The sequence below is a fragment of the Engystomops pustulosus genome, chromosome 7 (genome assembly GCF_040894005.1).
Source record: "Engystomops pustulosus chromosome 7, aEngPut4.maternal, whole genome shotgun sequence".
In the NCBI taxonomy this organism is placed as follows: Eukaryota; Metazoa; Chordata; class Amphibia; order Anura; family Leptodactylidae; genus Engystomops; species Engystomops pustulosus.
The window spans coordinates 95874207-96018385 of record NC_092417.1 but is presented as its reverse complement, the minus strand read 5'-3'; the positions used below and the strand labels follow the sequence as shown (position 1 = coordinate 96018385).

Genomic DNA, 144179 nt, shown 5'->3' with positions numbered 1-144179 from the left:
AATAGTAGTGAATGAAAGACATAGTGAATAAATAGATAATAAGAACCAGCTGAATCAAAGACTGGCCTATATTTGCTAAAAACAATGATGCATACGCAGCAAAAGCACAAAAATAGTTATGGTAAATACACCAAAATGAACATATGGAGAAAAAGTGTAAGTATAGAGGAAAGATACATTCCTGATGGGAGAATGTGATAGTAAATGGAAGTGGATATGTTGAATGTACCTGTAGTTGATGAAGGAAGATAGTGTTTGTCTTACCAGTCTCCGGATGCTGATGAAGTGTGTATCCGGAGTATGGGCGCGCGTTGTGGCGCACGGGGTTAAATACACACGGGAGGAGGAAGCGCGAGATTGTGCGCATGCGCACTAAGTGGCGCGGGCTGATCGTGCGACAGGAAATGTTCAGAATGTGTATACACGTGGGGCCGTTGCCCAGGAGATGTAAACAATGAGCGATGCCTCAGGGGATGAGACTGAGGTAGATAAGGGGGCAGTAAAAGAATTACCATTGGGAAAGAGAGGATATGAGTTTAGGTTGGTGTATGGCTTACTGATGTTGGGATGGAATGGAGACAATGGGGAGGACCAAAAATAATAAAAAATATATATATAAAAAATTGGAAATGTTTGTGTGTGTGGGGGGGGGGGGGGGAGGGGGTGAGGGAAAGGGAGGAGTTTAAAATTACAATTAGATGAAAACTAAAAATTAGAAATTGTCTTCAAACATCTCGTTCAGGCCTGCAGGGTGCAGGCTATTGAGTTTAAAGATCCAAAACATCTCCCGTTTTCTAAGCTGTTGGTGTCGGTCATATTGTGTTCCTGTAATCATCTCAATAGGTGTAACAGAAAAAGTGGTAAAATCTTTATTGTGGCACGCTAAAGCGTGTCTGGAGACACTATGTTTTGTGTATCCATTTGTCACTTTACTTCTATGTCCGTTCATTCTTAGATTTAAGCTCTGGCAGGTTCGACCAACATATTGTAGTCCACAAGTACATTCGAGGAGATAGATTACAAAGGTGGAAGAACAATTAATGAATTGTTGGATTTTGAAAACTTCCCCAGTTTGGTTGCTGGTGAAGGTTTTTTTCTTGTGCTGGATGTTGAAACAACATTTACAGTTTACACGGCCACATTTGTAGCTACCAATCGTATGTGGAAAAAGGCTTAGTTGTTTAGTTGTTTCCCTTTTCTCCCGTAGTTTAGTAGGAGCAATTAAGCCCTTGAGTGTTTGAGATCTTCTATAGATGATTTTTGGTTGTCTCGGTAACTCTTTTTTCAAAAAGGGGTCGTTTAAAAGGATAGGCCAGTATTTTTTAAAAATATTGGTAAGGGTATGGTGGTTTGTGTTGTAATTCGTGATAAAAGCTGGAATATTAGTTGTAGTTGTGGGATCTTTTTTTGTTGTATTGGTGGACGGTTTCAAGCAATCTGCTTGGGTAAGGGCGAGAGCTCTATCAAAAGCTGCCTCAACCAAAGGTTAGGGGAAATTTTTCTCTTTGAATCTCTTTTTAAGCAATTGGCTTTGTTGTTTGTACATATTTGTATCTGTACAATTTCTGCGGATCATCACTGACAGGGTCATCACTAATAGAATTCTCTCCTTTGAAAAAGAAGGAATTGAAAATAAACTCAAAAAATTACAACGAGACAGAGCTGATTTTCAGACAGGTAACATTAAATTCTGGTCCACAACCAAAAACAATTCCGCTACCTCAGACCACAATTCCTCCAATACAGGTCCAGCCAACAACTCCACCAAACCTCATCAGCCAAATAGACGACAAACCATAACACAGAACACAAAAACCCATCAACCTCCATCTCATCCTCAACCAAATAAACCCAGGAATCTATTCATCAACACTAAGCATAAAAAACCCAAACCATCGAACATTCCATTGCTACAAACAAATACAGAAAACGTCAATATTCACAATTTGCTTTCTATTCCAGTCCAACCTTCTAATCACCAACAACAAACATCTACACAGACAGGCTTCACCTGTACCAATTCCACCACACCCTCAATGGAAGCCGCAGACACCCCACTCTTCTTTACCCCTCCCATCGCCAATATACCCCACCAATTGGAGACTGGCCAACCCTTGGGCCTGCCCCCAACGACTTTCAGTTACATCAATAAATCCACTTCCCTAGACTTCACCACTCATGAAGTCACTATCCCATGCACTCAGTCTCCACTAGACACCATCGAATTGGATCTAGATATTCCACTAACTCCTAACTCAGCCCCCTACATCCCCTTACCAGAAACTCTGACTCCCAAGAACCCCCTTGGAAACAGCCCCCTAAGATCCAACACCATTCACCATTTTTTTCACCAGGGCTCCATAAAGAGCCAAAAAAGAAAAAATGTAGAAGAGGATGCAGAGGAGGTAAACTTAAACCCAAATCCCATACCGCTAGAACCTCTAGTCACGATACAGAAAACCAAAAAGAACAAGAAACTAAAGTAAAGATATTTAATCTATCCACCTACACCCTAGACCCAAATGAAATTTCCCTCCTCACCAAAGGCTTATCCTTCTGCGCAACCACAAAATTTAGTGAATTCGATCTATTTAACGACCTCCACTCCTACATTAGGAAACTCACCCTTACCCGCCATTTCAATATTGAAGCTAACAAAACCTGCAAAACAGAACTATCTCTACAGGAAGTCCCTACTGAATCCACTACAGCACTTCCTATTGACATTCCTATGATTCCAACAGGCCTCAAACCTAAATCAAAATTTTACCCTACCCATCATAGAGGTAGTCACATTGAAACATTTCTCTCCATGGTAGAAAACGAGTTCAGAAACATTAACAACAACAAAAACTCAAAAACAAGCCATAACCTGAAACCCCTAGAAAGATCGGCCCTTAGAAATCTCATTAACAACTCTGATCTGGTTATCCGCAACGCAGACAAGGGCGGGGGCGTTGTTATACAAAATAAAGACACCTATCTATCCGAAGCATCCAGAATCCTCTCAGATACTGATTATTATGAAATACTACCATGTAACCCCATCAACACATATACCATAGAATTGAAGACTCTGCTAGACAAAGCTTTAACAATGAACATCATTACCAAGAAAGAAAGATCTTATATTTGGATAGAAGCTCCGGTTACGCCGATTTTTTATCACCTTCCGAAGGTGCACAAAGACGCCAACAACCCTCCTGGAAGACCCATCATTTCGGGGATCTCCTCCTTGACCTGTAATCTATCGCATTATGTCGACATTTTGCTCCAAAAACATGTCATTAAACTTAGATCCTACTTACGTGACACCACCAGTGTCCTACTTACACTCAAAGATATCAAATGGGAACCCACTTTCATGTGGTTAACACTTGATGTAGCCGCATTATATTCCAATATCCCCCACCAAAAAGGCATAGAAGCGGTTAAATATTACCTATATAATGACCCCAATATGCCTGTGTTACAAAGCGATTTCATTCTGGAAGCCATCCATTATATATTAACTCACAATTATTTTATGTTCCAAAACACCACCTATAGACAAGTAAAGGGGACAGCCATGGGGACACGCTTTGCCCCCAGCTTCGCCAACTTATACATGGGGAGATTTGAGGTAGAATATATCTACAACAACGAGTTATGGAAACACAATATAATCTTGTATAAGAGGTATATAGATGACCTCTTACTGATTTGGAATGGTCCACCTACTTCCATTGAAGAATTCATTAAGTACCTCAACAATAACAACTGTGGTCTATCCTTTACAGCCAATTTCTCTTCAGTTGAATTAGAGTTCCTGGATCTCCACCTCTCTTCAACTGACAACCGAATCTCCACCAGCACGTTCTTTAAACCAGTAGACACAAACAGTTATCTGGACTACAAAAGTGCACATCACAACAAGTGGAAGTCTAACATTCCATTTAGTCAATTTAGAAGGATCCGCAGAAATTGTACAGATACAAATATGTACAAACAACAAAGCCAATTGCTTAAAAAGAGATTCAAAGAGAAAAATTTCCCCCAACCTTTGGTTGAGGCAGCTTTTGATAGAGCTCTCGCCCTTACCCAAGCAGATTGCTTGAAACCGTCCACCAATACAACAAAAAAAGATCCCACAACTACAACTAATATTCCAGCTTTTATCACGAATTACAACACAAACCACCATACCCTTACCAATATTTTTAAAAAATACTGGCCTATCCTTTTAAACGACCCCTTTTTGAAAAAAGAGTTACCGAGACAACCAAAAATCATCTATAGAAGATCTCAAACACTCAAGGGCTTAATTGCTCCTACTAAACTACGGGAGAAAAGGGAAACAACTAAACAACTAAGCCTTTTTCCACATACGATAGGTAGCTACAAATGTGGCCGTGTAAACTGTAAATGTTGTTTCAACATCCAGCACAAGAAAAAAACCTTCACCAGCAACCAAACTGGGGAAGTTTTCAAAATCCAACAATTCATTAATTGTTCTTCCACCTTTGTAATCTATCTCCTCGAATGTACTTGTGGACTACAATATGTTGGTCGAACCTGCCAGAGCTTAAATCTAAGAATGAACGGACATAGAAGTAAAGTGACAAATGGATACACAAAACATAGTGTCTCCAGACACGCTTTAGCGTGCCACAATAAAGATTTTACCACTTTTTCTGTTACACCTATTGAGATGATTACAGGAACACAATATGACCGACACCAACAGCTTAGAAAACGGGAGATGTTTTGGATCTTTAAACTCAATAGCCTGCACCCTGCAGGCCTGAACGAGATGTTTGAAGACAATTTCTAATTTTTAGTTTTCATCTAATTGTAATTTTAAACTCCTCCCTTTCCCTCACCCCCCCCCCCCCCACACACACACAAACATTTCCAATTTTTTATATATATATTTTTTATTATTTTTGGTCCTCCCCATTGTCTCCATTCCATCCCAACATCAGTAAGCCATACACCAACCTAAACTCATATCCTCTCTTTCCCAATGGTAATTCTTTTACTGCCCCCTTATCTACCTCAGTCTCATCCCCTGAGGCATCGCTCATTGTTTACATCTCCTGGGCAACGGCCCCACGTGTATACACATTCTGAACATTTCCTGTCGCACGATCAGCCCGCGCCACTTAGTGCGCATGCGCACAATCTCGCGCTTCCTCCTCCCGTGTGTATTTAACCCCGTGCGCCACAACGCGCGCCCATACTCCGGATACACACTTCATCAGCATCCGGAGACTGGTAAGACAAACACTATCTTCCTTCATCAACTACAGGTACATTCAACATATCCACTTCCATTTACTATCACATTCTCCCATCAGGAATGTATCTTTCCTCTATACTTACACTTTTTCTCCATATGTTCATTTTGGTGTATTTACCATAACTATTTTTGTGCTTTTGCTGCGTATGCATCATTGTTTTTAGCAAATATAGGCCAGTCTTTGATTCAGCTGGTTCTTATTATCTATTTATTCACTATGTCTTTCATTCACTACTATTCATGAATTTACTATGTCTTTCATTGTATTAAATTGTATTATATTGCATTGTATTTTGTACCTACATTTGCTATATTTTATTTTTTTGTTGTATATTTGCTCCCTTGTTCCCTATCAATTTTACAGAAGTCTCTTTTCACTTGAAAAAGGGGATTTTATTCCCCGAAACGCCTTACAGTATTTTGGGAGAGTGTTAGGGGCAGCAGCAGGACAACACTGAGGGTGCGGTCACACGTTGCAGTTACAACTGCATCACAATCAGTTTTGAGGTGGTTTTAGGTGCAATTTTGTTAATTTAATAAGTGAAAGACATTAACGGGTGAATTTGAGTTTAAAGGGGAAACCTGTTCCACAAATGTCATTCACCTGTTAAAATAACAAAACTGCACCCAAAACCACCTCAAAATTGATTGTGATGCAGTTGTAACTGCAACATGTGAACACAACTTCGGAGAACCAAGGTTTCGGGACAATGAAGGACATAAGATGTCTGTGTGGTGAACTCCACAGGAAGGAGACATGGTGATGCTGGGCCTAAGGGTGGTTGCACATGTGGCGTTTTGAACCCATTTTTAGAAAAAGCATCCATTTTTGTCCGTTTTTAATTAAGATAATTGGGAAAACTGGACAAAAGCGCATGCGTTTTTTAATGGACTGAAAACGCATGACTAAAACCGGACTAACAGCGGTTTCAAAATGTCACGTGTGCCACCACCCTAATAGTGAAGTGGACATGTCTCCAGCAGTCACTGTATGTAACACGTAGGGATTTCTCCTGTGTTTCTGTTGCTGTATATACCCTCAGTAAAGTTGTTATTGGCACAACCAAATGTGAGGTTATGTACAGCTGGGGGCATTACTGAAAGTGCGATACACATGTATTGGGGCCTGTGCCCTGGATCTTTTTCCACCCTAGCAACACCCCTGAGAGAAAGTAAGTTTGGAGGAGAATGAGGCATGTTTCCTCCTAAACATGCTTGGTTGGATGAGAAAAATAGCGCCTGTCTTTTAAAATTTCCATAGAGATCTTAGGCATGCCAGTGATTTTTGGAAGAAAAAGAGGTGTGTCCTTTTTAAAATTTGTATTAAAAACCTCATAGAGAGTAGATGCCCTGTGGATTGGAGGTAAAAAAGAGGTGTCTCTTTGGATTGGATGAGAAAGATATCGCTTTTCTTTTGAAAATTCCATAGAGTGTATTGGAGATTGGAGGAAAAAGGGGTATTTCTTTTTGTATGTCTGTGATTGGTTATTGCTTTGGTGGAAACTGTCATTTTCCAGCTGGAAAATTATGATTGGTTATTCCTCTTATGAGACTTAATATTTAAAATTGCATAGGCAGTAGCCGCCCTACTGATTGGAAGAGAAAAAGGGGCATGTCCTAGGTGTGATATTTCATTGGTCTTTTCCCTTTTAAAGCCAGAAGGTGCAAAATTTGATTTCTTTTAATGTGATGTGTTATGGATATGATGCAAGATAACATAATAGTAAGTTGTTTTAGTTTTGTTGATTTATTATTGGACATGTTTGTGACTTTGTATAAAAAGAAATACATAAGAGCCAGAGACATGTCCTAGAAGAAGCCCTTAATTGGCAAAACCCAGGGTCAGGCATATGACCTCTTGGCTCAAGATTTTAATGAAAAGCGCTGTCTTTTTTTCAACTTTTTTCCAAACTTGGAGATTTCGCCTGCCTCCTCCACCACACCTCATGGCGTGGAGGTAGCATTTTCAGAAAATTAGAAGCAATGTTAAATCGCTCCCTAAATGTCTATGTATTGATAGTAAAAGACAACCTGTAACTAGGGCAGGAATAGGACCTACTACATAATTTGCGCCTCGGGCAGTCTGTTTATACTCAGGGCCGTGGAATTCAAAGAGTTAGTAAAAGCCTATAGAAATACATGAGGACATGTGAAACAACAGTTAGCACACAGCCAAAAACAACATTTGTGAGCACGTAGCCTTATTTTCATACTTTCCTCAGTAAATTATTTATGGTTTATCCTATGTAGACAACATATAGACTAGTAGAAATATATCCAGTGGGAATATCACTTTAAGAAGTTTCCACAGTAAATCTAGGCATCTCCTAAAAAGTGTTCTTGCTCCCATTTCTGTGTGTACATGGGGGAGTGAGAGTAATTGCTGAATAAAAGCATTTTTGCAACATTGTTTTTATTGTCAAGAAATGCTGGTCTAAGCAAAATTGTGAAATTGTTCTATTAAACTTATACACTGAGCTGTGAAACCAAGTGGAACGTGTCAACGTTGAAACTTACACACAATAAACTTCTTTGGGCTATATGTTAAGATCTAACCGAACCTGCTGTGGGGGAGGGGGATCTCAGTGTTTATCCTTCTGAAACAATCTGTCACCGGTTATGTATAAAGCTTCAGCTTAACGCTCCCAAGCCTAATATAGACCCCCTACTTAAAAATGATAAAAGGCACAAATTTTGCAACTTTTCAAAAAAGTAGGTGTGTTGGAGAATGTTGGAGCAACACCTGCTATGGACTGTTAGATTTATTATATTTATGTGAAAAAAAACCCATCATATAAAAAAAAAATGTAACAGAAAACTGCAGGTAGTGTAAAACAATTCCTCATGTAATGAGCTTTTTTCCTCCCTTTAAACCAAGTACATCCGCAGCAGCTCAGCGTTAACACATGATATTAAATCATAACATGACAAGATCACTTGAACGAGAGAAGATAAGAAAAAAAAGATATGCTGTCTGTAATATGTGCCTGAAACAAAGTGTTTGCTGGTATTATACACCATATTGTTTAGAATAAAGAAAGCACAATTAGATACAAGCAGAATACCAGGCTGCCAATCACTGTGCCACTTAACTGTGCCAAGATCATTTGTTGTACAAAACACCATATCGGTTACTAAATGTGGCTCCTCTTATAGAAGTAGACAATTAACTTTCCATAAAACAATGAGTGGAAACATCTTCCCTTTCTTAAAGGGAAAAAATGCAGCAAAACAAAAGAACATCACAATGCCGCTATTGTCCTACAAGATATGTTATCGCCTACTCTAGCAGAGCTTTATAAGTCCGTTATTAAGCTAAAATTAGGAGATGCTTTTAATTTCCTCTAATAATACAAAGTGACAAAATACGATGAGTTTTAAGATGTAAAAGTACTCTACAATGTACTGCACAGGCTTCAATAGAGCGAACAAAATAAAATATATACCAATAACACACTTAATGGACATCTACCACTAGGATAAAGGGTTGTACACCAAGCACCCTGACATACTGGTGTGATCCACCTCTGGCAGGACCTGCTCTTCTTTTAGTTTCTTAGGACCTAGTTTTTTTACAAGGTTTAATCAATTATGCAAATGAGCCTGAGGGGCTCCGGGCTCCATTGGTGTCAATGGAACCTGGAGCACCTCAGGCTCTTTTGTATGATTCTTAAAACGTTTATTTCTTAACCCCTTCATGCTCTGTGATGGATATATCTGACACGGAGCTATGAAGGGTGTATGAAGAGGTCTCAGGTCTGAGCCCTCTTCATACAGAGATGGGCTTTGCTGCATATCGCATATCGCATAGTCGAAAGCATGGGCGTCGCCATCTTACTTCCTATTGTCGCTCCCCAGAACGTCATCGGTGAGCGGCGATTGGCTGCCATGACAGCCTCGGGTCTGTGGCTCATTGTAATGTATAGTGTGCAGAAATGCCATATACTGCAATACAGTTGTATTGCAGTATATGGTAGTAACGTTCTGACCATCTAGGGTTAATGTACCCTAGATGGTCTAAGAAATAGTGGGGAAAAAAAAAAAGAAAAAAAAAAAGTTTAAAAATGTTAAAAATTAACATTAAAAGTTCAAATCACCTCCCTTTCCTTAGAACTGATATAAAATATAATAAACAGTAAAAATCACAAGCATATTAGGTATCGCCGTGTCCCAAAATGCCCAATCTATCAAAATATAAAAACGGTTATTGACGGCGGTGACCTCCGAGACAGGAAATGGCGCCCAAATGTCCGAAATGCGACTTTTACACCTTTTTACATGACATAAAAATTGAAATGAAAAGTGATCAAAATGTCGCACATTGAAAATGTCGGCTCATTTTGCAAAAAATGACCCCTCACACAGCTCCGTACACCGAAGTATGAAAAAGTTATTAGCTTCAGAAGATGGCAATAAATTTGGGATCACCGCGATTGTACCGAACCAAAGTATAAAGCTGAGGTGTTATTTGGAGCACAAAGTGAAAGTCGTAAAAACTTAGCTCACAAGAACTTGACGCACATGCGTTTTTTAAAAATTTTTTTACACTTTTGGAATTTTTTTCCTGCTTCTTAGTACACGCCATGGAATAATAAATAACATAACAGGAAAGTAAAATTTGTTACACACAAAAAAATAAGCCCTCACACAGCTCTGTAGACGGAAAAATGAAAAAGTTATGGATTTTTGAAGGTGGAGAATGAGAAATGAGCGAAAAAACCCTGTGTCCTTAAGGGGTTAAAAACAAGGGCCTGAGAAGCTTAACAAAGAGCGGATCCTGTCAGAGAGGGCACACACCAGTATGTCAGTGTCCTTGGTTTACAATCCTTCATCCTGGCAGTAGATGTCCTTAAACAAAATACATAAATTAATACAGTATCTAATGGTATTCTTCTTTTGTCCCCCTTTCCATCATTTCTCAGGGGAGGGACTAGAATGTGTCTTGAAAGTGGTTGGGAGGCAGAATGCAGTGCCATAAACCTCCTATTGTTCTATTTAAGTTAAAACCAAACAAAAAAGAAGCAAAACCAAGCTGTAAACTATTTTTAAAAGTTTCCACATTTTTTTTTTTACCTCATTTGTAAATGTTTTCCAGGTAGAACCGATACACTAAGCCTGGTGAATGACATGACCTTTGAAGTGTTGCTCTTTGAATCCCCTTAGACCCTGCACTGCATGTAATTGTTGTTTGTTGTAAACTGGACCACTTATCCTTATAATATTAATAACACCCACATTCACAGATTTCACAGTGACAGCACACATGTAGAAAATAATGAGAGACAATGTAAGTGGAAAAGGAAGCACTTTACTCTGATAACATGTTTCTTCTAATCACTTGTACTGTTGCTTTATGGTAAGTTTGTTGAAACGTTACTGCGCATTTAATATCCCACATTTGTAGTTATTATTACAGCGTTAACTCTTTTAGGAATGCTTTTGTCATGCCTATTGAATTCCTACTATATTTTCTAAAACTTACACCTTCACACTACCATTCAAACCTAAAGACTAGAGATGAGCGAGCACTAAAATGCTCGGGTACTCGTTATTCGAGACAAACTTTTCCCGATGCTCGAGTGCTCGTCTCGAATAACGAGCCCCATTGAAGTCAATGGGAGACTCGAGCATTTTTCAAGGGGACCAAGGCTCTGCACAGGGAAGCTTGGCCAAACACCTGGGAACCTCAGAAAAGGATGGAAACACCACGGAAATGGACAGGAAACAGCAGGGGCAGCATGCATGGATGCCTCTGAGGCTGCTTAATCGCACCATTATGCCAAAACTATGGGCAACAGCATGGCCATGACAGAGTGACAGAATGAAGCTAGATAGCATGTAAAACATCCAATAATTGACCCTGACACTATAGGGGGCGGCATGCAGAGGCAGCGGCAGCAGCGGCAGGCAAGAGAGTGGCATGGCGACATACTCTAAATGGACTCAGGCTTCAAACCAATGGATGGCAGAGAGGAACCAAAGGAGGTGAGCAAGAAGCGCTCAAATAATATCGGTACATGATAAAAGTTTGCCAGTATATTTTGTGGATTACACAGCAGGGTGGCGACAAAGTTAACATGGAAGCCATGAAAACAACCCAAAATTCTGCCTGACACAGCTCGTTTGATAAGGGGACCATGTATGGAGGCAGTGAACTAGTAGTAGATTAAAGGTGCTGCAGTTAAAACTATGTTAGTTGGATCTTGGCATGGAGCTGGCGTTCCGCTGCCAGACGAGCTTTCGCCAATCCAAGCCCCTGTCTCTAGGCTACTCCCCAAACAGCACTTCTAAGAACCTTTTGTATAAGATCAAGTGTAGTAGCGTTCTTATAAGTTTGGGATATGGCGGGTGAGGGGAATGTAAACAGATGCGCAAGAAGCGCATGATGCGCATGGAGCTGGCGCTCCGCTGCCAGGTGAGCTTTCGCCAATCCAAGCCCCTGTCTCTAGGCTACTCCCCAAACAGCACTTCTAAAAACCTTTTGTATAAGATCAAGTGTAGTAGCGTTCTTATAAGTTTAGGATATGGCGGGTGAGGGGAATGTAAACAGATGCGCAAGAAGCGCTGAAATAATATCGGTAAATGATAAAAGTTTGCAAGTATATTTTGTGGATTACACAGCAGGGTGGCGACAAAGTTAACAAGTTTGATGTGGAATGCCCTGTAATAGCTCTTGGGCGGTGTGCCTTTTATCGCCTAGGCTCAGCAGTTTGAGCACCGCCTGCTGTCGCTTAGCGACGGCACTTCTGCTGTGCCTAGAGCTACCGACTGATGGCGCCATGGCCACGGATGGTAATTCGGAGGAGGAGGAGGTGGAGGAGGGGTGGGAGGAGGAGGAGGTATACTAGACCTTTGAGACCTGGACCGAGGTAGGCCCCGCAATTCTCTGCGTCGGCAGTATATGACCAGCCCCAGGGTCAGACTCGGTCCCAGCCTGCACCAAGTTAAGTGTAGTAGCGTTCTTATAAGTTTGGAATATGGCGGGTGAGGGGAATGTAAACAGATGCGCAAGAAGCGCATGATGCGCATGGAGCTGGCGCTCCGCTGCCAGGCGAACTTTCGCCAATCCAAGCCCCTGTCTCTAGGCTACTCCCCAAACAGCACTTCTAAGAACCTTTTGTATAAGATCAAGTGTAGTAGCGTTCTTATAAGTTTAGGATATGCCGGGTGAGGGGAATGTAAACAGATGCGCAAGAAGCGCTGAAATAATATTGGTAAATGATAAAAGTTTGCCAGTATATTTTGTGGATAACACAGCAGGGTGGCGACAAAGTTAACAACTTTGATGTGGAATCCATGAAAACAACCCAAATTTCTGCCTGACACACCTCGTTTGATAAGGGGACGATGTATGGAGGCAGCTATATGGACTACTTTTGGAGGTAGCAATGGAGACAACGTGTGGAGGCTGCTATGGAGACAATTTAATTTGGATAGTGCCTGTATGTGGCAGTCCAAAAAAGTTTTCAAACCAGAGGAGCAGGTAGGTGGCCCTCCAGAAAAATGAAATAGATTGAGTGCCTGTATGTGGCAGTCCAAAAAAGTTTTCAAACCAGAGGAGCGGGTAGGTGGCCCTCCAGAAAAATGAAATAGATTGAGTGCCTGTATGTGGCAGTCCAAAAAAGTTTTCAAACCAGAGGAGCGGGTAGGTGGCCCTCCAGAAAAATTGAATAGATTGAATGCCTATATGTGGCAGTCCAAAAAACTTTTCAAACCAGAGGAGCAGGTAGGTGGCCCTCCAGTAAAATGGAATAGATTGAGTGCCTGTATGTGGCAGTCCAAAAAAGTTTTCAAACCAGAGGAGCAGGTAGGTGGCCCTCCAGAAAAATTGAATAGATTGAGTGCCTGTATGTGGCACTCCCAAAAATTGTTTAAAACAGAGGACCGGGTAGGTGGCCCTCCAGAAAAATTGAATAGATTGAGTGCCTGTATGTGGCACTCCCAAAAATTGTTTAAAACAGAGGACCGGGTAGGTGGCCCTCCAGAAAAATTAAATGCATAAAGTACTATAGCTAGAGCCAGTGGGCCCTGTCAAAAAATAGCCAGTTTCCTCTGCTTTACTGTACAAAGAGGAGGAGAAGGAGGAAAATGAGGAGGAGTGGATAAATTATTCAGGTTGAGCTTCCTTCACCTGGTGGAGATTGGAAATTATGAGAAATCCAGGCTTTATTCATCTTAATAAGCGTCAGCCTGTCAGCGCTGTCAGTCGACAGGCGTGTACGCTTATCGGTGATGATGCCACCAGCTGCACTGAAAACCCGCTCGGACAAGACGCTAGCGGCAGGGCAGGCAAGAACCTCCAAGGCGTACAGCGCCAGTTCGTGCCACATGTCCAGCTTTGAAACCCAGTAGTTGTAGGGAGCTGTGTGATCATTTAGGACGATGGTATGGTCAGCTACGTACTCCCTCACCATCTTTCTGTAAAGATCAGCCCTACTCTGCCGAGACTGGGGACAGGTGACAGTGTCTTGCTGGGGTGACATAAAGCTGGCAAAAGCCTTGTAAAGCGTACCCTTGCCAGTGCTGGACAAGCTGCTTGCTCGCCTACTCTCCCTCGCTACTTGTCCCGCAGAACTACGCACTCTGCCGCTAGCGCTGTCAGAAGGGAAATACTGTTTCAGCTTGTGCACCAGGGCCTGCTGGTATTCATGCATTCTCACACTCCTTTCCTCTGCAGGGATGAGAGTGGAAAGATTTTGCTTGTACCGTGGGTCCAGGAGAGTGAACACCCAGTAATCGGTGCTGGAATAAATTCTTTGAACGCGAGGGTCACGGGATAGGCAGCCTAGCATGAAATCTGCCATATGCGCCAGAGTACCAACGCGTAAGAATTCACTCCCCTCACTGGCCTGACTGTCCATTTCCTCCTCCTCCAACTCCTCCAACTCCTCTTCTTCTGCCCATACACGCTGAACAGTGAAGGACTCAACAATGGTCCCCTCTTGTGTCTCGCCAACATTCTCCTCCTCTTCCTCGTCATCCTCCTCCACCTCCACCTCCTCCGATATGCGCTGAGAAACAGACCTAAGGGTGCTTTGGCTATCAACAAGGGAATCTTCTTCCCCCGTCTCTTGTGACGAGCGCAAAGCTTCCGACTTCATGCTGATCAGAGAGTTTTTCAACAGGCCAAGCAGCGGGATGGTGAGGCTGATGATGGCGGCATCGCCACTGACCATCTGTGTTGACTCCTCAAAGTTACTCAGCACCTGACAGATATCAGACATCCACGTCCACTCCTCATTGTAGACTTGAGGAAGCTGACTGACCTGACTACCAGTTCTGGTGGAAGTTGACATCTGGCAGTCTACAATCGTTCGGCGCTGCTGGTAAACTCTGGATAACATGGTCAGTGTTGAATTCCACCTCGTGGGCACGTCGCACAACAGTCGGTGAGCGGGCAGTTGGAGGCGGCGCTGCGCTGCCCTGAGAGTGGCAGCATCTGTGCTGGACTTCCTGAAATGCGCACAGATGCGGCGCACCTTCGTGAGCAAATCAGACAGATTGGGGTATGTCTTGAGGAAACGCTGAACTATCAGATTTAACACATGGGCCACGCATGGCACATGTGTCAGTCTGCCGAGTTGCAGAGCCGCCACCAGGTTACGGCCGTTGTCACACACAACCATGCCTGGCTTCAGGTTCAGCGGTGCCAGCCACAGATCAGTCTGCGCCGTGATGCCCTGTAATAGCTCTTGGGCGGTGTGCCTTTTGTCGCCTAGGCTCAGCAGTTTGAGCACCGCCTGCTGTCGCTTAGCAACGGCACTGCTGCTGTGCCTAGAGCTACCGACTGATGGCGCCATGCCCACGGATGGTAATTCGGAGGAGGAGGAGGTGGAGGAGGGGTGGGAGGAGGAAGAGGTATACTAGACCTTTGAGACCTGGACCGAGGTAGGCCCCGCAATTCTCTGCGTCGGCAGTATATGACCAGCCCCAGGGTCAGACTCGGTCCCAGCCTCCACCAAGTTAACCCAATGTGCGATATATAGTGGCCCTGCCCGGCAGCACTCGTCCACGTGTCCGTGGTCAGGTGGACCTTGTCAGAAACGGCGTTGGTCAGGGCACGGATGATGTTGTCTGACACGTGCTGGTGCAGGGCTGGGACGGCACATCGGGAAAAGTATTGGCGGCTGGGGACCGAATACCGAGGGGCGGCCGCCGCCATGAGGTTGCGAAAGGCCTCGGTCTCTACTAGCCTATAGGGCAGCATCTCCAGGCTAAGCAATCTGGAGATGTGGACATTAAGGGCTTGGGCATGCGGGTGGGTTGCACTATATTTGCGTTTCCGCTCCAGCGTCTGGGGTATGGAGAGCTGAACGCTGGTGGATGCTGTGGAGGATCGTGGAGGCGACGATGGGGTTTTTGTGGCAGGGTCCTGGGCAGGGGGCTGACTATCAGCTGACACAGGGGAAGGAGCAGTGGTGTGCACGGCCGGAGGTGAACGGGCTTGTTGCCACTGAGTGGGGTGTTTAGCATTCATATGCCTGCGCATACTGGTGGTAGTTAAGCTAGTAGTGGTGGAACCCCTGCTGATCCTGGTTTGGCAAATGTTGCACACCACAGTCCGTCGGTCATCCGGTGTTTCCTTAAAGAACCTCCAGACTTCTGAAGATCTAGCCCTCGCCGCAGGAGCCCTCGCCACGGGAGCTTCACTAGTTGACACATTTGGCGCTGATGCACCAGCTCTGGCCCTGCCTCTCCGTCTGGCCCCACCACTGCCTCTTCCAACCTGTTCTGGTCGAGGACTCTCCTCCGTCTCAGAAGCACTGTGTTCACCCGGCCTCTCAACCCAGCTTGGGTCTGTCACCTCATCATCCTCCGATCCCTCAGTCTGCTCCCCCCTCGGACTTCCTGCCCTGACAACAACTTCCCCACTGTCTGACAACCGTGTCTCCTCATCGTCGGACACCTCTTTACACACTTCCACTACGTCAAGAAGGTCATCATCACCCACAGACTGTGACTGGTGGAAAACCTGGGCATCGGAAAATTGCTCAGCAGCAACCGGACAAGTGGTTTGTGACTGTGGGAAGGGTCCAGAAAACAGTTCCTCAGAGTATGCCGGTTCAAATGCCAAATTTTCCTTGGAGGGGGCAGACTGGGGGGGAGGAGGCTGAGGTGCAGGAGCTGGAGGAGTGCCGATTTCGGTGACATGGGTGGACTGCGTGGAAGACTGACTGGTGGACAAATTGCTCGAAGCATTGTCGGCAATCCACGACATCACCTGTTCGCACTGTTCTGGCCTCAACAGTGCTCTACCACGAGTCCCAGTAACTTCAGACATGAACCTAGGGAGTGTAGCTCTGCGGCGTTCCCCTGCTCCCTCATAAGCAGGTGGTGTCTCACCCCGCCCAGGACCACGGCCTCTGACCCCTGCAGTAGTTGGACGCCCACGTCCCCGCCCTCGTCCTCTACCCCTAGCCCTTGGGTTAAACATTTTAAAAATGAGAGTTATAGCTTTAATTTTTTTTTTACTTTTTTTTGTGTTTTTTAGTTTTTAAAACCAAACGATGCTTTCCTATTGCTATGGCTATTTTCTAGCCAAGTATGAAAGCACACTACTATGCCAGATGAGATGACGCTGAGTTATTAAACAAAATAAACGTAAAATAAAAAAGGAAATGGCAGACTGTGCCTAATTGAAATCCAACCCCTAATAAATTTTCCCACTTCGGTCTTTGCAATGGATATGTGCGTCACTAAGCGCAAAACACAGCGGTCGCAAGTCTCACTACAAATTGCTCACAATTTGCTAGTAGATGCACTGCAGCAAGTACAGCCACCAGCAGATCAACCAGAAATCAAATATATATAACGCTACTGTAGGCGTAAGTAAGCCGTTTGGATTCTCCTATGGCTATTTTCTAGCCAAGTATGAAAGCACACTACTATGCCAGATGAGATGACGCTGAGTTATTAAACAAAATAAACGTAAAATAAAAAAGGAAATGGCAGACTGTGCCTAATTGAAATCCAACCCCTAATAAATTTTCCCACTTCGGTCTTTGCAATGGATATGTGCGTCACTAAGCGCAAAACACAGCGGTCGCAAGTCTCACTACAAATTGCTCACAATTTGCTAGTAGATGCACTGCAGCAAGTACAGCCACCAGCAGATCAACCAGAAATCAAATATATATAACGCTACTGTAGGCGTAAGTAAGCCGCTTGGATTCTCCTATGGCTATTTTCTAGCCAAGTATGAAAGCACACTACTATGCCAGATGAGATGACGCTGAGTTATTAAACAAAATAAACATAAAATAAAAAAGGAAATGGCAGACTGTGCCTAATTGAAATCCAACCCCTAATAAATTTTCCCACTTCGGTCTTTGCAATGGATATGTGCGTCACTAAGCGCAAAACACAGCGGTCGCAAGTCTCACTACAAATTGCTCACAATTTGCTAGTAGATGCACTGCAGCAAGTACAGCCACCAGCAGATCAACCAGAAATCAAATATATATAACGCTACTGTAGGCGTAAGTAAGCCGTTTGGATTCTCCTATGGCTATTTTCTAGCCAAGTATGAAAGCACACTACTATGCCAGATGAGATGACGCTGAGTTATTAAACAAAATAAACGTAAAATAAAAAAGGAAATGGCAGACTGTGCCTAATTGAAATCCAACCCCTAATAAATTTTCCCACTTCGGTCTTTGCAATGGATATGTGCGTCACTAAGCGCAAAACACAGCGGTCGCAAGTCTCACTACAAATTGCTCACAATTTGCTAGTAGATGCACTGCAGCAAGTACAGCCACCAGCAGATCAACCAGAAATCAAATATATATAACGCTACTGTAGGCGTAAGTAAGCCGTTTGGATTCTCCTATGGCTATTTTCTAGCCAAGTATGAAAGCACACTACTATGCAAGATGAGATGACACTGAGTTATTAAAAAAATAAACGTAAAATAAAAAAGGAAATGGCAGACTGTGCCTAATTGAAATCCAACCCCTAATAAATTTTCCCACTTCGGTCTTTGCAATGGATATGTGCGTCACTAAGGGCAAAACACAGCGGTCGCAAGTCTCACTACAAATTGCTCACAATTTGCTAGTAGATGCACTGCAGCAAGTACAGCCACCAGCAGATCAACCAGAAATCAAATATATATAACGCTACTGTAGGCGTAAGTAAGCCGTTTGGATTCTCCTATGGCTATTTTCTAGCCAAGTATGAAAGCACACTACTATGCAAGATGAGATGACACTGAGTTATTAAAAAAATAAACGTAAAATAAAAAGTAAATGGCAGACTGTGCCTAATTGAAATCCAACCCCTAATAAATTTTTCCACTTTGGTGTTTGAGGTGGATATGTGTGTCACTAAGAGCTAAACACAACGGTAGCAAGTCCCCCTGCAAATTCCTCACAATATGGTACTAGCTGCAAATAAAAAAAAAAAAGTATAACGTTATTGTAGCCCTAAAAAGGGCTGTTGGGTTCTTGGAGAATCACTCCTGCCTAACAGTAAGCTAATAGAACACCCTAACGCTTTCCCTGACCAGCAGCAGCTCTCTCCCTAGCGGTATCCAGACACAGAATGATGGGAAAAAGGACAGGGGTGCAGTATTTTTACTCAGTTCGAAAAAAAATGCAAAAATAAGGAATATTTCACAAACTGAACATAAAGGATGACATAAAATTATCATTCATGACGATGGGATTTCAAACTGATAAGCTAAACCTTGTGTCTTTACATTTTTTAATGGAGGTAAGGAACAGAGTTTTGATAGGGTAAACTTAGCCTTAATTGTATTGCTTCAAGAAATTGCTTCATGTATTACTGGTAACTAGCTGAATTATTTCTCTTGAATGTAGATTGTGAGTAACTTCAAGTAACCTAGTGTGTTCTTAAGAGAAATGGTACTATAGCTGGACACCTGCAAGTAACCTAGTGTGTTCTTGGGACAAATGGGACTATAGCTGGACACCTACAAGTTACCTAGTGTGTTCTTGGTAGAAATGGTACTATAGCTGGACACCTGCAAGTAAACTAGTGTGTTCTAGGGAGAAATGGTACAATAGCTGTACACCTGCAAGTAACCTAGTGTGTTCTAGGGACAAATGGTACTATAGCTGAACATCTGCAAATAACCCAGTGTGTTCTAGGGAGAAATGATACTATAGCTGGACACCTGCAAGTAACCTAGTGTTGTCTAGGGAAAAATGGTACTATAGCTGGACACCTGCAAGTAACCTAGCGTGTTCTTGGAAGAAATGGTACTATAGCTGGACACCTGCAAGTAACCTAGCGTGTTCTTGGAAGAAATGGTACTATAGCTGGACACCTGCAAGTAACCTAGTGTGTTTTTAGTAGAAATTGTACTATAGCTGGACACCTTCAAGTAACCTAGTGTGTTCTAGGGATAAATGGTACTATAGCTGGACACCTGCAAGTAACCTAGTGTGTTCTAGGGAGAAATGGTACTATAACTGGACACATACAAGTAACCTAGTGTTTTCTAGGGAGAAATGGTACTATAGCTGGACACCTGCAAGTTACCTAGTGTGTTCTAGGGAGAAATGGTACTATAGCTGGACACCTGCAAGTAACCTAGTGTGTTCTAGGGAGAAATGGTACTATAGCTGGACACCTGTAAGTTACCTAGTGTGTTCTTGGTAGAAATGGTACTATAGCTGGACACCTGTAAGTTACCTAGTGTGTTCTAGGGACAAATGGTACTATAGCTGGACACCTGCAAGTTACCCAGTGTGTTCTTGGTAGAAATGGTACTATAGCTTGACCCATACAAGTACCCCAGGGTGTTCTTGGTAGAAATGGTACTATAAACGGACACCTGCAAGCAACCTAGTGACCTTCAAGGTGTTGAAAAGAACTAAATCACAGTTGTGCAAATTTCTTACAGGCTTTTATTTGCTGTCCAAAATATACATACATCACCCTTTATTATTTGGGGCTGTAAGATCACTTTTTTCTCTAAAATTCTTTGTATTATATATCACCATACTTTTCATACTTTTGTGTACATAGCTATTTAAGGTATGTTTTTTACAGGACTAGATGTTTTCATATACAGTATGCTATTTTGGAAAATTACTTTTCGATCACTTTTTATCCAAATCATTAATTTATTCAAAAGCATTTTGGAAGTGGGGTTTCCTAATATGTTTGAAATGTGTTTGTTTATTTATACTTGTCTTCTAAGGAAAGTTGGCCAATTTTAATTTTTTTCCCTATTATTTGGATGTTTGAACCCTAGGTCGAATAATCATTCATACAATGTTCTGCAGTACATTATCCACACTGTACTATTACTGTGCTTGCCATTTATGACACTACCATAGCCACTGAATGCAGGAAAAGGGCACAACCTGCTGGTTCATCAATCAGGGCCCCTGTTCCCTTGATCAGTGGGGGTCCAGACGTGTGGATAAGGGATAAAAAAAATTGGGACAATTCCTTCAAAGCCCATTTTCCACTGCATGGTACCAGGTCATCTCTGCTCAGATTTAAAGGGTATTGGTTGGCAGAAATTGACCCAATAAACCACTACCCCTATGTTGTAAAGGAGTTCAACATCTTCTAGATGATCTTTCATGAGAAACTCAACTTTGGAGTAAGATTTACATTTTTAAGTCAAGAGGCTTTGTTGAGATTTTTATCATGCACTATACTTCAGGATAGCCATTAATGATCTCCCTGGAAGCAGGTCTGTCATTTACTGCACAGGGGATATTCTGAGATAGGGTGAGCTGGACTTTAATACTAAACTTTCCGTCTCTGTGACTTTAAAAGGAACCTGCCTTCACATTTTCACAAATACAGCTAATGATAGGGTCCCATAGAGCCCTAATAACTAAATGCAACCCTTTTTTGAGCTAAAAATGTTCCCCTAACATCCCCATAAAATCAACTTTATGTTGTCTTATCTAGAATCAGAGGTGGCGTGTCCTGCTCTGCTGGCCCCTCCCCATGCCATATGCCCAATTACCCTTCAACACTTCATGTAATGTGACCAGGGTGGTGTCGTCAAAAGTCCTTTACCAAATAACATTTGCAAAGTCTACCCCATGTACTGTATGTATCTGATCACATGAAATCACAGCATACCTCCATGGTCTTCTACCTCTCCTCATCCTCCATGGATGCATTTTGTGATTTCATGTAATCAGATACATACATGAGGTAGATTTTGAAAATGTTACTGGGTAAAGGACCAGTAACATAACCCTGGTCACATGACATGAAGTTCTCAATGAAGTAACAGAACTCTCTCTCAATGTTCCAGCAATGCACAGTGTAAAGCATTTTACGCAGCTTTTTATAACCTAACTCTAATAAGTAAACAGTGCTGTATATCTCTGTAATTGAACTTTGAGAGATGATTTTTTTCAACACTGCAACCATGGAAAGGAACCATTTCATGACATTTTTTGGAGTGGTTTAATTTAAATGGCAGGTTTAAATAGGCCAACAACTTATTTACATCAAACTTTAAGGTTACCCACCACACTGGGTCATGACAGAAACATGTTCTGAAAAGTTCAAAAATAAAGCATGGTAGCGACATTGCCCTGATCACATGGAAATTGAATCACTAAGGGTCACATGTATAGTCGCTCAAGGTGCCACATTATAAAACAATGTCCTAAATGGAAATGAATAATCTGTGCACTCACCGAGTAAATCCAGAACCCTTTATTTGGGCCATCCAGAGCAATACTGCATGCTGAATGTTCAACAGCGCTTCCTCAGGTTTGCACCATAGAGTACACCGAAAGAAGGTGTTTTATATCGTAACTAGAGATGAGCGAACATGCTCGCCCGAGCTTGATGCTCGTTCGAGCATTAGCGTACTCGAAACTGCTCGTTGCTCGGACGAATACTTCGCCCGCTCGAGAAAATGGCAGCTCCCGCCGTTTTGCTTTTTGGCGGCCAGAAACAGAGCCAATCACAAGCCAGGAGACTCTGCACTCCACCCAGCATGACGTGGTACCCTTACACGTCGATAGCAGTGGTTGGCTGGCCAGATCAGGTGACCCTGGGATAGACTAGCCGCTGCCCGCGCTGCTCGGATCATTCTGTGTCTGGATGCCGCTAGGGAGAGAGCTGCTGCTGGTCAGGGAAAGCGTTAGGGTGTTCTATTAGCTTACTGTTAGGCAGGAGTGATTCTCCAAGAACCCAACAGCCCTTCTTAGGGCTACAATAACGTTCTACTTTTTTTTTTTTTATTTGCATCTAGTACCATTTTGTGAGGAATTAGCAGGGGGACTTGCTACCGTTGTGTTTAGCTCTTAGTGGCACACATATCCACCTCAAACACCGAAGTGGGAAAATTTAGTAGGGGTTGGATTTCAATTAGGCACAGTCTGCCATTTGTCCTTTTTTATTTTACGTTTATTTTGTTTAATAACTCAGTGTCATCTCATCTGGCATAGTAGTGTGCTTTCATACTTGGCTAGAAAATAGCCATAGGAGAATCCAAACGGCTTACGCCTACAGTAGCGTTATATATTTGATTTCTGGTTGATCTGCTGGTGGCTGTACTTGCTGCAGTGCATCTACTAGCCAATTGTGAGCAATTTGTAGTGAGACTTGCGACCGCTGTGTTTTGCGCTTAGTGACGCACATATCCATTGCAAAGACCGAAGTGGGAAAATTTATTAGGGGTTGGATTTCAATTAGGCACAGTCTGCCATTTGTCCTTTTTTATTTTACGTTTATTTTGTTAAATAACTCAGCGTCATCTCATCTGGCATAGTAGTGTGCTTTCATACTTGGCTAGAAAATAGCCATAGGAGAATCCAAACGGCTTACGCCTACAGTAGCGTTATATATTTGATTTCTGGTTGATCTGCTGGTGGCTGTACTTGCTGCAGTGCATCTACTAGCCAATTGTGAGCAATTTGTAGTGAGACTTGCGACCGCTGTGTTTTGCGCTTAGTGACGCACATATCCATTGCAAAGACCGAAGTGGGAAAATTTAGTAGGGGTTGGATTTCAATTAGGCACAGTCTGCCATTTGTCCTTTTTTATTTTACGTTTATTTTGTTTAATAACTCAGCGTCATCTCATCTGGCATAGTAGTGTGCTTTCATACTTGGCTAGAAAATAGCCATAGGAGAATCCAAACGGCTTACGCCTACAGTAGCGTTATATATTTGATTTCTGGTTGATCTGCTGGTGGCTGTACTTGCTGCAGTGCATCTACTAGCCAATTGTGAGCAATTTGTAGTGAGACTTGCGACCGCTGTGTTTTGCGCTTAGTGACGCACATATCCATTGCAAAGACCGAAGTGGGAAAATTTAGTAGGGGTTGGATTTCAATTAGGCACAGTCTGCCATTTGTCCTTTTTTATTTTACGTTTATTTTGTTTAATAACTCAGCGTCATCTCATCTGGCATAGTAGTGTGCTTTCATACTTGGCTAGAAAATAGCCATAGGAGAATCCAAACGGCTTACGCCTACAGTAGCGTTATATATTTGATTTCTGGTTGATCTGCTGGTGGCTGTACTTGCTGCAGTGCATCTACTAGCCAATTGTGAGCAATTTGTAGTGAGACTTGCGACCGCTGTGTTTTGCGCTTAGTGACGCACATATCCATTGCAAAGACCGAAGTGGGAAAATTTAGTAGGGGTTGGATTTCAATTAGGCACAGTCTGCCATTTGTCCTTTTTTATTTTACGTTTATTTTGTTTAATAACTCAGCGTCATCTCATCTGGCATAGTAGTGTGCTTTCATACTTGGCTAGAAAATAGCCAAAGGAGAATCCAAACGGCTTACGCCTACAATAGCGTTATATATTTGATTTCTGGTTGATCTGCTGGTGGCTGTACTTGCTGCAGTGCATCTACTAGCCAATTGTGAGCAATTTGTAGTGAGACTTGCGACCGCTGTGTTTTGCGCTTAGTGACGCACATATCCATTGCAAAGACCGAAGTGGGAAAATTTAGTAGGGGTTGGATTTCAATTAGGCACAGTCTGCCATTTGTCCTTTTTTATTTTACGTTTATTTTGTTTAATAACTCAGTGTCATCTCATCTGGCATAGTAGTGTGCTTTCATACTTGGCTAGAAAATAGCCATAGCAATAGGATAGCATTGTTTGGTTTTAAAAACTCAAAAACACAAAAAAAAAAAAAAAACACAAGAAAAAGTTAAAAAAAAATTAAAGCTATAACTCTCATTTTAAAAATGTTTAACCCGAGGGCTAGGGGTAGAGGACGAGGGCGGGGACGTGGGCGTCCAACTACTGCAGGGGTCAGAGGCCGTGGTCCTGGCCGGGGTGAGACACCACCTGCTTATGAGGGAGCAGGGGAACGCCGCAGAGCTACACTCCCTAGGTTCATGTATGAAGTTACTGGGACTCGTGGTAGAGCACTGTTGAGGCCAGAACAGTGCGAACAGGTGATGTCGTGGATTGCTGACAATGCTTCGAGCAATTTATCCACCAGTCAGTCTTCCACGCAGTCCACCCATGTCACCGAAATCGCCACTCCTCCAGCTCCTGCACCTCAGCCTCCTCCCCCCCAGTCTGCCCCCTCCCAGGAAAATTTGGCATTTGAACCGGCATACTCTGAGGAACTGTTTTCTGGACCCTTCCCACAGTCACAAACCACTTGTCCGGTTGCTGCTGAGCAATTTTCCGATGCCCAGGTTTTCCACCAGTCACAGTCTGTGGGTGATGATGACCTTCTTGACGTAGTGGAAGTGTGTAAAGAGGTGTCCGACGATGAGGAGACACGGTTGTCAGACAGTGGGGAAGTTGTTGTCAGGGCAGGGAGTCCGAGGGGGGAGCAGACTGAGGGATCGGAGGATGATGAGGTGACAGACCCAAGCTGGGTTGAGAGGCCGGGTGAACACAGTGCTTCTGAGACGGAGGAGAGTCCTCGACCAGAACAGGTTGGAAGAGGCAGTGGTGGGGCCAGACGGAGAGGCAGGGCCAGAGCTGGTGCATCAGCGCCAAATGTGTCAACTAGTGAAGCTCCCGTGGTGAGGGCTCTTGCGGCGAGGGCTAGATCTTCAGAAGTCTGGAGGTTCTTTAAGGAAACACCGGATGACCGACGGACTGTGGTGTGCAACATTTGCCAAACCAGGCTCAGCAGGGGTTCCACCACTACTAGCTTAACTACCACCAGTATGCGCAGGCATATGAATGCTAAACACCCCACTCAGTGGCAACAAGCCCGTTCACCTCCGGCCGTGCACACCACTGCTCCTTCCCCTGTGTCAGCTGATAGTCAGCCCCCTGCCCAGGACCCTGCCACAAAAACCCCATCGTCGCCTCCACGATCCTCCACAGCATCCACCAGCGTTCAGCTCTCCATACCCCAGACGCTGGAGCGGAAACGCAAATATAGTGCAACCCACCCGCACGCCCAAGCCCTTAATGTGCACATCTCCAGATTGCTTAGCCTGGAGATGCTGCCCTATAGGCTAGTAGAGACCGAGGCCTTTCGCAACCTCATGGCGGCGGCCGCCCCTCGGTATTCGGTCCCCAGCCGCCACTACTTTTCCCGATGTGCCGTCCCAGCCCTGCACCAGCATGTGTCAGACAACATCACCCGTGCCCTGACCAACGCCGTTTCTGACAAGGTCCACCTGACCACGGACACGTGGACGAGTGCTGCCGGGCAGGGCCACTATATATCGCTGACGGCACATTGGGTTAACTTGGTGGAGGCTGGGACCGAGTCTGACCCTGGGGCTGGTCATATACTGCCGACGCCGAGGATTGCGGGGCCTACCTCGGTCCAGGTGTTTCAGGCCTACTATGCCTCCTCCTCCTCCCACCCCTCCTCCACCTCCTCCTCCGAACTACCATCCGTGGGCACGGCGCCATCAGTCGGTAGCTCTAGGCACAGCAGCAGTGCCGTCGCTAAGCGACAGCAGGCGGTGCTCAAACTGCTGAGCCTAGGCGACAAAAGGCACACCGCCCAAGAGCTATTACAGGGCATCACGGCGCAGACTGATCTGTGGCTGGCACCACTGAACCTGAAGCCAGGCATGGTTGTGTGTGACAACGACCGTAACCTGGTGGCGGCTCTGCAACTCGGCAGACTGACACATGTGCCATGCCTGGCCCATGTGTTAAATCTGATAGTTCAGCGTTTCCTCAAGACATACCCCAATCTGTCTGATTTGCTCACGAAGGTGCGCCGCATCTGTGCGCATTTCAGGAAGTCCAGCCCAGATGCTGCCACTCTCAGGGCAGCGCAGCGCCGCCTCCAACTGCCCGCTCACCGACTGTTGTGCGACGTGCCCACGAGGTGGAATTCAACACTGACCATGTTATCCAGAGTTTACCAGCAGCGCAGAGCGATTGTAGACTGCCAGATGTCAACTTCCACCAGAAGTGGTAGTCAGGTCAGTCAGCTTCCTCAAGTCTACAAAGAGGAGTGGACGTGGATGTCTGATATCTGTCAGGTGCTGAGTAACTTTGAGGAGTCAACACAGATGGTCAGTGGCGATGCCGCCATCATCAGCCTCACCATCCCGCTGCTTGGCCTGTTGAAAAACTCTCTGATCAGCATGAAGTCGGAAGCTTTGCGCTCGTCACAAGAGACGGGGGAAGAAGATTCCCTTGTTGATAGCCAAAGCACCCTCAGGTCTGTTTCTCAGCGCATATCGGAGGAGGTGGAGGTGGAGGAGGATGAGGAGGAGGAGAATGTTGGCGAGACACAAGAGGGGACCATTGTTGAGTCCTTCACTGTTCAGCGTGTATGGGCAGAAGAAGAGGAGTTGGAGGAGGAGGAAATGGACAGTCAGGCCAGTGAGGGGAGTGAATTCTTACGCGTTGGTACTCTGGCGCATATGGCAGATTTCATGCTAGGCTGCCTATCCCGTGACCCTCGCGTTCAAAGAATTTATTCCAGCACCGATTACTGGGTGTTCACTCTCCTGGACCCACGGTACAAGCAAAATCTTTCCACTCTCATCCCTGCAGAGGAAAGGAGTGTGAGAATGCATGAATACCAGCAGGCCCTGGTGCACAAGCTGAAACAGTATTTCCCTTCTGACAGCGCTAGCGGCAGAGTGCGTAGTTCTGCGGGACAAGTAGCGAGGGAGAGTAGGCGAGCAGGCAGCTTGTCCAGCACTGGCAAGGGTACGCTTTACAAGGCTTTTGCCAGCTTTATGTCACCCCAGCAAGACACTGTCACCTGTCCCCAGTCTCGGCAGAGTAGGGCTGATCTTTACAGAAAGATGGTGAGGGAGTACGTAGCTGACCATACCATCGTCCTAAATGATCACACAGCTCCCTACAACTACTGGGTTTCAAAGCTGGACATGTGGCACGAACTGGCGCTGTACGCCTTGGAGGTTCTTGCCTGCCCTGCCGCTAGCGTCTTGTCCGAGCGGGTTTTCAGTGCAGCTGGTGGCATCATCACCGATAAGCGTACACGCCTGTCGACTGACAGCGCTGACAGGCTGACGCTTATTAAAATGAATAAAGGCTGGATTTCTCAGAATTTCCAATCTCCACCAGGTGAAGGAAGCTCAACCTGAATAATTGATCCACTCCTCCTCCTCCTCATTTTCCTCCTTCTCCTCCTCTTTGTACAGTAAAGCAGAGGAAACTGGCTATTTTTTGACAGGGCCCACTGGCTCTTGCTATAGTACTTTATGCATTTAATTTTTCTGGAGGGCCACCTACCCGGTCCTCTGTTTTAAACAATTTTTGGGAGTGCCACATACAGGCACTCAATGTATTCCATTTTTCTGGAGGGCCACCTACCCGGTCCTCTGTTTTAAACAATTTTTGGGAGTGCCACATACAGGCACTCAATCTATTCCATTTTACTGGAGGGCCACCTACCTGCTCCTCTGGTTTGAAAAATTTTTGGGACTGCCACATACAGGCACTCAATCTATTCCATTTTACTGGAGGGCCACCTACCTGCTCCTCTGGTTTGAAAACTTTTTGGGACTGCCACATACAGGCACTCAATCTATTCCATTTTACTGGAGGGCCACCTACCTGCTCCTCTGGTTTGAAAAATTTTTGGGACTGCCACATACAGGCACTCAAACTATTCCATTTTACTGGAGGGCCACCTACCTGCTCCTCTGGTTTGAAAACTTTTTGGGACTGCCACATACAGGCACTCAATCTATTCCATTTTTCTGGAGGGCCACCTACCTGCTCCTCTGGTTTGAAAACTTTTTGGGACTGCCACATACAGGCACTCAATCTATTCCATTTTACTGGAGGGCCACCTACCTGCTCCTCTGGTTTGAAAAATTTTTGGGACTGCCACATACAGGCACTCAATCTATTCCATTTTACTGGAGGGCCACCTACCTGCTCCTCTGGTTTGAAAACTTTTTGGGACTGCCACATACAGGCACTCAATCTATTCCATTTTTCTGGAGGGCCACCTACCTGCTCCTCTGGTTTGAAAAATTTTTGGGACTGCCACATACAGGCACTATCCAAATTAAATTGTCTCCATAGCAGCCTCCCCACGTTGTCTCCATTGCTACCTCCAAAAGTCGTCCATATAGCTGCCTCCATACATCGTCCCTTTATCAAACGAGGTGTGTCAGGCACAAATTTGGGTTGTTTTCATGGATTCCACATCAAAGTTGTTAACTTTGTCGCCACCCTGCTGTGTAATCCACAAAATATACTGGCAAACTTTTATCATGTACCGAAATTATTTGAGCGCTTCTTGCTCACCTCCTTTGGTTCCTCTCTGCCACCCATTGGTTTGAAGCCTGAGTCCATTTAGGGTATGTCGCCATGCCACTCTCTAGCCTGCTGCCGCTGCCTCTGCATGCCGTCCCCTATAGTGTCAGGGTCAATTATTGCATGTTTTAGATGCTATCTAGCTTCATTCTGTCACTCTGTCATGGCCATGCTGTTGCCCATAATTTTGGCATAATGGTGCGATTATGCAGCCTCAGAGGCATCCATGCATGCTGCCCCTGCTGTTTCCTGTCCATTTCCGTGGTGTTTCCATCCTTTTCTGAGGTTCCCAGGTGTTTGGCCAAGCTTCCCTGTGCAGAGCCTTGGTCCCCTTGAAAAATGCTTGAGTCTCCCATTGACTTCAATGGGGTTCGTTATTCGAGACGAGCACTCGAGCATCGGGAAAAGTTTGTCTCGAATAACGAGTACCCGAGCATTTTAGTGTTCGCTCATCTCTAATCGTAACCCATCATTGTGACACCCAAGTGATGTAAAGGTGTAAAACTCAAGAGTTGTAGCCATGGAAACATATACCACCGCTGAAACACTCCGAACATGTTAAAAACCACATACAAAGAATGTCAATATCAGGTTAAGCTTATAAATGCTTATATGCTTTTATATTGGTGTAGTCTATCATCCCATAAATATGTATCTACAAATATGATGGTATGTAGCCTAGTCAGAACTCTAAAGCATCTGGCCATGAGTTTATAGCTTCCTGATACTGAGATCTAACAGATGTACTGTGGCATAAATCAAGGATCTACATTTTTGTTCCGCTGTTAGGAAAATGTTCAAGTCAAGTTCCCACTGTGTCAAGTATTGTGGACCAGGGTCATCAGGAGTAGACAAGGCACAAATATGTGGAAGAGAAAGTGTGATGCACACTTTCCCCGTACCGGAGCAAAGGCTTTCAAAAGAAGAAAGAGGTTGTTGGACCCTCCACTCCCCTAATGAGCAAGAGACTGCAATCTCCCTGAACAATTGGGTAGATAACCAAGCAGAGTCTCAACTGAAGTGCTCCACTCAGAATTTTCCAGTTCTTCTCTATTGCTTGAAAACAATGTCCTCACATCCTAGAGCAGTGGTGGCAAACCTATGGCACGGGATACTTACTCGGATTCATGGGACTGTAGCAAGAGGGAGAATGTGTAGACAGGGCCTAATTATCTTTGGAGGACCTCCTGCTGGATTCTCTGTGTACATAGGGACACTGGAAAGAAGCTACAATGATGAAAATTTTCCTTCCTTTCTACTTTGTTGGTGTCCGCAAGAGGCCAGTATGGTTGAACGTTGTTGAAGAACAGGGAGCAATAAGGTATTGCATTAATTTTTGGTTGGCACCTCACGATAAATGAGGGGGGTTGGGGTTGCAGTTTGGGCATTTGGTTTCTAAAAGGTTCGCCATCACTGTCCTAGAGGGAACCTATTGTTTAATTCTGCCGGGCCAAGAGCATGTGATCTGTTCTATGGGGATCCCCTCCTGCAATTCAAGTTTTGATACATTCTATAACTGCACATTTCATAATTGAGGGCTACAATCCATGGGCCTCCCTTATACGTGATATCAAATGTGGCGAGTCTTTTCCTATTGAGATGGATTTATAATATTCACAAAATTATACATATAATTGACTTTTCGCTTTGCCAATGTAACAACCATACGTACACAATATGACAGAAACAGACAAAAAAAAACGTAGTCTTGCAGTTTATGAAATCGTGAATAATTACATCAATACATCTGATCTTGAGGTTCCTGCTCGAGAGGTTAAAACTACAAAACTCACAGTGGGCACAACGGTTATTCCCTTTATTCTTTAAGCCAATTATGCTTTTATTTGGCCTCAATCTACATCTAATGTATAGCTCAGGGTAGTTTTTCTCTAAGGGGATGCCACATAATTTTGTCTACAATCTAACATCACCATCCCATTCTTTGAGCTCCCTCTTTGTCTGATAGACTAATACATTCTGCTTCAGAGTCCGCAAGGAAGCTGGTTGCTTCACAAATTAGCGGTATAGATTGAAGAATTAGCTCTCTGTTATTTCTGAGGAAATCCTCCAATTAACTCCAAAAATATAGAGTCCTGAATATTGAAGTGGCCGCTACATTAGTCTTCTTCACGTTAAACATGAATCTTCAAAGTTAAGATCTGTTTTCTTGACTACCTTAGATATTTGTACATCAGCCTTTGGAACTTGATCCCATAAAGCGGTTTCATTTTCATTAAAAGACTAGTCCATTATGGAATTCTCATAGCCTTGAGAAGGTTATCAAGCTGATCATTAGTAAAGAAGTAACTAAAGGAATGAGGTTCAACAGAAATGACAGGAGGTGGAGTCGTCATAAAAGATAGTCTCCTCTTGAGCATGAGAGAGCCGCTGAATCTTTCTCATAAACTGACAAGGAATCTGTAGGTCTGAACTCTTCGGTAGGAGGTTCGGACATAGTCTTGGTAAACTGAGGGGAAAGTTCAAAAAAGTCCACCATAACGGCCACCTGGAGGATGCTCTTCGAACCTCTGCAGGGACAGGAAGCAGAAGAAAGGTTATAAGCTCTTCCCACTTCCTCCCACCAAATGAGTTGATAACATTAGGGTTGGATTACAGCTTGAAGGACTTTTCTGCTGAATGACAAATCTGATAAACCTGGAAGATCTAGGCGGTAGTGTTTGATAAACAGGATAATGACCAAGTTGCTGTCTTACAAATTTGTTCTAGGATATACCTAACTAGTAAACCTGATTAACCATGGGCAGGAGGAAACAGCCATAATCGGGTATTTAATAAATACCAAGAACTTGAACATAAGTGATATAATACTCAAAAGAAACATGTGTATAGCAAAGTAATACTTTATTGATTGCCTTTATTGATGGCCTTTAATGTGTATATATAGTGTATATCCTCAATAAAGTATTACTTTGCTATACACATGTTTCTTTTGAGTGTTATATCACTTATGTTCAAGCTGTTGAAATTTGTTCTAGGGTAGCAGCCCTTTTCTCTGCCGAGGAAGCCGATGTTGCTCGAGTTTAATGCTCTTATACTATCTGGAGCAGTTTTTTCCTGTAGAAGATAAAATTATTTAAATTGCTGCTTTCAACCAGTGAGCAATTGTTGCTTTGGAACCCCTCTTTATCATTTCGAACCTTCATGTAAGGTTCTCTAATTGAGAGGGCTTGGAGTTCTCTGAGATGTCTTGTTGAAGTATCTGCCAGAATAAGAGTAGTTGTAAGGGTTACATATTTTAGAGCAGTCTCAGATATTGGTTCAAAAGGTTCTTTAGTTAGAGCAGTTAGAACCATTGAGAGATCCCATGAAGGATCTGGGGTCTGTGTCTGGCCACTACCACGATAAATCTTTTCTCCTAGCAATGATCAATCAAGGCACTTAGCGCAGAGACTTGCATTTTTAAAGTGCTGATTGAAAGACCCATATCCAAGGCGGCTTGCAGAATCTGCAAGATATTCGGGTTATCCTGATTAGGTGTTTTTTCTTTACAGAAAGAAATAAATTGCACAGGTGGCAGGTTTTCTACTTGCTTTTAGAGCATTTATACCTCTATTGATAGACCCTTAGATCTCAGGAACTCCCATTCAGGCTGCCAGCGGTAGTTTCTTCGGATTGGGATGAAGTATTGGTCCCTGGAATAGTAAGTCCCATTCTAGTGGCAGGACAATGTGATCTTGAAATGCCATCTGTTCCAGAAGGGGAAACCAGCTCCTTTTGGGCCAGAATGGACAGATGAGGATGACTCTAGAAGATACACCAAGACTGGTCCAAAGAAACTTTGGAATAAGGGAAATCGAAGGAAAGGTGTACGCGTGTTGCATATTCCATTCTTGACAGAAAGCATCCAGGATTTTTTGGGGGTTCAAAGACATCTAGTGAAAAGAAATGTCAGCATTTGTTGCTTTTCTGTGATGCGAATAGATCCAGTAGAATTCCCCATAAGGCTGTTAGGTGATTGAATATTTCCTCTTTCCAGGCACCAGCTATTTGGGTCTAATGTCTTCCTGCTCAGGAAGTCTGCTGTTGTGTGGCCGACAGGGAGAGGATGTTGTGTTCCACCCAAAAGGTTTGACAGTTTTGGTACTGCTAACCGCTGTCATATTTGTTGCTTATGCCATGGATATTTTTTGACTATAACAAAGGAACATTGTATTATCTACAATCCCGACTGAGTGTTAGATCGTGCTGGACGGTTGCCAAAATTTGTTACGTTTTTCCTGTTGGCTGCGGGATGTCCATGGACGCAGTTTTCCTTGTGGGACTGAAAACTTTTGGAGGTGATGAGCTGAAAGACAATATTTATTTTCTCTTTGCTATTGAATTTAACATTATTTGACTGAATTTCTTTTGAGTAGATGGTAAAGAAGCTTGACTTTTCATGGTTGCTGACCCAAGTCTGATAGGATAGAAATTGTTTGATGTCTGGAGCCGGATAATACCTGAGGATCTTTGTCCACCATTAAAAACTCCTCTAGATAGGGTATTATACATACCCTCTTTGACCTTTGAAATGCTACCATCTCCACCATAATCTTCGGGAACACTCTGGGGGCTGAAGGTATACCAAATGGAGTGCTCGAAACTGAAAATGAAGAACCTATCCCTTTGGAGCTAATACGGAGAACCTCAAGAAATTTTGAAATGACAAATGTATGGGCACAAGGTAGTAAGCATCTCATAATCTATAGTGCACATTCATGCATTGAGGGGAATAAGAGGAGTAGCGGATCTTACCGATTCCATCTTGAACCTGTAGATTATTAATTGATTTATAATCGATTTAGATTTCTCAGGTTGATTATTAGGCAATTTGACCCATTTGGTTTCTTGACTAGAAACAGGGAGGGGTAGAAACCAGATTTTTGTTCTTGTAAGGGAACCGGAACTATTACTCCTTTGTGGAAACGACTTAGTATCTCTAGACCCATTGTTTGTTGTGAAGACGTGGATAAATGAGGCTGGTTTAAGAATTTTTGAGGGGGAAGATGGTCGAACTCTATCCTGTATCCGCTTGCAATTATATCTAGGATATATCTGACCATCCTCCTTTAGGATTTGACCACCGGCCTAATTTTCCTTTCCCGTGATGCAAGTCCTTTTATTCTCTAGGGTTACAAAAGGAACTTTTCTTTTGGGGTCCACTGGAAATCCCATTTTCTTATCCGCTGCTTTTTCAGATTATAGCATCTAGTTCTGGCCCAAAGACATTCTCCAGAGAATGGTATGCTACACAGCTTTGGCTTTTGCTTTAGCCACAAGGCAGGTTTGGCTGCGTTTGTTAAAGAACCTTCCTTTGCTGTGAAAATAATGAACTAGGCTGACGCATCAGCTAAAAAGGCAGTATCACACGTTTATAGAGAAAAGTTATTTAGAATAAGTTCTTTTGGAGTGTCATCTGATATAGTAGCTTCCAATTCTCCCATCCAGAAGAGGTGGGCCCTTGATACTGAGGTGGCGGTTATATTTGATTTTCAGTTCATCATAGACATCTCCCAGGCTTTTTCTATAAGGACTCTGGTTTTCTGCCCATTGGATCACAGAGTTGCACCGCGTCTTCAAAAGGGAAATCAGTCTTTTTAACCACCTTAGTTACCTGGATGTCTACTTTAGGGCAAGAATCCCACAGCTTAGATTCTTCTGCATTGAAGAAAAAAGGAATTAGTCCTTACCGGTAATTCGGTTTCCATAAGTCCACCATGACGGCCCCACTGAAAGTTGATTCCCCTTCCTCTGTAGGGACAGGAAATTGAGAGCATTAAATAGCCCCTCCCTCAACCTCCCACCAGTGTTTATCAAATAACTACACCAGTATAGGTTCCAACGTAATTTTATTTAGTATGTTAAATTTCACATACATAGGTAAAGATCCAGAAAAAGAAAACAATTTTATATACATGGGAGGGAAATATCAGGGTCGTCATGGTGGACTTATGGAAACCGAATTACCGGTAAGGACTAATTCCTTTTTTCCATATCGTCCCCATGACGGCCCCATTGAAGACATACCAAATTTATGCCCAGCTAGGGAGGGACTACAGCCTGAAGCACTTTTCGGACGAATGCCAGATCTCTGGAAGCCAAGACATTTAGCCTATAGTGCTATGCAAATGTGACATTTGTACTCCATGTAGCGGCTTTGCAGATTTCTTCAATGGATGCACCTCCTCTCTCAGCCCAAGATGTAGACATGGCCCTAGTGGAATGGGCTTTGACTGAGAGTGGTAGTGGAACACCCTTAATTTTATAGCATTCCTTGATGGTATCCGTAATCCAACGTCCAATAGTGGCCTTTGAAGCTTTCTTGCCTTTATTCCTTCCTGCAAATTAATAAATTTAAATCTTTTCTCCAAGAATTGGATGCTTCAAGATACTTAAGAACAGTACGTCTTACATCCAGTAGATGTAAGGATTTTTTGGATGATGGCAAAACGTGGGTAAGACTATTTCCTGGTTCCTACGGAAATTAGAGACAATTTTTGGTAAAATATTTCTGTCAAGTCTAAGCGTGATCCTATCTTCTGATACAGATAAATAGGGTTCACAAATAGACAAGGCTTGTAACTCGCCCAGTCTTCTAGCTGATGTAATGGCGATTAAAAAGGCGGTTTTTAGTGTCAAAAAACGCATATTACTAGGGTCGATTGGCTCAAAGGGCCCCATAGTTAAAGCATCTAGGACTAGAGATACATCCCACTGAGGGGATGACTCTTTAACAGTAGGACATAAGCGTGAACAGGCTTGAAAGAACCTCTTTACCCACCTGTGTTCTGCTAGCGCTGTATCGAAGTAGGCGCTCAGGGCCGAGACCTGGACTTTCAAGGTGCTAGGTCGTAGTCCCTTCTCAAACCCCTCCTGCAGAAAATCAAGAATCTGACATATTTGGGGAATCCTGGTTAGGCATATCTTTTGACCAGGAACAAAACTTTTTCCATATTTTAAAATATATGGCATGGGTTACTGGTTTTCTACTATTCTTTAACCCCTTAAGGACGCAGGGTTTTTCCGCTCATTTCTCGCTCTCCAACTTCAAAAATCCATAACTTTTTCATTTTTACGTGTACAGACCTGTGTGAGGGCTTATTTTGTGCGTAACAAATTTTACTTTCCCGTAATGTTATTTATTTTAACATGCCGTGTACGGCGAAGCTGAAAAAAAATTCCAAATGTGGAAAAACTGAAAAAACCCCCACGTGCGTCACGTTCTTGTGGGCTCAGTTTTTTCGACTTTGACTGTGCACTCAAAATAACACATTAGCTTTATTCTTTGGTTCGGTGCGATCGCGGTGATACCAAACTTACAGGTTTTATTGTGTTTTAATACATTTTCAAAAATTAAACGAATGTGTACAAAAAAGAAAAAAAAATGTTGCCATCTTCAGACGCTAATTACTTTTACATACTTTGGTGCACGGAGATGGTGTCATTTTTTGCGAAATGATGCAACGTTTTCATTGCTACCATTTTGAGGTCTGTGCGAGATTTTGATCATTTTTTATTTCATTTTTTATGTGGTGTAAAAGTTGCATTTCGGACATTTGGGCGCCATTTCCCGTAGAGCTACAGCGCAGAGCGTTAAGGGGATAAGGTTTTTATTACCTTATATGATACGCCTTTTGATCTTAAGAAGGTGCTTTCAGGATGCAGGCTGCTAGGTTTAGAAACCCTGGGTTCTGATGCAGGACTGGTCCCTGATGTAGAAGGTCCGGCCTCCTGGGCAGGATAAAAGGAGTCTATCACCAATTTCTGTAGAATTGGGAACCAATTTCTCTTTGGCCAAAAGGGTGCTACCAAGATGAGCTTGGTTGGACTGACTAGCAGCTTTTGCAACACTTTGCTTATCAATGGAATCGGAGGAAAAGCATACACTAGGTCTTGGTTCCAGGTCTGAAATTGCATCTAGTCCCCAGGGGACTTCCTTTGGGTTCAAGGAGAAGAACTTTTTAACTTTGGAATTTTTCCTCGAGGCAAACAAGTCGATGTCCGGCAGTCCCCATCGTAAAACAGTTTCCCGGAAGACTTCCTCGTTCAGGCTCCATTCGTGGGGAAGGATTTGAGACGGGCTGAGGTAATCTGCTACTATATTCTCTGAGCCCCTCAGATGGATGGCCGAAATCGACTGGATATTTTCCTCTGCCCACAAAATATTTGTTGTGATATTTTCAGTAGCCTTTTTGACCTGGTACCTCCCTGTCTTCTTAGATAGGCAATCGTGGTGGTGTTGTCCAACATAACTTTCACATGGTGACCTTTCAGCTCGTTGGCACAGGATTTTAGAGTGTTCAGGACCGCTCTTAGTTCTCTTTCGTTCGAAGAGGTCTGTGCCATTTCCCGGGTCCAGTAACCCTGAACATATTTGCCTGGAAGGAGAGCCCCCCATCCGGAGCTGCTGGCATCTGTTTGAATCTGGGTTAACGGCCATTGGACCCAATTTACGCCTTTCTGCAGATTCCTGGGATTCTTCCACCAACTTAGTGATTCCTTCACTTTTGAGGGGATTATCAATGGCCAATGAAGATGATGATGGTTTCTGTCCCATTTTGCAAGAATCCATGACTGCAATGTTCTTGAGTGATTCTGGCACCAGGCCACACTCTGGATGCATGATGTCATGGTCCCCAGAAGACTCATAGCTGTCCTTACTGTCACAGACTTCCTCTTCTCGAATTTCTTAATTTTTCCAAGAAGATTTTCCATCTTTTCCTGTGGAAGATAAGGTCTGTGTTAGAGAATTTAAAGATACTCCTAAAAATTACTTTATGTGACTCGGAATTAAATCTGATTTTTCTAAATTTATGATTCATCCCAGGGATTGTAAAACTTCTACTGTTGTATCCTTTTGGCTTTCTAGATGACTTACTGAATCTCCTATTAGTAGGAAGTCGTCTAAGTATCGAACCACACAGATTTCTTCCGTTCGGAGATATTTTACTGCCTCCGCCATGACCTTGGTAAAGACCCGGGGGACTGAGGAGAGACCAAAAGGCAATGCAGTAAATTGAAAAAGCAAATCTTAAGTATTTTTGTGATTTCGTGTGGATAGGCACGTGATAATAGGCATCCTTGAGATCCAAGGTACATAAAAAAGCTTTGTAAAGTATCAAAGGCGTAGTAGATTTTATTGATTCCATTTTGAATTTGACATAGGTTACCCATTTGTTCAAATATTTCAAATTTGTGATCAATCTGAAAGCTCCATTTGGCTTTTTTTATTAAAAACAAAGGTGAGTAATGACCCGTACCTCTTTCTTCTGCATGGACTGGACAGATGATGCTCAACTTTAACAGGTCGGAAGTGGACCAAAGCTACTTCCCCGAGGCCATCATGAGGGACGTGATGGAAATTCAGATTTAGAACCTACCGGTAAATCAGTTTCCACTAGTCCACCATGACGTCCATCTGGAGGATGCCCTTTGACCTCTGTTGGAACAAGAAGGAGAGAGGTTAAAAGTCGCCTTCCAGCATCCTCCCACCAGTGTCTACCAAATGGATGCAACTTTATTTATTCAGTATGTTAAGTCAAACACAAGAATACAATAGAAAACAAATTTTAGGGAGGGAATAAATAGGCCGTCATGGTGGACTAGTTGAAACTGATTTACCGGTAGGTTCTGAATCTGAATTTCCACCACGTCCCCCATAACGGCCACCTGGAGACTTATCAAATGAGATAAGTTAGGGTGGGATAACCGATTGGAGCACCTTTCTTCCGAAGGCCAGATCTTTATTTTTTGGAATGTCCAGTGTGTAGTGTTTTGAGAACATATTCTGGGAAGCCTAAGTTGCTGCCCTGCAGATTTAGTCTAACGTAACTCCCCTTCTTTCTGCCCATGAAGTGGACATGGCTCTTGTGGATTGAGCCCTTATGTTCGATGGCACTGGTTTGTTCTGAAGACTGTAACATTTTGAAATTGCCATCTTGAGCCATCTAGCGATAGTGATCTTAGATCCCTTTTTTCCCTTGTTGGGTCCCTGGAATTGAATTAAGAGGTTATTATCTACTCGCCATTCCTTGGTGGATTGAAGGTATTTTAATACAATGCGCCTTAGTGGCTGCCTGGAGTGGCATCCTGTTACAGCAGCTCCTGCTCACCTATGAGCTTATTCTCTTTTTTTTTTATTATTACTTCTATTACTCTACTTAAGAGAGATTGAACTATGGGCCGAGGGTCTATTGTCTACACTAGGGAACAGCTGCTGGAGCTCAGTGACACACTCGTCTCCTTGGGAGGTTTTAAACTCTTTCGTGCAGACAGGACAAGGGATAGTGGTAAGAGGATAGGAGGAGGGCTGCTGTAAAGACATTGAACTGTTAGCTATGAGTATGAGACCTTTTTATCTGCCAAGGGAACTATCCCATGTCATTGTCATAGCTGCTTATGTGCCCCCCTCTGCGGATGCTGATACTGCCTGTGACGTCCTACAATCTGCGCTGAGCCGGCTGCACACACTGCACCCCAAGGCCCTCTTTCTGGTGTCTGCAGATTTTAACCACGTTTGTCCAACATCTGCATTGTCAAATTTCACACAGTATGTATCCTGCAACACAAGGGAAAATAAAACACTGGACCTCTTTTATGCCAACATAAAGGAGGCATATAAGTCATCAGCCCTACCTCCCTTGGGAAGAGCAGATCACAACATTGTGCATCTATGCCCTGTGTACCTACCCCTTGTACAGAGAGAACCAGTTGCTATCCGCACAGCGAGGATATGGTCTGCGGAGGCTGAAGAGGCTTTGAGGGATTGTTTCAATACAACTGTATGGGAAGTCCTGCAGGATTCTTATGGGGATGACATTGATGGCCTAACACACTGCATAACGGGCTATATTAACTTCTGTACAGAGAACAAGGTACCCACAAAAATGGTGAGGTGCTTCAACAACAAACCCTGGATTAACCCTGATATAAAAGCTCTTCTTAAAGAGAAAAAGATCTTTTAGATTAGGTGACAGGGAAAACCTGAGGATTGTTCAAAAGGAGCTGAGGCGACAAATAAGGGAGAGGAAATCCAGATACAAGAGGAAGATAGAGGAGCAGATGCAACAGAAAAACATCAGTGGGGTCTGGAAAAGCCTCAAATCAATATCTGATCACAGACAGCCTGTCTCTCAGGTTACAGCAGATAAGGAGTGGGTTAATGAACTTAATCTATTCTTCAATAGGTTTGATCACACACCTGCCCCTCCCACCTCACAGGCTTCCCTCCAGAGACAACATGAGTCCATGTCATCAGGAAACCATTCTATGGTCTCCTCCACACTCAATGTCTCCCCCACTAGATCCCCTGCTATTAGCCCTCATCCCCAGATCAGTCAAACCAGCTGTCGGTCATCAGGCTACAATTTGATCCTTACAAGTGCCCAGGTGAGAAAAGAGCTGAAAAGACTCAAAGTGGGCAAGGCTACAGGACCACATGGTATCAGTGCAAGATTAATCAAGACCTGTGGTGATCAGCTTTGTGGTATCATTGCACAGATGTTCAACATGAGCCTGGAGTTGGGAAGGGTACCACAACTGTGGAAAACATCTTGTGTGGTACCAGTTCCAAAAACACTTCATCCATCGGACCTCAACAGCTACAGACCAGTGGCATTAACATCCCATTTGATGAAGGTCTTCGAGAGTTTGGTTCTCGCACATCTCCCCCCTGTAGTGAGCTCATCTATGGACACCCTACAGTTTGATTATCGGCCAGGCATTGGTGTAGATGATGCCACCTACTACATCGAACTCTTTCTCACTTGGAGAAACCTGGGAACACTGAGAATAATGTTCTTTGATTTCTCCAGTGCTTTCAATGCCATACAGCCAGGGCTACTAAGGGACAAACTGGATCTGGCTGGAGTGGACTACCATCTCTCTAGTTGGATCCTAGACTACCTCACAAACCGACCTCAATATGCGAGAGCCCAGGACTGTGTGTCGGATACTGTGATGAGTAGTACAGGTGCACCTCAAGGTACAGTTCTGGCTCCCTTCCTCTTCACATTGTACACAGCAGACTTCAGGTACAATTCATGTAGCTGCTACCTCCAGAAGTTCTCTGATGACTCTGCAATAGTCGGCCTCATTACAGGTGAGAACGACAGGGAGTACAAAGAACTGATATGGAAATTTGTGGACTGGTGCCAGTGAAACCACCTTAGAATTAATGCTGGGAAGACCAATGAGATGGTGGTGGACTTTCGTAAGCACAGTCCTCCTTCTCAACCGGTGATTATCCATGGGACAGACATTGAGGCAGTGAAGTCCTATAAGTACTTGGGTGTCCTCCTCAACAATAAACTGGAGTGGACAGAGAACATAAACGCACTTCACAAGATGGGTCAGAGCAGGCTACACCTGCTGAGTAGGCTGAGGGCATTCGGAGTGCGGGGGGCTCTTCTTAAGACCTTCTTCAACTCTGTAGTGGCATCAGCCATCTTCTTTGGTGTAGTCTGTTGGGGTAGCAGCATCTCAGCTAGGGAGAGGAGCAGACTGAACAAACTGATTAGGAAAGTCAGTTCTGTCCTGGGGGGTCCTCTTGACACAGTGCAGGTGGTAGCTGAGAGGAGGACACTGTGTAAGTTGAAGTCTATTCTGGAGAATAGCTCCCATCCCTTGCATGACACTGTGGTGGCATTTGGGAGCACCTTCAGTGACCGACTGCTTCACCCAAAATGTGAAAGGGAGCGTTATCGTAAGTCATTCCTCCATGCTGCCATCAGGCTGTTCAACAAACAAGGCCCAAGCAGAAGTAACCTGCGCCCCCCACCTAACCAGTCCCTGCAAGTCCCATCCACAGACTAAACATCTAACTGACAATCATTGCTTGTCTCTTGTCTTTTTATCCCCCTTTTCTTTTTGTTCATTTATCCCTAATATTATTGTTGTCATAGTTTATACTTTACTCTCTGTACCCTCTCTGCTGCTGTAACGCTGTGAATTTCCCCACTGTGGGAATAATAAAGGATTATCTTATCTTATCTTATCTTACACATCAAGCGTATGCCATTCAGCCTCCTTGGAGGATGTTGGATTATTGCAGAACGATGGCAGGACAATTTCCTGATTTCTGTGGAAGTCCGAGACCACCTTAGGAAGAAAAGCAGAGTCAAGAGTTATAGCAATTCTGTCATCTAGAATTTTTAGGTAAGGCTCTTGTATAGAGATGGCTTGGAGTTCTCCTAGTCTTCAGGCCGAGGTTATAGCTATCAGAAAAACTGTTTTTAAAGGTCAGGTTTCTGATGTCAGAACTTTCTATTGGTTCGAATGGACCTTTAGTTAAGGCATTGAGAACCAAAGTAAGATGCCAGGTAGGGATTCTGGTAAGGACCTGAGGACGGATTCTAGAAGAGGCGGTTATGAATCTTTTTACCCACCTATTGTCCATAAAGCAGCAGTCACGAAAGGCACCTAGGGCAGACACCTGCACTTTTAAGGTGCTTGTGGATAGTCCCTTTTCTAGTCCAGCTTGTAGGAACTCCAACACCTGAAAGACATTAGGGTTATCTTGTGATGGAGGTTTATCTCCACAAAAAGATACACATTTTTTCCATATTTTATGATATATGGCAAATGTCACAGGTTTTCTACTTGCCTGTAGAGTGTTCACCACTTTTGAGGAAAGACCTTTCCTTAACAGAAGTTCCCTTTCAGGATCCATGCCGACAGGTCGAAATAGCTTGGTCTTGGATGAAGGACTGGGCCTTGAAATAGAAGGTCGTTCTCCAGAGAAAGTAGGATGGGTTCCTGAAGAGCCATAGATCTCAGGAGAGGATACCAACTCTTCTTCCTCCAATTTGGGCAGATAAGTATTACCCTGGCCCTGTCCAGGTAGATCTTGCGTAGCACCTTTGAAATCAGGGGAATTGGGGGAAAGGCATATGCTAGTGGCTGGTGCCAAGTATGGCTGAATGCGTCCAGAATTGAGAATGGTTCTCTTGTGTCTAGAGAATAAAAAATGGTTGCACTTTGCGTTCTCTCTTGAGGCAAACAAATCTATAAATGGTGATCAGTTGATCATATATCTCCTGCTTTAGGCACCACTCATTCAGTAAGAGTGTTTTCCTGCTCAGGAAATCGGCTGTTATATTTTCTCTTCCGTGAAGATGAGTCGCAGAAAGATATGGGCAGAAGACAATTGCCTATCTGAAGATTTTCTGTGATAGAACCAGTAAGTCTGGGGACCTGGTTCCTCCTTGTCTCCTCAGAAATGATACTGTGGTGATGTTGTCTGATAGTATTAGGATGTGTACATTCCTTAGGGGAGTCTTGTTGGATCTCAATGTCTCCCAAACCACACGTAACTCTCTGAAATTGGAGGATCTGGTACTGATTTATTGTGTCCATTGACCTTGTACCAACTGATTCTGGAAACAATTGCCCCAACCGGACTTGCTTGCATCCGTCTGGATGGTAATCAAAGGCTGTTGGATCCATGGGACGCCCCTTCCTAGATTCTTTGTGCTTAGCCACCACAAAAGATCTAGTTTCACACTCGGCGGGGTTTGGACTTTCTCTAAACCTCTTGATGACCTGAAAGGATCCAGCTTTGGAGCATCCTGGTATGGTTTTGGCACAATGATACCGCTGGGATACTGGCTGTCATTTATCCTACGAGCTTCATAGCCGTCCAGATCGAAACCCTTGGCTTCTTTCTGAAGGATAGTATAAGGTGTCCTGTGGAAGAGAAGAGATTTGACGACATGAATCTAGGATTACTCTCAAGAATTTTATCTGGGAAAGGGAGGGAAAGATTTGACTTTTGAAAGTTGATGATCCACCCCAAACTTTTGAGTGTAGAAATTGTGAAATCCCGAGACCTGCCTAGGTCTAGACTGGTACTGACTATAAATCAGGAAGTCGTCTAAGTAGGGAACGACAGACACGTTCTGATCTCTTAGGAAAGCAACCACCTCTAATAATCTTAAATATTTCTGAGAGGAAGGGTGGATAGGAACGTGATAATAAGCGCCCTTTAGATCTATGGTGCACATAAAGGAGTTTCGGTGGAGGAAGGTTATAGCCGATCTTACCGACTCCATCTTGAAGCGTCTGTATATTATGAAGTGGTTCAATCCTTTCAAATTTATTATGAGGCGGTTCGATCCGTTGGGTTTCCTCACTGTAAACAGAGGGGAGTAGAACCCCCGTTTTTCTTGATTGACCGGAACTCTCAGGATGGCCCCCAGTTGTAGCAGGTTCTAGACCTCCTGCCAGATGGTGATCCGTGTAGAAGGATATGACGGTAATGAATTGAAATATCTTTTGGGGGGGGGGGGGGAATTCTATTCTGTATCCCTTTTTTATAATGTCTTTTGCCCAGAGATTTGATGTTATCTTCTCCCACTGTGAGTCTTCCCCCAACCCTGGCGTCACTGCTTCTTACTTTTTGATGGGTCACTATTTGAGGAGAACAAGAAACCATGATCTCTGCCTCCCTTGGGATAGCTCCAGCGGCGTTGTTTGCCCTTTCGTCTGAAGCTCTCCCTTGGGGCCATGAAAAAAAAAAAATCTGTTTTTGGTGTCAGGTCGGTTTTCCGGAAATCCTATCTTCTTGTCGGCTGCTTTCTCTAGAATGGCAGAGGTCCGGGCCGAAGACGAACTCACCGGAAATGGGGACTCCACACAATTTTGTTTTGGAACGGATGTCTCCTCCCCATTGCTTTAGCCAAAGCACTCTCCTGGATGCGTTGGATAGGGCCCCTTCTTTAGCATAAAATATGATAGATTCTGGCGGCCGCCAAGCTAAGGAGAGGAATATTTTCTAGGATTATTTCTCTAGGAGTAGGATCCTTAACATGATTTTCCAGCTCCTTCAGCCAGAAGAGTAGCGTCCTGGTTACAGAGGTAGCCGTAAGGTTAGTCTTAAGCTTAAGCATGTATCCCATGCTTTCTTGAGTAGTGCTTCAGATTTCCGATCCATAGAATCTCGAAGCTGGCATGCATCTTCAAACTGTAAATCCATCTTTGTAGACACTTTAGGACATGCGTCCCAAACCTTCAAATCATTAGTGTCCCCCCCCCCCCCTCACACCTGGATGATGCAAGGGAGAGACCTTTCTCTCCATCCTGACCCTGTGGGAACAGGAAGAACACTGGTGGGAGGATGCTGGGAGGGGACTTTTAACCTCTCTCCTTCCTGTTCCCACAGAGGTCAAAGGGCATCCTCCAGGTGGCCGTCGTGGGGGACATGGTGGAAATGATATCTTTGATTACTTGGAAAAAGAGTGAGGTCTAGATAAAAAAAAAACAAACAAACAAAAAAAACACACTACTTCAAAGTGAGAGAATTAGCACCTATTACAGGACAAATCATGTTGCAGTTAAAAGAAAACCTACAGCAGCATTTCCCAGTAGGAAATACTGGGATATATGACCACCTTTCTGCTTCCTTGGTGCTTATCACCAAGAGAGGCACTTGTACATTATTTACAAAAAAATTAAAAGTTAGTTTACTCATAAAATTGTCTTATTAACCCTTCTAATAAACATATCCCAATATTCATTGTGCTCAGCTATAATGCTAGCAGCATGAATGGGTAATAAAGATTAAATCCCAAGTCAAATTTCCTTTAAAAAAGGTGGTGAAAGGTCCTTTATAACAGCTTTTATTGCTTTGCTACTGGAAGTAGAGTGTCATGTTTCTCAATGGCTTAACTCAGTCATCCACCCCGAGAGTACTATACTTGACCTTGCTAGAGCAACACAGACTAGACTATAAAAGCGGCTGTATTTAAAACAAAGAAAAAAAAGCCTTAAAAAAAAAAAAAAATCTTTCATTGCCATTATAATCACATGCAACCTCTCCACTAAAGTGGAGAATGAAGGTGCTGCAGACTTTGAGAGTTCACAGTCATTACTGTTACTAGCTTTTGCAGTAGTTATTACGAGACAAACCCTGGAATAGTTAAACATACAGAACAGGTGCAAATCTTTCCATTATGCATCATCTCTTTGTAGTCTCCCCTGCCGGTTTTGCGTCACAATAACTGATGCCAAAAACTGATAAGATGACCATGGAGGTGTGAAATGGCACATATGAGCAGCAGCCAAGAACTACGGTAGCGGCAGATAGAAACATTTAGAGGGGCTTGCAGTGTGCTCCATTCATAATCAGAGGCAGCGAGGGCTGAAAGAATCCTAGCAATATCCCTTCCCTTTATGAGGCCGGACTACCTCTTAAAAGAGGCAGTGAAATAAAAAGGTACAAGTCATTAAATCAAAGCAAACAGCATTTAGACTGTTATAAAAATATTTAATGTATAGTATTGTTTACCCAAATATATCATAATGGTCAGTCATGCAGCAGAACCACAGTATATTGCAACAGAAGAGTTCAAACAAAGTAAAAATAGACATTATCCCAGGGCCATTGCACATAGCAGGTATGCAGTTCATTTTTACACCTTGATGGAATAGTTAATGGCATCCCATAGTGCTGCTAATGGAACAGATTGGCAGTGGCATAATGTCATAGCACATGGTACCACCCCCACCGTATACCACAGCTCAGGCCAGTTTCATATTAGTCCGTTAACAGACAAAGTACATTGTGTTCCTGATATGCAGCAGAGCTGATAAGACCTCACAGCATCTTATATCAATATTCAGCCCCCCGCAGAGTGATCAGTCCGCAGGGCGGTACGGCATCTCTCCTGTCCATGATATGGACCAATGTGAACCTGGCCTTATTCTAACTAAAACACAATACATTGCAAAATCTGTAAAATATACTACACCTTCGCCATCATGGTGTCAATGTGAAAGATTTATCAGAAGTGCGAGTTAAAAAAAAAACTGTTCTAGTTGCTGATGGAAACCAATCAGAGCTTAGCTGTGGAAAATTTAAAGCTGAGCTCTGATTGGTTGCCATAGGAAACTAGAACAGACACTCCTGATAAATCTCCACCACTGTTCTCCTGAAGGCCTACAGGGATCCCGAGGATTCATTCTGAGCAGCTATATGATTTTCCACCTTTCCACTTCACATAAAGGCACCCTCTTGTTTAAGTTGCATTGTTTCTGGTGAAGTAACCCTATTAAAACATTTTCATTTATATTTTTTTACATTGTAATATATAACTTTTTTAATACCTCCTTGAGCAGATTGCCCAATTTTGAACAGAAAATTGTTATTTTAAATAACAATTTAATAGAAAGCAGCTTTACAAGATTCCATAATTTATAATGGGGGGGGGGGGGGAATTAAGCAGGGGTCTTTTGGAGAGTTTTCACTGTACCACATCAACACGCTGTAAGCAAATGTATATGCTGCAAAGTGTACACAGTATCTACCGGGTCTTAGTTAATATTAGAGTAGGTTGTGTGCCTGAGGATTTGGTTGTATAATAGCCTTGATTTATAGCCTGCACAATGGGTGTAAAAAACAGAGACTGCACCAGCATGTAGTGTTGGCAGATTACAGCCATGAATGCAGCTGTGGAGTATAATACAGGCTGTAAGATCAATACAACATATGTAATGTATTGCATTAAAGAAACCTACCTAAATCCAGCATGATAAACCAGGGACACTTACTCATAGCTCCAGGCACTGTGACCGTGGTAATCTTCTTTTGTTTGTTATTCATGGCCTTCTTCCTTTTAAAATCAACAGTTAAAATTATGCTAATGAGCAAGAAGGCTTCTGTGGGTGTTAAAGAAGCACTTTCTACTCTGCCCTCTGTCTTACCCTCCTCCAGGAACTTCCTGCAGCAGTGAGCACACAGTTGGGGGCATTCTACTGCAGTCTAACAGCCTGTGCAGCTACAGCCTGGAGGAGCTTCAAAGCTGTTCAGGCTCATTTGCATAACTATAAAAGTTGATTTTAGCAGGAAGAAGGCCATGGATAACAAGTATAAGAAGATGTATTTATGCTAAAAATGACCCAAAAAAACAAAACGAAAAGAAAACCACACACACACACACACCAACTATACAACAAACAAACTCAATGAAAATTTGCTAACAATTCAGAGAAAAAAAAAAAAAAAACAGCAACCACACATGCTTTCAATTTATAACCTGTACCCAATATATTATGTTATAGAGAACCCTTCTATCGACATCAGGTGACAGTCGTTTTGATGTCTTAAATAGAAACTAATGACAAGGGTAGGTCTCATAATACGCAACATTGTACTTATATCACATTGTCTAGTATAGACCGTTTGCTGTACTTTGAACTCTGTTTTGTTAATTTTTTACTGTTCATTTTTATAAATCTTCTAAATTTGGGTAATATAATTGTTGGAATTGTATTCTTGACAATCATCACAAAGATGATCCATTGTATTATGCTTCCTTTTGATGAAACATTCTGTATATGACACAAAATAAAAATATACGGTAAGTTACAAAGAAACTAAATGACAAGGTTAAACTTCTTGGGTGCTGCGCAAAACCAGACATAACCTATAGAGACATGTGATGGGATCTCTTTAAAGAGGTCCCGACAAAGTTCAAAAACCTACAAAAAGACCCCTTTGCCTTCCTAATTTTTATATCTGCCAAAAAAAGTAAAAAAAAAATCAAGATAATGTATTGTTTCGGGAAGTTTTATGTAAATTAGGGAAACTAGTCATAGGAGCTATTGTACGTAGGCTCACCCGCAGCTGAGTACCAGCTTATGAAGAAATTATACAAAAATTAAAAATTACAAAATTTCTAAATTAAAGGGGTTAATCAAATGAGGCAATTTCATCTTTTATGAACTCCACTCTTGAAATACACTTCCTGTCCATTTAAGTTAACAGTTTTAAACATAAAAAAACTAAAATAATTAAAACAACCTGTACATTTGTTAAATTTATACACAGAGGCTTTCTTATATAAAAGTCCTTTATGTTCTGCAGCCATCTAGTCCTGAGGCTTTATAAAGCCTTTTTTCACTTTGCTGCTCTTAATATTACTATTTTCATCATCGTCTTCCTGGATGGCTTTGCGGTCTCTCTTCTTAGTAAATTTCTTTTTGATAGTACCCACTAATGATTCATATCTGTGAAGGGGAAATAAAAGATTAACAGCATTTTTGTTTTTTTCGCTACATATTACATAAATTGGTTCTTAGATATACAGCTATACAGAGGCATGAAGAACAGCAGCGCCTCTACCTGCCGCTTTACGGTACTGCACCACAAAACCAAGAAAATATCCACAAAACTAATACTGCTGCAGCCATGCGTTATATACCCAACTCAGCTCCATCCTAAGCTATTAAAAACTCATAGGCAACCTGTTTCTAATAAATGGCATAGGGAAATGAAGGCAATAAGAGTTCCTGTGTTATGCTCATCTTCTCAGGCCCTCATAACAGATTCTCTTTTCAAAAAAGGATGACGTGTTTCCTTCGGCGTTACCACATCATTTGAGATTTTGGTTAACTACTGAAAACTTTTCCCTAGACTGCATACAACTGTGAAACAGACATACAGCATGGGTACAAGTCTGTGTAATATTGCCCTATAGGCACCTCTCCTACCCACCATGCCCTACAAGGCCTCCTGCTATGATTCATAATGGCGTTAATGGATTCAGCAGAGTGCATGTATATATTGACACTTCTCTCATCATTGCTTGATCATGGAGTAAGAAGATAAATCCTACCGGCGGGCCATTTCTTCATCTGACACGTCCACATCCATTTTTCCTTCCTCAAGGTCCTCATCTTCTTCCTTCGACTTGGAGTTCATCTGGACCATAAGCTTCTGAGAAGAGAAATAAGATGATTGAGTGCTCTGCACAAGACTAATGATGGTACAACATGACAGCCACCTAGCACCAGGGACACCCTGTACTCCACGTATAAACTAGAGGAAATATGGATTGCTTACTTCCCCGTATCCAGTGGTTGCACAATATATGTAGAGATGAAAATGCCCTTAAAAGGGGTTAGCAGATTCCTAAATTATATTAAGTGTTATATAGGAGTCATCTATTATGTGTGTGCCCAATACTAAAAAGCCCTACAGCATAATGTACAACACAGAAATGGCTCAATATTCCTCCATTGAACAGGGCCAAGAGGACACAAACTATCAACATGCTTCTCAGGGCATAACACATCCACATGGAGCACACATACATGTTTAAGGAAATGCACCCTCAAAATCCAGCATGATAAATCAGGGACACTTTCTCGTAGATCCAGGCACCGCGACTGTGGTAATATTCTTATATTTGTTATCCATTGCCTCCTTCCTTATAAGGTGTTAGCAGAGCCACTCCATGCGAAAGATTACCGCAGTCTGTTAAACAGTCTCCCTCACTGCTCCTGCTTAGCATCCCCCCCCACTCCTCCTGCTGAATTTCACTGCTCAGAGGACGTTTCAGCACACAGTGTGTGGTAGATGTGCTCCCTGCACATGGTAAGTCTCTGAAGCTACAACACGAAGGGGCAAACAAACCCAGGAGTCCTTCAAACTAACATATTTTTGTTAGCCAAAAATTTTAAAATTAAGATTGCCATAGGTAAGTGTCCCTGGTTTATCATGATGGCTTTTGATGGTAGATTTCCTTTAATAGATATCACAGACACAGCTCTTTGGAGGTCATTACCTCGATCTCTGGATTAAACCCTTTGAAGGACATTCTGCCGTACAGAAAATCTTCACAGGGAAGGAAGCTTCTTTCTTCAATAATAAAATTCCTAAGAAATAAATAATTAAAGAATTAAATATTCAATTAGTGACTTGAAAATTTCTTTGCCTTGTTTCAAGGTCAAATTCTGTGATGGACATTAATGGCTTCATTCACAGCACAGCATGTACTGGTAAAGGGCAGAGAATTAGGTAAAAACTAACACATCTAATGAGACCGACTGCTTCACACAACCTCTAATGAACCAGCTCACCCTCAGGACCCAGTCTACAGAGTAGAGTAGATGCGTCCATCTTGGGAAAGCCATGGAGTGCCTACAATAACCAAGTGACTTTGATGTGACCCCATGTAACTAAGTCAGCAAAAATATCTAGTGTTGAGTCATGGCGCTCACTCTAGGCCTGCTTTTTAAAGGGACAGGGCAATGATATAAGAGGAAGTGACTTCTTGTAGTCTTCACAACCAGGTACCCAACACTTCCTTGTCACAACACAGGAACCAATAGCCAGAGAAGAGCAAGTACAATTGTTTCTTTGTCTTCCAGAATTTATGGAAAATCCCCTTATACAAATGACCAGATTATGACATTTTGATGCCTCTATTGCTACTTGGAGCTCTAGAAGAGGCTGAAAAGAGAAACTGGTAAAGCCCTTTGGTAATGATCAACATACACAAGAAGTAGAAGTATTATCTGTAGATGGGTAAAGGGGTTGTCTGACAATCTGAAAAACGTATCAGGCGGGCTGGGACATAGGGGAGTGGGTGTGCCAGGCTGTCAGAGCAGAGGTGCTGTGTCCCTGTAAATGACAGACCCTGGCACAGGACACCTGAAGCACCACAGGAGGCATGTAAAGGTTTAATTATTTAAAAGCCCTTCCCAGACCGCCTGCAAAAGTTTTCAAATTTTTGGACAACCCCTTTAAAACAAAAAATCTTTACTCATCTCCTACATTAGAATATTAACCGGCCTCACACGCTGACATATGAATCAATAAATCTATTCTGCAGCTCATTCCTACTCACTGAGCAAACCGGACTAATCTTCTGTCCAATACCAGGAACGTTCCAAGCCAAAAGGTTGCAGCCTCCAAAGATTACACAATAGAAAGGTGCAAAATGCTGTAAAAGGCACATACAAGAAAACAACTAAACTGTAATTCATCTTACACTTAGTCAGCTTCCTATTTGCCCTTAAGTAGAAGCTGCACGTGTGCGACATTCCCATGGCTGCCTTAAAGTATATTTTCAGATTGCGGAGTCCCCCCCCCCCCCCCCCATGTGATGATATCACAGACACGCACCGGTGTCCCCTCAATGTGCTCCTTTTTTATCTGTATGTGATGTATTGTGACAGTTACCCCCCGTGATCTAATTATACAGGGGTCTCAGCGCCGAGAATTTTCGGCAATCAGATATACGGGAACGGTCAGGAGATTACCAACTATAATTCTGTTGCACTCTCCAACCCAAAGTCCATTGGATGAATAACATGGAGCCAGACTATTGGGTGACACACACAGGTTTTTTTTAACCCCTTAAGGACGCAGGGTTTTTTCGCTCATTTCTCGCTCTCCACCTTCAAAAATCCATAACGTTTTCATTTTTACGTGTACAGAGCTGTGTGAGGGCTTTTTTTGTGCGTTACAAATTTTACTTTCCCGTAATGTTATTTATTTTAACATGCCAGGTACTGCGAAGCTGAAAAAAAATTCCAAATGTGGAAAAATTGAAAAAAAAAAAAAAAAAACGCATGTGGTCACGTTCTTGTGGGCTCAGTTTTTAAAACTTTGACTGTGGGCTCCAAATAACACCTATGCTTTATTCTTTGGTTCGGTGCGATCGCGGTGATATCAAATTTATATAGGTTTTATTGTGTTTTAATACATTTTCAAAATTAAACGAATGTGTACAAAAAAGAAAAACATTTTTTGCCATCTTCTGACGCTAATAACTTTTTCATACTTTGGCGCACAGAGCTTTGTGAGGTGTCATTTTTTGCAAAATGAGCCGACGTTTTCATTGCTACCATTTTGAGGTCTGTGCGACATTTTGATCATTTTTTTATTCCATTTTTTATGTGTAAAAGTTGCATTTCGGACATTTGGGCGCCATTTCCGGTCTCGGAGGTCATCGCCGGCCGTAACAGTTTTAATATTTTGATAGATCGGGTATTTTGGGATGCGGAAATACCTAACGTGTCTGTGATTTTTACTGTTTATTATGTTTTCTTATCAGTTCTAGGGAAAGGGGGGCGATTTGAATTTTTAATATTTTATTAATTTTTTAAACTTTTTTTTTCACCATTTCTTAGACCCTAAGATGGTCAGAAGGCTCCTACCATATACTGCAATACTACTGTGGCTCATTGTAACGAATCTGCAGAAGCCATGTTGCCTCGGGTCAAACGAAGACCCGAGGCTACCATGGCAACCGATAGCGTCTTTAAATAGACTTTGCCGGCGACAATGAAAGGGTTAATATAGCGGTGGGGGTTTGCTGCAATATGCAACACCGCCACCCTTGTATGAAGAGGACTCAGCCCGTGAGCTCTCTTCATACATTCCCTGTACCTCTGCGCCGTAGAGCTACAGCGCAGAGCGTTAAGGGGTTAAAGGAATGGAGGCTGTGTATAAGAATAATGTGATGATGGTGGTGACCTGCTTCTATCAGACTGGAATCTTGTACATTTGTAAAAGATGCCCCATCACCTTGAAATGTGCAGTGACCCTTTGAATAAAGATATCAACCTGATTCCCGCCTACCTTGGCTGGATAATTATTTATATAGCACACACAGTTTCCACAGCGTTGCTCAGAGCTTGCCAAATCAGTCTGGATTTTGGTGTGTGCCATTACTCCCCTCAGTTTTTTTCTGATCACCCTATGAGTGATTTCTTCTTACCCTTCCACACAATATTGGGAATTGCTATTCAGGAATTGGTCTTGATCATGCAGAAAGTGAACACAAATGTTTGATGCAAGATGAATCATTAATCTTTGCTGCAGCTAGTTGGGTTAACAGGTTATTGGGGCATTCTGATACCACTTTGTGAACCGATTTGATGAAGTGGATGGGAAGGGGTTATATAGAGAAGATATTGGATGTGTAATAAGGACCAGACTTCTTACTCCTTTTCCTTCAGCTCTGGCAGGTCAAGGAACCAGTGTTCATCGCTGATGATCTTCTTTTCCTCCTCTTCCAACTGTTTTTTGGTTTCTGGGTCAAGACTCCTTTGCATAAACTAAGGAAAGAAATATGAACATATTAAAATATAATTCATACCATGACAATACTGCTTTGGTTACCATAAAGGAAAAGGTGGTACAAGTATTCATTTCTTTATTTTACATAGCGCACAGAGTTTAGGCAAAGCTGCACAGAGCTTGCCAAATCAGTCCTTGTCCCCGTGAGGCTCACAATATAATCAACCTACCTGTATGTTTTGGAGTGTGGGAGGAAACCAGTGGGGCCGGAGAAAACCCACGCAAACACAGAAAGAACATACAAACTCTTTGCAGATGTTGATCTGGATGGGACTTTATCCCAGGACCCCCAGTGCTGCAAGGCTGTTGTGCTACCCACTGAAATCTACCATCAAAATCAATCATGATTACCCAGGGACACCTACTCATAGATACTGGAACCGTGACTGCAGTAACCCTTGTTATAGTTGATATCCATGGCCTCCTTTCAAAAATCAACTATGAAAATTATGCTAATCAAGGGCTCTGGCGAGTTACCAGTTTCACAGCCTATTACATTGGGCAGAACATGTCTCACCTAACCCTGTGCTCTGCTCATTGCAATAGCCTGTGAAGCTACAGTGCTGAGGGACTCTGGCAACACTTCCCAGAGTACTTCAGGCTCATTAGCATAACTATGAAAGTTGATTTTTAGAAGATAGGGGTCACTGATAACAAATAAGAAAATAAAACCAGCGATACTCCATGACTATGGTATCATATATAAATATTACATCTGTTTAGTTATATGCCAATAAGTCTCAACCTCTGCGAGATATGTGAGAAAAGTGAATGGACCGATTTAACACCATCAAGACTGCTTCAATCAAAGAAATAAGCATTGGTGTACGTTTCTTCGGCATCTACTGCATGCATACAGCTAGGAGCTAAATATCCCATAGTCACTACAGCTCTATGGTGTATTACGCATCTACAGATTCCAGGAGTAAAGAGACTCCATACAAGTATAGCCCAACATTATCCTCAATCACAAGGTCCTTTAATGTCCCATTTACTTCTTTCCTGCATTAACCCCCTCAGATATGTGTGTATTTGGAAAAGCAGCATTTCTCGGAAGTCATAACAGGCGCAGAAAGGTAATTTAACCAAATGGTGACATTAGTGTAACTCGCTGCCTGCTTTAAGCACTTAGGCGGTTTATACCTGTGAATACATTGCAGTAAATGGCTGAATAAGAGGGTCTAGAGGTGGGACCCTCCCTCCACTTATTAGGCTTCTATTAGATGTACCTAGCAGGCTGCCTTGCATTTGCAGGGAAATCTTTTAGTGCGTGACCAGAGATTGCGCTTGTAATATGGGTCAGCAGCCTCCGAGGCTCATTATACCATTCTTATTTCACGTCAGTGAGAGGATTACACGCACTTACCAGGTAATGGGAAACCCCGCAGCTTCTAATGCAGATGTATAAAACCTGTCTGTACTACAAGCACCAGCTCTGGAGACGCTATACAATCCATCAGAGGATAGCACCACATACAATGATATAATATGCCTCAATCAAGTGGCCCTTTATTGGGGGGAAAATCACATAAAAAGTTAAACCAGATTCTCGCAGCCATCAGCACGGCTCGCTGGAAGGAGGATCACATGGAGCAGTTACCTGCTTCTCCTCTGTAATGCAATAAGAATTTATGTCAGTAATATGTGGTTGTGTGCTGACATTTCCCATCAAGGCTTTTTACGGTAATTTCAAAGTGAAAGGAAAGAGGGTTATAATAAGAGTGGAGGAGCTCCAGCAATGTCATTACTTCTCCTTGTGCTGTACGATAGCACAGCAGGTGCAGTGTTAAAGGTATAACTCCTAACATTCACTAGACGTTCTACATCGACCCAATAGAAGCCCTTCAATATGTTCTTCTGCATGATATGGACATAGTATCATAGTATATAAGGCAGGAAAAATAGTATCATAGGCTGGAAAAAGACGCAAATCCAACCTTTAAGAATTAAATGTTTTCCCCCATAACCAATTATATTTTTGCTCTCCAGAAAGGTATCCAGTTCTCTCTGGAAGCATGTACATAGTCTGCCATCAGAGTTCGCGTTCACACTTGTATAGGCAGTTTTAAGGCGTATAACTCTGCCTGAGAGTTCTCTGCTCTCTCCCCCAATCCTGGCCACAGAGCTGCAGCAGCTTGCCACAGCCTGCGGCCCAGGCTAGAAGGTCATGTGTCTGGAGCATTGGCATTCCCCATTAGCTGCTGATGCTCCAGTCACATGAACTTGCACAACAGATCTTCAGCCCTCATTGTCCAAATGGCGCCGCGCTGTATGTGGCGGGGGGCCAATGGCTGCAGTGGGCAGGCCCAGCACGGTGCCTGTCCAAAAGGACCCTGCGGGGGATCTCCTCCAGCAGCACCGCCATGTTTTTCCTTGGTTGCTCTCCTCTGCACCTGTTCCAGCTCTACTATGTCCTTTTTATACTCTGGTGCCCAAAACTGTACACAATATTCCATGTGTGGTCTGACCAGGGATTTGTATAAGGGCAAAACTATGTCTTTATCCTTATGATTATTCCTTTCATGAGGAAGAAAGTTCGATGTGTATATGGAAAAAATGTAATACTTTATTGATTTTACATATTTAGATATACAGTACATAAGAGGAGTTAAAAACACTTAAAAGAGCCAGACACAGCTGGACACAGTAGAAACAGACACACTCCCCGGCCAAAATAATAAAGTGCAAGTTAACAGACGTAATGTACCTACTCGATGACAGCTTGACATGAAAAGAGTACAAAGATAATAAATTAATAAAAAGCTGTCATATAATGTGTGTAGTATGAAAACAGTGTAACTACAGGCTTACCCCTGAGGAAGCCTGTTTTACAGGCGATACGCGTGGGGTCGCTCCATCTCCTCCCTGGCTCCTGGTTATTTGCGATCCAACAGTAATGTTACCTTCTAACTAATCTATTTGTAGTTACACTGTTTTCATACTACACACATTATATGACAGCTTTTTATTAATTTATTATCTTTGTACTCTTTTCATGTCAAGCTGTCATCCAGTAGGTACATTACGTCTGTTAACTTGCACTTTATTATTTTGGCCGGGGAGTGTGTCTGTTTCTACTGTGTCCAGCTGTGTCTGGCTCTTTTAAGTGTTTTTAACTAGAGATGAGCGAGCACTAAAATGCTCGGGTGCTCGTTACTCGAGCCGAACATTTCCAGATGCTCGAGTGCTCGTTTCGAGTAACGAGCCCCATTGAAATCAATGGGAGACCCGAGCATTTTTCAGTAAAATTATAAACTTAACGAGCACAGTGCAGAACAGATTGCAGATGTTCGGGAACATCTGCGATCTGTTCCGGAGACACGCGCGCAGAACGGTGTTCTCCGCAATAGTATTTGAAGAACAATATGTGTGAAGAACACATTACAGATGTTTGGCAACATCTGCAAGTTGTTCTTCACACATATTGTTCTTCAAATACTATTGCGGAGAACACCGTTCTGCACGCGTGTCTCCGGAACAGATTGCAGATGTCCCCGAACATCTGCAATCTGTTCTGCACTGTGTTCTTTCACTGTTTTCTTCAATTAAACAATTAAATTAAATGTTTTAATTGTATCTTTTTACTGTTCTTCACTTTTTTTTTTAAAATTAAATGCTCGTTATCGAGCAGGGCAAATACTCGTCCGAGCAACGAGCCGGTCCGAGTATGCTAATACTCGACCGAGCATCAAGCTCGGACGAGTATACTCGCTCATCACTATTTTTAACTCCTCTTATGTACTGTATATCTAAATATGTAAAATCAATAAAGTAATACATTTTTTCCATATACACATCAAACTTTCTTCCTTCTTTCCTGTATTATAATTACGATGTGTGGAATCAATATTACCTGCAACTTGACCCATAATTCCAGTTTAAAACTATTCCTTTCATGATACATCCCCTAATTTTATTTGCTTTATTAGCGGCCGCCTGGCACTAGTCACTAAAATTAAGTTTACCATCCACCAATACCCCCAAGTCTTTTCCAGCTGCAGTTTTACAAAGTAATTGACCATTTACAACATAATTATCATTTTTGTTTCCATGGCCCAAGTGCATACATTTATCTACATTAAACCTCATCAACCATTTCTCTGCCCACTCCTCAAGCTTCCACATGTATTAATTATTTAGTATCATCTGCAAATACTGAAACTTGACTGTAAACCCACTAAAAAGGTCATTAATAAATAAATTAAACATAAGCGGCCCCAATACTGACCCTTGTGGCACACTACTGGTAACGTCAAACTAATATGAGAATGTGGCATTAATAACAACTCTCTGTTTTCTATCACTAAGCCAATTACTTACACAAACACACAGATGTTCCTCTAGTCCCAGCAGTATTATGTACCAACCTTTAACGTGGCACTGGTCACAGGTTCAGTCTGGTACTTACCTCCTCAGAGGCCAATCAGATTAGTCTGAGAGGACCGATCCCTCATAAACCCATGCTGATGCTGGGTTATAGGGTAGTGTCCAGCGAGATACATCAGGATAGCATCTCTAACAAACCCCTCAAATATTTTCCCCTCAACAGAAGTTAGACTCACAGGTCTGTAGTTTCCAGGATTGCTTTTTGATCCTTTTTTGTATATTGGTACCACATTTGCTACACACTAGTCTTGTAGAACATAACCAGTCCTCAAGGAATCTTCAGATAAATAATGGTCTATCACGGTACATAATTCATGCAGTACCCAGGGGTGTATGCCATCTGGGCCTGGTGATTTGTCTATCTTACTGGTTGTAAGGCGGCGCTGTCCCTCTCCCAGGGTTAAAAAAAAAAAAAAAAAAAAAAAAAAAAAAAAAAAAGCATTTGCACAGTTCTCTTGTGGGCTTAGATTTTACAGCTTTCACCGAGCGCCCAAAATGATGCATCAATTTTATTCTTTGGGTTGGTACGATCACAGCTATACCAAATTTATATAGGTTTTATAATGTTTCATACATTGACAAAAATTAAAACCTCCTGTACAAGAAAAAAAATTCTTCATTTGGCCCTGTTCTGGCGCTAATAACTTTTTCATATTACAGGGTACAGAGCTGTAGGTGGGGTGACTTTTTTAGGGACTTTTGATGTCAAAATTTGTTTTCAATGCTACCATTTTTAGGACTGTATGGTCTTTTGATCACTTTTTTTGAATTTTTTTATTTTTTGCAAAAAGGTGGCACTTTTGACTTTGGGCGCTATAGTTGATCATAAATATCCGCAATGATCCATCTACCAGAAAGAGGCCAGAAGTGTATCTTTTCTAGACTGTCTAATTCTCCTATAACAAACATTGCAAGAAATTTTATTGTGAGTTTGGTTAAAGATCTAGTTCTACCAAGGCAGATACAAGTGGGGAGATTTATCAGAAGTGTCTCTGAGAGCAGATCTGTTCTAGTTGCCCATGACAACTAATCAGGGCTCAGATATCATTTTCCCACAGCTGTTCACAAATTTAAAGTTTATAACTGATCGGTTGCCATGGGCAACTGAAACAGTTTTACCTTTCTGAAGAATCTACCCCAAGGAATCCATCATAGATATCCATGAGTAGTACTCCGATAACCATATTAATTAATTACTAAATTATGAATCAAAGACTTATTCTATCCAGAGGTTGAACTCATTTTATACGGTGGAGTAAAAATACTCCTCTAAGGGTGTGTAACACATGCCGATGCATTGCATTTTAAACAATGCAAAACCCCACGTGCTGGTTACTGGTTAATCTTCCCTTGGGCATCTTTATTGCATTTGTATACACAATACAAAACACCATGTTTGACCCCACCCAAGAATTTTTAATACAAAATTTGTAGTAACAAGACTGATCTATTCAGTGTATTACCCGCAGCTATGAGTGGCACCCGTTTCTCTTAAAGTATGTTACGCGGTTGCATTAAATTTTAATAGATCAGTGCTTAGGACTTATTTTAATTATCCATGTGTCTATTCAATTAAACCATGCATGGTGTCCTAGTCTGAACTGTTTTTTTTTCACCGTTTATTCCAAATATAACTTATGAGAATCGGATGCCATACGATCGAGGAAAATGGATGATAATGTCAGTTTCTCATGGTTGACAATAGTCAGGGACAGACGGCTGGAATCCCTTAGTAATAAATAAGCTGCAGGTGTAATACTTGCTTCAATGCAGGTTTTTAACACAGAATATAGATTGGATTTATACAAAATCCAATCCCTCAGGCCTCATGCACACAACCATGTAATGGGACAACAAGCTAGCCCTTATTTGTCTGGATACCTCAGGCCATATTACTTTACATTGGGCTCATTCATAACCTGGTGCACCGAGTTAAAGGAAACCAACCACCTATAAAACATTATAAAAAAAAAATAAAAAAAAAAAAACAATATTAATATTCACCCCCGCTCTTCCCCTTGATTCTGCGCATTGCTTATCTTGACACACTGGTATCCCCTAGAAAAGAGCAGCACGAGGACAACATGTCCAGCTCTCCGGGCTGTCAATAATGCACATCCCCTCCTCTCCCAACATGGAGGAGGGAGGTGCTGTGGGCATGCATAATTAGGATCCCGGAGCACCGGACACCTTGTCTTTGCATTTAGGGACAGCGCCGGGATCTAGGTGAAGAGGAGCGGGAGTATTAAAAGAAATATATGATTTGTTTTCATGCATTGTGAACCAAACATATCTTGAGAATGCTGTACACCGATTCAGAAACATATCTTGTTTAATCCCTAATCTGAGTGATTTTGATCAAAAAACAGTTATAAAATTCAGGATTTTGGGAAAGCTGGGTGACGACTAGCTGTAAACACATTACAGGGAGTGTCAGGATTCAGGAGTAGTGGACCCGCTGTACCACCGAAGACGATGATGCAAGCCAACACCTGGTAGCTGAGTCTAAGTGGCACCCAGTTTTCACCAGAGCCCACCACAAAGCGGAATGGACTTGCTGAGGTGTGGTACCACCTGGCAGAGAGTGTCCGGGGACAGGCAGGAGGTCAGGACAGGAGTGAAGTCAGGAACTGAATCAAGGTCACAACGGGAAATCAGTCTAAACGCACAGAGCAAGGAACAAAGCTTTCTCAATGGCATAGAAGCACAAAGATCCGGCAGGGGACACAAGAAGGGGACGGGAATTTAACTGGGAAGGCGGTCAGGCACTGCCAATCATTGGTGCACTGGCCCTTTAAATCTTAGGCGGCCTCTAGGAGGCACCCACTGGAACAAAGGAGCCCATCACTGGAGTGTGGCAAGGTGAGAGAAGCTGCTGGAACATGGGTGGCAGGGAGCTTCCTGAACTGACAGGACTAATAAACCTGAGCTGGATGACTCATACAAAGCAGCCGGGGATGGTGCAGAGATTGATGTCCCTGACAGGCAGAAGTAATCAGAGTGATGAAATATATTCTCGACTTATGCTGGGCAGGACAAGGATGGAGCAGTGTATAATTAGGGTAAGAGAAGCGCTGGGGGAGCCACAGTGTCTCATTATCATAATTTTCTAATTGATTTCTTTCGAAAACCACTCACTTCAGGTACTAAACTAGATATGTTTCTACATCAGTGTAGCTACAGCATTCTCAAGGTATGTTTGGTTCACAATGCATAAAAACAAATGGTAGATTTCCTTTAATGTTTTTAGGTGGTTGGTTTTCTTTAACTGCTCAGTCCACAAAGAATAGAGCAGGTCATATTCCCGTTATCTTTGCGGACCAGCAGTCCTTTCAATGTCAGACAGGCCACAAACAGAGGATCACATTCCCCGTAGATGTAGGTTGAGACTGTTGCCATCCTCATTGCCTGTCAATTACAAGGAAAGTCCCTGTTTTGAGAGACCGCAGGCCTTTTTTTCAGAGAAGTAAAACTGCCTGTAAAATCTTCATAGACACTTAAACCTTTGTTGATGCAACCTCTTATCAGTCCTTATCTGGTTGCAGTGTATAAAAGATGGAAGTGTAGACTCCTGTCACTACTCATCAGACACCAGCTATAATCTCTTTCCTTTTCCCCCTCTGTGTGGTCTACTAGGAATCCCTTGGGCAGCAAAAGACTATACCATCTGTACCTGCAGGGAGAATAGTGTAATAAGCAGAAAGTGCAGGAGGATGCACTTCCATTTTTTAAGTTATGACTGTGTGACATGAGTATGTTGGAAAGTAGCTGTGAAAGCAATTTCTACCGACCTTCTCCCTTACCAACTGTGGAAAGTCTTTGTGGTGCAGTCACTGTAGGAGCTTCATCAACCAGGAGGCCAATGTGACCACCATTGAGCTAACAGAGGGGCCCATTTCAGCCAGTCAGCAAAGTCCAGGCTAGTCAAGTGTCACTTCTCTATGGCAGTTATCATGAGGTGGGGCTCAACAACCCTCTGAGGCTTCAAGGGTCCATTTAAAAGCTGCAGCACGATCCCAAAACAGCCATTTGTTTACATCCTGTTTATGTGATACATTTATCATATTAACCCCTTAGAGACGTGGCCCATTTTCAATTTTCACTCCCCACCTTCAAAAATCTGTAATCTTTTTATTTTTCCATGTAAAGAGGTCTGTTTGGGCTTGTTTTCTGCGTAACACATTGAACTTCATAATGATGGCATTTATTATTCCATGCTAAACTGGGAAGCGGGAAAAAAATTCAGAATGCAGTGAAAATGATAAAAAAAACGCATTTGCGCCGTTTTTTTGTGGGCTTGGATTTTACAGCTTTCACTGAGCGGCCCAAATCACATGTCTATTTTATTCTTTGGTTCGGTACGATCACGAGGATACCAAATTTGTACAGGTTTTATAGTGTTTTCATACATTTAAAAAAATTAAAACCTTCTGTACAAAAAAAAAAAAAAAAAAAAAATCTTCATTTTGCCATGTTCTGGCACTAATAAATTTTTCATACTTCAGTGTATGGAGCTGTGGGTGGTTTCATTTTTTGCGACATTTGATGACGTTTTTAATGCTTTCATTTTTAGGACTGTATGGGCTTTTGATAACTTTTTATAGAATTTTTTTTATTTTTCAAAATGGCAAAAAAGTGGCATTTTCGACTTTGGGCACCAATTTCCGTTACGGGGTTAAACGGTGGGGGAAAAAAAAAATAAAAAAAAAAAATAATAAAAAAAAAAAAATCGCTAATATATTTTGATAGATCGGACATTTTGGGACGCGATGATACCTAATGTGTTTATGATTTTTACTGTTTATTTATATTTATATCAGTTCTAGGGAAAGGGGGTGATTTAAACTTCATTTTTTCATATTTTAACCCTGCAGGGTCCGATTGCTAATGCTATATACTGCAATACTACTGTATTGCAGTATATAGCTATTTTACAATGATTTTTAATATCCTGCCCCATGGTGGCTTTTAGAAATCATTGCACCTGGCAAGCCTACGAGTCTCAATGAGACTCTAGGCTGCCATAGCAACCGATCGCCGCCCTCCGATGACGATCCAGGGGGTGGCGATCGGGCATCCAAGATGGCGGCTGGCATTTAACTGTATTGACCACAGCAGTGACAGGCGGGTGTTGGCTGTATTATACAGCCGTTACCCACTGTGTATGGAGAGAGCTCAGCTCGTGAGCGCTCTCCTTACACCCCTTGCTGCGCAAGGACTTTATAGTTCGTCCTCGGTCGGCAAGTGTTAAAGGGGTATTCCCACAAAGACAAGTTCCTTGAAGGGGTTTTCCCACAAATCAAGTTAGGCCCTATCCACAGAAAAGGGCCTAACTTGCAGATCGGTTCAGTCTCAGTGACGAGACCCCCATAGATCACAAAAGCCCCTTTAAATATACTCAGTATAACCAAATAACACATTCTCTGTTATTAACAAAAACAAAGCATTTCATAGATATAATTCCAACCTGTCTCTAGGAGTCCTGGTGTGCACAAATTTCAGTTGCCCCTAAACACAACCCTGTAACTTCAGACTTTAGGGTCGGCAGCCATCTTGCCTGAGGCTTCACTGAGCTTGTCTCTTGCACTCTTTGTGCTCCCTGCAGTCCTGCAGTGCAAGACGGAGCTCACTCACTAATGCTCACTGATACACATACACACCGAGTCCTTAAGGCAGCAGCATGAGGAGAACTACAAGCTACACACAGATTAGTTATTTATCTGGGGAGGCATAGCAGATCTAGTGTGCTGTGGAATAACAGAGAGAGAAGGGCGACTTATCCCACTACACATGCATACAGTGGGATTGTTGTAAGGACATGTCAGGAATCCGCAATGGAGGGCAAAAAAAAGTGATGTGAATACAGCCCAAGTGATACCTGTTTCTCTAGAAGAAATGAATAAGTTTGCAGGTGGTACACATTGAAAAAAAATATACAAGAAACTTGTTGTCATGTTTTTCCCCATTAACGGATGAAAAACCTGCATTGCCTTATTGTGGCTGGGCACTGTAACATATCGTTGTCAGCCTAAAAGTGGACTGCCTAGAAATCTTAATAGTCCCATTTCATTTCCATGTGTCAAGGCGAAGGGCACCATCAGATGTCGCAGAAAAAAAAAAAAAAAAAAAAAGGTTAAAGCCCATTTGAAGAGTGGCATTTATTGTGCTATAATAAGAGCTGCAGCGATGGCTTCCAGCGCTCTTCCCACATGTGCCGGTCACATACGTGGGGGGAAGATGTCGGACAAAACTTGACTGCATTTTAACCTTCCACAGCAGAGAGCTTTTCAGCTGCACAAATTTGACAACACTTCACAAAAGATGGTGATTCAAAGAGTAAATTACTTCAGGAACGAGCTAAAAAAAAAATTATTTAAGAAATCCATAATGCACTCACCTAGGCCAATGACACATTTAACACAGCTGGAGACGGCTTGTTGAGAAGCTCGGTCATCGGCAGCGCTACAATTACAAGTCAGTCTGTCGGACGCCTCCTGTTTTAATCAAAGAACTCTCCTAAGCCAAAGATATCCAGAGAAAGTGGCGGCATTGGAAGTCCTATTACCCTCTATGACGGACATGAATGGGAATCGCTCAAAAGTACATTTTCTCTGGGCCGATTGTCTGGACCAATCAATAACAGCTATTGAGCCGCCATACGTGATGGGAGGAAGTCGATTTATGCACTTCTCTCTGACATACACTGCAGTGTAGTAATACATGATAGATATTCCATTTATTACCTTCAATGTGCAGTTGTATCACAGTCATCAAAGAGCACACTATTCCACAGGTCAGTGTCCTTACAGCACCCATGGCGTAAATGTAAGGGCTATTTCACACTGCCGTGGTCAGTTCATGCAATGTCCTGTGTCATGGAGTGAGAATTCCTGGGACAGGATTCCATGCATCATAGTGATATAGGGACTCTTGTGCATCCTATATCACTATGTAAATGTAACTTAATTTAGGGGCTCTCTAGTTTTCACAGAAAATCCCTGGGATTCCATAGAAGGGGCAACAAATACAAATATACTTATCCCACTTCTGTCCCTCTCTTGCTTGATTTGCCGAAACTCCCTACTAGGCTGGAGGCGGCAGCCAATCAGTGGCCTAAGTGTCCTTGTGTAATCCAATAATCTATCACTAAGCAGGTCATCAAAAACTGCTTCCAAAAATTCATAACATGGATTTCTACACATAGTATACAGCACCTCCAAAGTACACAACAAAAGTCCTGTCCATAGACTGCAGATTTTGGAGTATCCAGGGGCCCCTCCTAAACTTCTACGTTTCAGGTTTTACAATTCGCAGCAGGTCATTTTCCTGCTATGGATCAGGTGAGTGATTAGGCTGAGCTCACACTAGGTTATTGTTACTCATTCTTCTTTACATTATTTAAAATGGCAAATATAATGCAGGCTGTTGCTGTTTTTTTTTTTTGCCGTTATAGACAATGAAAAGTCAGTGGGAAGGGATGATAAGAGGAAGAGCTTTACCATCAGTATTAGGTGCCTGTTATTATACAGGCAGTCCCATAGTTAGGGCTTATTCACATGGCCATCTGCAGGGACGTACACGCAGCCGCTTGTACGTCCCCATAGACAGCAGTGGCAGCACAGCGGGGACACGGTGCCACACATGTGTGGCACCGATCCGGGCCGCACATCGCAAAAAGATAGAGCCTGCTCTATCTTTTGGCGTGTGTGCAGCCGTCAGCCGCTGTTTTCTATGGAGGGAGGAGGGGTCACCTCCTCCTCCTCTCCAGCACACTGCGGTATGCCAGCACGGCGGGCATACCGCGTGTGAATGTACCCTTACATATATGATAGATTCCTTAGGTGTGTACCAAAGTTGAATTTGTATGTAAATATTTGGAACAAGGATGATAAATGAAGCTTCATTACAGAGTCCTTATAGCTGATCATTACAGCCTGGGACTAGAGCAGTGATGGCGAACCTATGGCACGGGTGCCAGAGGCGGCACTCAGAGCCCTTTCTGTGGGCACACGGGCCATCTCCCCAGCACCAGACAGGACTCAAAGAATCTTCCTGCAGTTCCAAGCGACTTAAAAGATGCTGCTTTCAGTCATATTTTGATACTTCCTTCGCTACTTGGGACTGTAGGAAGAGGAAGCATGACTAGACAGGGCCGAATTATCTTTGGAGGACCTCCTGCTGGCCTCACAATTCTCTGTGTACACAGGGACACTGGAAAAGCTAAAATGATGCAAATTTTCCATCTTTCTACTGTGTCGCTGTCCTCAGGAGGCCAATTGGAAATTGTTGAACATGGAGCAATAAGTTACTGCTTTAATTTTTGGTTGGCACCTCGCGACAAATCAGGGGGGTTTTGGGTTCAGTTTGGGCACTCGGCCGCTAAAAGGTTCGCCATCACTGGACTAGAGTAAAGCATCCAGAGAGCTTCACCAGAGGTCTGTATGTAACTAGGGGTCGTCTGTAAGTCAGGAACCGGACCACTATAGAGTAACAGGCTGACTAGCAGTGGTGTAAACTGAGCCTGACAGGATGTATTTCATGCAGTTTTTCTTCTGGGTTTGGATTTCAGTGAAGAGGAGTCAGCACCATATGTAACATACAGTACACTACCTGCTACAGGTAATCTCATGTGCCCAGTATGGTGTACAGGAAGAGTATACAGAAGCCCTCATGTGCCGGCAGACTATTACCAGCAGTTGGTGGTGTACACTGCACGTCAGACGGGTGTTACTTCTGGAGGAATACAGTGCAGTCATCGCTGCTACAAGGCTAGACTGTTGTCAGGCAGAGTCCCAGCACACAGCGGTAATGAGAGCGCTTGACAGAGAAGAGGTTCTGCAGCAGCAGCACGTGGCACCTCATCCTCCCCCCGCACCCATGTGTTCCGCTCACAGGCATATGCATAATGGCGGCCGCAGTTTATCCTGGACTCTCCTCACCTTCATCCGCAAGAGGTTCTTGGAGAGCTTCCCTACTTCGCCGGCCATGGTGGACTCCTGGATTGAAACACCGGAGAGAATCGCGCTGCGCCGCCCAGGCCTCAGCTCCTCAGTAGCGGCCTAGCGACAGGCAGCAGTAATCGCTTCCTGAAAGAGCAATCGATGCCGGATTGTGTCTGTGTGTCACGTGACCTCCGAGCGAGCGGCGGCTCCTAATATAAGAGTCTCTATGACTTTCTCTTCATCTTCATTCTTACCTGCTTTATAAAGGTAGACAACTACATGTTGTCCAAGGACACGTCATTGGAAGTAACAAGTAGGGTTTTCTCCTGTGTTTCTCCTTTGTTTTCTGCAATAAGTACAATTTTATTGGCATAACCAAATGTGAGGGGGCGATGTACAGGAGTGGGCATTACTGACAGTAACAGGAATATAACTTTATTAACCACAGGAATGTTTACTTTATTAACAGGGGTAATGCGTGGTGTAATATGTGTATTTTCCCCAACAGATGTTTCATTCAATTTGGCCCCAAAAGGAAAAAGGTGAAAAATTTCCAAAAATTAACCTTAACCTCTAATTTTTGTAAGCTACAAGGGATAAAAGATGAAACAACCCCTAAACATATGTAAAACTATTTAGAATTGTGCATATATGTATGGGTACACACAGGGCCGGCTCCAGGATTCAGTGGGCGACAGAGCCTCAGTGGGCCCATTAGCAGTAAACTCATGTGGCGGCATTGAAAAAATATAGAATTTAATGAATTAACCTCTTAGCGCTTTACACCGTACATGTACACATTGTAACGAATCCTATGTAAAAATGGCATAGACTGCAATATAGTAGTATTGCAGTATATGGCAGGAGCGATCAGGCCATCTAGGGTTAAATTACCCTAGAGGGTCTAAAAAAACTAAATTCAATAAGATTCATCCCTCTTTCCCTACAGCTGATATACAATTAAATAAACAGTAAAAATTACAAAAACAGGCACAACAGCTTCTCAAACTGCCTGATCAAAATATAAAAATGGTTATTCCTGACGGTGAACCCCATAATGGAAGATGGCGCCTAATTAGCCAAAACACCACCTTTACACCATTTTACATCACATAAATTTATTTTATAAAAAGTGATCAAAAAGTTGCGGTCCTCAAAATGGTAGCAATGAAAACGTCAGCTCATCTCACAAAAAATTATACCACACACAGCTCCTACACCATAGTATGAAAAAGTTTTCATTTTTTCGAAAATGTATTAAAATGCAATAAAACCTATATGGAAAAAACAGCCCACAATAAAGTCACACAAATGTGTTTTTTCTCCAATCTCCCCACATTTGGAATGTTTTCCAGCTTCCCAGTACACGGCAGGAATAATAAACAGCGTCACTGAGAAGTAAAGTTTGTTATGCAGAATAAAGCTCTCACACGGCTCTGTACACAGGAAAATGAAAACCTTAAAGATTTTAGAAGGTGTGAAGCGAAAAATTAATGTAAAAACACTTAATCCTTAAAGGGTTAATACACAGCCCATCAATTTAATATACAGCCCCTCAATTTAATATACAACCCCTCAATTTAATATACAGCTCCTCAATTTAATATACAGCTCCTCAAATTAATATACAGCCCCTCAATGTAATATACAGCTCCTTTTACCTGTTACAGCCAGGCTCTATTAGTTGGACACCATATAGTGGGCAGTAGAAAAATAATAAACCTTAACTCACCTCATGCAGGTCCAGGGCTCTATCCCGCGCTCCTCTTCTCTTCTCCTCTTCACCTCTTCTGGGGCCGCGATCCTCAGGGCAGCGTCTTTTGTGCAGCAGTAGGGACGCTGGCGGCGTGAGGTCGTGACGTCGCCGGCCAGCGTCCTGCACAGAGACGCTCTGCCTGTCACTTGTTGAGTCCTCCGAGGGTCCTGCTTGCGGCGCCGCCTCCGTCACCCGCGCCAGCACTCCAGCTCTCAATTACATCGGCGGCACAAGGAAGCCGATGTAATTGAGTTATGTGATCGGGCCAGCGTGTGCCGTGGGCCCCTCTGGAAGCTTTGGGGCCCCAGCACTTGCCCGGGTAAGCCGGGTGCTGGCGCCGGCCATGGGTACACAGTAGGGCTCAGAAGGGAAAGAGGGGCGTTGGCCTTTTAGAAGCCAAATTGGACAGAAATCCTTTACATGTGTCAGGATGCATTTGGAGAGCCCTATTGGTACCAAAACAGAGGGGAACCCCAATGAGTGAAACCATTTTGGAAAGTACACCCCTTGGAGAATGTAGCAAGGTGTAAAATTTGTTTTGTTTTTTTTAGTCACAAGGGATAAAAAATGTAATAAAAATGTGTAAAACTACAGTAGCCGAGACCCCTAATTTTACCACCAAAAACTGGGAAAACCTATTGACTCGACTATAAGCCGAGGGTGGGAAATGGATTGGTCACAGACCCCCCCCCCCAGTATATAGCCAGTCAGCCCCCTATAGTATACAGCCTGCCCCCAGTAGTATACAGCCACCCCAGCCTGCCCCCAGTAGTATACAGCCACCCCAGCCTGCCCCCAGGAGTATACAGCCTGCTCCCAGTAGTATACAGCCTGCCCCCAGTAGTATACAGCACTGCCCAGCTTGCCCCCAGTAGTATACAGCACTGCCCAGGTTGCCCCCAGTAGTATACAGCACTGCCCAGCCTGCCCCCAGTAGTATACAGCACTGCCCAGCCTGCCCCCAGTAGTATACAGCACTGCCCAGCCTGCCCCCAGTAGTATACAGCACTGCCCAGCCTGCCCCCAGTAGTATACAGCACTGCCCAGTCTGCCCCCAGTAGTATACAGCACTGCCCAGCCTGCCCCCAGTAGTATACAGCACTGCCCAGCCTGCCCCCAGTAGTATACAGCACTGCCCAGCCTGCCCCCAGTAGTATACAGCACTGCCCCCAGTAGTATACAGCACTGCCCAGCCTGCCCCCAGTAGTATACAGCCCAGCCCAGCATTAAAAAAATAAAAATAAACGTATATACTCACCCTCCGGTGGCCCCGATCTGCAGCGCAGCTCCCCCGATGGCCGTGCGGGTCCTCTTTTGGCTTCCGCGCCCGACCTCTGTACATCGTGCTGGAGAGAGCAATGGCGGTGCCCAGCGCGATATACAGGAGACAGAAGACGGGCGCGGAAGCCAGAAGAGGACCCGCGCGGACATCGGGGGAGCAGCGCTGCAGATTGGGGCCACCGGAGGGTGAGCATATAAGTTTCTTATTTTTTAAGTATTTTTTAAGTGTTGTGTTTTAACTTGTGACTCGTGTATAAGCCAAGGGGATGTTTTTCAGCACATTTTTTGTGCTGAAAAACTCGGCTTATACACGAGTATATATGGTATTTCTCCCGAATGTAGAAGTACCTCACATGTGCATATAAAATGTTTTATGGGCGCACAGTAGAGGGAAAGAGGGATGTTTGCTTTTAAAAGCCAAATTTGACAGAATCATTTACATGCATTTGGAGAGCCCTAGCAGGGGCGGACCTGCCATGAGGCGAGTTGAGAAAGTCTTCTCAGGTGGTGCGCCTCCTGCTGGATGAGGAGGCATCACCGTGCTTTCACCCCCCGCCGGCTGTCACCATGCTCCCTCCCCCGCCGGCTGGCATCAAGCTCCCGCCCCCCGCCGGCTGGCATCAAGCTCCCGCCCCCCGCCGGCTGGCATCAAGCTCCCGCCCCCCGCCGGCTGGCATCAAGCTCCCGCCCCCCGCCGGCTGGCATCAAGCTCCCGCCCCCCGCCGGCTGGCATCAAGCTCCCGCCCCCCGCAAGCCAGCATCAAGCTCCCGCCCCCTGCCAGCCGGGCATCAAGCTCCCGCCGCCCGCATCAAGCTCCTGCGCTGTCCAGCATCAAGCTTCCGCCCCGCGGGCATCAAGGGCCCGCCACCCACTCTCCGCATACCTCCGCTCTCAAGTCCAGCATAAAGCTCCCGCCCCGGACGGTTCCGAGCACCCTACACCCTCACTCCGCATACCTCCTTTCCCGTCCGGCATCGAGCTCCCCCAGGCCAGTACCAATCACCTGCCTTTCCCGGAAAACCTTGAAAATCAGGGGATCATCTAATCCAGAGGTATCGGGACCCTGTCCATCTTGTACAAATGTTAGTTCCCTAATCACCACCTCATGAACAGCACATTGGAATAGCACGTAAGAGTTGTACAGCATCATCTGTACAATGTACACGGCCAGCGTTTTGTACCATATCTTCATTTTCCTTAGGGCGCCGTACAGCACCTAATCTGACAGATCAAACCCACCCATCTATTTATTGTAAGCCAGGATGCAGTTTGGCTTGGGGGCAGCTGTGGTGGTACCTTGTACAGTGGTGAGGGTGCTGGAGTCCCCATGAATTGTGGTCAGAACAAGGACATCCCATTTGTCCTCATACTTGACTAACACCATGTTCTGATTTCTGAGCGCCTTGATGCCCCCCTTTCTAAGTGGCTGCCTAACAATTTAGGCCTAGTAGAATGGATTGGAATAGTAGAACACTGGGATCAAAGTTATCCACATACAAGTGGTAACCCTTCTCTAGCAGGAGGTACACAGTTTAGAGCTCTCTGGGAGATGGCAAGATGCCACCAGACACTGCCACTGATGATTGGTGCTGTCCAAGACGGCAACAATTATCGCTGTGTGTTGCTCCAATTAGCCCCTGTGATATTAATATTTCTGCTTTTGGATCGGCCAGCCAATTGCAGCGAACATGGATTGGGGAACAGCTAAACCCATCTGGACCATGAGGCAAAATGGATGGATCAAAATGGAGCTACAGACACAGTGATCGATATTACTGACTTCCTAAGTAAAATTGCTCCTATTGGCTAGTCTGCAATGTCCAGCCAATAGCAGCAATCATGAACTGGTGGGAGGGGCTATGAAACACTTCTGGTCCATGGGGTAAAATGGATGGCCATCAGGAACAGCCGCCAACTTGATCACTGTGCCGCACCAATCTATAATGGCATGCATTGGGAAGGGGTTTATCGGCTATACAATCTTTCTTTCTTTTTGCCAATTTGGACTTATAAGGGCTTATTTTTTGCAAAATTAGATACCCTTAAAAAAACTTAATTTTAGTTGCTCTTTAGCTTATTGATTAAATTTAATTAACTCTTTGATGTGTGGCGGAAAATGAAATATTCAATTCTTGTTTTTGATTTTTAGCATTTTTTTGGGGGGGGATAATTCACTGTAGCATAAAAATAATATTATTTTTTGCTATAGATCACTTCGATTATGGTGATACCTCATTTCTATAGTTTTATTTATACTTGTCCAATTTTACTGGAGATAAACTGGAATAGAAAAAATCCCATTTGTTTTAGTATCGCCATTTTTGCAGCGGCATAACTTTAGTATTTTTTGGTTGTGGGCGTGACAAGTTGTTCTTTTCCGTGGTACCATTTTAGTGCTTGTAACCTTTTTGGACCACTTTTTAGATCATTTTTTGTAAAGGTAATTGATGAAAAATGTCCATTTTTGGCAAGTTTTTCTGGCTTTTCTTTATAACGTTCACCAAGAGGAGGTCCAATTATGATAATCATTTATTGTACAGATTGTTATGAACACGGCGATACCAAATATGTGTTTTTTTGGTGGGTTTTTTTGTACTTAAAAGTGTATAGGGAATAGTGGTGTTTGGGGACCTTTAACTTTATTTCCATGACATCCCCCATGACGGCCCACCTGGAGGATTACCCCTTGACCTCTGCAGGGACAGGAAGGAGAGAGGTTAAATGTCCCTCCCCCTGCATCCCTCACCAGTGTTCTTCCTGTCCCTACACAGGTCAGGGGGAAGAGAGGGTCTCTCTCCTTCTCATCTCCTTAGGGGGGTGAGAGTGGAGGGGGACGCCTTGGAGGCGCGGCACCTGGTGCTAAGATCCTCTCCTCTCCGGGCCTCGATCGGTTTCTTTCCTGGCCAACATCGTGGAGGTGTGTTAGGTGTGATCCCTGCGGTCCCTCTATGGTCTACGGCAGCACCGTATGTTCCGGCTCCCGACGGTGAAACCCAGCTGCGTTCCACAAGGCCCGATGACAACTTCCGGTATGCGTTCCACAAGGCCGATGACGACTTCCGGTTTTGCGTTCCACATGGCCCGATGACGACTTCCGGTCCGCGCGTCGCACCGGAAGTGACGCCGGCCCTCTCGTCATTGGCGTTCGGGAGTCAGGAGCGTGGAGCGGTGAGTTTAAAAAGCGGAGAGTCTACTAGAGGCCTCTCTTGCTACCAGGACGTCCGCAGGTTTTTCTTACCTAAATGTGTCACAAGGCGCAGGTTAGTAAGATGTGTCCCACGGCTGGCGTTTTTTTGTATTTGCTCCACTCATACCTCTATCTCCTCCCTTGTCCACAGGCAACATGGACCCAGTCCCCCTTCCTCAGATATCTGTAAGTTAAGGGGGTCTGAGGGGCGGAATGGTGGAGGGGGGGGCCTGTATATACATACATCCCCTATACATCCTCATATTTTTTCTTCTCACACCTAGGAGAAAAAGGAAAAAGAGAAGAAAGAGGATAAAAAAGAGGAAAGGAAGGAAGATAAGTCAAAAACTAAGACTCTTCCATCTCGTAGATGCAACATGTGCTTTAACAAACGTCCAGAATCCTACAAAAAACCTTTGTGCAAAGATTGTGTGGATAACATAATGCGCGAGGAAAAAACGTCCTTCATGGATGAGATGAGATCTATGTTTAAATCTGAAGTAAAAAGCACAGTTGCATCCCTCCTTTCCGAAGGAATTCCTCCAAAAAGGTTCAAACCCTCTGAACCCAATCCGGAGGAGATGGATTCAGATCCTGAAAGGGCTTCCTGTTCCTACCAAGGTGGTGAAGAGGAGCAGCTAGACAGCCAGGAGCAAAAAAATGACACTAGATTCCTCTTCCCTATGGATAACCTGGACACTTTACTAAGGGCGGTCCGAGAAACATTGAATGTTGAAGAACCTGTGGAAACAAAGTCTGTACAGGACGAGCTCTTCGGTTGTTTAAAAGCAAAAAAGAAAAGAGTGTTTCCAGTCAATAATGTGCTGGAAGACCTTATCCGGGAAGAGTGGAAAGACCCAGAGAAACGGCTATCAGTAGCCAAAGACTTCAGGAATAGACTTGTGTTTGACGAAGAAAAATAAAAAAATTGGAATTCAATTCCGAAAGTGGACATCCAGGTTACGAAAGTAGTAAAGAAGACTGACCTCCCTTTCGAGGATGCGACTCAACTTAAGGACCCCATGGATTGCAAATCTGACAGCGTCTTAAAGAAAACCTTGGAATCAGCAATGCTGAATCTAAAGGCAAATATAGCAACTACATCCGTCGCCAGAACAATCACCTGCTGGTTAAACGGGTTAGAGAACCAGATTATCAGCGGAACCTCGAGAGAAAAACTCCTAGAGTCTCTCCCTCTGTTAAAACTAGCAACCACCTTTATTGCAGATGCGTCAGGGGAATGCGTCAGATTCTCCACCAAAGAAGGAGCACTCTCTAATGTCGCCCGTAGAGCCCTCTGGCTCAAGCAATGGTCGGGAGACTTTAGGTCAAAATCAAATTTATGTGGCATACCTTTTACTGGCGAGTTCCTATTTGGTCCAGAATTGGACACGATCCTGGAGAAAGCTGCAGATAGGAAAAAAGGCTTTCCAGAACCCAGACAGAAGAGGCATTCCTTTCGTGATTCCCGTGACAAAGTTCCATCCTATCGCGGAAAAGGTAAACAAGGCAGATGGAGCTACACAAAAAGAGGTAGAGGTAGAGGTTACAGTTCCTTCCAGAGTACCCAACCCAACCCTGCCCGAAAACAATGACGCCAGGGTGGGGGGAAGACTAGCTCTTTTCCCCGCTCAGTGGGAACAAAATATAAGGAATACATGGATTCTACAAGTTATTCGGAAGGGCTACAAGATCGAGTTGAACACTCCACCTCCTCAAACGTTTGTGACAACAAGAACATCATCTCAGCAGATGCTTCTTCTTATGTGGGAAGAAGTCCAGTCTCTGTTACTCAAAGACGTAATATCTCCTGTACCTCCTCATCAACAGAAGAAAGGATTCTACTCTCCCCTCTTTTTAGTTCAAAAGCCAAACGGAGCCTACAGAATGATTATAAACCTAAAAAATCTAAATACCCATATCAAATACAGGAGATTCAAGATGGAGTCCCTAAAGTCCACAACACCGTTAATCCCAAAAGGAGCAGCTCTATGCACCATCGACTTGAAAGACGCGTATTACCATGTCTCAATCCATCCCTTCTCTCAAAGATACCTGAGATTCGCGATCTTGTCCCCAGAAAACCAGGTAAAGCACTTTCAGTTCAGAGCTCTACCATCCGGGATCTCCTCGGCTCCCAGACTGTTTACAAAAATTATGGCAGAGGTGGTAGCAGTCTTAAGACAAAAGAACATACTACTAATCCCTTATTTAGACGATCTCCTTCTAATCTCCAGCTCAGAGGAAACCCTTTTATTCCAGAGAGACACGACAATAGCAGTCCTAGAACACTTAGGTTGGATAATAAATTTCGAAAAATCAAATCTTCAACCAAGCACCAAGTTAAAATTTCTAGGAATTCTACTGGACTCAGTGCACCAATGCTCTCTTCTCCCAGAAGAGAAAGTCAAAAATCTTGTTTTGCAGGTGTCGATGTTCCAAAGCAGGCAGAAGTGTTCAATCAGAGAGGCCATGAAACTCCTGGGCCTTCTCACGTCCTGTATAGCCGGTGTCCCCTGGGCTCAAAACCATTCAAGAGACCTCCAGAATTGGATTCTTTCATCTTGGGACAAGACTTTAAACCATCTGGAGAAGAAAATCAACATTCCCCTATGGGTAAAAAATTCTCTAAACTGGTAGAAGACAGTAGAAAATCTTACCAGGGGCTTAAAATGGAGCAATTGGCCAATAACATCCATTTTGACAGACGCAAGCAAGACAGGTTGGGGAGCAAAACTCCCAGGGAAACTGGTTCAGGGCCAATGGTCCCAGTCAGAGATAAACAGGTCCTCAAACTACAAAAAACTGAAGGCAGTGTGGGAAACCCTGAAGGTCTGCTCGGAACAATTACAGGGTAAAAACCTCAAAATATTATCGGACAACTCGACCACAGTTGCCTACCTCAAACGCCAAGGGGGCACACAATCCACATCTCTACTAAAATTATCAAAAAAGATCTTTCTTTGGGCAGAAGAAAATGTCCTCTCTCTGACGGCAGTCCATCTGAAGGGATCAGAAAACAAAGAGGCAGATTTCCTGAGCAGGTACACTCTAGATCCCCACGAGTGGTGCCTAAACAAGGAAGTATTCTCCCACTTGACTCGAAAATGGGGAATACCGCAAATAGACCTATTTGCCACCAGGGAGAACAAGAAAGCAGACCACTACTTCTCCTTGCAGAAGACTACCTTCTAGATGCCTTCTGCCACAGTTGGCATGCAAAGCTAGCCTATGCCTTCCCTCCACTTCCTCTGATTTCAAGGACGGTGCAAAAAATAAGACAAGAAGACCTAAAAATTATCTTGATAGTTCCCTTCTGGCCAAAAAGAAGCTGGTTCCCAGCACTAAAGAATATGGCATTAGAAGAACCAGTCATTCTCCCCCAAAGGAAGGATCTCCTATATCAGGGGTCGGTTCATCATCCCAATCCAGAGTCATTCCATCTATCAGCCTGGATCCTGAGAAACAAATGCTGAAAGCTAAAGGTCTCTCAGAAGAAGTCATTGCAACATTACAGGCAAGTAGAAAGCCAGTTACTTCAGCGATCTACCACAAAATCTGGAAAAGATTTGTATCCTTTTGCCATCCTGAAATCCCTAATCTGTCTTCTCCTAACATACAGCATATATTGGAATTTCTTCAAGCAGGGTTGTCTAAAGGCCTTAAGACCAGCACGCTAAAGGTTCAAGTCTCAGGCCTCTGCGTCTTCTTTGATGTCTCTCTGGCTGACCATAGGTGGGTAAGACGTTTTCTTAGAGCATCCACTAGACTTAGTCCTAAATGTCCCATCAGGACTCCTCCCTGGGACTTATCAATAGTCCTGAATGGCCTTGTACGAGGTCCTTTCGAGCCTCTAGAGGACGCAAGTATAAAAAATATCACCTTAAAAACCACCTTTCTCGTTGCTATAACAACAGCTAGAAGGTTGGGGGAAATTCAAGCACTCTCCATAAACGAACCCTACCTGAAAATTATGGATGATAGAATATCCTTAACCCCTTAAGGACGCAGCCATTTTGTAGCTTAAGGCTCAGCCCGATTTTTTTGGATTCTGACTTGCGTCTCTTTATACGGTTATAACTTTTGAACACTGTTACTTATCAAAGCGATTCTGAGATTGTTTTTTCCCCACATGTTGTACTTCATTTTAGTGGTAAATTTTGGCAGATAAGTTTTGCGTTTATTTACAAAAAAAAAGAAAATATGATAAATTTTTGGAAAAATTTGCCATTTTCGAAATTCAAAATCATTGCGTTTTCAGGCAGATCGATTTACCACCTAAATAATTTGCTGAATAACATTTCCCATTTGTCTACTTTACATTTTCATAATTTCTGAAATGTTTGGATAATTTATTTTGATGTCACGCGGCTTGCAAATAGAATATCGCTTTTCCGGATTTTCAGAATTGACTATTTTGGGGATAAATACAGTTTTGAATGAAATTTTACATATTTAGCATCAAAACCCCCTATATAACCAACCCATTTTCAAATCTGCACCCCTCAAGCTATCAGAAACAGCATTTACAAAGATTGTTAACCCCTTGAGATCTTCATAGTAATTGAATCAAAATGGAGGTGAAATTTAGAATGGTCATATTGTTCCCTTATACGTTCATTTAGCCCTAAAATTTACACATTTCCAAAAGGTAAAAAGAGAAAACCCACCATACAATTTGTTCTGCAATTTCTCCTGAGTACAAAGACCCCCCACATGTGGCTGTGACTTGTGTTATGGGGGCACAGCGAGGCGCAGAAGGGAAGGAGGGCCCTGCAGCTGCCAGGATTTTAGTTTTCTCGTTGCCCCCTTTTGAAAGCTATAAAATTTTCGCTTTTTCGTTATTGGGGCCATGTGATGCCATTTTTTTTGCGGGATGAGATGCTTTTTCCAGTGTTACCATTTTTGGGTTTGTATCACCTATTGTTGAAAATTTATGAACTTTTTTTGAGGACATGAGTAGAAAAGCATCAATTCTGTACTGGATTTTTTACTTCTTTTTTTTTTGATGTTCACCGTATAGACTAATAATCATGTTATCTTTATTCTATGGGTCGATACGATTACGGGGATACCAGACATGAATATATTTTCTTACGTTTTACTAAATTTGTAAAACAAAACCCTAATGTGGGGAAAAATCTATCATTTATGTATTGCCGTCTTCCAAGTGGCATAACATTGTTACTTTTTTGGCTACGGAGCTGGTTGATGGCTTGTTTTTTGCGGGACATGTTGTACTTTGCACCAGTATCATGTCGGAGTACATATGGTTTTTTGATCACATTTTATAGCATTTTTTGTGGGATTGAAAAGGTAAAAATCATAATTTTTGGAGGGTTTATAACAGTTTTTTTTATGGCGTTTATCGTGGGGGTTCAATAATGATTTACTTTTATTCTACGGGTTGTTACGGACGTGGTGATACTATATATGTGGGGTTTGTGTTATGATTTAGACTTTTTTTTGAGTTATATGTCTCTTTATATGTTTTGGGGCTTTTGGGCATTTTTTGTGATTTATTACTTTATTTTTTTATTGAATAACTTTTTTTTTTTTTTTACTTTTTCACTTTTATACCATGGGACATGAACAAGTAATCATCTGATTGCTTGTTCATGATAATATTCTGCAATACTCATGTATTGCAGGATATTAGCAGTGTCAGCCTATACACTTGCATAGGCTGGCACTGTGCCAGTAAGATGACGTCACAGACGCCATCTTACTGGCAGTTCTTGCAGGTAACTCTGGGGTCCAGATCGGACCCCAGAGTTACTATAGCAACGATCGGCGCCCCCCGAAAACGGTTCGGGGGGGGGGGGGCCATCGTGGGGGAAAGAACCCCCAGCTGCATGTTAGATGCCGCGGTCGCGCTGACCGCGGCATTTAACGGGTTAAGCACCCGCAATCGGAGACAACTCCGATCGCGGGTGTTACACTGGGGTGCCGGCTATCAGTCACAGCCGGCACCCCGTGTTTCCCGATGCCGGTTCAGCTCAGATCTTGAGCCGAACCGGCATCAGCTCAGCGTCCGATATATCGGACGCTGAGCGCTAAGTCACTGCGCTCAGCGTCCGATATATCGGACGCTGAGCGTTAAGAGGTTAATGCTTGATCCAAATTTCCTGGCCAAAGTAACAACAGACTTTCATCGTAACCAGGAAATTATTCTCCCCTCCTTTTGCCAAAATCCCAAATCTTCAGGAGAAGCTAAATGGCATACTTTAGACGTGAAAAGAATAGTGCTTCACTATCTCGAAATAACCAATAGCTGGCGGAAAGATTCAAACTTGTTTCTTCAGTTCCAGGGTAAGAACAGGGGGAGGAAAGCGTCGAAGATCACCATCGCCCGCTGGATTAGACAGACTATCCTGGACTGTTATACTATCCAAAACTTAGAGGTTCCTACAAATCTTAAAGCCCACTCTACCAGGGCAGTGGCCACTTCTTGGGCAGAGCGAGCAGGAGCATCCCTGGACCAAATCTGTAAAGCCGCAACCTGGTCCAGTTCCACAACCTTTGCAAGACACTACAGATTGGACTTACATTCTGTCAAGGACTTATCATTTGGTAGAAAAATTCTACAAACAGTAGTCCCTCCCTAAAAATTCCCTATGTTATCTGGTATATCTCCAGGTGGGCCGTCATGGGGGACGTCATGGAAAGCGAGAATTAGACCCACCGGTAATTCGTTTTTTCCATCTAGTCCACCATGACGGCCTGGAATTTTTTCCCAACCCTTATAAATGTTATTTTATAGTTTTTGTTGTATGTGGAGTAACATGCTAATAAAACCTCTTGAATCCTTCCTTGGTGTAATTATTTGGTAAGACACTGGTGAGGGATGCAGGGGGAGGGACATTTAACCTCTCTCCTTCCTGTCCCTGCAGAGGTCAAGGGGTAATCCTCCAGGTGGGCCGTCATGGTGGACTAGATGGAAAACGAATTACCGGTGAGTCTAATTCTCGCTTTCATTATTTAATTTAATTTTTTTTTTTAATTTGTTTTAAAAGATTCTGATCGCTTGTTCAAGCTCATATACAGCTGACACAGTGCAGTACAGATGTATTGGACTGTGTAATGTAAAACACTGAGCATGCCGCACACTAACCTGACCTGGCTTCTGGACTTCATCGCACAGCCCAAGGGCACTAGCAGACCCCAGAGCTACCATCGGAGAATAGAACAGGCAGTGCAGGGGGGTCCTATCCACTTCAGAAGCCCCTTACACGCCTTACTGCTTGACCACGCATGATCCGTGATCGAAGAGTACAGAGGAAGTAGAATACCAATCTAAAACTGTGAAAACAAAATAAGTAATTGTATCAATTACCAGTGATCATAAGATTAATGCCGTGTTATGAACACAGGCACTGGTGAGTCAGAGTGGCACCTAAATATCTGGGTATATGTACAGAAATTGTCACATACCTATGATGCCGTATGTCATGCTGGTAGGATAACGTCTTTAAAAATAGCGATGCTCACAGATGTGCAATAGCGTGGGCTGATGACATGTACCAGGAGCAAAGGCATAAAAAGTAGAAAAAATATATTGTATAGGTGCGATGACTCTGAAGAAAATGAGACAGGGTAAAAAGGGAAGGCACTCAAGGCTGTGGAGTGCGTGGTACCCTAGTAGACCCTAAAGTTGGAGGTAATGAGTTCCTGTACGACCCTTCAAACCTCAACCTAAACGTCTGCCACCCCGTCTGGAACCTAGCCCTATCAACGGCCCACTGACCCTAATGTAGGGGGGGGGGGAGTTGTTCAGGTGATTGTCTCAAACACTGCGGAATGTACTTCAAAAATACCTAGTCTATCTAGAGGGAAAAATATGCCCTATGTCGTTAAGATAGTCGGTATTATAAAAGATAAGAAGGTAGTGATTGTATAGCTGCGGGGTCACGCCTGGTCATGACAACCCTACATGTCATGTTTCGCCTCTTCAATTGGGCTCATCAGGGGCAAAGAAGACCAGAATAACCTGCTACCAAAGCCAGTGTGGATGTGTCAGCTGAGGACAGCAAAATGATTTTAGATAGTCTTGAATGGGGTCAAGGCAATGGCCGAGTGAAAAAGGTCCATTCCGAGAGGAAAAATGAGGTGGACCGAAGCCACCTGGACTTAGAAGCGCCAAATGATGCACTTAGCGTCCGGCGTGGTGCCGGAAGTGTCAGTGGAACACATGAGGCACAATCGAGCAAAATGAGTACATCCCGCAGTGTTTGAGACGATCACCTGGACAACTCCCTCCCCCCTACATTAGGGTCAGTGGGCCGTTGATAGGGCTAGGTTCCAGACGGGGTGGCAGCCGTTTAGGTTGAGGTTTGAAGGGTCGTTCAGGGACTCATTACCTCCAACTTTAGGGTCTACTAGGGTACCACGCACTCCACAGCCTTGAGTGCCTTCCCTTTTTACCCTGTCTCATTTTCTTCAGAGTCATCGCACCTATACAATATATTTTTTCTACTTTTTATACCTTTTCTCCTGGTACATGTCATCAGCCCACACTATTGCACATCTGTGAGCATCGCTATTTTTAAAGACGTTATCCTACCAGCATGACATACGGCATCATAGGTATGTGACAATTTCTGTACATATACCCAGATATTTAGGTGCCACTCTGACTCACCAGTGCCTGTGTTCATAACACGGCATTAATCTTACGATCACTGGTAATTGATACGATTACTTATTTTGTTTTCACAATTTTTTATTCCAATGTGTATTAAAAGCTAAGTTTTAGATTGGTATTCCACTTCCTCTGTACTCTTTGTTATACTTACCAAGTGGTTTTGAGAGGGGGTCCACACCCTTCCTCATGTGTATTTTTTATGATCCGTGATCGGAAGAATCTCCGTTCATGGGTGTTACAGCAGGGTGTCAGCTGCACCTACCGCACGCCGTATTACAACGTGAGTCGGGAAGGGGTTAAACTGTTATATGCAAAATGATAATAATGCAAAATTACCCCAATTCAAACTGCCCTAACTTTTTAATTTTTCAATTCAAGAGGGCTTGTTATGTGCTGGACAATGTTTACCTCCTATGGCTTTATTTTTAGAGCTATCACTCTGTATTCCAAATGACATATCCCCTTTTTTCTTTGGGTCAGTACGATTACAGAGATACCCAATGTATTTAGTTTTTGTTATTTTTTAAATCTGGGACAAAAAGTATTTGTTTCCCCTTATTCTGACACCCATATTTTTTTTATAACAAGGTCTACAGAGCACAGTGTCATTTTTGTGAAACCAGCTGACATTTCCCAATTTTTATACCCTATTGCTAGAAAGATTTTAATAAATGATAAGTTTGAAATAAGAGCACATCTGAAGCCTGTGAGGTTAATTTACTCACTAGCGCATTTTCAGTTCCATTCTCCATCGCTTCACACTCATGCATGTATTGCTTCTTCTAACACATTCATTTATATTGCTGTCCATTTGGTTTTAATTACAGGTCCTTGATGTCAGCTTGTTATTTAAAGCTACAGTAATTTGCTGAAACCGTAGTTGTTTTCTAATTAAATCCTATTGATTGACTACCTGCTTGTACAGATAAATGAAGTAAGTTATTGCTGCAGGACCCTGGGTCAGTAGATAAGATTTTGTGTCTGGGGTCCTTAAATTTTAGCAGCTCTATAACAATATTTTTGGCATTAATACAAGTTCTGTTTGTGAATTAGGTATGATATTTAGGGGTTGTCCATTGGGACCTGCAGAATCAACACAATGAAAAAAACACAATACAGAGTGTTCCATCAAATCAATGGGCTCAACCCATTTATTCGAATGGGGCTCTCAGGATCTCTCACAAAGGCATGGGAGAGAGAATGGGACAAAACATTCACTCCAGGTGAAGAGCTTAAAACCTTTGAGCTATGTCACAAACTCTTGATCTCAGGTAAAGTGCAATAAATAAACTTCAAATTGCTATCTAGATGGTACTGGTTGCCAACTAAACTCCACTCTGTGTACCCAAACACCTTGGTTTTGGAGATGTAAGAATGTCCTTGGCACCAGACTCATATCTGGTGGGAATGCCCGCTACTGCAGCCCTTCTGGGACCAAGTCAGAAAGCCATAATTTAGAACGTGACCCTTCACCTCTCCTTCTTTCATAGCTAACTGTCTCTGCATCCAAGGCCAAGCGATGCTTAATGGGTTATATGTTGATAGCAGCACGCACCCTTATCCTGAGGTTATGGAAAAGCACAAGGATCCCTCAGATAACAGATTGGTTTGGAGAATTAACGCTCTTACATAGACTAGAGAAACTCATGGCCGACTCATATAAACCAAGCGTAGTCCACTCACTTGTCTGGGACCCATGGCAAACATTTAAGCAATCGACCTACCTTTTTATCCTAACCCTAATCCACTACTGTCCTTTTATATCCTCACTTACCCCTCTTGGTGAGTGGAAATACACCAGCCACCCTCCACTAAACATGAGGAACCGATTAGGAACAACATACACTCACCGGCCACTTTATTACACCTTTATTACACCGGTACACCTGTCCAACTGCTCGTTAACACTTAATTTCTAATCAGCCAATCACATGGTGGCATGGTGCATTTAGGCATGTAGACATGGTCAAGTCCATCTCCTGCAGTTCAAACCGAGCATCAGTATGGGGAAGAAAGGTGATTTGAGTGCCTTTGAACGTGGCATGGTTGTTGGTGCCAGAAGGGCTGGTCTGAGTATTTCAGAAACTGCTGATCTACTGGGATTTTCACGCACAACCATCTCTAGGGTTTACAGAGAATGGTCCGAAAAAACATCCAGTGAGCGGCAGTTCTGTGGGCGTAAATGCCTTGTTGATGCCAGAGGTCAGAGGAGAATGGGCAGACTGGTTCGAGCTGATAGAAAGGCAACAGTGACTCAAATCGCCACCCGTTACAACCAAGGTAGGCAGAAGAGCATCTCTGAATGCACAGTACGTCGAACTTTGAGGCAGATGGGCTACAGCAGCAGAAGACCACACCGGGTGCCACTCCTTTCAGCTAAGAACAGGAAACTGAGGCTACAATTTGCACAAGCACATTGAAATTGGACAGTAGAAGATTGGAAAAACGCTGCCTGGTCTGATGAGTCTCGATTTCTGCTGCAACATTCGGATGGTAGGGTCAGAATTTGGCGTCAACAACATGAAAGCATGGATCCATCCTGCCTTGTATCAACGGTTCAGGCTGGTGGTGGTGGTGTCATGGTGTGGGGAATATTTTCTTGGCACTCTTTGGGCCCCTTGGTACCAATTGAGCATCGTTGCAACGCCACAGCCTACCTGAGTATTGTTGCTGACCATGTCCATCCTTTTATGACCACAATGTACCCAACATCTGATGGCTACTTTCAGCAGGATAATGCGCCATGTCATAAAGCTGGAATCATCTCAGACTGGTTTTTTGAACATGACAATGAGTTCACTGTACTCAAATGGCCTCCACAGTCACCAGATCTCAATCCAATAGAGCATCTTTGGGATGTGGTGGAACGGGAGATTCGCATCATGGATGTGCAGCCGACAAATCTGCGGCAACTGTGTGATGCCATCATGTCAATATGGACCAAAACCTCTGAGGAATGCTTCCAGCACCTTGTTGAATCTATGCCACGAAGAATTGAGGCAGTTCTGAAGGCAAAAGGGGGTCCAACCCGTTACTAGCATGGTGTACCTAATAAAGTGGCCGGTGGGTGTATGTAGGATATGTAGGATGTCCACCCGCTTATGATTGCTCTAGGCTGATGGATGAAATACTCACCTTAACCTTACCGACATATACACCACTGTGTTCTAAAAGTTTAACCAGACTGTTGTTCAGTGATGACATGTTACGAGCTAATAGGGCTTTCGCCCTTAACCACATAATTTCTGTAATGTGTAATACTGGATATCACAGATTTTTTTCTTTTTTCTGTTACTGTACTTTACTTGGTCTTAAATTAAAGAATGATACAAAAAAATTTACTGCTTTTGACAGAAAGGGGAGAAAAAACTGAAACACTAAGTAAAAAGGGGATAGGTGGCAAGGGGTTAAACTACTATAGGCTAATCCCATTTATATACAGACTAGGTAAGAGAAGCAAGAGTTTACTCTCCTACTGCTACACATAATAGCAACTTTATTTGTACTGAACCCCATCAAGTAGCTATTGATGGGAACCACTTAGCGGTGATAACTCGCCTGCACTAAGCTAGGACTCATGTTTCCTTTCTACTTCCATTTTGCCAAATGAAAAATGAATTTGTCAATAGGAAACAAGAAAACATAATACAGTGACAAAGATTGAATTCACCACGACAAGTACAGATCCAGAAAGATGAATGTTTAATTGAGTTAAGTCAGGTAGCGCCATTTACATCAGACCTGCACTTCAGCTATTGCTGCGGGTTCTCCTAGTGTTTGCTCTGGTTTATTGTTTGCATAAATGTCGGTGTAATATGACTTTGTCTCAGGGTTTGTTACACTGGCGGAGATTTTCATCAATACAACCGCTAAGCCGCTGTTATTATCCCTGCTGATGGCAAGCAAATGTGAATTCTGTGCATAATTCACATCTCGCTGTTATCCACATAATTCATTGGAGATCACAGCAGTAAGGAATTCCATTACTGAACCACTTATCACAATATATAGTTTATTCCATATCTCGGTGCAAAGTTGCTGTGCATCTTGGGAACCTTTCCTGAGCACGAAATAGTTATGAGTGCAGCAAACGAGTCAATGTAATTAGCATTGTCCTTTTTTTATAGTGTTGTGTGAGATGAGTAGTATAGTGTGGAAGACTTCGCTAAAAGTGCCAGGAGAGAGCAAAGATCAAAATGGAAACAGTCAACAGTGGGAGGTTTCAAACCATGTGAGTATTATACATTTTACATTTATTAGTTTTACCCAATCAGTTAGGTTACCAGCCTTACACAAATGAGCAGCTCTGCATGAACTGAGGAAAAGTTTTGTATCTATGTGGAAGAATAAATGTATTGTCTCCAGCAATGTAATTAAGCAGGCAGGGGAGGGAAGGGTATGGGGTGGAGGAGAGGAAGAATGCATGAGGAGACACAGGCAAACAAAAGCTTCAGCTGCCCATCCTCCAGGACATGCTGCTGCTAGGGAGACAGGTAATGTGAAATAAACTTATATAAACTACTGAAATGATTCAGAATGCCGACAAATGCATTTTTAAAATCAGCATAGCGTAGGCTATTGGAAACCTGTCACCAGCTAAAAATTACATTACTGGTGACAAGTTATATACTATAGCTTTCATCGGGTACCAAAATGAGTAGTGACAAAAATGTATTCTTCCATAAGGATACAGAGCTTATCATGGGCTCCTTCATCCTCCATGAGTTTTCTGCTATAATTGCAGTGAGGGTGTTTCTTGGGAATACACGCCATATTTGAATGGACCATCAAGCCAGCAGTATCTTCTTTTGTGATGACTGACGTGCCAATCCTGCCATACTCCAGCTGAGCAGTTGTCGTATAGCAATTCAGCACTATCACGTGCCTCGATCTTTTTTTGTGCTATTTCTCCTTTCTCTTGTCTGGACACCTCAATGCTTTGGAGTGCACACTCTTAAGTTACTCATGAAAGATCTAGATCTTGGTAAGGAATTAAAAAAATATAGAACAAATAAGCTGTATTTACACAAAACAGAAACAACAACGATAATAAACAAAATTGACAAAATGCATTACAAAAAAGTCAGAAATGGAAAGTCAGGCAAATTAGTATTGTAAAGCATATCATCGGCACAAGGTGTTCTCCTGTCTCTGCCTCCAGCTCCAATAGGGTTTAGGATTATCTCTCAAATCAATCATCGCCATACGCCTAGGCCTCCAATGTCTCCATGATCCAGTGTAGGCAGCCAGGCAATAAACTTCCCTTATCTTCAACAGAAAGAGACATTTTTGACATTGGTAATATGTCTCTGTAATAAATACAAGCACATCAACATTATAAAGAAGTTGAGCAAAACTTAATTTTGCAGAATAATAATAATCTTTATTCCACAACTATTATGAGACGTCTTGCTGCGGTTTCGGCGACTTTTAATTCAGTTATAATAAATAATGTAGCGCATACTAAGCTGGGAGAAGATAAAGGTGAAATTCATGTACTTTCAGCTCACTATAATGGAAATATTAACTACTTTGTTCTAGAACAGCTTTCCAATTAGTTTCTGGGAAAATGATATTCTTCTTTAATATAGATACGATAGCTCATTGTGGAATGTAACACTGATAACTTGCAAACAGTTTGTGAAGAAAAAATGTACCCATGATTTTTATGGAGTGCTGCCTTAAAGGGGAAATCAACAACTCTCTGATTAGTGTTCACTTGCTATGCAGCCCTTGATGTGATTTAAGCAGATATTTTTTTTTTCTTGTTGAGTCCAGCATGGCTAAAGGTAGTGTATAAATTACATGTATGTAGCCCAGCCCAAAATGATACATGGGGAAATTCAGGTGTGATGCTAGCTGCATACAAGCAGTAGCAAGCAAGCACAAACAGCCCCTGCACCCCCATTACAAGACAAGCTGACACACAGACACTTCCTGCCGGTAAGCAGCGTGCAAAGACTTACTGTAAAAGCAACATAAAAGATAAGGTCGTTATCCAGGGGAGGGAGGCACTGTGTGTGTTATAGCTGAGATGAAGCAGGGCTGAGAGTGTGTTATAGCTCAGTTGTAGCAGAGCTGAAGTGTGTCATTGTGTGGTATATGGATCTCATAATCTTTTTTTTTCTATGTGTCAGATACTAGTTGAAAGTTCAGAAATAAAAGTACTGAATGTTCAGTAAATGAAAATGTATATAAACATGTGGAAGTATAAAAGGGGAAATTGCACCAAGCACCAATCCACGCAAATGGTTAGATACTATACATACACGTTATTTATTAACTGTGATGGTTAAAATACAAATTACATCAAATAATACATCAAATTAAAATAGAATATTGTACAATGTAATGGTATGCATACCAGTGTGTAACACTTTGTAATATCTCAGGCTGGGCTAAAAAAGGGGCACAAATGGCACCATAGGGCCCAAGTGCACATCTGTGCCCTTAATAAAAAATTGGAATATAAATGTAGCTATAATTATGTACCGTGGGGTTTATGCAAGTAAAAAGCTCATATAAGCCAATAAGTTATAAACAGCTCATATATGCCGATAGGTTATAAACAGCTCATATATGCCGATAGGTTATAAACAGCTCAAATATGCCGATAGGTTATAAACAGCTCAAATATGCCGATAGGTTATACACCTTTTAACTCCTCAGATTTTTCATTGGAGTTCAGAGTAATGAAATAGTTGGTTCTTGTAATATGTCCCAATAATGTTCGCTGGGAATGCAATTTATATATTTTGCTTAAAAATGTTGTGAAAAATTTTGTAAACAGTACTGTTCACTAAAAGTCGTGACCAGTGTCACACTCACGGTTTTCCCGAAAGACTAAAGAGTCCTCCTTAGACTCAGATGTCGCATCAGACAGGCTCAGCAGTGCTGTGAGGGTGGGAAGTGTCTCGGCGTCCCCAGAGTGGATGTGCACATGCGTCAATATGCTGTGCTCCGTCTGATCACTCCAGCTGATGATTGTCTCTAGCTGTACGCTTCCCAGGTAAAAGGGATGGGTTTTCTTTGGAGGACGTATAGTTGCTCCTGTTATTTTGGCTGCTCCTGTTATTTTAGCTGCAATGGTTAAATTGGGCACTAACTCCACGGTATCTTTGTATGTTCCACGGTATCTTTGTATGTCGCTAGATGCGTTTCTGAGCTCTGCTTGGCTCTTTCTTCAGTAGCTAAATAAGCATAAACATGTGCCCTGGTAATCTAACCACATTGTCAGCACACAGCTTCTCATAGCACTAGAGGGAGTATAGAGTTCCCGCCACACTCTGGAATTTTACACTGACCATTTACTGAGTGATAGGAGCTAAAACGGCAATAAAACTTAGTAAAGGTTTAAGGTTTGATAATGTTGCATCTTTAGGCAGTGTAGGTACTCCAAACACTACTGCTATATAGGTGACCCCTGCATTCTACATGGGAACTGAGATGTGGGGCTCCCATGCCAAAGAAGTTATAGGGGTTACTTGAGGTCATTACTACTATTGAAAAGGCCAATAGACTCTAGTGGCCCTCAGCAAGCTACAAGTAAAGAGTAGACCTAAAGGGGGAGCATAATATCAGTTTGTCTTAACCTTTATTATTATCCTTTTTTGTTTTACAGATCTGTGTATCTTATGTATATGTTTAAACTAAATAGTCAACAAGGGTGTCTCAGAGAGTTTTTATTTTAATAAAATGTGTTTTATTTCATGTTTTTTATTCTTACTTTAATTTATTCTTAGCTATGATGATATCTAATAGATTACATTTATTACTAAGATAGAAGCTTAATTTTTGCCAATATGAAGGCTAGTTCCTTATGGTTCAATAAAAAGGTTTATTGAAAAACTGAGTGACAAATAATAGTGACAATAATAATAACAATAAGAACAGTAATGCAAGTACCAAGTGACCTACTTGGAGGTCAGAATGTTAGCGACGCAGCCCCGTAGTGCAGACAAGAAAAAAGGCTTATATGTAAGCATTCAAGGTACCTTTAACAGTATATTATGGAGACAGGAACAAAAAGGTAGTGGGGTGGGGGAGGAAGGGGAGGAGGGGAGGCTCTGCGGGAAAAAAAGAAAGTACGGCGGGCGTCAGGAGTCACCAGAGGGTGGCGGGGGGGGGGCGTTGACTTCCAAAGTCTGGGGATCACCAACCTGAGGGCTACTAAGAAGTGTCTCAGGATGCCCTTCTTAATGTCGAGGTCTAATTGGGTGACCCGCGGGGAGCCAGGGAGAGGGGGAGGAGGAAAGGAGGAGGAAAAGGGAACACACAAAATAAAACATAATCGTATATAGGGGACCAAGGGAACCCAGTCATACTAAGTAGCGGCTATAAGAGCCTTGTGCGGCGACTAGAACCACAGCCCTAGGTGGGGGAAGCACGGAGAGCGGTGGAGCAGATCTCCCGACCCCGCGACCAGAACGGTGACCTAGCAGAGGTCGCAACTGCCAGACGTCTTACTAAGTAGAGTAAAGCTGGAAATTGGCTAGGATGTGAGAAACGCATATTATCAGGACATATAGCAAACAAACACTAAGTACTATGTATACTTATGGTAAATCAAGTACCGGAGGAACAATCAGCTGACTTGGTAGGGCTTTTCCGAGCAGGTGTCATCCATTTCACTCTCGGAGGTGGCACCGGAGCTGAGTTGACAATTGGCCAATCTGGAAGTAATATTAGCTGTAGTTCAAAGGTGCCTAAGAATTTTGGCAAGTCACCTAGGGATCAGAAGACGGCCGATTTGCCGTTTTTCTTGGCTATGAGCTGGAAGGGATAGCCTCAATGATAAGGAATGTCCTTCGCTTTCAGTTCTGCTAGCAGTGGTCTCAGTGCCTTCCGCAATTGGAGGGTTCGTCTCGCCAAGGCAGGGAGCACAACAACTTTCAGAAGAATATTTCTCAGGTCCCTTGCTCGGCAAAGGATGGTTTCTTTCTCCTTGTAGAAATGAATTCGACAAATAATATCTCGGGAGCCGTTTGGGTCAGATGGTTTGGGCCCGAGAGTACGTTGTATACAGTCGATTTCAAACGTGGAGGAGGACGGATTGCCTGTCAGTTCCGTGAAGAACGCCTGGGCTTACTCCTCCAGTTAAGATGGTTCTACCGACTCACTCACCCCTCGGATTCTCAGATTGTTTCGGTGGTGCCAATTCCTGATGTCTTCCAGGTGAGATAAGATGTCAGTGATATGAGCTGTGTGGTCCTGTAGCACTTGGGAGTGAGAATCTAGCTGATCCAGCATTTTCTCCTGGACTGCTTCAGACTCTGCCACCCTGTGGTCAATATGAAGAAATTCTTGCTTTAAGCCAGCAATGTCCCTCTTATGTGATTCCTCCAGCCTTAACAAAAGCCCATCCATTTCAAGCTTGGTGGGAATAGCTCTAATGTGAGCCTTCCAGTCCCAATCATCATCAGGGCAGGACAGATAGGAGAGGCATCTCTGGTGGCTTGTGGGGTGCTAGAGAGCGCTCTGTGGGTAGATGGAGGCCACGTGGTGAGGGAGCCCAAGGAGGAAGAGCCGGGACCTGAACCCCTTGGTGGTAGTGGGGGGGAATGCCTCAGCTGAGTGAACTTGTGGTGTCCCCTCCGATGTGCTGGTGAGACTTACTGGTGGTGCCTGGTCCTGATCTGAGGGAGCAGCCGCCGTGGGAGATTGTGAGGCGGCCGGCGCCATCTTGGATGCCATGCGGTCCGGGGAGTCTGAACGGTCCATGGAGCGGAGGAAGTGGTGAAGGTCGCCAGGAGGCTGCTCAGAGGTCGCAGAGGCTTTCCTGGCTTTCCCTCTGTGAACCATGCCAGGAGGGGACACCTGCAAGTGATGTTCTAGCACGGCCGGTTGGGAGCTCTGGTGAGATGCGTCCTACTCCTCCATCGGCTGGCCACGCCCCTAGAAGGCTAGCTAACTACTGCCCTGGTACTTACTGTCATTGGGGACTTTATATAGTTAGGTATGGTTAGGCATCTTCAGGCATCCTAAGCCTCAGAAGCAGAGGCTACTATGTTGCAGTAGGAGTCCCTGAACTTCTTGGAGAAACATGCAAAAAGTGTATCACATAACATCATCAAACAAGGAGAAAGGGTGAATAGGCCAGATATTGTGCCTCCCAAAGGCATTAAGTGGCTGGGTCCAGTAACACAATAAGGTCAAATCCTGTCTGATCTATAAAGAGTAACCCCTACCCCTTTGAGTAGACTATCCAAAATTGCACACAAAATGGTACCTTTTTGGTTTTTTTTAAATTCTTGACAACTCTTCATAATTATGCCATCTGTCTTCTAGTGGCCGTTCCCTTTAAAGATTACACATTCAAATCTAATTCTTTGGAAAATGCATAGTGCAGGTCCTAAAATTAGGTTCAAGACTCATTTTCATTGTACAGGCAGTCCCCTACTTAAGAACACTCGACTTACATACGACCTCTAATTACAAACGGACCTCTGGATATTAGTAATTTATTGTACTTTAGTCCTAGGCTACAATAAACAGCTATAACTGTTATCAAATGTGTCTGTAATAAAGATTTAGTGTTAATCCTGATTCTTATGACAACCCAGCATTTTTAAAATCCAATTATCACAGAGACCAAAAAAGTTCTGTCTGGGATTACAATGATAAAATATACAGTTCAGACTTACATACAAATTCAACTTAAGAACAAACCTACAGACCCTATCTTGTATGTAACCCGGGGACTGCCTGTATTCTTAGAAGCTTGCTAGAACCTGGAGCCATGTTCCTCTATTCAGGCCTTGCACAAGGTACACTTAAATGAATCAGGTTGGCATGGTGGCTGAGTGAGTAGCACTTGCAGTGCTGGGTTCCTGGGTTCGAATCCCACCCAGGTCAACGTCTGCAAAGAGTTTGTATGTTCTCTCTGTGTTTGTGTGGGTTTCCTCCAGGTACTCCGGTTTCCTCCCACACTCCAAAACATACTGTTAGGTTGTTTAGATTGTGAGCCCCATGGGGACAGGGACCAATTTGTCATGCTTTGTACAGCGCTGTGTAATCTGTGTGCGCTATATAAATAAAGAATTATTAAAGAATTAATCAGCTTTGACTGGAGTATTCCTTTAAGTACTACATTTTTTGAGCTATATAGCAGAAGTCAAAATAAAATAGGGTCAGAATACACGCTAGCATTGGAATAGTTAAACCCATACCTCTTAACTTCCTCTAATGCCAGTGGGTCTTGTCTGCTAATTATTATACAACTAGTAATTTTGGCAATGCCTGGTGTAGGTTAAAGAAATAAGAGAATAAATACACCGTTTTCACATAATTGGTGGTCGTCCACACATAATAGGCTCATACCCTTTCATTAAGCTGAATTGCGACATGGAGGCACCTGCAAATAAATCAAGCTATTTTTTATTCTGTCAGCCAGTTAATCAGAGATCGACTGCATGAAACTAATGGGCTCTGGTATTTATCCTGATTATAAATTATAGTATTTACATTTTTATTGTGATTTTAAAATTGCTAGCTAAGGTCATTGACGTCGGATGTAAAAAGAATGCCAGCACCTGGCTTATTCATGTAGCATAAGATGGGTATAACATTCAGTTTTATGACTTATAACAGGAAAGCATGCAGATAGCACTTAAAAGAGAATGTCATACAAAACCAATAGCCTCTCTGCAGGGTCTTATCAAGGCGGATTCTCTCCTTGATGGTCTGAATTCCTGTGTCTGTTTGGCACCCCACAAACTTTTTAGGTCCTGGGAATTGGATATGTGTGCGACAGGAGTCCTTGCTGAACTGCAACCAAAACTGTTACACTGAGGCCAGCAGCAAACGTGGCGTTTTGAACCCGTTTTTAGGCCATTTTTAAGCAGTCCAGTTTTTAAAACTCATCTGTTTTTGACCGGTTTTAATAATTATCTTAATTAAAAGGGGTCAAAAACGCATGCATTTTTTAACGCATACATTTTTTTAACGGATTGCTCAAAAATGGCCTAAAACGCCACGTGTGCCGCGGCCTCAAGGGGGAAATGTATAAATCTATCTCTGCCAGAAAACTGGAATAATTTGCACCTGAAATGCCGCCACATTTACTAAAGGTTTTAGACCATTTTTATGCATTTTCTTCGGACTCCTCTGAAAATGTGTTGTGTCCTATGTAACTAAAGGGCTGACCGGGCAGAAAATAGCCTGTGTGACAGAAAATGCAGTTTGTGTGCCAGAAAATGTAAGATTGTGGTGTAGCATAAACTATACCAACTAATAATAGGTGCAATGGCGTAACTACATAACTAGAGTCCTGGGGGGCCCCGGGGCAATATTTATGACGGTGGCTGAGTGGGTAGCACTTCTGCCTTGCAGTGCTGGGGTCCTGGGTTTGAATCCCATCCTGGTCAACACTTGCAAAGAGTTTGTATGTTCTCTCCGTGTTTGCGTGGGTTTCCTCCGGGTTCTCAGGTTTCCTCCCACACTCCAAAACATACTGTTAGGTTGTTTAGATTGTGAGCCCTATGGGGACAGGGACCAATTTGACATGCTGCGTAATCTGTGTGCGCTATATAAATAAAGAATTATTATTAAGTTACCTTTGGTCATGGTTTGGGTATATTAAAAAAAAAAATAACGTTGCAGTCTGTTATCTTTTTACATTGTAATAGTAATAGGATTACAAAATGAGCCTTCATTGCATACATATCTATTGTAAATTATGACAAAGTACGGTATTTGATTTCCGTTATTCTCCTCCATAGTGGAAGAGAATAACCAAAACCAAAAGTATTGATCCGCCTAGGCACACATTACAAACGACCATTTGACAGCATATGACATAGCAATGCTACGCACATTAAGAGGTTTGTCAGTGACAGCACAAATCAGACACAAGTGGCATCTAGTAACTTACAGGTGATGAGCTGCTCCTCTGCATTGTCCCCTCTTTTATTTGATTTATTTATTGAACCTCTGGCTTGCTTAATTAGGGCAGATCCTGACATAGTAGGTTGTGGCTGTGAGGCTGTGAGGGGAGGGCCATTTATGTAATACAGGATTTCAGGATCAACTCAGGGCTAGAAATCAACTGGGGTAAGACGGTGTTGCTCCCATTAGATGGAACTAAGATTGATGAGAGAAATGATCTTCTAGTATTGGAACCACAGCAGAGCCTGAACTATCTTGAGCTACAGATATAGATGAAAAATTCACTGAGCTTAATCTCATTCCCCTTATTGCTAAAATTAGATTGAAAATATCTATTTGGACTAAATTACCTCTATCAAAAATGGATAGAATTGGCTTAATTAAAATGGTGATATTACCTCAACTATTGTATGTTCTTTGTGCATCCCTGGTGTGGATAGAAGATAAGCTTTTTCAATTGATAGAGAGATTATTAAATTAATTGATATGGGGCAGGAAACGTGTCTGAATGAAGATTAAATATCTACCGTATATACCGGCGTATAAGACGACTTTTGAAGACAGAAAAATCTTCTGTCTTCTCTGGGGTCGTCTTATACGCCGGTAATCGTCTTATACGGCGGGTCCCGGTGCATGGAGAGGGCTCACGGGCTGAGCCCTCTCCATAGCCGGTAAGTCTTTGCTGCATATTGCAGCAAAGGCTTACCGGTAACACCCGCGATCGGTGCTAGCACCGATCGCGGGTGTTTGCACAGCTATGGCTGCCGGCAGCCTCAAAAAGCTGCCGGCAGCCTCAAAAAGGCATCGGGGTGCATACTCACCATGACGTCAGCAGCGGCGCGTCATACTAGGCGCCGTCCAGGGGAGAACAATGGCGGCGCCCGGCACGAAGTTAGTGAAGACAGAAGACGGGCGCCGAAGCCAGAAGAGGACCCACGCGGACATCGGGGGAGCAGCGCTGCAGGTCGGGGACACCGGAGGGTGAGTATGTAAGTTTATTATTTTCTATTAATGCTGGGCTGGCTGGATATTACTGGGGGCAGTGCTGTATACTACTGGGGGCTGTGCTGTATACTACTGGGGGCAAGCTGTATACTACTGGGGGCAGTGCTGTATACTACTGGGGGCTGTGCTGTATACTACTGGGGGCTGTGCTGTATACTACTGGGGGCTGTGCTGTATACTACTGGGGGCAGTGCTGTATACTACTGGGGGCTGTGCTGTATACTACTGGGGGCTGTGCTGTAATGGTAATGTTGTTGTTGTATGCCTTATGTTTATGAGCGACAGTTTTCCTGCTATATACCTGCTTGTCATAAGAATTTACATTAAAAAAAGGACCATGTTAAATTCAAATCTGTTTTTTTTTTTTAAATTTTTACCGGTGTTTTGTATGCGTTGGAAAAGGGGTAGTCTTATACGGCGAATATATCTTAAACTCTATATTTTAAACAGGAAAGTAGGGGGGTCGTCTTATACACCAGGTCGTCTTATACGCCGGAATATACGGTATATAAAGGAAGTAAAGAAGGCAGATTCCCTATCCACCCTCTCCCTTTGTGTATGCCATTTTAAAGATGACCGAATAAAGAAAGAAGTTTTAAAGATATGGTGTGTGGCAACTTTTCTTCTATGATTGACTCTTCTATAGGAAGACTCTATGTTTATTTCCAGTGGACAGAAATCTGACCATGGTCACACAGGTGCACGGCTCGTTATATCACACAGCTCTCATTACTTTCTGTGATAATAACGAGCGGTGCACCTGTGTGACCATGGTCAGATTTCTGTCCACTGGAAGGAAACATTGAAGCTTTCTATAGAAGGACAACAAGTTGAGATCTAGAAAACCGTGAGGAATTGATACAGAAAGTATATTGGAAATTTGTATAACTTTTTATAATACAAACAATAACATTAATTTGCTGAATTGGGAGTACCCCTTTAATCATCCAGAATCAGGCACAGGGATTAATCTGGCACAGCAGAGAGCTAGCTGTCTAGTTCTACTCTGCACTGGTCTAAGGACCAACACACTAATACATGTCCCCCAATGTTAACGCAATGCAGTTAGAAAAACCTTCTCTCTACAGCTGTTAAATTGCTTTTTAAAACACAATGCAAATGCCGTGCGGAATTGCACCCAAAGGGACAGTCACATGACCTAAAGGTAAGAAAGTAGAGTAAATATAAACTGCAAACGGGTATATACGATCCATTCCCATGAGTGAGCCTGACAAGAGGGTTTTCTAAGCTACTAAAACAAAATATTCCTTAGGGTGATATCACGCATGGCGTTTTAAGGCCGTTTTGGGGCCATTTTTAGTTAGTGCTTTTTCAGATCATAAAAAATCGCATGCGTTAAAAAACGCAACTGTTTTTAAAAAGCACGAGTTTTTGTCAGTTTTTAATTGCGCAAATTTGAAAAACTGCACAAAAACGCATGTGTTTTCAAAAACCAAATGCATTTTTAAAAACGGCTGCGGCATGCGGTTTTTACGATCTGAAAACTAAAACGGCCTAAAAACGCCATGTGTGACATCACCCTTAGTGTTTGCCTCTTTTCTGCTTTGTGTAGTGCAGTTGCATTTACCATTAGCATTTCTGATCCTCAAGAGCAAATCTGCAGCACATCGCACCACAGCATTGAGTGTAATGCATTCAGCTTTTTTCCATCTTCACAGCAGACAGTATTTTCTCATTATAGGTAATGGGTTGATGAGATGAAATATGATCTGTAGCATTTTATGCTGAAAGCCCTCTATCTGAAGAACCTATGGTGATTTTAAGGGAATGGTTGAGCAGGAATAACTCATTTAGCATGGGGTCCATTTTCCAATCACTGTTTTAATGGCTTTTTACTGTCATATACCCTTTCTCCTACAAGGCTGATAATGATATAAAAGAACACAGTGCCAATATTGATGACTAGTTCTGTGGCTACAAGCTTCCACACTGAGAGCTGGAGGAGAACGGTGATACTATTCACAAGCAATGCATGGGGTAAGAGGTGCACAAACAAAAAGATTCCAATAGCACATTTAGACACTTCAGGCATCTATACCATATTAATAGCACAACCATTAGTAAACTCTTTGGTGTCAGAAGCATTACTTTAACCCCTTAAGGACGCAGCCATTTTGTAGGTTAAGGCTGAGCCCCATTTTTTGGATTCTGACTTGCGTCGCTTCATATGGTTATAACTTTTGAACACTGTTACTTATCAAAGTGATTCTGAGATAGTTTTTTTCCCCACATGTTGTGCTTCATTTTAGTGGTAAATTTTGGCCGATAAGTTTTGCGTTTTATTTACAAAAAAAAAAAGAAAAAATTATGAATTTTTAGAAATTCGAAATCATTGCATTTTCAGGCAGATAGATTTACCACCTAAATAAATTGCTGAATAACATTTCCCATATGTCTACTTTACAATTTCATAATTTTTGAAATGTCTGGATAATTTATTTTGATGTCACGCGGCTTACAAATCGAATATCGCTTTTCCGGATTTTCAGAATTGACTATTTTGGGGAAAAATACAGTTTTGAATGAAATTTTACATATTTAACATCAAAAAGCCCCTATATAACCAAGCCGTTTTCAAATCTGCACCCCTCAAGCTATCAGAAACAGCTTTTACGAAGATTGTTAACCCCTTGAGATCTTCATAGTAATTGAATCAAAATGGAGGTGAAATTTAGAATGGTCAAATTGTGTCGGTTATACGTTCATTTAGCCCTAAAATTTACACATTTCCAAAAGATAAAAAGAGAAAACCCACCATACAATTTGTTCTATAATTTCTCCCGAGTACAGAGACCCCCCACATGTGGCCGTGACTTGTTTAATGGGCGCACGGCGAGTCGCCAAAGGGAAGGAGCGCCCTGCAACTGCCAGGATTTTAGTTTCCTCATGGGCCCCTTTTGTAGGCTAAAAATATTTTTGCTTTTTCGTTATTGGGGCCATGTGACGGCACTGCTTTTTGCAATGTTACTATTTTGGGGTTGGTATCACCTATTGTTGAAAATTTAGGAACTTTTTTGAGGGCAGGAGTAGAAAAACATCAATTCTGTACTGGATTTTTTACTTTTTTTGTTTTGTTCACCTTTTAGCCTAATAATCATGTTATCTTTATTTTACGGGTCGATACGATTACTGGGATACCATACATGAAAAATTTTTCTTACGTTTTACTAAATTTTTCAAATAAAACTCTAATGTGGGGAAAAATCTATTTTACTTTACTTTACTTTTTTGGCTACAGAGCTGGATGATGGCTTTTTTTTGGAGGGACATGTTGTACTTTGCAACAGTATCATTCTGGAGTACATATGTTTTTTTATCACTTTTTATAGCATTTTTTGTAGGATTGAATAGGTAAAAATCGTAATTTTTGGAGGGTTTATAACAGTTTTTTTTACGACATTTATCGTGCTGGTTCAATAATTATTTAATGTTATTCTACGGGTTGTTACAGACGTGCTGATGCTATACTATATATGTGGGGTTTGTGTTGCGTTTGCGTTATATGTCTCTTTATATGTTTTGGGGCTTTTGGGCATTATTTTATTGATCTTTATTTTTTATTGAATAATTTCTTTTTTTAGTTTTTCACTTTTTCCAACATGGGACATGAACAAGCAATCATGATTGTTCATGATAATACTCTGCAATACTCATGTATTGCAGGGTATTGGCAGTGTCAGCCTATGCACATGCATAGGCTGGCACTGTGCCAGTAAGATGACGGACCAGATCGGACCCCAGCACTGCCATAACAACGATCGGCACCCCCTGACCGCTGCATTTAACGGGTTAAGCACCCGCGATCGGAGCCCACACCTGGCATCGGAAAACACGGGGTGCCGGCTGTAAGTGATAGCCGGCACCCCGTGTTTTCCGATGCCAGTTCGGCTCAGATCTTGAGCCGAACCGGGATCGCCTCTGCGTCCGATATATCGCACGCTGAGGGCTAAGTAACTGCGCTCAATGTCCGATTTATCGGAAGCAGCGCGGGAAGGGGTTAAAATAAGTTTCTGGGCTCTGTATGCAGACAATAATGTTTTTACTTGTAACACATTTTGGGCTGTCTAATAAAAGTGAATGGGGTGGTCGTCATGTGTTTCTTTCTGCCATATTCTGACCTCCATACTTTAATGTACAAAAGGCTCATTTGATCTTATAGGGCAAAAAGCATCCAACATGATTCAGAATTTTTTTTCGTTCGTCAAAGATGAAGTCACCTATTATTTCTTTTTCTTATGTAGCGTTCTTTCTTGAACAGCCTGCTTCAGCTATTCACCTTTACAGGTCTCCATGGCTTCAAAACTGAGCGTCTCCATTTTACTTTTCTACCCTCCTATAATCACATTTAAGGTTTAAAAGGTATCACATTTAAGGTATCATTCGTGTCCTTGTCAGAACCAGAGATATGGAAAATTAAAGACATTTTAATTCGAGCTGCAGATAAAGATCTAGTCCCTGCCTATTTCTTTAAAGTGAACATGTTACCAGGAATCAGTGGTGTTACAACACCCCAGTGCAAATTTAGAATCTGGGCCCCCCTATACCTAAACCTTCACTGCCATCCTCATCCCGCACATTATTCTTCAGAATACATGTATACCATATATGCACTCCAGACACTATACATGCGTAACACACATATATAAACACAGCACCATATATACTCTACACACACTATATACATGTTACACATACAAATACACACACCATATTTTAAATAAAACACTTAAATACAGGTGAACATAGATATATATCCCCACACCAATACGCACATACCTGTACAATACTAATAATATTTCAGTAATTAATGCACCACATACATAAATATATACCAGCAGGGATCTGCCCTTGTCTTCATCTTGGTGGCTTCTCACAGATGACAATTCTTCTCCATCTGTTACAGAACTTTGATAACTTCTCCGGACGTGACTTATTGCTACAGAATTCACCACAAGACGTCTTCAGCTCCGTGCAGCAAATCGGTTCATCTAAAAACACTACAGTCACTTATAATGTCACATACTGTAGATACTCTATCCCCCCCTATAATATACTGTCCAGAAGCCTGTTTCCTGCCACCCTATAAAAGAGTATACTGTCCAGGAGCCCATTCCCCAACACTTATTATAAAATGCCTAGTGTCTAAGAGTGCCTCACCCCTTTTAATATAACATATACTGAACAGGAGCCCATCTCCCCTTATAATGTACTGTCCTGGGGGCCACCTTCACCATAATATACTGTGCATAAGCATATTCCCCACATCCTATAATAATACATTATACTGTCCAGGAGCCTGTCCACCTCTACTTATAACATACTGTCTATTCTATCCCCTCCTCCTAATAACAAACTGTCTAGTAGTGCAATCCCCCCCCCCCCAAATAACATACTAGGCTGGAGTGCATTCTCCCCCCCCCCCCAATTACATACTGCCCAGCGAGAATTCTCCCCCCCCCCAATAACATACTGTGCAGGAGTGCATCCCCCCCCTATTACCATACTGTCCAGGAGTGCATTCCATTTCCCCTTAATAACATACTGTGGCTCATTTACTAAGGGTCCGCGGAGCACATTTTCGCCGGGTTTCTGCATTTAACAGGGGATTTTGCCGCACGCGATCGGATTTTGGCGCATCGGCGCCGGCTTGCACGCTTCATAAATCGGGGGGATGGCCGTCGGACAAAGCGCAGGAATTAACATTTAGAATTGTGTCGCAAGACACGCACTTCCCTTCTTCGGGAAGAAGAAGGTGAACTCTGGCAGACCTCGTCGGGGAAGCAACGTATGCAGGAACACGGGCGCACGAGCTACATGAGTCACTCCGGACTTCATCCTGGTCGGACCGTCCGAATTGGGGATCGCATTAGGACCAGGTAAGTAAATTTGCTCCATTGTCCAGGAGTGAATCCCCCCTAATAACATACTGTCCAGGAATGCATACTCTTTCCCCCCTAATAACATACTGTCCAGGGATGCATTCTCTTCCCGCCCTAATAACATACTGTCCAGGAGTTGCATTCTCCTCCCCCCTAATAACATAATGTTCAGGAGTGCATCCTGCCTAATAACAGTGTCCAGGAGTGCAGCCCCCTAATAACATAATGTCCAGGAGTGCATCCCCCTAATAACATAATGTCCAGGAGTGCATCCCCCCTAATAATATACTGTTTACAAGTTGCATTTTCTCCTCCACCCCCCAATATCATACTGTGCAGGAGTGCACTGTCCAGGCGTGAATTCTCTCCCCGCCAATAACATACTGTCCAGGAGTGCATCCCCCCTGATAACATGCTGTCCAGGAGTTCATTCCTACCCCCTGCATCTGTTCTGAGATTGTTTTGGCCCGTTTACTGCAGTTGATTCAATAAAGAACCGTGAGTTATTTTGCACAACATTGCCTCCGTCTGATCCCTGGTTACGGCTGTATCACCACCACGGGCTCCCTCATCCATTACCCAGGGACATATATTACAGACACTAAGGGGTTGCCCTAGGGAGAACCAGTACCTCAGCCTCTCCCTCCATATTTCTTGCACACACCACCTGCTGGAGACCTGCCAGGCTGGGACAGCCCTCCGGTCCCTATACAAAGCACTGTGACATCAGCGTGCCTAGGCCACAACCGCCAGCCACTCCGGTATTCTGGGCTCTGGCTGTCTCCAGGCCCCTAGAAAAGGCTAGGTGGGAGATGTTGCAAGTGTATCCCCCATAATAACATACTGTCCAGGAGTTGCATCCCCCCCCCCTCCAATAACACAATGTCCAGGAGTGCATCCCCCCTAATAAAAAACTGTTCAGGAGTGCATTCCCCCTTATAACATACTGTCCAGGAGTGCATCCCCCCCCTAATAACATACTGTCCAGGAGTGCATCCCCCCTAATAACATACTGTCCAGGAGTGCATTCCTCACCCCTACTAACTATTCAGGAGTTCAATCCCCCAATTAACATACTGTTCAGCAGTACATCCCCCCCAGTAACATACTGTCCAGGAGGAGCATTCCCTCCAATAATATATTTTTAAGGAGCCATTAAAAAAAAAAAAACATATTGGGGCACATTCACTTACCCGGTGCAGTCGATCCCCCGGTGCGTTGTCCGACGAGGATTTGGGTCTGCCGGGATTCACTAAGGTTGTGCGCCCGATATCCAGCAGGCGTTGCTGCTGCGCCGAGTTCCGCCGGAGTTTACCTTTTTCTTGTAAGTGCTGATCTTGCGACACAATTCTTTCTTTAAATGCCGCGGTTTGTCTGTATCCATCGGGTTGTCCGTCGGCCACGCCCCCTGATTTCTGATCGTGTGCACCAAAACCCGGGGCAATTCAGTGAAAATATTCAGGAAAACCCAACGAAATTGCGTCCGCAGGACCCTTACCTCCATGGTCCAGTGCTCCAAGCATCTTCATCTTCGATGAAGCAGCAGGCAGAGACACGTGAGGGGACGTGCCTGCCTGTGTTGCTGAATCTATTCTGTGTGTCTCAATTGATTCTTTAACCCTTTTCTTGGCCGCGCAGATGCCTGTGTCAGCATTCTGAATCCTATCATTTGTTTATACTAGTTTATTTTATATTACCTGTCTCCCTGCCAGTAGCGTGTGGTGAGTCCCGGGTTTGGGGCACCTGTGTGTGCCTGTGGTGCATCGCTGTATGATTGATGAAACTCCTTTTCTTGTACATCCTGGCTGAATATGCTGAAACAAAGATGACATCTGCCTGTGGATAAAATATAATGCCAAGTGCCCGCCTTGAACTGATAAGGCAGACTTTATGGGCTGACACTGTGCACAAAAAAAAAAAAACATATTGGGGCACATTCACTTACCCGGTGCAGTCGATCCCCCGGTGCGTTGTCCGACGAGGATTTGGGTCTGCCGGGATTCACTAAGGTTGTGCGCCCGATATCCAGCAGGCGTTGCTGCTGCGCCGAGTTCCGCCGGAGTTTACCTTTTTCTTGTAAGTGCTGATCTTGCGACACAATTCTTTCTTTAAATGCCGCGGTTTGTCTGTATCCATCGGGTTGTCCGTCGGCCATGCCCCCTGATTTCTGATCGTGTGCATCTCTCAAGAACTATGTGATAGGGATTTACACACGGCACCAGTGATATACAGTCATGCTCATAAGTTTTGAGAATGACACAAATATTCTATTTTTACATGATCTGTTGCCCTCTGGTTTGTCAGATGTTTTTTATCACATACAGAAATACAAGTGAAATCATGAGTAACAAAAGCTTTTATTGACCGTTAGAATGAGTTAATGCAGCAAGTCAATATTTGCAGTGTTGACCCTTCTGGACCAAATCCTGACTGATAAATCCATTCTTGCACAATCAATGCTTGCATTTTGTCACAATTTGTTGTTTTTTGTTTGTCCACCCGTCTCTTGATTATTGACCACAAGTTCTTAATGGGATTAAGATCTGGGGAGTTTCCAGGCTATGGACCCAAAATCTCAATGTTTTGTTCCCTGAGCCATTTAGTTATCACCTTTGCTCCATCATGCTGGAAAAGGCATTGTTGATCACCAAACTGCTCTTGGACGGTTGAGAGAAGTTGCTCTTGGAGGACATTCTGGTCCCATTCTTTATTCATGGATGTGTTTTTAGGCAAGACTGTGAGAGAGGCGTTTTCCTTGGCTGAGAAGCAACCCCACACATGAATAGTTGCAGGATGCTTTACAGTTGGCATGAGACAAGACTGGTGGTATCGCTCACCTTGTCTTCTCTGAACAAGCTATTTCCAGATGTTCTAAACAATCGGAAAGGGGATTCATCAGAGAAAATGACTTTACCCCAGTCCTCAGCAGTCCACTCCCTGTACCTTTTGCAGAATATCAGTCTGTCCCTGATGTTTTTTCTGGAGAGAAGTGGCTTCTTTGCCGTCCTCCTTGACACCAGGCCTTGTTCCAAGAGTCTTCGTCTCACAGTGCATGTAGATGCACTCACACCTGCCTGCTGCCATTGCTGAGCAAGCTTTGCACTGCTGGTAGCCCGATCCCGAAGCTGAAACACTTTTAAGAGACGGTCCTGGAGCTTGCTGGTCCTTCTTGGCTGCCCTGGAGCCTTTTTGGCAACAATGGAACCTCTCTCCTTGAATTTCTTGATGATGCGATAGATTGTTGACTGGGGTCCAATCTTTCTAGCTGCGATACTCTTCCCTGTTAAGCCAGTTTTGTGCAGTGCAATGATGACTGCGCGTGTTTCTTTAGAGATAACCATGGTTAACAGAAGAGAAATAATGATGCCAAGCACCAGCCTCCTTTTAAAGTGTCATGACAGATTGATCTCCAGCCCTGTCCTCATCAACACCTACACCTGTGTTACTGGAGCAATCACGATGTTAGCGTCTCCATTTTCTAGGCAAATATTGACTTTGCAATTAATTGCTGTTAAGCTGATCCCTCTTTATAACATTCTGGAGTATATGCAAATTGCCATTATAAAACCTGATGCAGTAGACTTTGTAAAAATTAACATTTGTATCATTCTCAAAACTTTTGGCCATGACTGTACAAAGTCTACTTGTTCCATCTCTTGCTTATGTGATGCCTTTGTTATAATCTTCTAACCAATAATCTATTGACACTATAACAGGAAAGGGTCAAAAAATAAAAAATAAATATATCCGCACTGGCAACTGTTAAAAGTTAGGAAGTTCTTCCAATTTTTATTAGCATCTTGTTAAAAGTGACATCACAAAAAGAAAAAGGGAAAGGGGGAGTCTGTTAACGCATTTCGGACAAAAAATGTCCTTAGTCATACCAATCGACAAAGAACTCTGAACTTATTTATATAATGGAGAAGGACGCCACCGGAAGCCGGGAGGTGGGCGTGACGGGGGTGTGTACATGAACAAACATGAGGCAGATCACATGATGCTATGTGGGCATAGCATGATCACATGATCCGGGAGGGGTGGAGTAAAGAACAATACGTAAGTGACATAATCTATTGACACTACTTCCTCATTCCTTACTTACCATCCTGCCCACTAGAAGTTTCTGTATAATCCTATGTGACATAATATAAAGTCGAAGGTCTGCCTAAGCTTTGGACTGGGTCACATCTCCATAGAGAAGAGATTTTATACCATACTTGTGTCTTGGTGTGATTTCTTTGAGCTTACTCAGTGGATTATACTAACCATTAGGGAACCTGAGGTTGAGTAAACAGAGGCAGAATGCATCAAAATCTACTGATTCATATCTGAGAAAGCAGCATAACTGGCCTTGTAATTTTTTGATGGTCTCCTTTTCCTAAAAATTCTGTTTTAAAAATATGCTAATGAGTGGAAAGAGCACTCATTATTAGTTTTAGGAAAAGGAGACCACAAACAGAATCTGCATCAGGCTGCAAAGAATTTTCTGTCAGTGACACTGCTTAATAAGGTATTAATCAGATGGTAGTGGATGCTGAAATAGTTAACATTTTCTGAAGTCGGACTGCTTCTTCTTCCAAGTCTTTAAAGGACTGCAATGGGGTATAGCAAATGTTCCTGCCTCATTCAGCCTTGGTTAGAATTTAGTGCTGATTAAACTTTCTGCAGTTACATGTTGGATGAATAAAACACGTTGGGCAGACAGGGAGAGCTTGCAAATTCACATTTTCTGATGTCATAAATGGGAGAAATTCTGCATTAAAATTTTAAATGCCAGCAGTAAATGAACACCTATAGATTACTCTGGCACGCGCTCACTCCCACTGCCGCATCCTACCGCCTTTCACATTTCTAGTGTGAATGTGAACACCACTTCTAATGCTTACTCTGGCAGGACACATATATCTCATGTGCAGATTTTTAGGCTTTATGGAGAAAACTTCTTGTGAAGCTGAATTTTGTATTAGCATATCACAAATCGGAGAAATTGAAAGCAATTTTTCCTGGAAAAAAAACATAGTCTTGGCTCTGATACGATCATGAGAATGGACAATCCTTGAACCTCAGTTTAATAGAGTAAGTGGTTGCACATACACACTGCTGCTCTATTCATCTTTGATGGAGTCAGTGAATAGGGAGGCAGAGTGCATGTCCTACCTACCACTTCATTCTTTTGGAGGACAATCAGTGGTGGTCAGTGATTAGCAAGTTCTCCCCTATTCTGGGGATAACTTGTTGTTAATGGACAACCACTTTAAAGCAGTTTGCCGATGACAGAAAGTTCTCAAATTTGAATCCACCAGTCATGTTTGCTCAATAAAGATAATTTTTGACTCCTTACTTTGCAATTATATTCAGTTTTATAGCTGCTTTAGTTCCTAGTGATGGTCAATTTAAAATTCCAGAGTGTGGGCGGACACTTTATGATCCCTCTGTACTATGAAATGCTTTGTGCTGACAATGTGCTTATATTATCATGGTACAGAGTTTATCTACACTTTCATTTAGCATGCATTTCATTATAATGTGTTATATTGTTATCCTGAATATATTTAAAAATCTTGTCTTTGTGGGTATACCCCTTTAATGTCAGAAAAGCTATTTTTGCCCCTCTCCAGTATGAGAACCTGAATCTGAATCACCCCACTTACACCTTCTACTGCTATAAGCTTAATGGGATATTGTTTTTCATTTACATTCCCTGATGGTCATAAAAAATTTATGCTAGATTATTTTGGAAGAATGATTGAATTATGTCCATGATGGCTGCCATTAAACTCTCACAAAGACTATTCTTTTCATATTGAAGTTGAAATAACACGATCCAGTTTCCAATTTCCTTTGCAACCAGCAGATGATTACATAAGTTTCTCTGTACTGACTGACATGAATAGCAATAATGGAATATACAGATGGAAATAGTTTGCCATTGTGAAAGTTTCTTTGTGTCAGTTTTAATTCTTAAATGGTCACTCACTTTTAAACAAACTTGGCATAAATAAATTATGCAACATAGACTGGCTTCACACAAATGTGTTAGAAATTCATCCCTGTGTTGTTTCGATCCTATGGACTAAACACATGACAGAAGTCCATGCGTCATACAGAAAAATTATTGAAATGCAGCACTGGTAATCTAAGAACTGTTACAAACTGCAAGCAGTCTGGCCGGGACCCTTGGACTCAGTTTCTGTATGATACAAAGGGAGTATTTATCAGGACTTTCGCGCCACGCCAGTGAAGGGGGTGTGGCCGGCGGGGAGTGGTCTATAGTGTGGCATTCCTGTCCCTACGCCTGCGCACTCACTGAAGGCGGCAAATTTGCATATATGAAAATTCACCAGCTGTGTTTATTTGTAAAGGCCAGTGCCTAAGCAGGACTCCAAAGAGTCCTGTCCTGTGCAATGTATTCAATCTGAAGTTCACTGAGTTGTCAAATTACTCAAAAGCTTTAGGTAGAGGGGAGGGACTTGTAACAGCTAAGTCTCCTCCCAGCAAACATAATAACTAGAAACCATAATTTAGCATGTACACAAACCGGGCTACTAATTTCTGCATTGTTAAAAGGTTAAATATCCTTTAATGGGGGATTCTGAACTTGCCACCCCTTTGGTGACAATCACTCCTATTTCAGTAACTTGTTTTTATAATTCATAGAATTTGATTTGATACTAGGCTTGGTTCATTGTTTTCATTCCTGTATGGCTACATCTCTCACTTACCATGCCAAATTCATGAGTTGAACAATCATTTATATTGTAGATGGACTTTTGGGGCCCATCATGCACCAATGTTTGCTTACGGCTGCCATCTTATGTTTTCAAAGCTGTATATGAAATAACCAATAATTTGGTTTCTAGCTCTGCACCAAGTTGTAAATTTGAAAGCTTCAGCTGAAGAATTATCTGTTTCTTTCGGTATAACTAGAATCATCAGGATTTATAGCTAGCTTCTTCACTTTTCATTCCCTTCCCTCCATTCATGTAAATAGGAGAAAATTTATACCGTAACCTGCAGAGATTGTCATTCAAAGTGTAATCTAAAAGATTCTATTACAATAAATCACAAATCTGAAGGAATGCCTTTGAGGTCTAGAAACATTGCACAAAATAAGCTCAGGTCAATCAAGTTCTAAGGTGTTAGGTGCTGCTAATATAGGACTACTCTACTAAAAATAAAATTTACTTATCTAAACATTGGAGGATGTTATGCTTTTATGTCTTGTTGGAGAAAGAAGTTTGGAAACGTAGACAGCCAATTGGGTGTTATCGAGTGCTACCTTTTGTCACTCACGGTCACAGAAGTGATGGGAAGTCTGGCTCTTCTTAGTGAGCTTAATCATTAGGCTATGCTCACAAAAAGAGCCGGCTCTTTTGGCTTCTGAACGGCTCCCTATTAAGTATATAATAGGGAGCCTCAATCCGGACACTGCCCCACTTTACTTCACTTTTAACCATATTTTATCAGGCTAAAAGGGGCGTTGTGAGACGATTAGGGGCAGGGTTAAGTGAGCTATCGGCTCACTGAAGAGAGCTGTTTCCCATCGTTCTCATGAAAGAGCCGTCTCTCTGTGCCAGCTCGTTCACGAACAACCCATCACCAGCACATAGTATAAGGCAGCATTATGAAGTTTTCTTGCAGCACTTTTCTAGCAGGTATATCAGGCAACAGCCTAGGAATTTACCTACAACCTATTACAAGTGGTTCTTCTGTTGCCATGGATGTATGAGATATATCTCATTATCTAAAGGCTTTATTGTATTTTATTTGGGCTCATTTTAAAGATGAGAATCTCTTATTTCAAATTAGATCTGAATCTAAAGTGAGTAAGCCCTGTCAGTTTGAGTGTGCATAACTCATCTGCCAACAGTGGGGCACATTTATTAAGGGCCGTACGCAAGTTTTCTGTCGGACTTCTGTTGCACTTTCTTTCTAGTGCAAACTGCTGGCACAGGTATTTAAGAAGTGTCTGCCCACATTTGTGTCACACACGACCCTTTTCGTGGTGCAGCTGCACTAGACATCATGTGACTCAAATTTAGGGGTGTTCCGGTGCTCAGTCAGACCGTACGCCAGATTTAACATGCAAAGTCCGACATAAGTGTGTTGCAAGCCCCATGTTAAAGGTGCACCAGAAAAAAAAAATGGTGCACTCTGTCAGGGCAGTGGAGGGGGCATATTCATGAGGAACGTGCACCAGAAATCCTGAATCTGGCGCACTACACAGGCAAACTGCATTCAGTGGAGTTTGCACTGTTGTTAGTAACTTTGCCCCAGTATGTTTAACTGCATTTTACTCGGGATCTAAAGTAAATATGGTTATGATCGTGGATTATAGAGGAAATTCTTATCTTTAAAATAACCCCATCATCATATGTGTAGATCTAATAGATCATTAGATATTAACCTCTAAAGGACGCAGCGTTTTTTGAGTTTTGTAATGAGGTCTCCCCTCAGTCGTCTTTTTTCTAAACTGAATAATCCCAAATTTTGTAATCTGTCATTGTATTGTAATCCCCCCATTCCCCTAATAATCCTGGTTGCTCTCCTCTGCACCAGTTCCAGCTCTACTATATCCTTTTTATACACTGGTGGCCAAAACTGTACACAATATTCCATGTGTGGTCTGACCAGGGAATTGCATAAGGGCAAAACTATGTCTTTATCTTGAGAATCTATTCCTCTCTTGATACATCCCATAATTTTATTTGCTTTATTAGCAGCCGCCTGGCTCTGGTCACTAAAATTAAGTTTACCATCCACCAATACCCCCAAGTCCTTTTCAGCTCCAGTTTTACCAAGTAATTGACTGTTTAGAACACATATTATACTTTTTGTTTCCATGTCCCAAGTGCATAACTTTACATTTATCTACATTAAACCTCATCAACCATTTCTCTGCCCACTCCTCAACCTTCCACAAATCCCTCTGTAATACTAAACTATCGACCTCAGTATTTATTACTTTACATTGCTTAATATCATCTGCAAATTTTGAAACTTGACTGTGTAAACCCACTACAAGGTCATTAATAAAAATATTAAAAAGAGGCGGCCCCAATACTGACCCCTGTGGCACTCCACTGGTAACGTCAACCCAATCTGAGAATGTGCCATTAATGACGACCCTCTGTTTTCTATCACTAAGCCAATTACTTACCCAAATACACAGATTTTCCCCTATTCCCAGCAGTCTCATTTTATATACCAACCTTTTATGTGGCAAGGTGTCAAATGCCTTTGAAAAGTCCAGATATACAACATCCACAGCATCCCCCAGATCCAGTCTTGAACTTACCTCCTCGTAAAACCAATCAGATTAGTCTGAAAGGACCGATCTCTCATAAACCCATGCTGACGCTGGGTTATAAGGTTGTGCACAGTGAGATACTCCAGGATAGCATCTCTAACAAACCCCTCAAATATTTTCCCCACCACAGAAGTTAGACTCATGGGTCTGTAGTTTCCAGGATCGCTTTTTGATCCTTTTTTGAATATTGGTACCACATTTGCTATGCACCAGTTCTGTGGAACATAACCAGTCCTCAGTGAATCTTCAAATATTAAAAATAACGGTCTGTCTATCATGGTACATAGTTCATGCAGAACCCGGGGGTGTATGCCATCTGGCCCCGGTGATTTATCTATCTTAGTGGTTGCGAGGCGTCGTCGTACCTCTTCCTGAGTTAAACTGTTGACATTCCAAAAATAATTTACATTATTCCTCATTGTGTCTTCCACTAGGGGATTTTCCTGGGTAAAGACAGTTGAGAAGGCGACATTCAGTATATTGGCCCTTTCCTCATCTCCTTCCACCATGACCCCCATGTTATTTCTAAGGGGACCCACACTCTCTGTTTTTAGTTTCTTATCATTTATATACTTGAAAAATAATTTGGGATTATTTTTGCTCTCCCTGGCAATATTTCTCTCGGTCTCTATTTTTGCGGCCTTTATCTGCTTTTTACAGGATTTATTTTTATCTCTATAATCCTGTAATGCTTCATCGCTACCTTCACGTTTTAGCACCTTAAACGCCTTATCTTTCTTGTTTATTGCTTTCCTTACAAGACTAGCTAGCCACATTGGCTTTTTCTTGTTCCTCTTATGCTTTTTCCCATAATGATATTATGATCACTATTACCCAGGTTCCCTCCAACCTGTAGTTTTGATACCCTATCAGGTCTGTTGGTTAGGATAAGGTCCAGCAGTGCCCCCCCTCTTGTTGGCTCCAGGACTAGTTGCAACAGGTAATTGTCTTTTATTGTTGACAAGAACCTGCTACCTTTGAGGACCTGCAGGTTTCTGCCCCCCAGTCAATATCTGGGTAATTGAAGTCCCCCATGATAAGTACTTCACCATGCTTTGAAGCCCCATCCATTTCACTTATCAGCATTTCCTCTGCTGCCTCCATTATATTTGGAGCTTTATAACAAACCCCTAGTAATATTTTATTATTCTTTTTCCCTCCTCTTATCTCCACCCATAGGAACTCCACATTTGCATTTGCATTACAGATGTCATCTCGCAAGACAGGCTTGAGGCAAGAATTCACATATAAACAAACCCCTCCCCCTTTTGTATTTTTACGATCCTTTCTAAAAAGACTATAACCATCTATAATAATTTGTGGACTATGACTCTTCCCAGCTCTCTATCTATACTGTCTATCTGCCCTGCACAAGTTTAGTTTCTCTCCCCCCAGGTCTCTAGTTTAAACACTCCTCCAACCTTCTAGCCAATTTTTCCCCCAAAACAGCTGCACCCTCCCCATTGAGGTGCAGCCCATCCCTACTGTAGAGCCTGTAGCTGACAGAAAAGTCAACCCAGTTCTCCATGAACCCAAAACCCTCCTTCCTACACCAACTTTTGAGCCACTTATTTACCTCCCTGATCTCCCGCTGCCTTTCTGGTGTGGCACGTGGTACAGGTAGTATTTAGAAGAAAACTACCTTTGAGGTCCTTGCCCTGAGCTTATGGCCTAAATCCCTGAAATCATTTTTAAGGACCTTCCACCTACCTCTTACTTTGTCATTAGTGCCAATGTGGACCATGACCGCTGGTTCCTCACCAGCCCCTCCCAGTAATCTGTCAACCCGATCCGCAACATGCCGAACCCGAGCACCCGGCAAACAACACACTGTTCGGTATGCACGGTCTTTGTGACAGATTGCCCTGTCTGTTCCCCTAATAATCGAATCTCCCACTACCAGCACCTGTCTGACCTTGCCTGTGCTCCCATTACCCTTCTTACTGGAGCAGACAGTCCCCTGGTTGCTAGAGGCCATGTCTTGCTGCAGCATTGCTACCCCAGAGCTGATATCCCCCTCATCCGCCAGCCTGGCAAACTTATTGGGGTGCACCAGATCAGGATAGACTCCCTACAACTCTTCCCTCTACCCCGCTTTCTACATGTTACCCAACTAGCTTCCCCCTCACTCTGCGCCTCCATACTTCCCTCCCCACACCCATCTTCCCCAGAGAGTTTGTGCTCCAGGAGCAGCAAACTTCGCTCCATATTGTCAATTGCCCGCAGCCTTGAAACTTGCTTATTTAGATCCAGAATCTGGGCTTCCAGATGAGCAATTTTCACACATCCCACACAGCAGTATTCCCCCTCGATACATGGCACAGGATGTACACTGCGTAGCAATGCCACTTATGGAGTCCATTGTTCTAATGGGGATTACAATAGAAATATGCACGAAAAGAAGAATTTACAGTCAAAGTAACACAAAATACAGCAGTTACCTGCTAAAGTCCTTCAAACTTAAGTCCCTTAAACGTAAGTCCGATTTAGGACACTGCACACACTTCGGATCAATGCACACTCGCCGCCAAGCTCCCACACTCACTTTTCTGATGCTTTTTGAAAGGTTATCTGCCACAAAAATCTGGTGAGCTCACTGCAACAAGATCTGGCTGCAAACCACCAAACAAACTGACCACAGAAGTATATAAAGGCTGCTAATTAGATAGCCACACCCCACTATTAATTAGGCAGCACCTGTGACTATACTGTCTAGATAAGCAAGGTGAATGCCTCCCTATACCCCCCACACAATATACAGATTATGCAAGTAAAATACCTTCAGATCTACTTGGTTGCAATAAAACTCACACAATGAAATTCAGGAAATAAAAATGTAGATACACTTATCTATTTGTTGCTGGATGCAAAAAGTACTCCTTTCCTTAAACGTAAGTCCCACTTAGGACACTGCACACACTTCGGATCAATACACACTCGCCACTAGAGATGAGCGAGTATACTCGTCCGAGTATACTGCTCGGTCGAGTATTAGCATAATCGGACCGGCTCGTTACTCGGACGAGTATCTCGCCGGCTCGAGATCGAGCAGTAAATTAATAAAATAAATTGAATAAAAGTATTTTTATTGTAAAAAAAAAAATATTACACATGTTTGCAGATGTTTTACTTGTAAGAACACATTGAAATAACACTATTCTTCACTTTCCAGGTGTTCGCGCGTGTCTCCCGCTAAGTTAGGAGATGTTCAGAACATCTGGAATGTGAAGAATATTGTTCTTTCAATGTGTTCTGCACTTAAATGGTCCTGTATTCACTGTTTTTAATGTTTTAATTCTATTCTTCAAGAATAGAATTAAAACATTAAAAACAGTGAATACAGGACCATTTAAGGGCAGAACACATTTAAATAACACTATTCTTCACTTTGCAGCTGTGCGCGCGTATCTCCGAACCTAGCGGGAGATACGCGCGCACACCTGCAATGTGAAGAATAGAATTAAAACATTAAAAACAGTGAATACAGAACCATTTAAGGGCAGAACACATTTAAATAACACTATTCTTCACTTTGCAGCTGTGCGCGCGTATCTCCGAACCTAGCGGGAGATACGCGCGCACACCTGCAATGTGAAGAATAGAATTTAAACATTAAAAACAGTGAATACAGGACCATTTAAGTGCAGAACACATTGAAAGAACACTATTCTTCACATTCCAGATGTTCGTGCACATCTCCTAACTTAGCGGGAGACACGCGCGAACACCTGCAAAGTGAAGAATAGTGTTATTTCAATGTGTTCTTACAAGTAAAACATCTGCAAACATCTGAAATTTTTTTTTTTGCACTGTTCTTTTACTGTTCAGTTTTATTAAAAAAATGCTCGGGTCTCCCATTGACTTCAATGGGGCTCGTTATTCGAGACGAGCACTCGAGCATCTGGAAAAGTTCGTCTCAAATAACGAGCACCCGAGCATTTTAGTGCTCGCTCATCTCTACTCGCCACCAAGCTCGTACACTCGCTTTTCTGATGCTTTTTGAAAGGTTATCTGCCACAAAAATGTGCTGAGCTCACTGCAACAAGATCTATGATAAAATAGGGAAATAGATTAGAAAATGTACTAAACACAAATGGGACTGTAACTGTTTAAAAACCAGAACCCAAGCATCGTCCTAAATAAAGGAAACTCACCATTTGTTGTAGCAATTGAAGTTTGGGAAGCAAACTGTCCCCTCGATTGTCTCCTCCGATGTAGACACCCACGGCCATAGATGCATTTGATTAATGAGACATAAGAGAACAAGGAGAACAATGTGTATAGACAATGTTTGCGGATGTAAAGTCAAACTGTCAAAATGAAAAAGTGTAGTGAGTCGGTTGAGTACAACACTGTCCCTTATACACCCTAATAAGACAGTTGGCTATTACACCCTATACAACCTAACTTCAGAGCCTCAGCCCTAATCGACTGCCATCCTGACTGGAACCTTTCCATGTTCACACTGGCCCTATTACAGACCTAATGGTCTGGGAGAAAGGTAAATATAATCAAAGATGTAGATGGAGCATGGGGGATACAAAATAAAAGTCAGAACCACCTAACTTTATTAGCAAAGATGTGACAGGGGGTATAGTTATCCACACTTACGTGGCTTACCATCAAGAGGCACTGCGCATTTTAGATGACCAAAGATATTATAAAAAACAGATAAAGATCCCACTCTTGAGATACAAAATAACCTTAAATTATTTTTATATATATCTTACAAAAAAGGTCTTATCACAAGGTCTTTTCCCTCAATGGCTTATTTTTACTTTTTGCCGAAAGTGCATAAAAATATAAAAAAAATCCCCCCGGTATACCGATTATATCTGGAATCAGTTCTCTTACTAGTAATATTTCTCATTATTTAGATCTCACCCACCAGAAATATGTAATCAACCTCAAAGTTACCTCAAAGACTCCGACCAGCTGATAAAAGAATTATATAAGATAAAATAGGATAGTAACATCAGTTTCATCACCACGGATGTCAATTCCTTATATTTAAACATCAATCACACTAAAGGAATAGAATGTGTGAGACATGGATATGTCTGACAATAAAAAAACATTTCTGTTGGAAAGCCTACATGCCGTTCTAAAAAACAACTACCGTATATACTCGAGTATAAGCCCACCCGAGTATAAGCCGAGACCCCTAATTTCAACAAAAAAACTGGGAAAACCTATTGACTCGAGTATAAGCCAAGGGTGGGAAATGCATTGGTTACAGCCTCCCAGTATATAGTCTGCCAGCCCCTGTAGCATACAGCCTGCCCAAACCCTGTAGTAGGAAAAAAATAACACTGTACTCATCTTTCCGACGTCCCCCATCTGTCTCAGACAGAAGAGGACCTATGGGTGACGTCAGAAAGGTGAGTTTTGTCTTTATGTTTTTAGTTGACTCGAATATAAGCCGAGTTAGGGCTTTTGAGCACAAATTTTGTGCTGAAAAACTAGGCTTATACTCGAGTATATAAGGTACTTCTTATACAATAACAACTTGTACCATCAAGAACTGGGAACGGCAATGTGGACGTGGGTGAAAAGGGGTATCCGTAAAAATTATTAAAATGTGCTTATCAAAGAGCCAGACATTTGAATCAATTAGATTGTGTCACCAAAGATAGTCCCACCATAATGGAGAAAAAGCACTCCTATGATATAAACTTCATTACCAGATATAATGACAGACAAAAGGAAGTGAGAGACATCATGCAGAAACATTGGCATATACTGCAAAATGATATATACCTAAAACAATATCTTCCCAGGCGGCCTGCAATAACATACAGGAAATCAGCTACAATTTAAAATCTATTAGCTCCCAGTATTCTTAGGCGACATAGGACAACAAATACAATAAAGGGCAGGTATCTAAATGTGGGAAAGCCAGGCCTGTGTTGTGTATCAATCAAAACAGGCACAACGTTCCAATCCAGCAACACAAGAGAAAGTTATCCCATAAAGACAAAAATGTCCTGTCATACGAAATATATGATACCAACAGAGGGGATGTAGCACAACCAAGTGATGATAGAGCCAAATGCACAATCGATTATCCGAAAACACATACGAAATATATAATATATCTAATAGAAGGCAAAATATGCAATCTGTAATACGTTGGAAGAACGATACAATCATTAAGGAACCGTTTAAATTAACATAGAGAAAATATTAAGAAAAAAATTCTCCTGCAAGGAGTGTCTAAACATTGTACTTTAAACCATCTGAAAATACATTTCGATCATGCCAATAGATCATATATCAGAAACTGCACCTAACTGCTTTCAAACGTTATGTAGACGCGAAGTATATTGGATATTTCCTTCACTTTACGTCTGCCCCTTTCAAATCAGACCGATTATACTGTCATTTACCATATTTACTTCACATTTTCTTTTATAAAGCCAAAAAACAATTTATTCCACGTAGCCTACCTTTCATACAGGACAGGCTCCTCCGTCGCTTCTGAAGTTCGCTTTCTCCTTTTTTGGTTCCATGCGGCTTCCGTAGTTCCAACACATGACGGGGTGTTTTTTGTACACACACTGCCCACGTACTTGTAGTTTCCCTGAGTTTGTATTTTTGGGCAAACACTGCCTCCGTAAATGTAGTTTCATCGACTCTTAACCCTTGAGTCCTACATGCACCGTTTAACCATCCCAAAGTTTCCCCCATTGGACTATATACACAGGTATTTCTTTATTGTAATGATTTCTATTTTTATTGTTCTCAATTATGTATAATATCTTGCTGAAGTTAAATATGTGATTTAACGTGTCAAAAACCGGGACCGAAAACAGTCAAATGAATTGTAACCTATCATGTTGTATGTACCACCCCTAATTTAAATACCGTTTATACAAATAGCATGTACATACATCCACTTACCATGAACCAGATGAAGCGCTCGGTCCTAGCGCGAAACACGTAGTTCTGCTAGTAATTTTATTTTTATTTATATTTTTTTATTCACCATTTTATGTGGAATTTTTTTATAAATAAATAAAACTGGATTTGAAAGCATAGAGAAAATTGCATCTTCCAGCGCCATACAGACCGCTCAAAAAAGCACTAAATACCAAGTACCATACGAAAGATTTGACAATGCCCTGCTTCCAAACTCAAAGCATAACGGACACAGTGGTCCTATTCTGAGTGCTCAAGTTCACAGCATAACTCCCTCATCTGACCAGTGGGTTAAGTTGCATAGGGTGTAATAGCCAACTGTTTTATTAGGGTGTAAAAGGGTGACAGTTTGACATCAGAAAACATTTTCTATACACATAGTTCTCCTTGTTCTCTTATGTCTCAATTATCTTAAAACAAACACAGCCCCGAATGCGGAGACGAGTGAGGAGACGGTGTGCTTCCCAAACTTCGATCGATACAACAAATGGTGAGTTTTCTTACTTAGGACTCTATAATGTTTTTGTTAGTAGATGGCCGATTCTGTCTTGGGTTCTGGTTTTTAACCCCTTAATGACCGCCCTATCGGGATTCTACGGCGGTCATTAAGGGTACTTCTTCTAACGCGACGCCTTTCTACGGCGCCGCGTCAGAAGAAGATTTCGGGACATCGGGTCAGTTTAGTGCCGGTGTCGGGCTGTGATATCACAGCCCAGACCCGGCACTAACACCCGGGATCGGAAAAACTCCGATCCCGGGTGTTTAACCCCTTACACGCCGCGGTCAAGCATGACCGCGGCGTGCAAGTGTGTCCCCCGTGGATCGGAGCCCCCCGGTGTGCTTACCGGGGGATCCGATCCCTCCTGCCGCTGCCCCGGGTCCCGGCGAGTGACCCGAGGCTGTCGGCTCCTCTTCTTGCCGGGTCCTGCCTTCCTGGCAGGACCCGGCTGTAAGTAACTGAGCATGCGCAGCATGCTCAGTTACTTACACTATACACTGCAATACAAGGTTATTGCAGTGTAGAGGCTTGAATAAGTGATCGGATGATCGCTTATTCAAGCCAAAATGTGGAAAATGTAAAAAAGTAAAAAAAAAAAAATTAAAACTTTTTATAATATAATTAAATAAATAAATAAAATAAAAGTCCCATAATCTCCCCTGTAACACATAAAATGCATATACAGTAAATAAAACACAAAAACATACATATTTGGTATCACCGCATCCGTATTAATCTGTACAATAAATCTAAATCAATATTGAACCCGCTCGGTGAACTACGTAAAAAAAAAACTCGGAAAACTTCCCATAATATAACATTTTTCATCAAACACCATCACAAAAAATGTTCTAAAAAGTGATCAAAAAAAGTTACGTTCCCTAATATGATACGACTGAAAAGAACAACTGTTTTCGCAAAAAATAAGCCCTCAACCAGATCTGACAACAGAAAAATACAGAAGTTATGGCCCTAAAAAGTTGTCAATAGTAAAAACAATGCGATTTTCTCCAATATTGGTTTTGCTCAGGAAAATTAAGCAAAAATAAGAAAAACTATATAAATGAGGTATCACCGCAATCGTAGTGAACCAGAGAATAAAGATAAAATATTATTTTTACGTTACGGTGAGCGGGGGAAAAAAAATGCTAACAATCCAAAATAAAAATTGATGATTTTGTTTGTGTCCCCCTTGAAATAGTTAATAAAATCTCAAGAATAAGCTTTAGACTCCCAAAATAAATTATCTATACATTGTATCTCATCCCGTACATAATAAGCCCTCATATGTTTGTATTACCAAAAAAAATAAAAATTTATAGGTCGTACAATGTGACAATACAAATCTGCAGTGAATGGCGCCTCCATTCATTCTATACTCGGCCGTGCGCCCGTACAGCAGTTTACCACCACATATGGGGTATCAGTACACTCGGGAGGAATTGGGCATCAAGCGTTGCAGTGCGTTTCATCATTTAATTTATTCTGAAAATTTCAGTTTTGGCCTAAATGAATGTATTTTCCAAAAAAATTCAATAGTTTCTAAATCGCAGGTCCATATTTTTTAACCCATGTGAAACACTTAAACGGTTAATAGACTTAATAGAAGTTGTTTTACATACGTTGAGGGGTGAAGTTTCTATAGTGAGGTAATTTATGGGGTATTACTATTATTTAGGCCTCTCAAAGTCACTTGAAAGCTGAGTTGTCCCTCAAAATGTGAGTTTTGGCAATTTTCATGAAAATAAGAAAAATCGCACCTAAAGTTCTGCACCTCATAACATCCTAGAAAAATGACCGGAAGCATAAATTATCATCCCAACATAAAGCAGATATTCTGTAAATGTTAATTATCAAACTTTTTGGGTAGTTTTACATCTTGTCTGGAAACCAGAACATTTCAAACTTGGAAAATGAAGAATTTTTACAAACTTTTGCCAAATTTTCACTTTTTTTCAGAACGAAATGCAAAACTTATCACTTAAATTTTATAACTAACATGAAGTACAATGTGTCACGAGAAAACATTCTCAAAATCACCGGGATATGTTAAAGCGTTCCGAAGTTATAACCAATTATCGTGAGACTTGTCAGATTTGAAAAATCAAGTCTGGTCATTGAGCTGAAAACTAGTGTCGGTGATAAGGGGTTAATCAGTTACAGTCCCATTTGTGTCTAGTACATTTTCTCATCTATTTCACTATTTTATAAACATATTTTAATTATTTAAAGTACACGTTATATTTTATTCACCATTTATATTAATTACCCTATATATACTCGAGTATAAGCTGAGTTTTGCAGCACAAAAAATTATTTAAAGTAAACGTTATATTTTATTCACCATTTATGTTAATCACATATATACATGTAATTAGTGTAACAAACACAATATTTACCAAGATTGAATATACTACACACATAAATATATACAGCGTCGGACTGAACCGCCGGGGTGCCGGTGAAAGCCCCGGTGGGCCCTGACACCTTTTGGCTCCGCCCCCTAGCCGCGCCGACTCCGACTCCTAAACGCGCTGACTCCGCCCCCTTTTTCAGGTTCGGGACTTCAACTGTGCTGTGAGCTCTCCACATCATCATTGTGCCTCTCAGTTGCTGTGTATAGCAGGTCGGCAGGCGCGATATGATGATGTCATCACCTGCCGGCCTCATGTACACAGCAGCAGAGAAGATGAGGAGCTGCTGGGGAACCTGGAAAGGTGAGGTATGTGGTGTTTGTTTTTTTTTAACTTATGTTACAAAGGGGAGAGAGGGCCACAGTATGAGGGGGGAGATAAGGGGCCCCACAAAACTATGGGGAGATAAGTGGGGGCCCCATTAAAAGAGGGAGATGAGAGGGGCCATAAAAAAGGCTAAAAATAGAGGGGCCCCAGAAGATGGGGGGTCCACAATGAGAGGTGGAGTTGTGCAGGAGTCAGAAAAAGAGGGGGAAATAAAAGAAGGAGATACCAGGGGCCCCACAATAAGGGAGGTACAAGGGGACAATATTAAGAGGAGGGAGGTAGAGGGGCCATAAGGAGGTGGGGGGTGAGAAAGGGGGTACAGAAGATCAGGGGGTCCACAATGAGAAGGGGAGATACCAGGGGCCGTACAATAAGAGGGGGCAGATGAGGGGGCTACAACATGAGAGGGAGATGAAAGGGGGCCAACAATAAGAGCAGGTCAGAAAAAGAGGGGGAGATACCACAATAAGATAGGGGGAGATGAAGGGGCTACAAAATGAGGGATGGACAAAGCGATTCCACAATAAGAGGGGTATATACAAGGGAGCCCATAATTAGAGGGGGGAGAAGAGAAAGACCACAATAATAGGGGGGAAATGAGAGAGACCCACAATTTTTTATTATAGCGCCTACAGCCCCTGCCCCCCAGTATATAGCCTGCAGCCCCTGTCCCCCCTGTATATAGCCTGCAGCCCCTGCCCCCCCCTGTATATAGCCTGCAGCCCCTGACCCCCAGTATATAGCCTGCAGCCCCTGCCCCTCTCAGTATATAGCTAGCAGGCCCTGCCCCCAGTATATAGCTAGCAGGCTCTGTCCCCGGTATATAGCCTGCAGCCCCTGACCCCCAGTATATAGCCTGCAGCCCCAGACCCCCAGTATATAGCCTGCAGCTCCAGACCCCCAGTATATAGCCTGCAGCCCCAGACCCCCAGTATATAGCCTGCAGCCCCTGTCCCTCCCAGTATATAACTAGCAGGCCCTGCCCCCAGTATATAGCCTGCAGCCCCCTGTCCCCAGTGTTTAGCCTGCAGCCCCTGCCCACAGTATATAACCTGTAGCTGCTGCCCCCAGTATATAGCCTGTAGCCCCGCCCTCCAGTATATAGCCTGTAGCCCCTGCCCTCAGTTTATAGTTTGCAGCCCCTGCCCCCAGTATTAACCTGTAGCCGCTGCCCCAAGTATATACCCTGTAGCCCCTGCCCCCAGAATATATTATCTGCAGCCCCTGCCCTCAGTATATACCCTGTAGCCCCTGCCCTCAGTATATACCCTGTAGCCCCTGCCCTCAGTATATACCCTGTAGCCCCTGCCCTCAGTATATACCCTGTAGCCCCTGCCTTCAGTAAATACCCTGAAGACCCTCCCTGAGGAATTTCCAGCGTATAAGAGCAAACAAAATGTGTACTCCCTTGACCCAGCCCTGCTGCCTACCTTTCTCTCCATGTAAATGCTATGAGCACAGATAGAACTGCTGACTTGTCTCTTGTTAGAAAATACCAAAGACGCATTAGGATGAATCTATTAAGGCTGTCATTTTAAACACCAGTCTTAACTCACACCTCCCACCAGCCTGCCAGATATATACTATAAGAATGAGGGCTTTAGTATATCTGACAAGTCAGACCTTTTTAGACCAGATTTTAGGTACAGTCTTCACAAGTTTTGTGTCAGAGACCATAGAAAATATGGCAGGCCGGCGTGTTCAGCTCCACACCCGCAGTTTAATTCAACTCACAAAAATTTCATAAGGCAGTCTAAATAAATGGCGCAAGATGCCTGCTTAATGATAATTTACATCCCTCCAATGTATTTCTAAAAATGCTATAGACAAAGGTATTACTGCCTGCTTGTTTATTGCGTCTTTCCTGTATCTCCAAATGACATAGCATAGCATTGGCTGTCTTTCTACTATGGGCGGAGGTAAGTCAAGAAATATCTTCTCTGATTGGTTTATATATTTGTATTCAATGTACAGATTTTGAGAGATTAATATATCCTTAAGTTCTTATTTTGACATATGATTTTGAGTAGGAAAAGCCCTATATACTAGTGGTGTGGGATAGTATAGTAGCTCATAGAAAATGTTGTTGATATTTGTTGGAATATTGTAAGGTTCAGATCTGAACACTTGCTTAGCGACCCTGAATAGTGCATGCCTGTATAGATGGTGCAGAAAGATGCTGTAACTCTTCACAATGTCATATTGATCGCTGGCAACAAAATCTATAATAAGGAGTAAGGTGCTTGTTTATTTTTTTAAGATGAAGCTCTCTCTTCTACGGGTATTGATTGGGAGGAATTCAGCAGGGAAAACTACGTACATCACTTCTCCTGCACACTAAACAACTGACTTCGCTGTCGCTGGGAACTGAAGGATGCTCTCCTCTACAAAACTTGTGTGTGGCAGCTTTTGCAGATTAGAGCCTTTAAGAGATGACCCAAAGGGTTTATGGTTTAACCTTGCTAATGTATTTATTTATTTATTTTCATTGAGAAGTAAGAGACCAATAATAACATTTACAGCTACCTTTCTATAGATTGCTGAATGATGTGTTGGTCACCCAGGTATCAATCTAAGTGGTTATAAGGCATGGTGCACCCCAATGGAAAATAAGTCCAGAGAGTCAGAGTCTGCAGTGAACGGTTACCTGAATCTCCCCTTTAATATAGTGGCAGGATTGTGTTTGTAAGTGTAACAGAACTGGAGATGTACATTTACAGTAAAAAAATTGATTTTCAATTCCTGACTGGGACTTTAAAAGTAGATATCTCCGGTTCTGTGTCACATAGAAACACAGATAGGGCTGTCATCTCGTCTTTCCATATAGATGATGTGGCCACGTATATCTTTTAATCCCTGCACATAATATATGCCCAGATAGTACTACCTTCCTGTCTATGCATTTAGAAACATCGCTGAAAATAAGCTCAAGTCAATCACATTATTTGACTATAATCATATATCTACTTAGGTTTTTTGCTGCTGCTAATATAGGACTATTCTACTTTACTCTATGTAAATTAAAAATAAAGTTTACTTATCTAAACATTGGAGAATTTTATGCACTTAGTTGAAGAAAGAAGTTTGTGTCAGGATCACAGGTAGTGGACCCACTGTACTACTGAGAGCAACGTAAGCCGAAACCTGGGAGCTGAGTCTAAGTGGCACCCAGATTTTACCAGAGCCGGCCACAAAGCGGGTTAGACTGCTGCAGCGGGATACTACCAGGTCGCTCCACAGTCGCAACTTTGCTTGCAATGGTGGCCAAGGCAGCACGGGATCAGCATCGGGGACATAGTGGGAGGTCAGGATGGGCGGCAAAGGATCAAGGTCAGGAACGTAGCAGGAAGTCACAACGGAAATCACACAGGCAGAAGGGAACAGCTTTCTCAGAGGCATACAAAAATCCGGCAGGGTTTGCAGGAAGAGGCCGGCTATTAATACAAAAAGGAGGACCAGTGCCATTTAGCCGCACACTGGCCCTTAAAGTCGCAGGAAGCCGGTCTGTGTGCGCCCTAGGAGGTGGCGACGCATGTGTCGGAAGGCGGAAGACATTGCTGAAGTGCAGTCAGGTAAGTCCTTTTGCTGCAGCCATGCTAGGGGGCTTGGAGGTGCATGGGTGCACCTGCGACCCGGTAAATGGTTCTCAGGAGCACCCGTGACTGTCTGGAAACATAGACAGCCATTTTCGTTCTGGAGTGTTAGAAGTTCTGGAGTCAATACTGTCCATAGTTTTCAGTTTCATTTCTCCCATTGACTTAGTCATCATGTACATTTCTGTAAACAGAGAGCGTTAAATAACTGCCTCTCTATATTTATCTGTGAATAAGTGAGGCACAAATAGTATAATAACCTTTTCTTTTCATGTAAATGATGTGGCCACAAATATTTCTCCATCCCTGCACATAATATAAGCCCAAATACTATTTCCTTTTATCTATGCATTTTGAAAACTGAAATAATGACAATGGGGCACATTTACTAAGAACAGTGCCAACTGCATTATGTGCAGTTTGCCTGTGTAGTGTGCAGGGTGCGCCAGATTCAAAATTTCTGGTGCACGTTCTGCTTGAATATGGAGCCCCCTGCACTTCCCCAATTTTTTTTGGTGCACCTTTAACATAGGGTGTGCAACACATTTCTGTCGGACACGGTCCAACTGAGCACCAGAACGCCTCCTTCAGTGCAGAAATTTGTTTTTGCGTGAAGTGCAGACACGTCACAAAAGGGTCGCACGCAACACAAATACCTGTGCAAACTGGTGCACGGCCCTTAGTAAATGTGCCCCAATATGTCTGTACATCTATGTAAATGTTGCATACATTGAACGTAGTGTCATTGTTTCCTTTTTTCTTTTAGGTGTTGTATGTTTCTAAGTGAACCTGAGTTAAACATTGTTAAAATATCAGTATTAGAGATGAGCGAACACTAAAATGCTCGGGTACTCGTTATTCGAGACGAACTTTTCCCGATGCTCGAGTGCTCGTCTCGAATAACGAATCCCATTGAAGTCAATGGGAGACTCGAGCATTTTTCAAGGGGACCAAGGCTCTGCACAGGGAAGCTTGGCCAAACACCTGGGAACCTCAGAAAAGGATGGAAACACCACGGAAATGGACAGGAAACAGCAGGGGCAGCATGCATGGATGCCTCTGAGGCTGTATAATCGCAACATTATGCCAAAATTATGGGCAACAGCATGGCCATGACAGAGTGACAGAATGAAGCTAGATAGCATCTAAAACATCCAATAATTGACCCTGACACTATAGGGGACGGCATGCAGAGGCAGCGGCAGCAGGCTAGAGAGTGTCATGGCGACATACCCTAAATGGACTCAGGCTTCAAACCAATGGGTGGCAGAGAGGAACCAAAGGAGGTGAGCAAGAAGCGCTCAAATAATATCGGTACATGATAAAAGTTTGCTAGTATATTTTGTGGATTACACAGCAGGGTGGCGACAAAGTTAACATGGAAGCCATGAAAACAACCCAAAATTCTGCCTGACACAGCTCGTTTGATAAGGGGACCATGTATGGAGGCAGTGAACTAGTAGTAGATTAAAGGTGCTGCAGTTAAAACTATGTTAGTTGGATCTTGGCATGGAGCTGGCGCTCCGCTGCCAGGCGAGCTTTCGCCAATCCAAGCCCCTGTCTATAGGCTACTCCCCAAACAGCACTTCTAAGAACCTTTTGTATAAGATCAAGTGTAGTAGCGTTCTTATAAGTTTAGGATATGGCGGGTGAGGGGAATGTAAACAGCTGCGCAAGAAGCGCTGAAATAATATCGGTAAATGATAAAAGTTTGCCAGTATTTTTTGTGGATTACACAGCAGGGTGGCGACAAAGTTAACAAGTTTGTTGTGGAAGCCATGAAAACAACCCAAAATTCTGCCTGACACAGCTCGTTTGATAAGGGGACCATGTATGCTTACAGTTCATGCCAGTCGCTGCACTGGCTGCCAGTCTCCTTTCGAATACAGTTTAAAATAATAATAACCCTCATCCATAAAGCTCTGTATAATGCTGCACCCCCCTACCTCTCCTCTCTTATCTCAGTCTATCGCCCAACCCGTGCTCTTAGATCCGCCAGTGATCTTAGATTAACCTCTACCCTAGTGCGGACCTCCCACTCGCGTCTCCAAGACTTCTCTAGAGCTGCACCAATTCTATGGAATGCTCTGCCCCGGACTATCAGACTAATACCTAACCTCCAAAGTTTCAAACGTGGTCTTAAAACCCATTTCTTTAGGCAAGCCTATAACACTCATTAACTGCATGAAGTTTTAACTCTTCTACTAACCCGTCCTGTGTCGTCCTCCCATCTGTTATCCAGCAACCAACAGGCACCAGACTTCTCTGCAGTCCCATTCACCCTGGACCTGGTATATAAGATGACGGCTGAGTGGTTCAAGCGACAGCAATTCCATTTATTATATTTTGTTCTATTCCCTAAGAAGAATGGCTTGACCATTAAATATTCTTTTACCTCGTGTTACCCCATCATCTTCATAAACCGTAAGCTCTGGCGAGCAGGGACCTCACTCCTGTTGTTCCATACAAATGTTGTGCTCTGTTACATTACATTTGTATTTGTTTCCTATGATTTGTAAAGCGCTACAGAATATGATGACGCTATATAAATAAAGATTATTATTATTATTATTATGGAGGCAGTGAACTAGTAGTAGATTAAAGGTGCTGCAGTTAAAACTATGTTAGTTGGATCTTGGGATGGAGCTGGCGCTCTGCAGCCAGACGAGCTTTCGCCAATCCAAGCCCCTGTCTCTAGGCTACTCCCCAAACAGCACTTCTAAGAACCTTTTGTATAAGATCAAGTGTAGTAGCGTTCTTATAAGTTTGGGATATGGCGGGTGAGGGGAATGTAAACAGCTGCGCAAGAAGCGCTGAAATAATATCGGTTAATCATAAAAGTTTGCCAGTATATTTTGTGGATAACACAGCAGGGTGGCGACAAAGTTAACAACTTTGATGTGGAATCCATGAAAACAACCCAAATTTCTGCCTGACACACCTCGTTTGATAAGGGGAGGATGTATGGAGGCAGCTATATGGACGACTTTTGGAGGTAGCAATGGAGACAACGTGTGGAGGCTGCTTGGAGACAATTTAATTTGGATAGTGCCTGTATGTGGCAGTCCCAAAAAGTTTTCAAAGCAGAGGAGCAGGTAGGTGTCCCTCCAGAAAAATGGAATAGATTGAGTGCATGTATGTGGCAGTCCCAAAAAGTTTTCAAACCAGAGGAGCAGGTAGGTGGCCCTCCAGAAAAATGGAATAGATTGAGTGCCTGTATGTGGCAGTCCCAAAAAGTTTTCAAACCAGAGGAGCAGGTAGGTGTCCCTCCAGAAAAATGGAATAGATTGAGTGCCTGTATGTGGCAGTCCCAAAAATGTTTCAAACCAGAGGAGCAGGTAGGTGGCCCTCCAGTAAAATGGAATAGATTGAGTGCCTGTATGTGGCAGTCCCAAAAAGTTTTCAAACCAGAGGAGCAGGTAGGTGTCCCTCCAGAAAAATGGAATAGATTGAGTGCCTGTATGTGGCAGTCCCAAAAATTTTTCAAACCAGAGGAGCAGGTAGGTGGCCCTCCAGTAAAATGGAATAGATTGAGTGCCTGTATGTGGCACTCACAAAAATTGTTTCAAACAGAGGACCGGGTAGGTGGCCCTCCAGAAAAATTAAATGCATAAAGTACTATAGCAAGAGCCAGTGGGCCCTGTCAAAAAATAGCCAGTTTCCTCTGCTTTACTGTACAAAGAGGAGGAGAAGGAGGAAAATGAGGAGGAGGAGGAGTGGATCAATTATTCAGGTTGAGCTTCCTTCACCTGGTGGAGATTGGAAATTCTGAGAAATCCAGCCTTTATTCATTTTAATAAGCGTCAGCCTGTCAGCGCTGTCAGTCGACAGGCGTGTACGCTTATCTGTGATGATGCCACCAGCTGCACTGAAAACCCGCTCGGACAAGACGCTAGCGGCAGGGCAGGCAAGAACCTCCAAGGCGTACAGCGCCAGTTCGTGCCACATGTCCAGCTTTGAAACCCAGTAGTTGTAGGGAGCTGTGTGATCATTTAGGACGATGGTATGGTCAGCTACGTACTCCCTCACCATCTTTCTGTAAAGATCAGCCCTACTCTGCCGAGACTGGGGACAGGTGACAGTGTCTTGCTGGGGTGACATAAAGCTGGCAAAAGCCTTGTAAAGCGTACCCTTGCCAGTGCTGGACAAGCTGCCTGCTCGCCTACTCTCCCTCGCTACTTGTCCCGCAGAACTACGCACTCTGCCGCTAGCGCTGTCAGAAGGGAAATACTGTTTCAGCTTGTGCACCAGGGCCTGCTGGTATTCATGCATTCTCACACTCCTTTCCTCTGCAGGGATGAGAGTGGAAAGATTTTGCTTGTACGGTTGGTCCAGGAGAGTGAACACCCAGTAATCGGTGCTGGAATAAATTCTTTGAACGCGAGGGTCACGGGATAGGCAGCCTAGCATGAAATCTGCCATATGCGCCAGAGTACCAACGCGTAAGAATTCACTCCCCTCACTGGCCTGACTGTCCATTTCCTCCTCCTCCAACTCCTCCAACTCCTCTTCTTCTGCCCATACACGCTGAACAGTGAAGGACTCAACAATGGTCCCCTCTTGTGTCTCGCCAACATTCTCCTCCTCTTCCTCCTCATCCTCCTCCACCTCCTCCGATATGCGCTGAGAAACAGACCTGAGGGTGCTTTGGCTATCAACAAGGGAATCTTCTTCCCCCGTCTCTTGTGACGAGCGCAAAGCTTCCGACTTCATGCTGATCAGAGAGTTTTTCAACAGGCCAAGCAGCGGGATGGTGAGGCTGATGATGGCGGCATCGCCACTGACGATCTGTGTTGACTCCTCAAAGTTACTCAGCACCTGACAGATATCAGACATCCACGTCCACTCCTCATTGTAGACTTGAGGAAGCTGACTGACCTGACTACCACTTCTGGTGGAAGTTGACATCTGGCAGTCTACAATCGCTCTGCGCTGCTGGTAAACTCTGGATAACATGGTCAGTGTTGAATTCCACCTCGTGGGCACGTCGCACAACAGTCGGTGAGCGGGCAGTTGGAGGCGGCGCTGCGCTGCCCTGAGAGTGGCAGCATCTGTGCTGGACTTCCTGAAATGCGCACAGATGCGGCGCACCTTCGTGAGCAAATCTGACAGATTGGGGTATGTCTTGAGGAAACGCTGAACTATCAGATTTAACACATGGGCCAGGCATGGCACATGTGTCAGTCTGCCGAGTTGCAGAGCCGCCACCAGGTTACGGCCGTTGTCACACACAACCATGCCTGGCTTCAGGTTCAGCGGTGCCAGCCACAGATCAGTCTGCGCCGTGATGCCCTGTAATAGCTCTTGGGCGGTGTGCCTTTTGTCGCCTAGGCTCAGCAGTTTGAGCACCGCCTGCTGTCGCTTAGCGACGGCACTGCTGCTGTGCCTAGAGCTACCGACTGATGGCGCCGTGCCCACGGATGGTAGTTCGGAGGAGGAGGTGGAGGAGGGGTGGGAGGAGGAGGAGGCATAGTAGGCCTGAAACACCTGGACCGAGGTAGGCCCCGCAATCCTCGGCGTCGGCAGTATATGACCAGTTCCAGGGTCAGACTCGGTCCCAGCCTCCACCAAGTTAACCCAATGTGCCGTCAGCGATATATAGTGGCCCTGCCCGGCAGCACTCGTCCACGTGTCCGTGGTCAGGTGGACCTTGTCAGAAACGGCGTGGGTCAGGGCACGGGTGATGTTGTCTGACACATGCTGGTGCAGGGCTGGGACGGCACATCGGGAAAAGTAGTGGCGGCTGGGGACCGAATACCGAGGGGCGGCCGTCGCCATGAGGTTGCGAAAGGCCTCGGTCTCTACTAGCCTATAGGGCAGCATCTCCAGGCTAAGCAATCTGGAGATGTGCACATTAAGGGCTTGGGCGTGCGGGTGGGTTGCACTATATTTGCGTTTCCGCTCCAGCGTCTGGGGTATGGAGAGCTGAACGCTGGTGGATGCTGTGGAGGATCGTGGAGGCGACGATGGGGTTTTTGTGGCAGGGTCCTGGGCAGGGGGCTGACTATCAGCTGACACAGGGGAAGGAGCAGTGGTGTGCACGGCCGGAGGTGAACGGGCTTGTTGCCACTGAGTGGGGTGTTTAGCATTCATATGCCTGCGCATACTGGTGGTAGTTAAGCTAGTAGTGGTGGAACCCCTGCTGAGCCTGGTTTGGCAAATGTTGCACACCACAGTCCGTCGGTCATCCGGTGTTTCCTTAAAGAACCTCCAGACTTCTGAAGATCTAGCCCTCGCCGCAAGAGCCCTCACCACGGGAGCTTCACTAGTTGACACATTTGGCGCTGATGCACCAGCTCTGGCCCTGCCTCTCCGTCTGGCCCCACCACTGCCTCTTCCAACCTGTTCTGGTCGAGGACTCTCCTCCGTCTCAGAAGCACTGTGTTCACCCGGCCTCTCAACCCAGCTTGGGTCTGTCACCTCATCATCCTCCGATCCCTCAGTCTGCTCCCCCCTCGGACTTCCTGCCCTGACAACAACTTCCCCACTGTCTGACAACCGTGTCTCCTCATCGTCGGACACCTCTTTACACACTTCCACTACGTCAAGAAGGTCATCATCACCCACAGACTGTGACTGGTGGAAAACCTGGGCATCGGAAAATTGCTCAGCAGCAACCGGACAAGTGGTTTGTGACTGTGGGAAGGGTCCAGAAAACAGTTCCTCAGAGTATGCCGGTTCAAATGCCAAATTTTCCTGGGAGGGGGCAGACTGGGGGGGAGGAGGCTGAGGTGCAGGAGCTGGAGGAGTGGCGATTTCGGTGACATGGGTGGACTGCGTGGAAGACTGACTGGTGGACAAATTGCTCGAAGCATTGTCAGCAATCCACGACATCACCTGTTCGCACTGTTCTGGCCTCAACAGTGCTCTACCACGAGTCCCAGTAACTTCAGACATGAACCTAGGGAGTGTAGCTCTGCGGCGTTCCCCTGCTCCCTCATAAGCAGGTGGTGTCTCACCACGGCCTCTGACCCCTGCAGTAGTTGGACGCCCACGTCCCCGCCCTCGTCCTCCACCCCTAGCCCTCGGGTTAAACATTTTTAAAATGAGAGTTATAGCTTTAATTTTTTTTTAACTTTTTTTTGTGTTTTTTTTTTTTTTTTGTGTTTTTGAGTTTTTAAAACCAAACAATGCTATCCTATTGCTATGGCTATTTTCTAGCCAAGTATGAAAGCACACTACTATGCCAGATGAGATGACACTGAGTTATTAAACAAAATAAACGTAAAATAAAAAAGGACAAATGGCAGACTGTGCCTAATTGAAATCCAACCCCTACTAAATTTTCCCACTTCGGTCTTTGCAATGGATATGTGCGTCACTAAGCGCAAAACACAGCGGTCGCAAGTCTCACAACAAATTGCTCACAATTGGCTAGTAGATGCACTGCAGCAAGTACAGCCACCAGCAGATCAACCAGAAATCAAATATATAACGCTACTGTAGGCGTAAGCCGTTTGGATTCTCCTTTGGCTATTTTCTAGCCAAGTATGAAAGCACACTACTATGCCAGATGAGATGACGCTGAGTTATTAAACAAAATAAACGTAAAATAAAAAAGGACAAATGGCAGACTGTGCCTAATTGAAATCCAACCCCTACTAAATTTTCCCACTTCGGTCTTTGCAATGGATATGTGCGTCACTAAGCGCAAAACACAGCGGTCGCAAGTCTCACTACAAATTGCTCACAATTGGCTAGTAGATGCACTGCAGCAAGTACAGCCACCAGCAGATCAACCAGAAATCAAATATATAACGCTACTGTAGGCGTAAGCCGTTTGGATTCTCCTTTGGCTATTTTCTAGCCAAGTATGAAAGCACACTACTATGCCAGATGAGATGACGCTGAGTTATTAAACAAAATAAACGTAAAATAAAAAAGGACAAATGGCAGACTGTGCCTAATTGAAATCCAACCCCTACTAAATTTTCCCACTTCGGTCTTTGCAATGGATATGTGCGTCACTAAGCGCAAAACACAGCGGTCGCAAGTCTCACTACAAATTGCTCACAATTGGCTAGTAGATGCACTGCAGCAAGTACAGCCACCAGCAGATCAACCAGAAATCAAATATATAACGCTACTGTAGGCGTAAGCCGTTTGGATTCTCCTTTGGCTATTTTCTAGCCAAGTATGAAAGCACACTACTATGCCAGATGAGATGACGCTGAGTTATTAAACAAAATAAACGTAAAATAAAAAAGGACAAATGGCAGACTGTGCCTAATTGAAATCCAACCCCTACTAAATTTTCCCACTTCGGTCTTTGCAATGGATATGTGCGTCACTAAGCGCAAAACACAGCGGTCGCAAGTCTCACTACAAATTGCTCACAATTGGCTAGTAGATGCACTGCAGCAAGTACAGCCACCAGCAGATCAACCAGAAATCAAATATATAACGCTACTGTAGGTGTAAGCCGTTTGGATTCTCCTATGGCTATTTTCTAGCCAAGTATGAAAGCACACTACTATGCCAGATGAGATGACGCTGAGTTATTAAACAAAATAAACGTAAAATAAAAAAGGACAAATGGCAGACTGTGCCTAATTGAAATCCAACCCCTACTAAATTTTCCCACTTCGGTCTTTGCAATGGATATATGCGTCACTAAGCGCAAAACACAGCGGTCGCAAGTCTCACTACAAATTGCTCACAATTGGCTAGTAGATGCACTGCAGCAAGTACAGCCACCAGCAGATCAACCAGAAATCAAATATATAACGCTACTGTAGGCGTAAGCCGTTTGGATTCTCCTATGGCTATTTTCTAGCCAAGTATGAAAGCACATTACTATGCCAGATGAGATGACGCTGAGTTATTAAACAAAATAAACGTAAAATAAAAAAGGAAAAATGGCAGACTGTGCCTAATTGAAATCCAACCCCTACTAAATTTTCCCACTTTGGTGTTTGAGGTGGATATGTGTGCCACTAAGAGCTAAACACAACGGTAGCAAGTCCCCCTGCTAATTCCTCACAAAATGGTACTAGATGCAAATAAAAAAAAAAAAAGTAGAACGTTATTGTAGCCCTAAGAAGGGCTGTTGGGTTCTTGGAGAATCACTCCTGCCTAACAGTAAGCTAATAGAACACCCTAACGCTTTCCCTGACCAGCAGCAGCTCTCTCCCTAGCGGCATCCAGACACAGAATGATCCGAGCAGCGCGGGCAGCGGCTAGTCTATCCCAGGGTCACCTGATCTGGCCAGCCAACCACTGCTATCGACGTGTAAGGGTACCACGTCATGCTGGGTGGAGTGCAGAGTCTCCTGGCTTGTGATTGGCTCTGTTTCTGGCCGCCAAAAAGCAAAACGGCGGGAGCTGCCATTTTCTCGAGCGGGCGAAGTATTCGTCCGAGCAACGAGCAGTTTCGAGTACGCTAATGCTCGAACGAGCATCAAGCTCGGACGAGCATGTTCGCTCATCTCTAATCCGTAAATGATGTGATTTTTAAACACAGATCTGAATTCAAAAATGTAACTTTAGGAATAGTATCTCCACGTCTCACCTAGAAACACAGTCCTGATACAGGCGGTCCCCTACTTAAGGACACCCCACTTACAGACAACCCATAGTTACAGACAGACCCCTATGACCTTTGGTGAAGCTTTCTGGATGCTTTACTTTAGTCCCAGATTGCAATAATCATCTGTAAGGTTACTGTAATGAAGCTTTATTGATAATCCTTGGTCCCATTACAGCAAAAATTGTTTAAACTCCAATTATCACTGGCGCCAAAATTTTTTTTGTCTGGATCTACAATTATTAAATATACAGTTTTTACTTACATACAAATTCAACTTAAGAACAAACCTCTGGACCCTATCTTGTACGTAACCCGGGGACTGCCTGTATTGTGGTAAATCGGAGATTCTCCTCTAATGTTTCTAGGTGCCAGGGTTCAGGACATATGTCCATTTGAAGTGAGCCCCCCTCCAGCCTGTCAGCTGCAGGCAGAAAGTGTAAGGAAATGAAGAAGACACCTTGCAAAGTACATGGATCCTCTGCCACTGAACATAAAAAATGGTGATGTGTTTACACTGTACATATATATAACATATGTAGGTAAAGGTTTATACAGTTTTTACACCTATTAAAACATTTTTAATGGGGAAAAAAATCACATTTGTAGTTATTTGTCTGATAATTCTGTAAAAAATTTGTAAAAAGTAATAAAATTATTCTATCACGTTAAAGTCTCACATGTCATGAAAAGAACACAGTAAAACTGTTATATGTAAAGCGCTTCCAGAGATATTGCCATTTAAAGGAACCTATCAGAACCTTATTGAATAACCGGGACATAGTTTTTTTGCACGTTTTTGCATGTTTAAGATATGTAGGCAGTGTTAGCTGCTATTGTCCCTAAAGTTCTATTAAAGTTATATTTAAAATGTTCCCGTATTTTCAGTGATACCAATGACCCTTCATCATGAAGGGGTTAATGTGAAAATATAAGAAGTGTTGACTTCATATAGGGGAAATATATTTAAATATCCAAAAATGTCAAAGTTCAATGCATCCTTTGCTCCAGGGCACTACAGGTGAACAATACCTACCTCCTTAGAAAAAGTATCAGCTGTAAATTGCAATTTTTGCTCCTTTGTTAGTTTCAATGTCTTGACAAGTATGACTTGCTTAAGATTCCCATTGTTCACCTAAGGGTATTCAAAGTTCTGTGTTGTCTCTTCTATGGAGTTACTTCTAAATGATACAACCAGTGTAATCTTACAGTGTTAAAAAGGGATCCAGTCTCTTGTAACCCAGTAGATTCACTAAATGATTCCAGTACATTTTATATATAACCCATATCTTTGCAATTACTGCAGTAGAGCTAGACTTTAAAAATGTCTACATCATTCAATTCATTCCCCTGAAGCCTTGATAAAGGGATTTCCACTGTTAAGTTTCTGCAAGTGTAATAAAGAGATTGATAAGATATAGCATCTAAGGGACCATGCTGGACACCTTTGTGGAGCTTTCAACAACTTTCCTATTCATGATTAATTCTGAGAGTGAGATGTCTGCTTCCTTCCAAGCTGTGACCATCAAGTGGAAACATACATATTCTATCAAGAAGGAAGAGAGGACTGCCCTCCATTTCGAAACAATTGTGACCTCTTCTGCTGGGAACTCAGTGTGAAGGATGATAATCTTTACAGATGTCATCACGACTTCTCAAACTTGCCAATATATTTCTTAATTTGGCAGGAGAAACTGACAGCGGGCTCAGTGGAGCTAGCCTGCTTAGAGCTAGGTAACGGCCCAGTGACGTTTAGTTCACTCTGCAGATGTGATTTTACACGTCAACCTGCATGAAATGTAAAGAAAAATTTATCTTAAAGAGCTACTGTTGTTTCAAAGGTTTTTTTAAGGAAATGATTAGTTTACATGAAAATAAAAAAAACTTTATAATATATGTTATCAGAGGAAAACACCTCTGTCCCCTTTTATTAGTATTCCCTTTGATGCTAAACTGCCCTTTTCAGTGCTAAAATCTGTCTTCAGTGAACACAGACTGCATTTAAAGAGATCTATAGAGAGACGAGGAGCCTCCAAGTATGAGAGACACAGTTAAAAGGAGATGCTTCATCAGTGATAGTGATTGTTGTTGGTAGATTTGTTGCAGTTTAATAATAATATTCCAGCAAGTTTAAAGCATAACTCCGATGTCATATGTAATTTCCCCTATAAAAGCAAACTGAACAATGCCCAATTTGTGTCCCTCACTCTTTTCTTCACAGAGTTATGGCATTTTCTTTTCTGCATCTACTTGTCAAAATTTTTTCTCACAACAGTGAAGTGGATGGAGTCTAACCTCTTCCTGTAACTGCCTTGAAGCTAAATGAAATTTAGGTTGCCCTCACTTCCCATAATATTTTGTGTTCTCTCATTTAGTAATTTAACAGTAAATTCAGTAAAATTCACTGCACAGTGTACAAAAAGGATGTATAAAGTGACTACCCTTGTGGATTTCCTCACATGGAGGAACATGTGGGATGTAATAAGTAGTAGAGACCAGCAGTGAAATAGTTATATGAAGTGTATATCCTGTGTTATGTGTTATATAAAACACTGTGAGTTAACAACTCCTTGCAGTGCAGAAACTCTTCTGACAGCAGAAGACGGGGGAGGGTTGCAGAGGAGTCTATGATACAGCATTAGGTACAAAGACAGTGAAAGTTCTGCAGAATTACAGACTGCGATGTAGTGACTGATACTGGAGGGATAAGATCTTGTTCCTCACTATTCTGTGTTTGAGACTTCTGCATCCACAGCAATGAACACACTCAGCGTTGCTACACCTCTCAGCTACACACATAGAGCACTGTCACATGACCTCCCCTTCATTCCTCTTGTTTGGGCAGGCAGGAGCAGCCCATCCATTCTGTGAGTTCATGTCTGTAAACAACTAGACTGAATCATAAGAGAAATCAGCACAGCCAGGAGACACAGCTAGAACAGAGCCAGGCTAAACTGAGGAGGATAGCAAAGAAACTGCTGCACGTAGGTAATCCAGATTATAGGCTTATAGTTGCTTTCCATCCCAAGAGCTATTGATTTGTGAAAATCTGTATGCTCCTCACTCCTCTCCTCCTCACTTAAGACGGATTTGAGAGTTACCTTGAGCAGTTTAGCTTGTAGGATAAGGACTATTTAGAGGAGCTAAAAAATGTTAAATTCACCTGAAGTATTCAGTGACAAAAAATGTTTCAATTAAGAGTTACTCTTTTAGATGAGTAAGTTGAGGATACAATCATGAATTGCCCTTGTCTGACTTAATTGAAATTTTCATAAAACATAATGAATTCTTTATAATTTTTTATCAGCACATTAAAATATCCCCATCTCCACCAGTTCTGGGGATTTTCCAGCCGCACAACACTTTCAACATGTCGAGGCAGGGAGTGGAAAATCGGCGGTGACTATAGCAAAAACTCTGGCAGGTCAGACCAGGTCTGATTAGACCAAGTCTGACCAGGTGGATATTGCACCTGTACCCACTATGAGGCTTGAGATCCAAGTAGATAGTGGGGGAGGGAGTTTAAGACTGTTATTTAAAACGTCAGTCGTAATAAATTCCCACCCCTGTACCTGAATGTTTGATTTTCATTGACCTCCATACTTAGATGGCTTTCACATTGGGTATCTGATGGTTGTCTCTTTTATATACTTGCATGATCGGTTCATTTACAAGTGCATATATATGGACTGGAGCAAGGCATTTGCAGACACTTATGGCATAAAAATGATCATCTAATATACATGGGTTTCTTAAGAATGGATGTAAGTCTTTCTTAACAAAGCCAAGCTTCTCCTACAACATCATCTATAAGCATCCAGACAGTTTTTGGTGCTTTACTCATAGTTCCCGAAAATGTCAGCCATGGTCTCTATGCACTTTTCTCATTGTCAATTCAACTATTGCCATCTCCAGAAGTAACCCAGAAGAAGAGTGAAGAAATCAGGCAATACCTTTTTGAGGCTAACTGAGTATATTTGATGGTGAGCTTTTGAGAATACTAGTTTTCTTCGTCAGACATGATGTTATGCATGAAACAGAAAATTCACAGCATTTTATACACCCTAAACAGTGATCATCAAGGATATTAAAAACTCCTCTAAAACAACAGATTGATAAAAACAGGGACATCTTATTTACAACAGGATGGCAATAAAAACATTAAAAACCTACAAGGCAAGATACATGAGCCCTGGCTCTTATCTGCTTGTGGCCTCCAGGTCAGAGGTAGGAGGTCATGAAGCTGGCATAAATGTTAAGACCACTTTGCAAGGTGTTGAATCTCCTCATTAATTTATACTCCCATTCTTTCCTTTCCCTCTGTGTCGTAAAATGTCGCATTAAAATAGTAATCTGCAAATCCTCCATAGTGTGGTCATCTGTGGAGAAATGTGCAGCCACTGGGAGATCCATTTCTCCAGAGAGGACCACACTATGGAGGATTTGCAGATTACTATTTTAATGGGACATTTTAACACACAGAGGGAAAGGAAAGAATGGGAGTATAAATTAATGAGGAGATTCAACACCTTGCAAAGTGGTCTTAACATTCATGCCAGCTTCATGACCTCCTACCTCTGACCTGGAGGCCACAAGCAGATAAGAGCCAGGGCTCATTTGTCTCGCCTCATAGGTTTTTAATGTTTTTATTGCCATCCTGTTGTAAATAAGATGTCCCTGTATTTATCAATCTGTTGTTTTAGAGTTTTTTTAATGTCCTTGATGATCACTGTTTAGTGTGTATAAAATGCTGTGAATTTTCTGTTTCATGCATAACATCATGTCTGACGAAGAGAACTAGTATTCTCGAAAGCTCACCATCAAATATACTCAGTTAGCCTCAAAAAGGTATCGCCTGATTTATTCACTCTTCTTCTGCTCTCCATGGCTAACACGGTACAAATCAACACTACTAGCAGAAGTAACCCAAGCAGTTGTCGAAAGACGTTGTTTTATTGATTTGTAAAGCACTGCGGAATTTGATAGTGCTATATAAATTAAGATTATTATTATATGGGTACCCTATTTATTTTCATGTACTTTTTACCAAAAGACTAATAGGGCTTTCATTGTTCTCCATGAAAAATCTCCAACATTCTTAGTTCTGACACAAATGGGGGAGATTTATCAAAGTGTCTGTGAACTGTTTGCTCATGGTATTATAAAATGAAAGATGATGCTCTGATTGGTTGCCACGAACAACTAGAACAGTTCTGCTCCCAGATAGAGCCACTTGAGACCCACAGATTCCTCACAAGTTCTTACTTCTGTGTTCTACGTAATTCTGTCAAAATTGTGCTGTAATAGCATTATTTGGTACGTTTTTAAATTTCTACTTTGCAGTCACTTTAGGCCCTTACTTATGTAGGAGATAAAGACTAATGGCCAACCTCAGAGAGTCAAAATCTGCATTGTTGCACCCTTTCATTATCATTGCTAACATGGCAGGCATATTCATTGAACCTCAGATTTCCCAGCATCAACTATTATGTAAATGAAAGAATAGAAGAATATGACAGAAAGAGAAGACTCCAATATATATATATATATATATATATATATATATATATATATATATATACTTTAGAGGAAATGTTCTTTAAATTGTCCATTGCTGTCATAATCTGAATTATATTTTCCACCTGATTGCATTATGGAGGCAGTAGAATACGCAAATAGGCCTAAGCATAATTTCTGAGTGGTAATGGTCACTAATGCTAAGGCTTATTAATACTATTTCACATTATCACTTGAAAAATGCAACCAGCAACTGTGATTCTAAATCAGCCATTAAATCTTTATTGGACAAAGACCAACACTGTACTTTGTTATTAATATTTTCCCCATTTAAATATGGTGATCAAATTCATAAAGCAGCAAAATGGGCACATCAGTGTTAAATTGTCCAATAAAAATATAATTATGTGTAATTATAGTTTTACTTGTACCAGCTTTTCCGATGGTAATGTTTGTGGGGGATTTTAATACATAGATTGCTTAATTTTAATTTTGTTTTAAAAGCTTCACTTATTGTCTGATTGGTTTGTGGTAGAGCAGGAAACATATAAGAAATTAATGTGGGTGTAGAATCTCTGAGCCCCAAAGGTTGGATGTAAGCAATTGTTGAATTTGTCTGCTGCAACTATGCAGGAGCAGTGGAGTGGAGTCCACTTGGCTGAATAATGCAACACAAGCAAGTCAATCTCACATGCACAGACGTGGATTAGCTCCAGTGGGCGGTCAACTGTGCATACTGACAACATATATAGCATGATGGCAAACCTTTTAGAGACAGAGTGCCCGAACTAAGACCAAAATCCACTTATTTACAGTTAAGTGCCAACGTGGCATTTTAAGCAGTAACTTACTGCTACCTGTTCTTCCACTTCTTTCAATTGTATCGGCCGCCAGAGGCCACCAATACAGTTGAAAGAAGAAGGGCAAATTCAGACTTTCATTATAGCTCCTCTCCAAGTTGCCTGGGGCAGCAGGAAGATTTGATGGGTTTGGTCCTGTTTGGTGAACTCTGTCCTGGGGTGATGGCCTGAGTGCACACAGAAAAGGCACCCGTGCCATAGGTTCGCCACCACTGATATATAGCATGATGGCAGATAACTGTACGGGGTGCCTGTAGGCACCCAGGGGTACAGTAAAAAGTGCTGTGGGAGTAGCAGTAGATGATCTTGGTTTAGTAGGGTGCAGGGGAATAACCAAAGACTCCCAGCCCTGGGGCAAAATTTAAGCTTGGGGCTGCCACACAAATTTTCTTTATGCCCCTTTCAGTTGCTCATATACAGCACAAGCAGTCAGGGTTTATCTTCAGCCTGATGTAAGTTGTATGACCTATCAGTTCAGTGCTGTTGTCTGAGCTCCCCCAACTATTGTCTGCTAACACCATCAAAAGAATACTTTGTGAATGAAGAAGAATATATATACAATACCATGAGATGAGTTAATGTAGAATGAAGAGTTCTCTGTCATAAAAATCAAGTACAGTCATCTTTTAAAAAGCGTAGGGTAGGAACCCATTTTATCACAATAGTGTGTCCAATCCACATCGGATTAATGAGACTTCTAAAATCAAATCAGGCAAGCTATTTTGGGGGATGAGTGATGTGAGTCGTAATAGAAACTCTTATTCTCAGCCAAAACAATCTTAATTGTATAAAGCCATATGAAAAAGTCTAATTATAATAGATCAAGTTTGACTAAGCTGTGATTAATTCTTGCAGAAAATGGAAGATGAAGCACTAAAATGGGCAGAATTTTGAAATATTTCATCACATTCTCCGTTAGAAAGAAGCACATGAATCACTGGAGAAATGGAGTGAGCAGGGAACAGTGAGTGTGTAATACTCCCTGTACTATTCCCTGTTTTTTGGCGGCTCATTTGTTATGTCAGGAATTATTCCAGCTGCGTGCACCTTTAAATCATCAAGATGATGTCTTTTAGGCAAGCTCACAATGGAGACTGTCACCGTACTCTTACAGATGTGTCATCATTTATGTGCAAATCCATAGGCTGCACCTGCAAGCAATGTTTCCAAACCTGGTCTTGTGTTAAGAAGCTTTCAAACTGAAAACACATTTCTATATTATTGGAGACCTTTGGGGAGGTAACCAGATTGAGATGAGAGTCTGAAGAGCCAAATGAAAAATAAAACAGGGCAAAGTGGAAAAATGACTATTATATAATGTAAAATGTTTAGCTTTTAAAGGGATAATGCATAGAATCTAGACATAAATGTAATCTTGGCCTTTGAATAGCATAATACACAACTCTAAGTACCCTTCATAGAAAAAAAATAACAAAATTGTAGTTGATTGCAGTCACCACTAGAGGGAGCTTCATAGTTTACTGTATACTGTACATTTATTTAATCTTTAATTGACAAGTCTTATTGACCCGAAACTTTTTATTTTATTTTGTCACATCTGGTGGTTAAAATACTTTTGTTTAATAAGATACCAAAATAATTATTCTACATTTTTGGAAGATCAAGACCATCCTTTGTAAATGTTATCCAGGGAAAGCTATAGAAATAACAGACATAACATTTAAGTCATCCTTGTATGCAAAACTGATAAGAATTGGTACGTTTAAGTGCCCACAAATTACTGAATCTATATTTTTAATAGATGATGATATGTAGGTTGCTGGGGTTTGTATGTTCTTCATTTTCAGTCAAATTTAACTCTTAGAGGGAACCCCTTTAACGCTTTCTTTATCATAGCTGTAATTAATAGTGAACAGGTGCAGGGTGACGGTGAATAATGAATTGATGTGTCCATCAGACAAAGGGGCTCTGTTGGTCATCTGATCTTATACAAGCTTGTTTTTGATCAGCATCAAGGGAGATTAATTGTTATGCTGAATTACAGAAGAACCTATTTTGTATATGCCAACACCACTGTGCTGTGCAGGATTTCACTCTTTTCCGTTCCCTTGACCTCAGCAGCAAACATTGTGGAATCTGTCAGACTCTTTAGTTTTATTCAAAAAGGATTGGGAGGTCGGAATTTAGAAGATTAATATAACATCCTCTGAAATTAAGCCATTAGATTCTTTATGACAAAGACTGGAAGGAATTAGAGGTGTAGCACATCAACAATGTTTCGACAACATGCACAATTTGACAAGTCAGTGTTTTTACCAGTCACAGAGCACAATAATCAATACCAATAAGGATATCCACTACAATTATGTTTAGTCCCTATACTATCCACACATCAATACCAATAATAGTATACAGGACCACAATATAGTATTCAAATCATAACAACTGATGCAGTAAAATCTTATAATCTTTATTCATACACAACATGACAATCAAAAAGAGTTAAAAACATCCAATAAAATCCACAGACACAAACAAAAAGTCGTGGTAGTCATTTGCGTAATTCAATGTATCGGCCTACAGTGGGCATGAAACTAAATACTGAAAGGGAAATAAAACTATTAGACAAATCTTCTATCTATAATTACCTAATAACATTTGAGTGAGATCATAATTAAATATGGACATAATGGTCTCCATTATTATCCATTTGTACCACATGCAGTGAAAACTGAGAATTAAAAATTTGTAAAAAGTTAATAAGATAAGACATTTTTATATAAAAAAAACCCTGTGTTTTAAAGGACTAGAGGTGGTTACATCCCATTTTTCAAGACAATTAAAACAACAGTGGTTTAGACCAAATAGATTCAGAACCAAATCTTACGAAAACATTTGTTCAAGCTCAAGGGTCCTACTCTTGGTGTTCTTTGTTTCTTACTTGGTCATGCCGGTGATCATCCAACATATAGATTCTGTGGCTGTAATGTTTGTGTAGAATAACTCAAGATGGCTATAACCTACCTTGATTTTAACCTTTACATTGTTTTGTCAAGGGCTTGTGTGCGGCATAATGTGTTCTATCTTTCCAGACCATAGATACGCCATTATTATACATATATATATATATATCTATGTAGTCTTATATGAGGTTTTCCACAAATCACTGTATGACAGTGTGCCTGATTTATCCAGGTGCTCGCTTCTGTGAGGACATATAAGGCAATAGGTATTGTGTCAGGAATGTGTGAGATACTGATTGTTAATGAGGATGAATATACTTAAGGATGTCCACTTCTAACTTGACTCATTAAAGCAAACCTGTCAGCAGGAATGTCATTTTTAGCTGGTTACAGGTTCCAATAGCCTATGCTATGCTGATTTAAAATTGTCTCTGTCAGCATTCTGAATCATTTCAGTAGTTTATAGTAGTTTATTATTGGCTATTACCTGGGTG

The 144179-nt window shown here is 42.7% G+C and overlaps 1 protein-coding gene and 1 long non-coding RNA gene across 3 annotated transcripts; one reads left to right on the top strand and one right to left on the bottom strand.

Annotated features, from left to right (window-relative positions):
• Positions 1-46181: 46181 nt before the first annotated feature.
• On the bottom strand, positions 46182-67345 carry MPHOSPH6 (M-phase phosphoprotein 6). 2 transcript variants are annotated; one of them, XR_011848954.1, is made up of 6 exons: positions 67133-67345; positions 53673-53785; positions 50503-50593; positions 49552-49652; positions 46838-48943; positions 46182-46776 (listed from the first exon to the last, which is right to left on the bottom strand). XR_011848954.1 is itself a non-coding variant. In XM_072117268.1 (5 exons), exons 1-5 carry the CDS (start codon positions 67178-67180, stop codon positions 48805-48807), a joined length of 492 nt encoding a protein of 163 aa, XP_071973369.1. In that variant the 5' UTR covers positions 67181-67345; the 3' UTR covers positions 46182-48804. The 2 variants fall into 2 exon arrangements, 1 of the variants encoding a protein (XP_071973369.1); XM_072117268.1 differs by having other exon boundaries at positions 46182-48943.
• Positions 66934-142305, top strand: LOC140070599 (uncharacterized). Its single transcript, XR_011848955.1, has 4 exons — positions 66934-67402; positions 86132-86235; positions 141617-141725; positions 141838-142305. It is a non-coding gene; the product is annotated as an uncharacterized lncRNA (long non-coding RNA).
• The last annotated feature ends 1874 nt before the right edge of the window (positions 142306-144179 follow it).

What these genes read in the sequence shown, in the direction of transcription:
- MPHOSPH6 (XM_072117268.1), bottom strand. Translation starts at nt 67,180, where the DNA reads ATGGCCGGCGAAGTAGGGAAGCTCTCCAAGAACCTCTTGCGGATGAAG. An exon ending in AGAACCTCTTGCGGATGAAG is followed by an intron (nt 53,786 to 67,132) that starts GTGAGGAGAGTC and finishes TTCTTTCCTTAG; the next exon opens with TTTATGCAAAGGAGTCTTGA. An exon ending in GATGAAGAAATGGCCCGCCG is followed by an intron (nt 48,944 to 49,551) that starts GTAGGATTTATC and finishes TCCCCTTCACAG; the next exon opens with ATATGAATCATTAGTGGGTA.